General features: G+C 43.7%; 8 protein-coding genes and 1 long non-coding RNA gene across 15 annotated transcripts in view; 4 read left to right on the top strand and 5 right to left on the bottom strand.

Annotated features, from left to right (window-relative positions):
• The window catches only part of LOC113006947 (uncharacterized), an 8,177-nt gene extending 6,841 nt beyond the window's left edge, over positions 1-1,336 (bottom strand). The window contains exon 1 of the long non-coding RNA XR_003269831.1: positions 1,220-1,336. This is a non-coding gene — a long non-coding RNA (uncharacterized LOC113006947). The remainder of the gene's footprint in view (positions 1-1,219) is intronic.
• A 10,442-nt stretch (positions 1,337-11,778) lies between these two features.
• On the top strand, positions 11,779-17,323 carry stmn4 (stathmin-like 4). The gene is made up of 5 exons (XM_026142880.1): positions 11,779-11,852; positions 12,074-12,169; positions 13,707-13,912; positions 14,533-14,724; positions 16,122-17,323. Exons 1-5 carry the CDS (start codon positions 11,840-11,842, stop codon positions 16,179-16,181), a joined length of 567 nt encoding a protein of 188 aa, XP_025998665.1. The 5' UTR covers positions 11,779-11,839; the 3' UTR covers positions 16,182-17,323.
• A 1,172-nt stretch (positions 17,324-18,495) lies between these two features.
• Positions 18,496-22,166, bottom strand: il17a/f3 (interleukin 17a/f3). Its single transcript, XM_026193794.1, has 4 exons — positions 21,562-22,166; positions 21,031-21,236; positions 20,798-20,941; positions 18,496-18,980 (listed from the first exon to the last, which is right to left on the bottom strand). Exons 1-4 carry the CDS (start codon positions 21,568-21,570, stop codon positions 18,857-18,859), a joined length of 483 nt encoding a protein of 160 aa, XP_026049579.1. The 5' UTR covers positions 21,571-22,166; the 3' UTR covers positions 18,496-18,856.
• A 3,212-nt stretch (positions 22,167-25,378) lies between these two features.
• On the bottom strand, positions 25,379-33,211 carry mcm3 (minichromosome maintenance complex component 3). Its single transcript, XM_026143095.1, has 17 exons — positions 32,982-33,211; positions 32,625-32,737; positions 31,480-31,688; positions 31,246-31,376; positions 30,918-31,156; positions 29,346-29,454; positions 29,109-29,262; positions 28,604-28,735; positions 27,913-28,121; positions 27,650-27,824; positions 27,443-27,569; positions 27,210-27,360; positions 26,838-26,978; positions 26,650-26,753; positions 26,481-26,554; positions 25,997-26,090; positions 25,379-25,911 (listed from the first exon to the last, which is right to left on the bottom strand). The coding sequence occupies exons 1-17, from the start codon at positions 33,054-33,056 to the stop codon at positions 25,713-25,715; spliced, it is 2,436 nt and encodes an 811-aa protein (XP_025998880.1). The 5' UTR covers positions 33,057-33,211; the 3' UTR covers positions 25,379-25,712.
• Positions 33,212-39,790: 6,579 nt separating this feature from the next.
• paqr8 (progestin and adipoQ receptor family member VIII) lies at positions 39,791-41,925 on the top strand. Its single transcript, XM_026143063.1, is given in 2 exon segments — positions 39,791-40,642; positions 40,645-41,925. Coding segments are annotated over 2 exon segments (1,062 nt in total). The 5' UTR covers positions 39,791-40,185; the 3' UTR covers positions 41,250-41,925.
• Positions 41,926-52,750: 10,825 nt separating this feature from the next.
• Positions 52,751-73,024, top strand: znf395b (zinc finger protein 395b). Of its 4 annotated transcripts, none has more exons than XM_026142447.1 (10): positions 53,166-53,218; positions 57,562-57,737; positions 58,205-58,359; positions 59,936-60,048; positions 60,895-61,097; positions 61,212-61,312; positions 62,477-62,765; positions 71,133-71,225; positions 71,397-71,503; positions 72,158-73,024. In XM_026142447.1, the coding sequence occupies exons 2-10, from the start codon at positions 57,606-57,608 to the stop codon at positions 72,267-72,269; spliced, it is 1,305 nt and encodes a 434-aa protein (XP_025998232.1). In that variant the 5' UTR covers positions 53,166-53,218; positions 57,562-57,605; the 3' UTR covers positions 72,270-73,024. The 4 variants fall into 4 exon arrangements, with proteins under 4 accessions (XP_025998230.1, XP_025998231.1, XP_025998232.1 ...); XM_026142449.1 differs by having other exon boundaries at positions 58,247-58,359; XM_026142445.1 differs by lacking the exon at positions 57,562-57,737 and having other exon boundaries at positions 52,751-53,218; positions 58,247-58,359.
• A 1,616-nt stretch (positions 73,025-74,640) lies between these two features.
• Positions 74,641-100,275, bottom strand: LOC113006473 (proenkephalin-A-like). Of its 2 annotated transcripts, XM_026142467.1 has the most exons (4): positions 100,186-100,275; positions 93,480-93,586; positions 85,482-85,737; positions 74,641-75,519 (listed from the first exon to the last, which is right to left on the bottom strand). In XM_026142467.1, the coding sequence occupies exons 3-4, from the start codon at positions 85,617-85,619 to the stop codon at positions 74,866-74,868; spliced, it is 792 nt and encodes a 263-aa protein (XP_025998252.1). In that variant the 5' UTR covers positions 85,620-85,737; positions 93,480-93,586; positions 100,186-100,275; the 3' UTR covers positions 74,641-74,865. The 2 variants fall into 2 exon arrangements, with proteins under 2 accessions (XP_025998252.1, XP_025998251.1); XM_026142466.1 differs by lacking the exon at positions 93,480-93,586.
• A 12,649-nt stretch (positions 100,276-112,924) lies between these two features.
• Positions 112,925-121,627, top strand: LOC113006819 (serine/threonine-protein kinase pdik1l). Of its 3 annotated transcripts, none has more exons than XM_026143010.1 (4): positions 112,925-113,271; positions 113,607-114,368; positions 115,852-116,077; positions 120,542-121,627. In XM_026143010.1, the coding sequence occupies exons 2-4, from the start codon at positions 113,631-113,633 to the stop codon at positions 120,784-120,786; spliced, it is 1,209 nt and encodes a 402-aa protein (XP_025998795.1). In that variant the 5' UTR covers positions 112,925-113,271; positions 113,607-113,630; the 3' UTR covers positions 120,787-121,627. The 3 variants fall into 3 exon arrangements, with proteins under 3 accessions (XP_025998795.1, XP_025998796.1, XP_025998794.1); XM_026143011.1 differs by lacking the exon at positions 112,925-113,271 and adding an exon at positions 113,282-113,372; XM_026143009.1 differs by lacking the exon at positions 112,925-113,271 and adding an exon at positions 113,379-113,484.
• Positions 121,628-128,038: 6,411 nt separating this feature from the next.
• Positions 128,039-143,056, bottom strand: part of elp3 (elongator acetyltransferase complex subunit 3) — a 26,735-nt gene continuing 11,717 nt past the window's right edge. The window contains exons 10-15 of the mRNA XM_026143538.1: positions 133,485-133,678; positions 132,430-132,520; positions 129,907-129,972; positions 129,591-129,818; positions 129,359-129,440; positions 128,039-128,884 (exon numbers count right to left, since the gene is read on the bottom strand). Of these exons, the coding sequence (XP_025999323.1) occupies positions 128,793-128,884; positions 129,359-129,440; positions 129,591-129,818; positions 129,907-129,972; positions 132,430-132,520; positions 133,485-133,678 (753 nt within the window). The 3' untranslated portion in view covers positions 128,039-128,792. The remainder of the gene's footprint in view (positions 128,885-129,358; positions 129,441-129,590; positions 129,819-129,906; positions 129,973-132,429; positions 132,521-133,484; positions 133,679-143,056) is intronic.

Genomic DNA, 143,056 nt, shown 5'->3' on the forward strand with positions numbered 1-143,056 from the left:
TAAAACATCCTGTGCCTCGTCAGGAAACATGACCACGGTTGTCCAGAAGATGGCGCCCACACAGGGAAAATGAAAGTGGCTTTACCCCAGGCTGCAGCTGCTGCTGCTGCTGAGCGCTTCTCCCACTGACACACTGCTGCTTCCATGTGGTTTGCTTCACACAGTCTTCGTGCTTTAACAAGCAACTTTATTGATGTCCATGTTATTGTACTGAAGTCGTTTGCAAATGTTTTATGCCCATTAAGGGACGCAAGCATCCTGGATCAGTCCGCATGCTCAGGAAATACGAAAAGATCCAGGACGACAGGAAAGCACACAGGAAACAAATGATCTGCCTCACAGGCACATTTGGTTTCCCTGGTAGAAAAAAACAGTCAAACTTGGATATGAGATGGACTGTTTTGTGTTTTTTTTTATGAAGACCTGATGAAGTTGATGATGGGTCGAATCTGCATGTTTAGTCTGTTGACTTTAAGCATCCAAAATAACAATTATTTTGAACCTTTTCCTCATTTTTTCCATTTTTCTGTATTTTTCTGATCATTAGCAAATTCATTTTATTTAGGCTCTGATCATAAACCAACAATATAACTGAAACAGTGTCATCAACTAAAAGACAAAACACTTGGAATCTTTTTATTTGTAGGACTTTTATAGAAAAACACTTGTATGGCACAAGATTAGGTCAACTCAGATCCTAACCTGACCTTCTGATGACCTCAGCAGGTCAGCAGAAGCTGTCCAGATTTAGAGTTGGGTTTCATTTCAGCCACAGTCCAAAAAAAGTCCCATATGGTGATTTTGGAATGAACCTTTTACCATTTGGATTTCCTAAGTAGGAAAAAGTCTCTAAAAATGGGCCGGCGTTACCCAGGTGCTGAGCTTGGATGCTTCGGTAGATAAAATACAGCAGGAAACCTTCTGCTTGCTACTGCACTGGCATCTTAAAATGGCTAACACAGTTTGTCAGATTAGCATTTGTGACAAACTAAAACCTTCAGTTGAAATTTTTAGCAAATGATGATTTTAGTTGTGTAACGATCTCTGCCTCCATAGGCGTACATGAGCGCGCTGATGCACAGTTCCAATGAAATGCCACATATTTAAGGCATCACACAGCTCCACGAGGCTCCTGCAGCCGCTGCTGGTCACTAAAACCAACACGTTTCCAAGGTGTTTTCAACCTGTGCACAAAAATAGCGCATGAGCAAATACTCACTCTCTGGTAGTCATTCACCTTTCTCGCTGCATTTTTCAGTTCTCTGTTTCCATGGTAACAGCCGGCTGCAGACAGGCTGTCTTTGACAAACATGCACAAGCATGAAGCCTGCACAACATGTCAGGACAACTTTGCTGGTATTAGCAGCGCTGCGACAGAGTGGAAAGGATGTGGTCATGTTACCGATTCTGTTTTACAGCTTCTGTTAGCGTAGCGTTAATGCAGGCTAAATTTAGTTTGAGTCGAGGTGAACGGCGCTTTAACTTTTCTGTAGTTCAGAGAAAAAGGGATTAGTCTTCACTTGGTGTGGGAGTGGCTTTCCCTCGTCCAGATCAATGCTTTTAAAAGCCCTTCAGCTTCAATCTCATCACAGCACAGTTTGTTACAGCTAATCTGATTGTCCTACAACTGACACCTGCACCACCCACTAGAGTTCCTCAGTCTCTCGTAGACACACACACACATGCACACACACACACACACACACACACACACATGGACACACACACACACACACACACACACACACACACACACACACACACACACACACACACACACACACATGGACACACACACACACACACACACACACATGCACACACACACACACACGGACACACACACATGGACACACACACACACACACACACACACACACACGGACACACACACATGGACACACACACACACACACACATTCACGTTTAGCTGAATGAGTAAGACCAGTAGTTTTATGGGATGATCTCATCGGGAGGATGATGTCAGACTCTCGTGCTGCCACTGAGCTGCTGTAATTGTTTATATTTTACAGGCTACGAGGGTCTGCAGACCTGCAGAGTGCAGACATAGTGGGGAAGAGTGTGCGCGTTCACTGCAGGCCCTTAAGTGGTTATCAGGATATGAGTTTGGTTTAAGATGAGTACCGCCTTCTCTGCATACTTGTTTTGCTTTTGAGCATCAAAATCGTCTAAAAACATATGTGACTGACTGTGAAGAAGACTATAACCAGGTCACCACCACCTGAAGGTAGAGATGGGTTTTTAGTTTTTTTATTGGAGGAAAGATTCAGTTTGTCCGTTTCTCCGGCTCGTCCCAGCGTACAGAGGCTGTTCTGTAAAACCTCTGATCCCTCCTGCTGTTTCCCCAGGAGCATTTTTCTTGCTCCTCTCCCAACTTCTCCCGTGGGTGTTCCCTGTCGGCGCCCCTCTTTTTTTGGCACTTCTTGTTTTCCCCCTGCTCGGGCCCTCCCTCTTATCTTTGTTCCCCCAGAATCACTGAAATAATCTGTTTGATGTTGGAGGGTGTCTCCTCCACCACTCCTTACTCCTCTCTGTGTCTCTTTTCTCTCCCCTCCCCTGATGAGCTCATTTCCAGGATGTGTGTGATGTCCAGTGTCACACGTTGGTTTACAGTCAGCACGGTGAGGGGAGAAGAGGAGACAGCAACAGCGGGACACGCCCTAATGTGACCTCATGCATATCGCTCTCTCTCCTGCTGCGCCGTGAGCTCTTTCATGTGCTGGTGGACGCCGTGGTGACATCATGTTGCTTGTGTGAGCTGCATCAGCAGAGGGTTTTCTCAGTATTCACTGTCCTGTCCTTAAGCCCTGTTCTTTTACATTTTATTTTGCTACTGTCAAGCCTTCCTTATTACTCTGATGTCTTGACAGCATAGCTATTTAAAACAGCTGTGTTGTTATTGACATCGTCCGAATCAGCTATAATTTCAATTCAATTCAATTTTATTTATATAGTGCCAAATCACAACAACAGTCGCCTCAAGGCTCTATAACAAAAGCATTGCTAACAGGCGTTCAGATCCACTACAGGAAGAAGTTTGAGTGGGAGCTTTAGTAGGAGTGGTGTTCCCCCGGGGAAAAACGCAGATGAGCTCCAAGCTTTTCCAAACACACGATCATGCCAGCTTTGCAGCAGAGCTACTGTGAGACCAAGTGCAATAACACTCTGCAAACAGCGTTTAACATCACGTTGGGATTCGCAGGCCGTTCCAGAGCGACTCTGGTGTCACATTAGGCCAGTAATAACACAACGGTCACTGTGGCAGTCTGTGGCTGCCGGGATCCAACAACAGAGCTTTGTCACGATTCGTCTCAACAAAATGTATTAAAATATTCTAACGAAGCATCAAGCATATTGCATCATATGATATTAATGAAAGGATGGTGTAGGTACATGAATGCAACAAATGGGTCATTTTAGCTGGTTTGTAGGTGGTTGCTAGGCAACATGATGTTGTCACAAGAGTTCACGTATAAATTGTGACTATAAATTACTGATTCTGTTTGTTATGAAAATCATACTATGCTTTTATAAGGTGTTAAATTGAAGAAATGCTACAAAAAGTGATAACTGGAAGCTAGCTGCCATTTGTAGGTGTGGCCACAGAGAGTAGTGTACACACCGCTTAAGGGTCATATCAGTAAAAGGTGTTAAAAGTTGCATAATCACGTGGCACTGTCTGCTACAGTAACCCAGTGTATATAAAGTGCAGTCAAAAGTGCGATTTTAGGTGGTTGGTTGGCAACGTAACAACGTCATGTGATCTGATATGGATAAAAAACATTAGGAGTCTGAGATCACAATCACACATTACAGTACGACTGTCAGTGTTTTCTCATATGCAACATTTGTAAAAACTTTATCTTTGAACCAAACATTATACAGAAAAAAACATTACAGTCAAGTGGAAATGATGTCATCACATACAGTAGTGTGGCTATCAGATCGCCAAGCTAACGCTAAGCTAACAAAGCCACCCTGTCCTTTTTACTTTTCAGTATATCAATAAACGACACGCCCAAAACCTTTAACCTTCCTTAAACATGAAAGAAAAATGTGTAATTTAATGTTACTTTGCATTAAGTGGTTCAGCCTGAGACTGCAGATACAGATCACTATACTGAGGTTCAAAGATAGAAGCAGCGATCACAGAGCGGCTGCATTACAGTAAAACATGCGTAAAGTACAGTAGCTGTAAACATCCCCTGTAAAAATTTAATACATTTTGAAAAACGTGAAAAACTGTAAATATACTGTCATGTACTTTTATTTGTGAATACAGTGGAGCTGAACGGCGATGCTTGTAAACTAACATTTACAGTCGGCTGCAATACAACCTTAAACTGCAACACAGAATTTTTTTCTTTGCCCAGAATGTGCTGTTAACCTCTACAGGAATAAAATGCTGTGGATATTACACTAGGAGCACTGCTAGAAGGCCTTAATGCCAAATAGGAAGAGCACAGGTGTATGATTAAAAGCTTATATGCAGCAGGTACATATTGTTTGTAGATTACAGCAGTGAAACATTGGAAAATAACAGCATTTACGAGGCTTTCCCCCAGTCTCCTCTTTAGAAGAACTGGTATTTGTGGTTATAATAATACTTGCCATAACAACTATGTGTGATACACGGCATGTGCTCGAGATTTTCTTCTCGCTCCTGTATTTACAGTTAGGATCTAAATAATTTAGAGCTCTGCGTGCTTCCTATCTGGGCCTCATGCTGAGACAAAGCTCCCCCAGTTTCTCACACTACTTCCCTGAACTCTCTCTCATGCACAGTACACACACACACACACACACACACACACACACACACACACACACACACACACTCCTGCACCATACATTAAAACACTGATTCCACCACCCACCCTGCAGTACAACACAAAGAGCTGACGTCCCTCCCCACCATCCTTCCTGTCTGCTCCCATTGGCTGAAAGGATCAGATGCTGGCAGCGTCTCAGACCAATGAGGCGTCTCCATGGTGATGTCATGGAGGCAGCATCGATGCTGTTGCTGATGCTGTTGCCTGGCGCCTGCATCCTTGCAGCCAGACGGGGTAACCGTAGTCACCGGTTCAACATCAGCAGCGGAGAAGACGCCGTACAGAGGGGGGTAAGTCTGCAGCGCCAGACACACGGCTGCACACATCTGTGTTGCACTGTGTGCCACTTTGGGTTCTTCAGGTTAGCTTTCATGGCATGAATGAGCAGTACCTGCATGTGCGTGTATTCAAGCGTGTCCGTGGGGTGGAACAGGGTGAGGGTGAGGAAGGCAGAGTGATGATGCAGCGGCAAAGGTTCCTGCTGATAGGCGACAGAAAGGGAGAGAACCGAGTGTATCATCAAAGTGTAGAGCGTGAGACATCATTTATTATTGATTCTCCATATGTCCAAATGCAGCTTTGTGTCTGATTTAAGGAAGGAGAGGCAGACAGAGAGACCGGGGAGAAAATGGAGGGTGTTTTGATGTGTTTGTGCATAAGGCAGAGTCATACAGGCGAGGGTCTGAATTTAAAATGTGCTCAGAACCGTCAGAAGTTCAGATTTGTCTGGTTGATCAGGTTTAAGTCTGCAGTTTCTTTGCTGTAGCAGTAATCTCCCAGTGAATTGATTAATATGCATGCATAGCAGCTTTCTAGGAGCAGAAAAACATAACAGTACAACAATCTGTCGAGTCTAAGGAGCTCGGAAAGAAAAGCGTCTGGACTTCTTTAAGTTGCTTGAAGACGTTTCACCTCTCGTCCGAAAAGCTTCTTCAGTTCTAAGGTCAAATGGTGGAAAATGGAGATCCCAGATCTAAGCCCTATTGTCCCTCTTGGGGGACACTCCCACAGGGCTACGATGACCTGGATGACTGAGAACCTTCACGGACAACAATCTGTGAAGACAAAACCAATGTCAGAGGAATGTTTTGTCTCCGAGAGTCTGATCAATCCTGGTGTTTGCTATGAGCAATGCTAAGTGATGACACAAGTACAGAGTTATTATTATTAATATTATAATATTAGAAACAAGAAATACAATTACAAGTAGTACATGAAATTCTGCTCCCATGGAAACAAAAAAACGTTCTTCTTGAGCTCAGTGCTGTGAAAAATGGAAATGAGACGACTGCTGTTAGAAAAGCAAATATCAGCTCAAGTACAAATCACAGCTGAAAGAATATGTGTGTTTGTGTTGAGCGAGACATGTGCAGACCATGCCGATCAGTTTCAGAGAACGTTTTGAAATAGGACGATAATAAGATAAGAAGGTTTTATACAGATTTAATCGACTCTCAGAAATGATCTCCTAAACAACAAATTCAGTGAGATGAGAAGGATTTGGAGGAGAAAGTGGTTATATATGACCTATGCAGCTAAACTACAAAATAAATATGATTTAGTGATGCTGAGAAAGAATATGAAATAAAAATGTACGTGGCACATTTATATAGAGGTTAGTAAACACGCTTTAGCTACAAGCCATGCATTCATACTGTGCTGTGCTTCACTCTATAGACATAAAGCACTGTATATTAAATTTAGAATAACCAATTCATTTATTTAAATTTTATCAAATCAGTGTTCGTTACTCTAAGTCTGACCAGAAAAGTGCCCTAATATTACTTTTACCACGAGGCTTAAAGCCTCTCAGGAAGAAAACCTCTTCAGACCTGAGGAAACACACAGTCGGATACAATCTTTCTTTTTTATCAATCAATAAGTAACTGAATGTCATTTTAATGTTAAAGTGCTGAAAAATATTAAATATTCTAAAATATGACAAATCATTCATGCTGACAATGCTAGCTTAGCTTAGCACAATTTCCGGAAACAAAAGGAAACATCTAGCGTGGCTCTGCTCAGTGCTAATTCCCACTTAGCTGTATTGTTATTGAAGCAGCCAATAAAACCAAGAATTTATGAATGAGTTTCATACTTGTCAGTTTTTTGAGTCAGTCAACTCTCAGGTCTCCTTGCTAAGCTACCTGGCTGTTAGCTCCATCTTTAGCGTAAAACATGAATAGCATCAGTTCTTTTACCTGACTCTCTGCAAGTGGTCAAGGCAAAGATTTAATAATAATAGATTGGATTTATATAGCGCTTTACAATGCCACTATTCATTCACTCTCACATTCACACACTGGTGGAGGCAGCTACGGTTGTAGCCACAGCTGCCCTGGGGCAGACTGACAGAAGCCAGGCTGCCATATCGCACCATCGGCCCCTCTGGCCAACACCAGTAGGCGGTAGGCCAAGGACACAACGACCAGGACAGAGAGCCCAGGGATCGAACCGGCGACCGTCCGGTTACAGATGCGCTTCCCAACCCCCTGAGCCACGGTCGCCCATTGTGCATGTAACAATGGTCTCAATGGAGGCTCAAATGAGACTGATCCAGAATCATTTGGATCGGTCATGAGGGCAAAATTAATATTCAGTGACTAGTGATAAAAGGTTGCTGGAGGTTGATGGCTGGGAAAATGAGCCAAAAGCTCCGGTCACATGGGCCTAGAGACCTCTCAGTGAGCCCCGTTTTTTCCTTGCGACCCAAACATGCCTGAGAAAATATGTGTATTCCTTGACCGGTTGGCAAAAACGTACATGTGATTGCTTTGGTCACTAGCATGCTGCCACACAGGTGGTGGTTTTGTATAATCTCTGAGTTATAGTGAAACCGTGAACAGTGTGACACAAACTGCAAACGTGGACCATTTTCCTTGAAAGTAAGTAAGTGCACCTCATTCTTTCGTTTTACTACCGCTCAGCTAATAGTTAGCAAGTGTTTACGGCCAAACTACATTCACACTGCTAACAAACAAAGCAACCACCAGGACAAGAAGAAGGTGCAGAACCTTCAATAGATTTCAACCAGCCAGAGCAGCGACTTACAGGAAACACTGCCGACTAGTTGGGGGATATACATTTTCTGATAGCAATCGGTGCTCGCTGCTGTTGTTTGGGGGCTTGTTTGCTTTTTTTCTTTGTTTAAGACTCTACCAATTAAGGAGCACAGATTCAAATTCAGTGAATATCATACAGTCGGATAATGAAAAACCTCAACAGCCTATAAGGTAGCTGTCAGCAAAATTTCCCACCAACACCACCCCAAATGTTTCCACCCTCTGTCTCTCTCCCAAACTCGAAGTGACACACTCTTACTCCTGCAGGAAGCAGTGCATTGATCTGCAACCTGGGTGGCTTCATAATATGAGAAGCAGCTGTGTGTGTCCTGTGTGCGTGTGCATTACAACAGTGCAGCAAAGCAGTTCGTTTACTGCTTGATTAGTGTGTGTGTGCTGTGCAAAATCATGTGTTTGTCCTTGTCTGTCCCTCAGGGAACCGTGTCAGGGTGGCCAGGTGAGCCTGAGCTCACTGCAGTATAATGAGCTATCTGTCTTCCTCGGTAATGCGGGTTGTCTCATTAGGACACTTGTGTCTCTGTGTGGAGACGGACGTTCAGGCTTGCTGACAGGCTCATTTGTAGACGGACAGACAGACACTTTTTGGGAAATATGCTCATTTGCTTCTGTCTGAGTAAACGTTCAACAGGCAACTGGCATAGCTTGAAACACATCCAGCACCTTTAATTGTTAGTGCATCCAGATAAAAAGCCAAAAGACAATAAAATAATTTTTAGGTAGTTTCAGCTGTTTACGAACATGTTAAAGCTTTGAGTTTAGCATTTGTGTTATCTCGGTTTTGCTGATGTGATCACATTTGGAGGAAAAGGTGGAGCTCGGGGAGTTATCAGCTAGCACTAGTGCTGGCAGTGTTTAGCATCATTTAATATCAATTCACCATCATATTAAATGGGATTCTAATTTATAGCAAACTGGTTGAAGACTGAGTGGAAACCACTGGTCACTAGAAAATAAACAGTATTCCCCAACTGGTTGCATCTGGTTGAACCTAGTCACACATCACTGGTGTGAGTGGTTGCAGGAAGTTGCTAAATTGCCAACTGGTATACAGGTTTGCTTGTATTAAATTTGGTTGTTTTGGATTCTTTACGGCCAAAAAAGACACGGCTCAAAAGTGGTCCTTTTACTTTAAAAATGATCTTTATTTTACATATCTGGGATATGGAGACCTGAACACACAACCCCAGGTCTGAAGCACAAACGGAAGCCTAGATATTTATAATAATAATAATAATAATTTATATAGGTGCTCTCTACGTCACACCACACTTTAAGTTTCGATCAAAGACTCTGCTTAGTTTCACTTTCTGGCTGCACTCCTAGCTTGCATGGGGAATGGCAACTTGTCTACAAGCCTCGGCAACTACTCACTAAGTGGTTTCCAGTCAGCATCACACTTGGTCAAGCTTCACTACATGCGGCTGGGTTGTTTGCAGGTGACTGTGGCGACTGCCAGTAATCTCCAGCAACCACTCAGCAACCAGTCAGGTAATACATACTCATTTGTCACTGACCAGTCTCTAAGCCCGTGACTGAGGCCTTAATGGACTAACAGAGTGGGACCGGACATCATTAATGTGACACATGCCAGTCGTTTGTTCCTAATGTCAGAAACGACACAAGCAGGCACTCTTCACATGAGAAATTGAGAAGAACTAACAGGACTGATGAATGCTGACTGTAATGGGGCCGCGTGTGGGGTAGACATCGCTCCAAGTACATCTGACTTTCAGTCTGAAGACAGAGCGCCTTTAAATTTAGACTTCACTTGTTATTTGCTTTTCTTTTATTATGTAAGGTTGAGAAAAGGTCCTGATTTGGGCTACAGTGTATCCCACAAAGCTCCATCCTCTAGGTTTTCAAGATGGTGAGTTCAACTAAATCTAAAGGGAACAACATCATACACAGAGATCAAATATAAAAGATGGGTGTAGCCACGGTGACGTTGTCCACTGGCTGGTGGGAGCTCCGTCACTTACCTTTAAAACACAGTGGGAAAGGTCTGAAGATAGCAAATGTCTCAATTAGGCCTGTATCAAGGACCCCAGCTGTCACATGACGTTCAAATGTTGCTTTATTGTTTTCGACCTCACAGTGAGCTGGGTGTGTGTCCTCATGCCAGTGATACTGGTTCCCAGGATTTAAGCAAACGTAATTAGTGTGTGCAGTGGACCGAGGAAGGGTCAGTAAGCTGTGCAGAGCACTCCCAGAATCTAAAAGGATGAGATTATCCAATTAGCACACAAAATGTTTTAGAGCACCGATGAGGCAGATAAGTGTGTCTGTTTGGATTATCGATCAGGCTCATTGAAACAGTTCAGAGTTAAAGAAATGATAGAAGTTTTGATAGAGACACATTTATAACAGCTCAGTGCTGACGAGACCATCTGTTAGGTTTTGTATTGGTGATTGTTATTTATGCTTAGAAATATCTACTCATATATGCTTAGAGTTGTCATTTATGTCTGACCACACACACACACACACACACACACACACACACACACACACACACACACACACACACACACAAAGGCAAGGTACTCTTTGTGTGTATGTATATGTCGTATGTTAATGAACCTATGCATATTCATGTAACCTCAATAAAAGAGCAGTGTTACGGGGGAGCGGACGAGAGCAACTGGGGTCAAGCGAAGGAACGGCGTTTGTCCGGTTCTCTCCCGTGCACGAGAAACATGAAGAACTTTGCCTACTTCGTGTCTTGCTTGCTGTGTAATTATATTGTCTTCAACGTTCCAGCGAATAGGTTCAAGCTACAAACCTATCACCATCTGAGGAGGAGACGACGGCAGGTGGTTCTACTCTGCTGCCTTTGTGCCTCGGTGCAATCTGCTTTTTTTCAGTTGCCAAATTCATTGAAAAACAGAATTATTGTTGAATTATGAATTATTGAATTTGTTAGGCAAAGGCGGTGTTTTAAAGGTCTGTAGAAGGTTTGCAGCAGCTTCTCTGCCACGCCTCGAAAAATATGCTTGACTTGCAGCTTCTTCAGCTGGATGTTCGACTTTCTGCACATTTACAGTATCTGATAGATGGTAAATGGCCTGCATTTGTATAGCACTTTACTCAGTCCCTAAGGACCTTTACACTACATTCAGTCATCCACACACACACACACACACACTGGTGTGTACATTGTAGCCACAGCCACCCTGGGGCGCACTGACAGAGGCGAGGCTGCCGGACACTGGCGCCACCGGGCGCTCTGACCACCACCAGTAGGCAACGTCGTCTTGCCCAAGGATATTTGGCATGCAGCCTGGAGGCAACCTGGGATCGGACCACCGACCTTCTGGTTAGTGGCTGACCTGCTCTGCCACCTGAGCTACAGCCACCCCAGGAAAGTTTCTCAACGCACACAAACAAAAGAAACAGTTTAGTAGCCTGAGACGAACTAGAACAGCAGAGCTTCATTCTGCTGTTTGATGAACATTTTACTTTATTTTTTTCCATTTTTAATGGTGAAACAACAACATTTAAAGTGCAGGAACACCCGACTGACTCTGACTTTTTTCTACATGTCAGGTAACTGTTGTTGAGAAGGTCAGAGATCTTTACCCAGAATAGTTTTTGTCTGAAGAGCTCTGATCTGATAATGTGAGCTTTAATTTAAAGTTTATTCTCAGGTGGGATTTTTGCATTACGCTCCGCCTTTATCTTTTTATTCTGACTCTGCTAGAACAGCTTTGCATGAGTCCAATAATCATGACTTGGCTGCTCTACACTTTTGGCTCACGCTGTTGTCTCCTCAGCTTCTTCCTTCTCAGATTGTGCCCTCGATGCTCCTGCATTCAGTGCTCTCTGTCTCTGTCCCTGCACAGCTCTCTGACAGAGTGAGGAGGATCTTCAGCGTCCCTGGAGAGTAACATTTGCAGTGAGACCATGACTCTGGCAGGTAAATGCAGTCGCAGCACAAACCCGTTCACCTCACACGCCCTGCTCCTCTGCTTTAAACACTATACTGCGACCGATCTGTTCAAATATGAGCATGCAGTATTTGTGTCGTGCAGCGTGTCGTTATTATGTCCGCTGGTATGACATAACGAGCATGACTTACGTCGTCAGTCCTCGACTGCGTGCTCATGATTCAGCTTGATCTTCTGTGTGTGTCCTCAGCCTATAAAGAGAAGGTCAAAGAGCTCCCCCTGGTGTCTCTGTTCTGCTCATGCCTGAACCCACGCACTGCAGAAAACCCGACCTACAAGGCAGAAGGTAAAAAATCTCCTTTGCACGAGCACTGGTGTTTATTAGGGGTACAGTCGCTTATAAAAGACCGACAGCAGTCTCTGTGGCTGAAGTTTGATGCTCCTCAAACTTCAGCTCCTCTCTTCCTGTCTGTCTAAAACCAGCAACTTCAGCAACTACAGACAAACACAAGAACATCTCATCCACAGATGTCTCATTAGATCTGCAGTAAACCCAGGCCCACAGTCAGTGCTGACGCACGCTGATCCTTTTGTCCTAATTCTGGGTCTTTCTAAATAATCACCTTTGGAGCTAAAAGTGAGCAAGAAGCAGTTTTGTTTCCCTCTATCTAAATTTGAATCTTTTTAAAGTTATAACAGATCAGGAGTGACTGCAAACTGCAACTAAATTCTGAACATATAACTTATATTTCGGTCTTGGCGTCATTTCTACAGAGTGAAACACTTTCTGTGTTCTTCCTCCAGATCTCTGACTAAAGTAAAACATTCGATCTCAAAGTAAACCAGACTCTCCAAATCATTGACATTTTGCATTTCAGCCTAAGTTTATGCTCCAGCATTGCTCCAGCTGTCAGACGAGGTGTCCGAGTGGCCAAGGCGACGGACTGCTCATCCACTGTGCTCTGCACGCGTGGGTTTGAACCCCATCCTTCTTTCTTATCCAGCTCTTTGTACGTGTGCATAGTGACAATAAAATGTGTTTGCTGCTATTTAAGCGATAGATCTTGGATACTTCTTGGTACATCACAAGGAACCTTTATAATCTCTTTATTGATTTGAAATGTGTTTGGTGCAGCTGACCACGTCATACTTTTACAAACGTGAAAGTTTGAGTTTTGAGCACAGTCAGTGATCATTCAGCATCCAGGCCTCTTTCCTCCTTATTACAAAGTTCCCCGAGGCTCCGTCCCAGGAATATTTGATTTATGTTTATAGCAGCATCTCATTGTGTAATCATAAAGACACATTCCTCTATTTATGGCACCAACTCTAAACATCTAGCTATGATTTAACTGCCTTCCAAACCATTAAAGATCTGTGAAAAGACCGAACTGATTTTAAATGCAAAAAAATTACTGATTAACCCCCTAATATGTATGAAACTGTATAAATACTCAGACATTTAGCTTGATTCGATTTTAAAGCACACGTTGACATTTCTTATTAAATAAAGTGAGTTCAGTCGGTCTGTTTACAGGGATCTCATTATAGACGACTGGTCTCTCTAACCTCGAGATACAGCACATTAGTCCAGCTTCAGTTGAATCATGGAGATGAACAAAACGCTGGCTTGCCTGTGAGGAAGGGTTTGTGTTTGTTTATTTAAATAGATATATATATTTAAAAGAAGCAAAACCAACCCTGCTGCTATCGTTCAGCCATCCTCCAGTACACAGAATAGACTCAAGATCTTTTTGTTCTTGTTCTTTTCTCTGAACGTGTTTCCATGTTTTAAAATATAACATGATGGCGATGTTAAAGACAAACAAAGATGAGGTCATGGATTCAGCTCTGACAGTAAATGCTGCTATCCACCAACACAGATGCAGTGGACTTGGCCTGGTGCGTCATCAAAGACGTAGAAGTTATCGAGCTGAACAAACGCGCATCGGGCCAGGCCTTCGAGGTCATCCTCAAGCCCCCGTCTTTTGACGGCTTGCCTGAACTCAATGCCTCCATGCCGCAGCGCCGCGACCCATCCCTGGAGGAGATCCAGAAGAAGTTAGAGGCGGCTGAAGAGAGGCGAAAGGTGAGGGAGCGGGCGCGTCATCTGAACCGCCAGAAAACATCCGCTGTTTGTGGCTCGTTCAGCCATTGTTAAACATCTGTTAACACTCTTTGTGTGATTTATCGGAGAGACGGAAATAGGCTTAAAATGAATGAAGGGGAAGTGGGAGGGAGTATTGGAGTGAACGGAAAGAAGGAACTGAGCTGGGGGAGATGAAAAGAGGCAGATGAAAGAGCAGAGACAATCCTGTGAGGACACAAAGACAATGATTCATATTCATCCATCAGAGAGGATGATGGAGCGAGGGCAAGAGACAAACAGGGGAAAGGTGAGGAGAGTGAAAAGATTGTTAGAGATGGAAGAGCGCTCTCTGGAAACGAGGCAATTCCAATTTCTTTGGCTTTACTGGCTCACAGTGATCTAATGTATTAGTTATGAGGTTTGGCCCACCTGAGGACAAAGATTACAGGTGCTGACAACCGCACACATTTCAGTTTGTGTCTGCACCCTTCAACTAGAACATGTTTGACAGTTGAACTTTGTTGAAATAGGTGAAAACTGCAAACAGCCTGCTTATCACCTGCAGTCTGAGTATTGTGTAAAGGATGAGCAGCTGCCTTCACTTCTCCATCTTCCTCCAGTGCCAGGAGGCGGAGCTGCTGAAGCACCTGGCGGAGAAGAGAGAGCATGAGCGCGAGGTGATCCAGAAAGCTTTTGAGGAGAACAACAACTTCATCAAGAACGCCAAGGAGAAGCTGGAGCAGAAGATGGAGGCCAACAAGGAGAACAGGGAGGCTCTGCTGGCAGCCATGCTGGAGAGGCTGCAGGAGAAGGTAACGTGGCCACGATTAAGCCCCGAGCCTCCCGACCGTTAGAGGGGAGGTCTGCAAACTGATCTCAAACAATCATTGCTTTGTGTGGTTTCTCACACAGCAGACAGCCACAGAACACCAGGGTTCATCTCCCACGTGGGACCATTATTTTTGTTTGGGGGGGTTAGGTAAAAATCTAGTGCTGATAATGCTGAGCAAGGTTTTTGTGGTGCTGATGTGTCAGTGTAACATATGACATGTAGTAGTTCGACAGCATTGTCACAAATGTCATATTAATGTTACTTTTACGACACCAGGCCAACCATATGTTTTATATATGCACATGTATTTGTGCTTTAACTATGGAGGCAATCTGGCCCATCTTTGACTTTAGTAAAATAAAGCAGCATGAAAAGGTCGTTTATGTGTCTTTGTTCAAACAGAACACGTTTAACTTTGGAGAGACAAACTCTGCTGCTTCTCTTTTCATCCAGTCTTCATGATATCCTGGGATAACGTAGAAACTCCTTTTTATTTTGCTTTTGCAGACAGGAATCAGCTCCCTGCACACCTGTCAATCATAAATAGCCACGCCCTTAACCTTAAGCCTGATCTGTATCCAGATGGATGAGCCTGACCCACCGTAGAGTTAATATGGCAGGGACCGTTTTTGTACTGGGCTGTAAACCTGCTGTTTGGTGCAGCGTAGTTGGACAGTTAAACGTGGGAGTCTGTGGGGAGGTTTGCTACATTATTGCAAACTGTCTTTTAAATTTGACTTTTGAATGTTTTTCTTCTTTTTCTCTTGCTAAAAAGGATTTATGCAAGCTTTGAAGTTAGAGGGCAGCAGTTTTATATTTTCTCACAGCCAGCTAATAGCTTCGGATGAAGTTACACTGATATTTGTCCATGTGTATCGCAGACTGTGAAAACGACTCTTTACTGTCTCGTGTGTTATTTCTGAACCCAAACTTGTTGCCAGGCAACTTGTTGCCAGGCAACTTGTTGCCAGGCAACTTGTTGCCAGGCAACTTGTTGCCAGGCAACTTGTAGCAACACTAATGAAACGTTGCTGGTTTTAGTCTAACACAGAGTGAACATCAACAAGTTCATGTTTTTACTGTTTCAGCTACAAAGTTACAGACATGAGAGACATATTGAGCAAAACGTCAAACACACACTGAGAGCTAAACACGAGTTTTTTGAGTGTAAATGAAGCGAAGCTTCAGCTGAACTTTCTCTTCTGGTTTGGCACTGCTCACAAACCTGATCAGCAACCATGAATATTAGTGCAATGAAATAAAGTTTTTTCAGTTCTTCCCCACTCGCTCTCATTCAAACCTTTACGCCGGCGTCTCCTTCATTAATGAAAATATCTTCCTAAATGATAATGGCACTCATGTTTCTGTGTCTGGCAGGACAAACATGCAGAGGAAGTGAGGAAGAACAAGGAGATGAAGGAGGAGGCCTGCCGGTAGACGAAAAAAAATAAAAAGGGGGAAAACAGTGCATTAAAAGAAGAACTCAACAGCAACTAGGGCAGATTTTGGTTTTCATATTTGATGTATGCTGCGATGATTCTGAGCAAGCTGTATAAAGTTTAGCCACTCTTGATGTTAAAATTTCTCTTTTTTCTAAAGGAACGTGGGAGGGTGGGGGGGGGGGGGGACGTCGGCGCTAATGTTTTTTAAAGTGGAACAGCCATCCAATCATGACTGAGTAAAAAAAAGGAATTAGAGCTCCTGTTTTCTGTGTTCAGCATCAGGAGATGATTTTAGTGAAGCTGTGTTTTTTCTTGGCAACGCTTCCAGTTTGGCACAGCCAGAGACGCAGTTTCTCTCCAATTAGACTAAGTATGTGATCATTACCTCATAAAACCTGAAAATCTGTGATGTGCTTTATTCAGACTGGACACAGTAGTTTCAGAGCCTCACTCAGCCATAACCAACTCCACTCCACTGAAAACCAGGATTCATTAAATACACAGGACCAGCTTTAAATATGAAAACACAAAGTGATCTCGGTCCACATGCTCATACTTCTCACTGTTTCTTTCACTCCGTCTGGGGTTTGTCTGTGAATCTCACTAATGCTTTATGAATATGAAACAAATAACTGGGGGGGGGACTTTAGCTGTAGTGTAGTCGTAGATCAGTGACATGCATTTGAGTCTCTTAGAGTTAGAGCACTGATTGCACTCTTATTTCATTAAGCACAAGTCAAAGCACACACGGTATTCATACCAGAAGAGCAGTGAACATATACAGTAAAAACATTCACATTACGAGGAGGTGAAACAGTGACTGACTGCAGTTCACAGTTTGGACGTATTTCTGGCTTCGGTGGGTCGATTTGTGATCTGACCGACTTGCTTTGGTGTCTCTGATTGTTTATGGTTTTCACAGCAATTCCAACCTAAAACATTAAAATGGGGATCAAATGTGCTTAAGTGGTTTGGTCATGCTGATTTGATTGAAGTGTCTCAAATGTTTGCGCTGTAACGGGGGAGTCGTACATGGGCTTTGTACTTGCTGTAACTGTGTGTTGCTGTATATCTTCAAGGCTGGGTTGATTGTACCTATTTGGCATGATCAATAAAAGCAGCTTGGCTGAACTCGAACTTTCTCATAATTTTCAGATTTGATGGTGATATTTTTGACACTGATTTCCGTGACAGACAAACACTGGTAGCTGGGATATCACAGCACAATCACAATGATTGCCACTCTGTGTATTCAACTTGCAAAGCGACGTTGGTTCACCAGGGTGGTGATAAAATGGCCATAAGACATTCAGTCTGCTATCAGTTTGCAACTGCATGCAATCTGTAGAAAAACTAGGATGAAATGTGCCGAGACTTTGTCCCGGAATAAAAATGAGATGAGAAAATTCTGGAGAGACGAGATTCAATCGAATCGAATCAAGTCATGTAGAAAGGTGGGAGGAGTTTGGAAGTGATCCAATCAGAAGTAAGCTCCTCGTGTAGCAAAGTTTACCACGCACACCATTCAGTCCCTAGGAAACGGAGGTGGAAGTACAACTAGCTCTCATGCTCTATGTTTCTCCTGAAAAAGCATAAAAAATGTCGATGCCAAGGAGAAAGCAAAGAGTGGACACATCTCGCAACTGATGTCAAAGAAAATAAGACACTTTGTAAAACGTGTAGAGCAACTCTCGGTAAAAACACAAACTTTTATGTATTTATATTTTAGTCGACTGAATCAACTTCAGATTTAGTATTCGATAATCTTCAGCTGGCAAAAAATAGACTGACCCTAAATGAGTTTAGGTGCTTAAATTATGACTAAAACTACATCATAGTTTGGGGCAGGCAGAGATAAGCTGCTACCTACAAGGGAAAAAGCAGTCAAAGGTGTCTCCCAGGGGCTGGGGGTATCGCATAAGCACTTACTTGCAGAAAGGATGAGCTGGGATGAAGGTGGGTTGCAAGGCAGCTTGCAGATGGACATCGAGTGCCACTATAGTCAATTAATATTTAGCTTAAAATGAAAGTTACATGTATGTGAGTCTATAATATTTTACAAAAAAAGGAGCGACCAACAAAAAATAATGCTGTCATTAAAAATACTGTGAAATGCATTTATTAACATAAAGATAATTTGACCTGAGTTTATTATTTGTGTCACAGCTGATTCAGATGTTAAAGATACACATTTTTAATTATGAATTATAATGTTTACAATGAAATGAAAATAGTTCGTATAAAATGTAAAAAGCAAAATACCGAATTAGGAATAAAATAGGAACAAATATAAAAAAGACACATATCCACAAAATTAATATTATTTATCATGTACAAATAATGTCAACAACAATTCAAGGCTCACATTCTTTCATCTACCATCTCTGATTAAAGTTACAATAAAGCCCTCGCGACCACAAGGGGGCAGACACACACTTTGCAGCTGTTTAAAGCTATCAGAGTCACAAAGCAAGCCCTACTGCTAACAGCTAAGACGGGGAAACGCAAGCACTAAAACATCACACAGGTCAAAAATGACTCTTTCATGTTACACATTTTACTTTCATATCTGAACCTGTTATAACTTAAAGCAAACTTGCAGAATGCAGGTTAGTACAGGGTAAAAACAGCGTGCTGAAAGAAATGCGTTCATCACAAGTCGTCGCCTTCCTACCCCTGAGGTATGACAGTGGGCCTCACACAGGTACAGCCAGCTGTGATCACCTCTGTCCCCAGTGTGAAGATGTACTGCTTCCTCGCCTTCCTCCCTTTTTTCTTAGACGGTTTGAGGACCCTGTGGTGATGCAGGAAAGAGTTGTAAATATATAACTGAAAGGTTACAGCCCCTTCGAGAGCACTGTGTTTGAAGGGGCTTTATATAATGTGGGGGAGATAAATGAAATGAAGGCTCTCAGTTTAATTCAGTTACACGTATTTTGCAAAGGCTGCAAGCTATGCAACGACTTTCTAAACATCTTTGTTTTGTCTTGAATGTGGTTTATATGGGAAACAACAGTGAAAAACCAGAACGTACATCTGTATGTATACTGTGGTTCTGCTTCTATAGAAATGCCTTTGACCTGCTAACTAACACATCACTGTACACAACCTGCACTGCGGTTTTTCAGGATGTTTGTGTTTTTATCACAGATTGCCACAAAGGATGGATCTGATTGGTTCTGCAGCATGACAACAGTGCCAAACAGCCCGGGTGATATGGAGCTATATTTGATGACAAAAGCACAAAATGGGACGGCCCTGATCACAACGTTACAGATTAGGCTGAAGAATCCACGTCGCCCACTCGTGGACCCTCTAAAACTGTGTTTATCAAACAGTGATACCTGGTGACTGCAGACTCATTTGATGTATCTTTTGGAAAATTGAGGAATATAGTTGATCTAAATACAAAACTTTAAAAAAACAAACAAAAAACCCTCAACATTATTCAGCTACCAGACGCCCACATTCATTCGCTGATGTTTGGGAAGAGGTCCGAGTGACAAACGTGTGAGAAAACAATCTTTAAAGACGTGTTGATGCTTATCCAGGCAAGGAAATCCCAAAATGTGGATTCTGTTCTGAGGAAGTTGGATGAGCGACGAAACGTCCGACTGAAAACGCGACGTCCAGATCAACACAAGCAGCTCTTTGGGATTTCTTTGAAGACTAGATTCAAAATGATTTATATTTCAGTTCATATCCACACAAAGTGTATTAAAATACTAAAAAATAGTTTTAAAAATAGTTTAATTAAAAAGTAAACTTAGTAAAAGTAAAGGAAAAATACCAAAGGGCTAATGACAGGGTATTAATTTATTATTATTAGTAGTAGTAGTATAAATTATTAAATATTGTAAATACTGTAATGTAAAGTATTTTTTAAAAGTAACGTTTAGTACTAAATAGTAAAAAAATATTTTTAATGCCACTCATGACAAAGTTTTGGAGAGAAAAAAACCCTCAAAGCTAAATGTTGCGCATCACATTGTGACAAACAAACTAACCACAGAATTTATTGAACAACAAACGAATAACATTTGAAACAAAACGAGTCCTTTCTTTGAAAACTAAAGTCCGAGTGATCACCGCACACTAATTGAAAACCATTGGATACACTTTGTAACGTATCTACAGTTTTTGAATTTAGCTGATGATTTTAAAAAGTTTAAAATATTAAGAAAGAAATTGTGAGGAAGAAAATGTGGTCAGTCGGCATCGGCATGGAAACACCCAGCGGCTCCTGTTTTCTAGGTTAAGTGGAAAGACCTGCTGCTTCTTCCTGTTTGAGACCTGCGCAGTCATATCAGGACGTGAAGTACGGAGAGAAATGTCCAACAAGCGCCAGCGCCGTGTTTGTCTGTGACTGCGCTCCGTTGGTAGAACAGCTTTCACCGATGATGATGGTGAAAACTGTATCCCTGCACTGAGCTCCTACATTTCTGTGGCTGTTGTCTCTTTATGTACTTTGTGCTCAACGAGCTTCAATCTGGATTCTTTCTATTATCAGGGCTGTCTGCAAATGAACTGAAACTGAACACAAGAGCAATTCTAGCTGTTCTGATGAAAACAAAACCAAGTGCAAAGCGAGTATTTTCCACAGCAGCTCACCTGTGGAGGACCAGAACTTCGTACTTGATGGGTTTAGCCTCCAGGCCTCTATCCTCCCCTCCCCCCTGTGGACTCAGACAGCCAGTGGTGAGGCACTGGGCGTTTGAGATATGCTTGGGCAAACGAGAGTCCACGGACGAGTCACTGCGGACGGATGGGTCAGAGAAAAAACACTGTAACCTAAAGATTAACATGGCCCAGTGAAACATAGATGAATAACAGCAGGGTCTTACATGTACGTCCACGGTGACAGAGACATGTTGGCGATGCTTGAGGGAGATTTTGCGGTGAAGTGCGGCAGCACTGAAGGATCTATAACCAACCTCACACTGTTGCCCTTCAGTCCAGCTCTGGGCCCCAGCTTTGCTGAGACCGACTGGCTTTTCTTGGCGCCGTGCAGCAGGGGAGCCAAACTCAGGACCAGCAAAGCTCTCAACACCTAAGCAAGACAAGAGCGCGCAGGCCACAGCGTGTCAAAGTGCTTCATCAGCTAGAACACATGTGAGCAAAGAAAATAGAACTTTACGACTGCTGCCAGTTCCTAGTTGGCTGGATAATCAGTGAATAAATCCAAAAGGCATTTTGTTTTTAATCACTGCCGTGCGTTACAGATTAGGGAAAATGTCGGCATCCTGATTTTGGGACAGCGTCATGAAATAAGTGTTCAGAAATCAAATGTGCTACTTTTTTACATTACATTGTCTAAAAGTGGCTCTAATTTAATAATCACCGATAAAAGTTAAGGATAAAGCAGCTCGACTCACCAGCAGCATGACTGTGTTGCCTCAAAGCCCAGCGTAACTGTGAAGCCCTCCTGTGGTATCCTGTAACGTCTGCAGTCGAGCAGCGGTTATACGCCGGCACACTGAGTTGGTGTGCTGGCAACATGTGAGATGCATTTCCGCTCTGACTGTCACCTTTTCTTAAGAAACGCGGCTGATATTCGAAAAGAGTTTTGTTTCCGTGCCGACTAACTGTGCGTGTTATGTGTGATTGTATCATGTAGCATATTTACTATGAAATCTTCAAAACTCTTAAGGTCTTTGGGGTTTTTTTTTCATTTGACCCCATTTTGACCTGCTACAGAAAGTATAATTGCCCTGCACAAACGTTCAATGTTTCAGAAGGTGTCAGACAAAGGTGTGGAAGCTGTCCTGCACCCCTCCGTCGTTTTGAAGTTGTTGGGAAAATTATAATCTGCTTCACAGTTTCATCGGGGGAAATGTTCAGCAACAAACAAAATTAGCAGGGATTGATGTGAAAGTCAAATTCAAGGTGTAAAATGTGATACGGGTGTTCAAATGCAGTTGCAAGGAATTTCGTTTATCAAAAAGCAAAGTGAAATAGTGACAATTACTCTGTGTGTGTGTGTGTGTGTGTGTGTGTGTGTGTGTGTGTGTGTGTGTGTGTGTGTGTGTACATCCGCAGAGCTCTGATTATCTCGACTCACATCAAGTTGTAACTTTTATCACTTTAAGAAACAAACAGGAACAAACAAATTAAGCTGAACTGCATCAACTTTTTCTGTTTTTTCTGAAACATAGAAAATGGTACGCTAGTAACTACACCTACGCACAAACTCACTCTAAACAATGTAGGTCAAGGAAATGCTGACACAGCTTCTGGTAATGAATCAACATACTTCTTAAATGCAAGCCATGTGATAACATCTTCTCTCCTTGTGTAACATATATAGTGAAGTTAGGAGAAATGGTTTCTGAAGAACACCGAAGAAGCTTTCTTTCCAAGCTCTTTAGCTTTCATGTAAAGTGCTTTTAGAAGCCCCAGTTTGGCCCAGATAGCTCAGGTAAAAGCACAAAGCCATCTAAAATCAGGCAAACCAACAGTACTATAGAAACTCAACAATCAAACATGGGTTTTAAAAAACTTCATTTTTAAATAAAGAAGTTTCTTTCTGACTGAGAATGGCCGAGCTAAGATCCTGTTGGACTTCCAGATACAGACGGACAAACAGCTCTAGTGATAGATGTAGCAACACCAACTGATAGCAACATCGGGAAGAATGAACACGAGAAGCTGGAGAAGGACCGAGGGTGAAGGCAGCAGTGGTCTGCGTGGTAACTGGAGGCCTCGGTGCAGTGGCCCCAAAGTAGGCGAGCGGCTCCCGCAGATCCCAAAACCAAGATCTCCAGGAGAGCGCAGGCCCAGGAACGCCATATCTATAAAGTCCATTTATTGGCTGTCGTACCAATTTAAGAATTGTTGAGAGTTTTTGATACTACTTGATATTCATTAATTAAAGAGGAATAGTTAGCTTACCTAGCATAAAGCTATGGCAAGCTATGGCAGTTCAAATCTGCCAAAACTGACATTCTGATTGTTTCATTTGTACATTAAGTATAAACAGTCCATGTTGAGGTAGGCTGTGTGTTTTAATGTGCTGTAAACTTCTTTAGCTGGATTAACTTGAGGACTTTCCCATTTCCAGTCTTTAAAACAAGCCAAGCTAAGCTAAACAAAGCTAACTAGCTTATATTTACAGCGGACACACCAGACGGACACTTGCTTTCTCAACTGACACACTATGAAAAAAATAACAACTTAATTATTATCCCATTGTGTCAAACTTTTCAATTAAAGCCAAGCTGAGTTCTCTAATGTTTCAAACCTTTAAAAATGAACCAAAGCCTGAGTGTCCCAAACACAGTGTTTTAGAGAGATATCAACTGAAGTGAAGTTATGGCCAGGCTGTTCACTTTATGGTGCAGTCGGCGAGTGTAGCCGTTTTTCCATATAAACAAACAATTTTAAGATGTTCTATTTTAATAATGTAACCACAGAGCGGGGAGTTAAAGGGAAGCACGCGCTCCCATTTACATGGGAGTTGGTGTAAATCAGGTTGAAACAAACGAGTGCCACAGTGTTAACAGCCTCACACTCACCATAAAAGACCTGATTCAAGTCTCAGTGGATTTAGGATGAACAGATTATTTCTTTTTGTATTGTTATGTTCTTTGAACAAGCATCACTTCCTTACTCAGACACAGCAGCCAAATGTATTTCTCAGTTATGGCGGGTTATGTAACAGTCAAACAGCATAATTATTCCCAAGTTCAAGATTATTTATTGATATGGCTTCTTTCACAAGTATGGCTCTGAAAGCTAGGGTAAAAAAAGTGAGTTAAAGGGAATTACAGAGCAGCGCTGAGCCGCTGATGGACTCGTGCAATGGAAACTGAAAACACGTCAATGAGGTCAACTAATGAATCCCACGCTTTTTATGTGAAATGAGGCGCTGGGTTTACCATAACCACAAAGCTGATACACGTAAAGTTTATATATAAATGATTTGATATCAGATTTATAAGAATGACACTGCAAAGTCATTTACAGTACTGTAAAACAAAGTCTTCAGCCCTAATGTATTTATATTTTCTATTTCTGAAGGTCTTTCAAAAAACTCTTTTCTCATTGGCTGATTTTATGTTTAATCCAGTCCTTGTAGAAATGAGAAGTATCCTAAAGTCACGTCCTTAACAGGAGAGACACCAGCAAAACATCCTTCAGCTGCTCAGAAATGCTCTCAGTGGGGTGGAGGCTCGCACGAAGCCGTTCTTGAGGAAGGAAGAAGCTGAGCTTCGCCAAATTACACAAAAACTGGGCGACAGGTCGTATGGAGGTTTGATCCAAAGCGCGATGTACGAGGAGATAAGGTCAGAGGTAAAACGGCGAGCGTCTGCAGCTGTGTGTAAAACACGGTCACACATCTGTGTTGTGCAGACAACGTCCCAAACACGATATTTCACACAGGAGTAAGAAATGTGCTCATACAAAATGCTGCACACGTTTCCTTTTTCTCAAACTACAAAGAAGAAACATTAACACCATATTCGTGTTAATAAAGATTTCTCTGCTTCGATCTTTGGGGTTTTTGCAAACAGCACCCAAATCTGCTCTTTGCAGCCTGTGGTCTGCACACCAAACATGCTCCGATTAGCTTTACAGTTTCATTTCACCTGTACTTTTATTTTCTGTGTGGAAATACTCAGAGTAGACCAGGACAATATAAGATGCCAAACCCGGTACTGAATAATCGCCCCATTTAAAATAATATTTGTTACGATCGAACTGTGGCTGCAGCTGCGAGGAACGACGGCGACTGACACGTCACGGGCTGAATCGGGCGTAGGAGTTCAGACCTCAAGGCCCCGCGTCCTGGATGGTGGCAGAGAAACGAAACGCTGTTGCTGAGGCGGGTCGAGTTCACACTCTTATCTTCAGCACGATCGCAGCCGCAGTTCAGTTTATTCTCAGAGCAGTGATTGTGAGGCGCTGCCACATCTGACCTTTGGCAAACCTGAGAAACTGACACCAGCACATAACCAGAATGAAAAAGTGAGAAGGGTGAGGTTGAACGCCGACTTCCTAAACAGTTCTGAGGTCTGTGTCGACCGTGGGAGCTGCCACCCACACACACCGAGGTGTGGATTGATCGGGGATTTTAAAATGCTTCTTGTAAACACTTGTGTACCTGCAGGAGAGATTACCAGCACCACACATGCAGCCACTTCCCCCACGTGTGTGCACAGGTACGGCGCTTTCAGTCTTAAATCAAGAGCCTTTTTTCACACCAATGACATTTTATTATTTTTTTATATTTCACAACAGTTATTTAACAACACGTGTCAACTATATACAAGCCCAGAAGAGACAAACGCAGGTAAAAACCTTAGAGCGCCGGGAGCAGTGACCAAAGACGCTCTAAGGCAACGTTTCCACCACTGAACTGAAACAAGTGCAGGAAGTAATACGACTTTATCTTCATCCCAGTTTGCAGAGCCGAGCTGCTGAAACCAAAGCAAACGCGATGAGGCGACAGATGACGTGTCCGATGAACGCCGGGGGGCGCTATGATCCACGGCTTCTTAAAAGTCCAAGTAATTTTATTTCTGTCTCAAATGAGGAAGATGATGTCATCAGCCACCATGACTTGGTTGTCATCCTGCATGCGGGCCAAAGCGCCACGCACCTCGGCCTCTGCAAACGTATTCTGACGCTCCTTGTTGATGTCGTCCATCAGCGCGCTCATCTTCACCGACTGAGCGTGAGCAGACTGGAACACGGCGAACAGCGACGACTTGAACTCCTTCAGCCTGGGGGAGGAAAGACAGGAAAGAAGCCGTGACATTTCAAAATAAAGGCGCACGCACGCACACACGCGCACGCACGCACACACACCTCTCTGCAGACAGCTCAGCATCTCCAGCCTGCAGCGAGGCATCCATGGGCTCGTCCTCTCTGGGCTTGGCTGGTTTCGGGGTGCCGGCCTGAACTGAAGAACAAACACCAAAGTGAGACCTGATGCAGAACCTAACATGAAGCCTGCTTAAACCTGAACCATGCAGAACTACACGCTCAAAGACTTCCCTACAGTGATGCAAATTCATAATGATGTTGTTTTATTACACGGCAGCGATACTGACTTTGCCTTTTTAAAATGTAATGTAAATATAAATGAGCCAAATTTGCTATTTTATAAGAGTCAAATTTTTAAAAAAAAGTATATTAAACCTGCTTTTCTAGCTCAGTGCAGTGAACAGGAACATACTAGTACTGACAGTAATGTTGGCAACTTTATTATGGATGATGTGAAAGTTCATTTGGTCTGTAGCACCAAAGAGGCGACCGACTACACTGTGGCGTGACAACACATGATGCTCACTCTCAGGGACTTCCTGGTCTTCACTGAAGTCGTACGGACTGTAGGGCTCACTGCCCTGAGAGCCACGTCGCCCCCTGCAGGACACAAAGCATCAGTGCTGAAGCAAAGGCACCATTTTTTTAAAAAAAAGCTGTTTATCACATGGGGGGCTGGGTTCATGTGTCACTACCTCTTCCTCACAGCTCGCTGTGAACGCTGCGTGGGCATCTCCTCCTCCTCCTCCGAATCAGAGTCGTGCTCCTGTCGTGAACGTTTCTTCTCCTTCTCCAAAACCTGTAGAGAGAAAAAACAATATGAATAAATTTGAACGGCAGAGGTCCTCGACCTCTCAGCTCAGGACGCAGAAACAACGCCGACCTTTTTAAAGTAGGCAAACTGGACGAGCTCCACTGCGACCTCCGAGTCCTGCAGCTCCACGGCTTTGCTCATGCGGGCCTTGGCGTGTGCCGTGGACAGACGGATCAGAGTCTCCAGAGTCCGGGCCGTCACCGGAGAGGTCTGTGGAGAGGAATGAGGATTAGCACTCGGGTCCTGACACATCAGGGCACATCTGCATCTCAGTGGGTTTAACCAGAACACAAACAGCAGCTTCTCAAGCAACCCGGAACATTTCAGATGTGCAAACAAGCTGCCTCCACTTTCTCAAACTTCAGGACTCCCGTGAACATTTCAGTCTGGGAAACCATCAGGTTTTACTACGTCACATGAGATTTGTCGGCTCACGCTCACCCTGGCCAGATCGGCGCCCAGCTGTTCCTGACTCCTCAGCCTCGAGTACTCCTCTGCGATGTGATTGGCCGCCTCCTCTGTGAGCACAGGAGTCACGGCCTTGGCGATGTGGATGTACTTCCTCATGAACTCCTTACTCACAATTTTATCCCTGAAACAAAGCAAACGTTTCTATTCTGTTGCAGTCGCACGTTATCAACACAGGAGACAAAGGCACGCTTGTGCTCTCAGACCTCTTCCTCTTGCTTCCGTGCAGCAGGTTGTTGTGCTTCTCGTAGATCTGCAGCTCCTCGTGCTCCTCGACCGCAGCGTCTGGATCGTCTGTCGCCAGGACGTCTACGGTCCCGCCCAAAGCCATGGCTGAAACACACAACGCGTTTGTTGTTTTAATAATCGGACAAAAACGGTCTCATCTCGCCGTCCTATTACGAGTGACGTACCGGCTCCCTCCTGTTCGCGGGGGTCACGGTAGCGGTGCATCCTGAGCACGTGGTCCGAGATCTCGCGATCCTGCTCGGGGTCCATCTGATCCAGCATGATGAAGAGGAGGTCAAAACGCGACAGCAGCGAATCCTGGAGGCCGATGTTGTCCATGGGGGTTTTATACTGATCGTACTGCAGAAAGGGACAAGCAGAGTTTTCTTTAAAGGTCTCGTCCAAAATCAACTAGCAGGCAGAGACAGATGTGGGTGTGGTCACGCACTCGGCCGTAGACGGGGTTGGCAGCAGCCAGTACGGAGCAGCGGGCATTGAGACGGGCGTGGATACCGGCCTTGGCGATTGTGACGCGGCCCTGCTCCATCACCTCGTGGATGGCTGTGCGGTCCATGTCGGACATCTTGTCGAACTCGTCGATGCACACCACGCCGCGGTCAGCCAGCACCATGGCCCCAGCCTCTAGACGACGCTCGCCTGGCGGAGGACAAATGTTGGTATTGAGCAGGAAGAAATGCACTTACAGCAGGTGTGTAACACTTGAATGCCGACGTTTGAACAGACCGATCACGTGGCGTACGTGTTTTAACACCTTTATTCTAACCTTCAAATACATCAGTGACAACTGAGTCCACTCAAATCAACAAGCAGCCGGCGTTAGCAGACCCACAGGTCAGCGGGAGGCTTTAATACCAGTTAATGTTTTTAAATGAATTGATCCCCGTTTCTGTCTCATGTTAGCTCATGCTAGCAGAGACCAACAGTTAGCTAACAGCACATTGCTCGTGCCGCATCCATCGTCGCTACAACAGGCGACACGAAGCAAAGATGTCAAACGCTTTCTGACTACAGTGAGACCTGACACGGTGGAGGCTCGCTGCAGCGTAGCCATGCTGGCTGCAGTCACACAGAGGTCCTTCACTTGTTTAGGCTAAACAAATTCGGGGGACATTCGTTACCCGTCTCCTGGTCCGTGGTGACGGCGGCGGTCAGACCCACACCAGATGAACCTCGTCCAGTCGTGGGTATAGCTCGGGGTGCTGTGTGGAGAACGTAACGCAGGAGCTGGGATTTGGCCACCGATGGGTCGCCTGGGAAACACGAACACACCATTAACCCCCCCATCAGAACTGAACCACCATCATGTCCACGTGTGAGTCCTTGAGCTTGTCAGCACAGTCGTTCAGGTAGCCGTTCCCTGTGGTGCAGCACAAGGAACAAGTGTAGGTCCCTTTTCACTGGTGTCTCTCTCTCAGATACTGATTTATGGCACAAACACATTTTATTGTTCAGTGCTGCATTCGTGAGGTTTACCTCTGCCTTGTGTCCATGAATGTAAAGCTTGTAGCCAGAAATTTAGAACAATCTGAGTCACCATGAAAGTGAGTCCTGACTTAAAGCAACGCTCTCACTCTTCCACACTCGAGAGCTACAACTCCAAGAGCTAGGACGACGCCCTCATACCGATGAGCAGGATGTTGATGTCTCCTCTGATTCGCGAGCCGTTCTCGAGGACCTTCTCCACGCCTCCCAGCAACATGCAGAGGATGGCCTTCTTGATGTACTCGTGGCCGTGGATACTGGGAGCCAAGGAACGAGCGAGCTGATCGAACACATCCTACAAAGGACGAAGATTTAAAGGGTTTAGTTTCACATTTAGGATTACGCCTCCACGTGTGAGAAGGCAGCGAGATGACTCACTTTGGAACGAGTCTGACTGAAGTTCCTGATTTTGGCCACGTCGTCAGCAGTAAAGCACGGCGACACCTCCTTGGTCATTTGTTTGATGTGGCAGGCGATCATGATGGTCCTTTGAGTTAAAGAGAAGGGAGGGGTTAGAAGCAGAGATGGCACGATACCACTTTTTTATGTCCGATATCATAAATTTGGATATCTGCCGATACCGATATGAATCCGATATAGTGTGTTTTTAATCAATAAAACTGTTTTTTTAATATCTTGCTGCATTTTGTATAAGTTCATACTCAAGTTTTAAATAACAAAACACTAAAGCTATTCTGTTATACCTGTATGCAAAAAATACACTGCACCCAAAACATTTCATAGTTCAGCAAAACTGATCAATCTGATAAACTCAAACCTGCAACATCCTCCCTATTCTGGTGTTTTAAAGAGTACTTAGCAGAAATATTAAGCAACCTAACTAATAGGGCTGCAAACTCCCAGCAAAAAAGAAAAAAGGGAACCACCCCTCACGCTCCACCTCATGATGCTTAATCGACGTAATCAACTTTAATTTGACGCAGTGTGAAAAAAAAAAAATGCACAGAATTAAATTATTTTTCAAGAATAATTAAATAGATTCAACATCTTTCTTCAACAGAACTGCAGAGATGGTTCCCAAAGGAAAAAGTACTATAGCTTACTAGAGTATATTAGACTTAACAGTTACTATATACAATAATGGACTTTATACATTTTACATCAGATTAAAACTTTGGGTGTAAGATTCAGATAATTATTAAAAGCTCAACATTTTAAATGAGAATAAGAAAGAAAAGTATGTCTTTGTGCCCCCTTCTCCCTGTTCATGCCCTATCGGCCCCCCTGGCTAAACTTTGCTAGATCCGCCCCTGCACAGTTACGTCAGCTACGTAGAAAAAGATCCTCGAGTAGAAAGTAATATTAAATAAATTCTAACAACAGCTGATCAAGCTTAAACGTGCTGCTGTTGCTCAGCCGCTGGTTTCCTCTTTCTGGTGCAAAGTGGGTCAAAAACAAACAAGAGAGACGGACTCACGACAGAAAAGCCGATCAGCTGATCATTGATCAGTTTCATGATTGAAGTAGCAGCAGGAGAGGGAGAGAGGCAGTCGCTCCATATATCGCTTGTTAAGCTTAACATGCGAATGCTTTACAAACATTCAGAGATGAACTTACACACTTGCTTTACTTCTCTCTGGGATCACTTGCTCGGAGATGAAATGCCGGGTTGCTAGCGAAGCTCCAAATGCTATCCAGACCACCGACAGGTCTCGCACGCCACAGCCGCTCTATCACATGATGCATACTGCTGCGACGTGCTACGGTTATGAGCCGAGTTACGGCGCGTTGCAAGTTTTGTGAGGTGCTTGTTTGATATTTAATGGATCGAATTACATTTTTTATTTCTCTCCGATATCCGATCCAGTCACTTAGGTCAGTATTGGACCGACACGTAATATCGGATCGGTCCATCTTTAGTTAGAAGACAAATGGTAGGCAAGTGAGGTAAACCCGTTAAACCCCAGTTAGCATTTTATTCCAGCTGACCTGAACGTGCCAGAGGTGAATCCTCCCTTCTTGCCAGGCAGACAGCGGTACGTCCCAACCACCTGCACCCGGTCTCCTGGTTTGACTGCATCCACCAGGTCGTTGTCCAAAATGATGTCCACAGAGCGCGGAAGTTGGCCAGCAGGAGCTTTCTCAGGCATCTCCTGCACTGTGATGGTTTGGTGGTCCTTGTAGATGGACAGCCCAAACTCCGTCTCCAGAGGATTGTTCTCTTCGTCCTATTTCGAGTCAAACAGGACACAAGATAAATGCGTAAGTATAAAGACAGCAGTCACACCCAAGTCTACAGAGAATGAGGCGCATTTACCTTGGTGGGGTAAATGGCACTGGAGGGGAAGGCATCCAGGGAGGTCAGGTCCGTGTACTTCCTCTCCATCGTCTTCTTAGTGGCTGGACAGTAGTGAACGCTGCGCACTACTTTGGGACGGACGAGGGAACCTACAGGGACGAAGCAAACAGGAGGCATTGGCATTCCACACACTTTGATACAGACTTTGTAACACTTAAAGATTACACGAATAAATAAAGACAATATACTCACACTTTGTAATGATGCCCTCCACACAAACCATGCTGCCCAGCAGTCGGGAGGTGAGCGTTCGGGGGGAGACATGCTTGGATCCAAAGCTCCCCTCCAGGCCGATGAAGAACTCCTCGTACTGCTTAGCGTAGGTGCCGTCAACAGAGGCCACCAGGTCCTTCAGGGCCCGCTGGAAGGCCAGCAGCTCTTCAAAGGCATTGTTCATCAGTCTGCAAAGTCAAACCATGGATTTTATTATCAAGGCTTTTCGCGTGTTTTCAAGGGCTATGACATCCTGAGAAACACAAGTCGAGTTTTCCACCCAAAGTGCAGCTTCACACAGATTTTTTTTTTTTACTTACTCAGTATGGAAACAGGAGTCGAGCTCAAAGGTTCGACAACAGGAAGAAGAATGTGTATGAATCAATTCTGGTTTTGGACAAAGTAAAGCTGCGTTAAACCTGTATTCTTTCTGCTGGCCAGTAGGGGGCGTTGATCCTTCAGGTCTCAGAAATAAAGTTTCTTAGTATTGAACTGTATGGCAAACAGCACTTTGACTTCAGTATACACTTCCCTGCTGCTTGTTTCAAGTTATACTGAGCACAAAATCATGATCATTTTGTAAATCATGGTCCCATCAAAGGCTGAATTAACCTGGATGTGTGTCTAAGAGGTCACCAGTCTCTGAGCATCCCTCAGTTTTTCCAGCCAGATTCAGCCTTCGCTCCTTATAACAAGTTTCAAAACAAGATAAGTGAAGCTCAGTCTGAGCCTGGGTGATGGCTACAGCCATCTTTACATACAGTCTGTGTGAGTTTGAAACCTGTCGAGTTTCTAAGTAAGCCTAAGCAGGAAGAGAAAAACTGAGCATGCGTTTCCGTCTAAATATTTATTTTTTAAAAAACAGTAAAGATTAATGGAACCATTCAACATAACACTTTGTAGGGACCTCACAATGTTGTAGGGAGGCCAATTGCCATCAACTATGACGTCATTTTGGACATTTCAAAACCTTTTCGTGGTAATAACTCAGTAACACTGCTCTCTGTATCGGAGCAGTAGGTTTGTGTAAGTATCTTAAGCAATAAGGTAAGCATGGGGGGGGGTCAAGCAGTCCTGCGTGTGCGGCCCAGCACAGCTTCCATCAGCCAGTTTTCCTGTCTTACTTTGCAGCTCGGGCCTCGTTGCGTCTCCTCAGGTCGTTGATGTTGACGATGAGCCGAGCCTTATTCTCGCTGATCATGTCCCGGACTTTGCTCTGATAGATGCCCTGGTCTTGCTGCAGGTATGCACAGAAGAAACGGGCACACGTTTGATGACGTCGCTTAGCGACTAAAATTACGAGCATGACTGAAAAACATCAACTTTGAAAGCACACTTTTTATACCTAATATCTGCGATCTGACAGCAGCATTATTTTTTTCTGTAATATACAAAATTACAGCTCTTTTGTTGTGACCGCATGGTTTGTCATCTGAGCTCCAAACAAAGACTTTAAGCGAATTTAAAAAAAACAGACTTACGTCGTCGTCCAGAAAGTCCAGGTAGTCCCTCTGAGCCTCCCTCATCTCCCGGTCATCTCCCACGTCGGTTGCCATTATGCGCGCTTTGTTATTGTTACTGAAAAGTCGGTAAAATGCCGCACAGCCTTCCGCTCCGAGTGCTCCGCTCCAGTCAAGCCGCACAACTGAAGGGTTTTCGCGCCACTACGTGCCGCCCGCGAGCTCAGCGTGACACGCGATTGGTCAATTCGGCACGCACCGCTTTACATAGTCGGCGGGTAAACGTGCAACTGTCCAATGCGGGCCTCGTGTTACCACGTGACTCCGCCCCCCTGAGAAACTCCCGCGAAAACCCATCAGGAAGTGGCAGGCTGTTAAAAATGAACAAAATGATTTTTTCATGTTTGCCCAGCAGATGGCGACATAGACACATGTTTACATTTTTTAGTGGGACTTTTGCATTTATTTGAAGCTTTTAAGAGAAAGCTGTTAGTGTCAAATATATAAACAGTAATAAGAAAACATAGCAAGACTTTTAAGAAGAAGAACGACAAATGGAGCATGCATGTGTTCTTTCAAATTAAAGTTACATTTTACTCTTCCACTGATAAACATTAAGCATCATTTCAGACAATCTGCATTTAATTAAAAGTTTTCATATAAAATAAGACTGAAAATGAACAATAATAACTTGCATACATACTGTGTACTATAATAATAAATAGTAATATACTATTTTCAGTATTTTATTTTTAATTTTTATGTGGACATCTGTGCTTTGACCAAACATTATAGACTTCAAGGAACTTGATGATTTTCATGATCTGGAGTTTACATTTTGGAAAAATTCATTAGTTCCAATTAGAGATGGCACGATACCACTTTTTTATGTCCGATACCGATATCATAAATTTGGATATCGGCCGATACCGATATGAATCTGATATAGTGTGATTTTAATCAATAAAACTGTTTTTTTTTTTAAATATCTTGCTTTTGTATAAGTTCATACTCAAGTTTAAAAAAACAAAACAAAACACTAAAGCTATTCTGTTATACCTGTATGCAAAAAATACACTGCACCCAAAATATTTCATAGTTCAGCAACACTGATCAATCTAATAAACTTAAACCTACTACATCGTCCTTATTCTGGTGTTTTAAAGAGTACTTAGCAGAAATATTAAGCAACTTAACTAATAGGTTTGCAAACTCCCAGCAAAAAAAAAAAAAAAAAGGGAACCACCCTCCACCTCATGATGCTTAATCGATGTAATCAACTTTAATTTGATGCAATGTGAAAAAAAAATGCACAGAAATAAATTATTTTTCAAGAATAATTAAATAGATTCAACATCTTTCTTCAACAGAACTGCAGAGATGGTTCCCAAAGGAAAAAGTACTATAGCTTACTAGGGTATATTAGACTTAACAGTTACTATATACAGTAATGGACTTCTATACATTTTATATACAAGGTTAATGTCTTTACCAGTTGTTTTGCCTGCTAGTTTTTACAAATACCTTCTAATCTGCACTGCTTTGCATTTCAGGTGTGAATAACATGTTTTATCTATCATCACAGACAGTTTTATGTCTTTCATCAGCATCAACACCCATTTAAGTCCTTTAAATGTAATTTCACCTGCTATATTTGGTCCACTCTGCAATCACGAATATCTCATCGGTATTATAATCAGAATAATTACTTTTTCCTTTTTTTAATCTGAATGCTGGCATCATGCACTGACTAATAGGTTCCCAAAAGATTATCCTATATTTGGATCATGCTATTTTAATTCTTCTCCTGTGATCATCATTTCCTCACCAAAATCATTTACTGTTTCTAAAGGGTTGAAATTTCGCAGGAATCATTTTAGTGTCAAATTACCAAAGTGTGGCCAGAAACCAAAAATATGTTTGTGGGGCACGAGGACGACACATCAAGCCAACAAATTCTGAGCATCACGCATGTCATTTCTGCAGAATTCTTCATCTTTTTCATTTAATATTATCCCTCTAGTGTAAATGTGGGCGTGATTCCCTGTTCTGTCCTATTTTTTGATTGCTTGGTTTTCAGTGAGTTTATAATTCCATCTCATAGCCGGCTGTTTTGTGTCTTTTGTCTGGGGAACTTACCAAATGTTGATCTGTCACTTATCTCAGGAGGGCTGAGGTACAGCAGACAGTTGTGTGTTTGGGGACGAGGTTTAGGGATCATGCACGTCTCATTTGTATTGTAAAGGCTGAACACAACATTAGCTTAGGAGTAGTTAGCAATAACACTGAAATACTTCCTTTCTATGGATGCCTTTTTTGCCCGGTGTTGAATGACCTCTGACCTAAACTGAGGTGAGTCAGGCCTGCAGTTCTTTAGATGTTTTTTTGGTTCTTTTGTGACCTCCTGGATGAGTCGCTGATGCTCTTGGAGCAACTTTGGTAGGTGGGCCACTCCTGGCCACTGTTTATAGTTTTCTCCATTTGGATTTAATGACCTTCACTGTGGTTCTCTGGAGTCCCAAAGCCTTAGAAAATGCTTTTTAACCTTTGCGTGTTAATGACTTTCTTTAGGTGATGGCTTGACGTGGGTTTTGTTTGGTTTGGTTTTGATATCTTTTATCCTATTTCACTTTGTAAGATAGGTTCTGTTTAAGTGATTTCTTCGACAGGTCTGGCAGTAGGGCTGGGTCACCTGCTAGTCAGGCTTGGGTGTGGTTAACGAGAGTGAACTCACCGAGGGGCACTTAGTTTTTAATAAAGGGCAGGTTTGGATAGCATTTTGTTTCTGCTTAATAAATGAAATCATCATTTATAAACTGCATTCTGTATTTGGCCATCTATGTCTAATATTAGTTTGATGATCTCAAACGTGACAAAAATGCAAACACGAATCAGGGAGGGAGCAAAAACGTTTTCACAGCACTGACTGTAATCCCTGGAACTTCACACCTGTGCTCCGAGGCATAGGTGTGGAAAATGTTGCTATAACCGATTCAGCATGATCACATGTAGGACAAAGATTTAACGTGAGTGCAACTAGGGAAGTCAGACCACAACCTGGTTTACCTACAGCCACAATACACACCCCTCGTCCAAAGGCAGCCTGTCACAACGCGCTCCATCCGGAGATGGACCCCAGAAAAGGAGGATGCTCTGAGAGACTGCTATGACACCACAGACTGGGATGTGCTCCTGAGCCCACATGGTGAGGACATAGAGGGGGCGACACACTGTCTTACAGACTACCTCAACTTTTGTGTGGACACGGTCGCCCCTGCTAAGACGGTACGGTGTTATCCTAATAACAAACCGTGGGTAACACAGGAAGTCAAAGCTGTCCTCAACATGAAGAAGAAGGCTTCCAGGAGCAAAGTGAAGGAGGAGATGAAAGCAGCACAGCGGGAGGTGAAACGCTGCCTGAGGGAAGCAAAGGACACCTACAGGAGGAAGGTGGAGCAGAAGTTGGAGAGGAACAATATGAGGGAGGTCTGGAATGGTGTGAAAACCATCACAGGCCACAACACCAAGAAAAGCACAGTGGGGGGGACTGTGGAGAAGGCAAACGAACTCAACAACTTCTTCAACAGGTTTGACCAGCCCACAACCCCCCCACCCTCACCCTCACCTTCACTACAGAGTCCTCTCCCCACTCTCCTGCCTCCCTCGCTTCCCCCCCTTCCTGACACCATGACACCCCCCTCCTCCAATCCCTCTCTCAGCAGCAAGACATCTCCCCCCCTCCCCTCCTCCCAAACATCTCCCAGTGTCACAGTGGATCAGGTCAGGAGGCAACTGAGGAAGCTTCGCCCCAGAAAGGCAGCAGGCCCAGACAAGGTGTGTCCTAGGATGCTAAAGGCGTGTGCTGCTGAACTTGGGGAGCCGCTACAACGAGTCTTCAACCTCAGTCTGCGACTGGGGAGAGTGCCCACCCTATGGAAGACATCCTGCATCGTCCCGGTCCCCAAAAAGAACCGGCCCAATGAGCTGAATGACTTCCGACCGGTGGCACTGACGTCACATCTTCTGAAGACTCTAGAGCGGCTCTTCCTCAACCTCCTCCGACCACAGGTACAACATGCCCAGGACCCACTACAGTTTGCATACAAGGCGGGTGTCGGAGTGGAGGATGCCATCCTGTACCTCCTACACAGAGCCCACTCACACCTGGATGGGGGAAAAGGCACGGTCAGGATCCTGTTTCTTGACTTTTCCAGTGCCTTTAATACCATCCGGCCCTGTATGCTTCAGGAAAAACTGAACAGGATGGAGGTGGACCCCTGCCTGGTGGCTTGGATCTCCGACTACCTCACCGACAGGCCACAGTACGTCAGGCTGAAGGACATCACGTCTGACACTGTGGTCAGCAGCACAGGAGCACCACAGGGAACTGTGCTGTCCCCTCTTCTCTTCACCCTGTACACCTCTGACTTCTGCTACAACTCTGAATTATGCCACATTCAGAAGTTTGCAGACGACACAGCCATCATGGGGTGTATCTGGGATGATCAGGAAGAGGAGTACAGAAGTCTGGTGAGGAACTTTGTCGCATGGAGTCACACAAACCACCTGCAACTCAACACCTCAAAGACTAAGGAACTGGTTGTGGACTTCGGGAGGTCCAGAGAAGGTCCACTGCCAGTTCAGATAGAGGAGGTGGAGGTGGTCAACAAGTACAAGTACCTCGGGCTGTGGGTGGACAATAAACTGGACTGGTCATGCAACACAGAGCACCTGTATAAAAAAGCCCAAAGCCGACTGTACTTCCTCAGGAGGCTGAGGTCTTTTAACATCTGCAGGAAGCTCCTGAGGATGTTTTACCAGTCGGTGGTTGCTGGAGTACTTTTCTATGCTGTGGTGTGCTGGGGGAGCAGCACAGCAAAGAGGGACTCATCCAGGCTGGAGAAACTGATCAGGAGGGCTAGCTCTGTGGTCGGCATGAAGCTGGACACTCTGGTGACAGTGGCAGAGAAAAGGACACTAAAGAAACTGATGGACATTATGAACAATGCTGGGCATCCTCTGCACACGGCCATAAACAACCAGAAGAGTCTGTTCAGTGACAGGTTGCTTCTCCCAAAGACAAGAACTAACAGACTTAAAAACTCCTTTGTCCCACACGCCATCAGACTGTTTAACTCCTCTCTGGAGGGGAGAGGGAGGGGAGACAGGGGGACAAAGGAGGGGGGAACAACTAAGCTGTAGTGCCTCTTCACCTCACTGTGCAATACCTTTTGTGCAATACTTTTGTAAATAGTCAACGGTGCAATAGACTCAATACTTGAAATGTGCAATTCACTTGTATTTTTATTTTTTATTCCTATTTATTCTATTTATCCCCTTTGTATATTTTATTTATATTTGTCTCTGTATTTATATGTGTGTGTGTGTGTGTGTGTGTGTGTGTGTGTGTGTGTGTGTGTGTGTGTGTGTGTATATATATATATATATATATATATATATATATATATATATATATATATATATATATATATAACAATTCTGTAACTGTAACTTCGGTCGTTGCTGTGCTTTTTTTTGGAAGTCGAATTTCCCAGAGGAACCCACCCGAGGGATTAATAAAGTTCTATCTTATCTTATCTTAACTCCCTCACCAAATACAATAATATCTGTATAAGTGGTCTTATGAGTCTTGTTACACTCACTGGTTAGAGTTTGGGTGTGAGGGAGAAACCATCATAGACATTATAAAGGTGGGAAACATGGCGCTTGGACTAATAAGTTCAACTAATAACAGCAAATAAGACCTGATTTTGGTTAAAGATGTTGGCCACATAAAGTTGGACATGTGATCACCTCAGGTTACCAGGATACTGTCACATTCTCATTACGTCTGAGTGCAAACCGCCTTAGTGCAGTGCGCAGTGCAGACCAGTAGATGGAGACACACGTGCATGTATACGGTATGACTTTGGCCATGATGTGCCTTCAGTCGTTTAAACAATTATTGTCAACTTAATAATAATTAATGATCACAAACAAAAACAATCCAGATAAAAATAATAACAACACGTGTTTTAATAAGTGTGCCGATAAACTGGTCTTCTAATGAGCAGGTGAGTGCAGACACCGCGGGCACACTGAGCTCCGGAGTGTAACAGTCACAGCCCTCAAAGCGTTGGCGACTACATTTGAGGGCGTTTCTGGTCACTTTGACCCCGCCCACCCCTCCGGCCTCTCAGGTCAGTAGTTTGAGGCCTTTTCCCTTCGCCCTGCAGCGTCGGAAACATCTCGTTAAACCAGCATGTGGTAGTTCTCCCCCTGTGTTTGTATGAGAAGAAGCGCTGCTGCACACGTCTTATTCCACCTTCTTGGAGTGACGCGTGAGTCCAGACGGGCAACAGGTGTCCTGTGTTGCAGGTATGTTTCTTTTTTCTGTCGTCATATAAATGCATATATGATGGAAGAAGTGCAGTCTATTTTTTCTGTGTGGCTCACGGAGCTTCTTCGTTTTAATGTTGAAAAAAAGAGACGTCTTACCCCTCTTTCCCTTTTTTTAATGCGGGGTTACCTTGGACAAACTTGAATGGGCTCCTCACAGAAAGCGGCTCAGGTCAAAAGGCCGTTCAGAAGCTCTAAATGGGTGCTGGTGTTCATGGTCAAGGGGAAACAGAGAGGGGGCCAGCAGAGAGGGGCGCACCCTTTTAGGAGGAGATTCAGAAGCTGCGTTCTGGATGGGCGGGTGTGCGTGCTGTCTGCGGAGGTGCTGGGTTGCTTTGTGACAACATTCCTCCCACCACAGGTGGGTGATGGTTACAGGTTTGACTGCATAGCTGCTTTTCCGGTGCACATGACACAAAAAGAGAAGAATGTCTGGCTTACGTAATTAAAGGTCTCCTGTTGGCCGTTTTTCTTTTGGCGACTGAAAGCTCTTAATTGGAATGTCACAGAAGTCCAAGCCTGGACCAACAGTGGAAACACTGCCAACTGCAGCGGCTTGGTTCCAGAGTTTTCCAAACCAGTCTCTGTTGGCATGTTTTTGGCTGGTTTTGTGAGATTTTTGATCCCCTCATCTGTTTTGTTTTGTATCTTATCCCCAGCTTCCTGCCGCTGATCCACATCTAAAAATGTCTTCTGAATGTGACATCAAAGCGCACAGCGTGCTCCCGTGAGGTTTAATTTAACGCGTTGAGTCCTCTGCTTTAAAGCCTGCATTAATCTAATCTCTCCCACAGGGTGCTCTGTCCTCTGGTTCTTCATCATCAAGATGTCGACTGAGGTTTTGCAGCGGCTCAGCACCATAGCACTGAGCACCAAGCACCCGCGTCGTCTCCCTCACCTCTCAGACTTCCTCCCTTTCTCTTTACTGCCGCCCAGCCCCACCGTCACTGCCTCCCAGGTACCCAGCCTGTTCCGGGAACCCTACATCCTGTCAGGATACCGTCCTGTCCAGCAAGACTGGCGCTGCTACCTCCTCAGCCTCTTCCGGAAACATAATGAGTCCCTGAACGTGTGGACCCACTTGCTGGCCGGTCCTGTCCTGCTGCTCCGCTGGTGGGCCAATGTAGACACCCTGGGGTGCACCTTGGATGACGTTACCTCGCTACCTCTGCTCCTGTTCTTGGTGTCATCTCTCACATATCTGTACCTCAGTGTGGCGGCTCATCTCCTGCAATCTCACTCCGAACGCGCGCACTACTTCTTCTTCTTGGACTATGTGGGTGTGGCCTGTATCAGTATGGGTGCTCGCTCGGCCACTATTTCTACGCGTCTGAGCCAGCGTGGCGAGAACGCATTGGGGTAATCTTTCTGCCTGGCGCCGCCTTCTTTGGGTGGCTCTCCTGCACCGGTTGCTGTTACGCCAAGTTCAGGTACAGGTGGCCATATCCACCTCAGCGTAAAGTGTGCCAGCTGATCCCCACCGGCCTAGCGTACGTGCTGGATATCAGCCCCGTAGCCCACCGCCTGCTCACTGTCTCCTGGTCACAGGAGCCCTCGCTACCCTTCCACGCTCTCCAGATTGCCTGTTTCCTCTTGTCTGCCCTCTTCTTCTCTTGCTCCATCCCTGAGCGCTTCTTTCCAGGCAACTGTGACTTTGCAGGCCAGGGTCATCAAATCTTCCACGTGCTTCTGTCCCTGTGCACCTTGTCCCAGCTGGAGGCTTTGTTCCAGGACTACGCCCGGTGGAGGGATACAGTGGTGGAGTTATTTGGGGAGCGGCAGTTGTGGTGGGCGTGCGTATCCTTCCCCGTCTTGTTCGTGTGCTGTATCCTGACGGCGCTGATCGCAATGAGGCACATGAGCAAGGCACTGCAGAGTAAAGACGAGTGAGAGCGCAACAAAGAAAAATCAAAGAGCAAATCATAATTATTTTAATAACAAAACCAAATACATATATTTACTTTTGTCTAAAAGATTCAGATAAAGGACTATCTTATCACGGAAATACTTGAAGAATAAAATACTCTGAAACTTCTTCCGGTCTGGTATATCTGAAGATTTAACTGCTGATTCATGAAAGAAATAGTTGCTCTAATGTGCTAAGTACAGCTGAGTGAAGTTTTCCACAGTGAGTCACCCTCCCATGTAACTGGTCACAGAGGCTCAGAGTAATCCAGGAGCACGATAACCTAAAATCGTCTCTGGATGCTGCTGGAAACGTATCGAGAACACAAACATTTATACTGTACATCACGTTCAGAGAAGATCAACTTAACGCGCTTTTGTCCTCGTCTGAAATTCACGTGAGAGACCAGAAACACGATAAACTTTGGAGGTTGTGTGGAGCGGGCTGTGAGCGACGTGTGTTTACAGGCATTATAATGGAAGCTAAACACTATATCTTGTCGACCCTGTTTGTTCCCATTGAGGAAAGTAGGTTATTGTATCTGAGGTTTCGGCCATTCTTTGTTCCGCTACACAGACTGTATGTCGAGCACTTTGAGGCTGCGGCCGCACCTTTTGTATCTATTATGTGAAGAAAGTTTCCCCCTGTGAGAGTTTACGGGACGGCCCAGAATGGGAGCGAGTCAGGCTCCTTTTAAAGGGATACTTCCACATTTTGTGAGGCTCTGCTACTCCAGTTTTATTAGAAAATTCATGCCACCCTCATTACTGTCAGCTTATCTCAAAGAGGAGGGAGTCGACTTTGTCCAAAGGTAACAAAGGTCAGGTTCAGTGAGTCACCACTTTTATATGTGGTTGTTTGACTTCTTAGAAAAGGATGGCATGAATGAAAAGTTGCGGTTGTTAACAGGCTTGTGTGCTGGACCCTGGCTGGGTACGGTGGTTTCCTCTTGTTGGGTTACTTTTGAGGTTGAAAGTCCACGTTTAGCAGCAGTGAACAATATTTGATTCCTTACCTGTATTCATTTGATTGTGAGTGCACTGGCTGTCTAGCATGTAGACTTGTCTGTGATAGGTTAGCTGAGCTCTGTCCCAAAGCAGATTCATAAAGACTCTGTGCTGATTTCTCCTTTGGATGGGTCTTTATGTCTGTTCACGTTTCCTGTGCACAGTAAACATGCTCCACGTGACAAACTTCACACTGCATCCTTTAAAAGTGCTACTGGGCAGGTTTTGTAGCTCTTGGGCACAACTGGGCCTTTTTCCCAAACGATTCTGAACTTGTTCGATCTTTCTGCTGGAAGTCTCAGGACGAAAGCGATTAAGTATATGTCGTTTGAAATACATCACCTAAATATGTGTCCCAGCAGCCTGTTCATGAGCTCTGTATGCAGAGATTCAATGATAATGAGTAATCTTCTACACTTAGTATTCTTCAAATGGAAGCGAAGAGAGTTATTTGTTTGCTGCATTCGTGGCTATGGTCCAAATACCTGAAATGCTGTGGAAGAGTGGCTGTTGATTTCACTTTGTGTTGCTGAGCATAACTCATTTGAATATCAGCAAAAGGAAAATTGCTGAGAGGTACAGAGCGGGGCTCCGGGAGGTCATCGTGACAGGATGGGGCTGTTAAACAGGTAATGGGTGTGGGCGCGTTGCTTGGTGTTCGTGTCATTCCTCACAAAGATATGCGAGTCGGGGTGGTGAGGCGAGGACGTGTGGGTGTTGTGCAAGTGCTGGGGAACACCACTGCAATTCTCTGAATACTTGTTTATGCCAAACTTTCATAAAGGTGGCATATCCTGTTTGTGTGTGTGTCAAACTGGATCATATGTGTTGGACAAATGTAGGACCGTCACTCGACTGTACTGGAACCATTAAACACTGTAATTCCACACCATGCTCTGGTTATATTTGCTGCCTAACAGGAAGTACCCGTTCATGTGCGCAACCATTCAGCTGGTCTGATAACTGCTCCAGGAGTTACTCTACGGTATGAGCCCTTAGTCATGAAACTAAGTCTTGACCCTATTCAAATTAATCTTTGTAATTCCACGAGCACAGCTGAGACTGCAGCCTGCAAAAGCACAATAATCCCTTCAGTCTGGATCCAGGTCCAGACAGTGCTCTGCATTAGAACAAAGATCCTTTTTTTGTCTAATACACCCTTTGTGGGAATAATTTCACCTGCCAGAGCCAATCAGCTGCCGGTACAGTGAGAAACATGGAGAAGCTAGCATGTGTGTGTCTTTTTGTGTACTGTATATCCTCTGAAACCCCAGAGTCAACAGGATTATATAAAAAGTCTGATCGCACACATCATCGCATCACTGCTAACGTCTTTGCTGAAAACCTCATATAGGAAATAAGCTGCTTATCTGCTTTATGTACTCTACAGTTGCACTGCAAGCCACTTTGCAACCCCCTCGCCCAAACCACCACCACCTCCTCCTCATGCCTTGACCCCGTCATGATGGTTCTGTGCTGGGATCTTTCCACATATCCCCAGAACAGAGCCATGTCACCGACAAAATACAGCACATTTAAATAACACGTTTCTTGTGCCTGTGGCGGTCCTGAGTTAAAAAACACAAAACACTGTATTACCATAGCTTGAAGATGACTGTATAGTTAAAGTGCGTAAAGATTAGAGGTCGAAGCAGCTGCTGGCCTGTGACCACCTGCAGTGTTTTCTAGGAAACAGCTGCTTTTGTTTATTATCGTTTGTACACTACAGCTTCCTGTATCGATTCATCTATTTTATCTTTTAAATAAGTCAGACAGGAGTTTTCCGATAAAATGCACATTCCAGCTTTTCTGGAATGCGTAGGCATGACAGACGCAAGTGTTATTCAGAGATAATGAACGAGACAATAGGTTGTTTATGGGCTGTGCGAGCACCTCCTTCATAACAGACTGGATAACTGGTCCCTCCCTAACTTGTTTGAATGCTTTGAGCCACATAAAGCAGAGGCAGTTGAATGACTGCGAGCAGCTGGTGACAGTTACAGAGCCAAGCAGCACGCGACGTAAGCTGTGAGCCCTTTAGTTTTATTTTGCCTTACAGTGTATAGTTATGGTTCTTTCACAGGAGTTTCACATAGCTAGGATCCACTGTGTGCACGTGAACTTTACTTCACAGCTCCTTTAATGTTGTTGTGTTTTTATTTCTTTATAGGAGACTTCAAGAATGGCTCCAGTTGGGATGGTCGGTGTACTGGGTTGGTTTTCTCCAGAGGTGGGCGTCATCTCCCTCGTCGCCTTCCTCGTCCTCAGCGTCACTCTTGTGGCTCTTTGTGCCAAGTGTAACAGGTGAGCAATGTGTGCCGATGAAATGGGACATCCATTCGGGTGCTTTTGTCTCTTTTCCTGTTGTTTACCTGCTTAAAAAGCTTGGAATATGCTGGGAATTAAAGGAGCCAGGAGCAGAGTCCGGGGACCTGACCAACACAGTCTGGTTTTAGTTGGCTCTCTTCATTTTCCTGTAGACTTTGCTCACCATTCATCACTCTCCCAAAGCTTGTCAGACCCGATAGCTGGTTTCTGATGAAGGGTGTTGCCCGTTGAAAGAGGAAGACGCAGACACAAATCACTCTGTGATCTGGCAGCTGCACCAAATGGGCTGGGCTCATAAAGCGTCACTACCCTAATGACCTCGATGAGGTGTGTGCGCCCTGGCGGGAGTTTTACACACATTAGTGTGTGCATGTGTTTAAACGCCCATCATTGTGGTTTACATGCCAGACATAACAGTGACGAACTGCGAGGCGAAACAACACTCGTATCACCTGCTGCTTTTTCATTTAGAAGAGTTGGACTTGAACAGGAACATCACGATGAGTGGTTGTTTACATAAAGCGTGGCAACAATCTGGCACCAATATAATTTATTGTTTATTGATTGAGTTGTGTACATATGGTCTCACATCCTCACAGGACTGATACATGTGGAAATTTTAGAACGATAGATGATCAGATCAGTGCGTGATCTTAGACAAGCTGCTTTTTAGAAACCCACGAGGCACATCTGGAGAAAGCCTCAACTCCTCGAGACACATTTCAGTGCAGTCAGACGTCTTTGTTCAGTCCCAAAACCTGAGACAGGTCGAGCAGAATCCAGACTCCAGTTTTACCAAAGTACATTAAAGCTTTCACAAATTTGTACCAGCAAGTCCAAATCTGGCCTGAAGTCTTACATTTCCATAGACTGTATATAAAAGATGGGACATCTGCATGGGTGTTTTTGCCATCACTTTCTTTGAAACTGGACATGACGAGAACAGTCTGGATCTGGATCTGCTAGCAGCGTTTCACTGACACATTGTTAGCCACTGGTATAGTTTTCCATGGTTTTTGTCTTTTCTGACTTGTTCTGTGGAGTTGTCGCCACCTGCTGGCTACTAGGAAGAATGCAAGTGTAACAAACTATGAAGGACAATTTTTCTCAAAGCAATCTGAAACCAGTCCGAGTGATTTTGACGTTTTTCCAGAGAAGCTAAATTTCCAATTCATTTTATTCTGATCAAAGTTTTTCATGAGTTTGGCCCGATTCAAGCAGCTAAATGAGGAATGTATCCTGCCCTCAGCTGAGCTTAGCTTTAGCCCTCGTGGTCCAAGCAGCCCTCTCAGATTTGGGGCTGGGCTGTGAGAGCGTGCACACAGCTGTGGACAATGGGACTGGTAAATCTATGCACTTATAAGTCGTGGTCGATATGTTTAATGAAAAGGTAGAAGGAGAGAAAAAAACGATGACACATGGACAGAGTTTTGAGCCATAAAACAAAAATGGCACATTGGCATGTAAATAGGACTCTGCTCCTTTGTTTGCACTCTGTGTGGATGAGGAACAAATCTACAGCAGCATGCCATCATACGGCTTAATGACCTCCACTTTTCCTTCTTGTCGTTTACAGGAGCAGCAGCAACGCCTATGACGTGAGCGGAGCAGTGGTATGAACTGGCTCTTTGTTCTCTCTCTCCCATCAGTAGAAACTAACTTGCATGCAGTACCTGCCACAGTTCATTAGTTTCCAATTATGAGCCATAACTGGCTAATTATGAAGAGTCAAAAGGGAGGCAGAGACAGTGATGCTGGCTCATTAGAGCCAGGCTGGGTGGGACAGATGAAAATAATCGATTATGTGACAGAAATCATCTTTGTTTTTATCTGAAATCTCTACAAAAAGACTTTTACTGCATATGTGGAGCGCTGAAATAAAGATGCAAGGCAAAAACAAATTCATACCAAAATCCAGAATACTAATGATTACTTTCAGCTGTAGCATTTGCTCCTCTGTTTATTGCATTTGCAGGATGTTACTTAAATGATTAAATGGAAACGTTGATGTTCATTCAAATATAAAAACTTCAAGGACTCCACGCAGCCTTCTCTAGTTTTTACTGAGAAACGTCACAATGAATGCAAACTGGCAGAGACGAACGCAGGGAACAAAACAACAACCAAAAAGTGAATAAAGACTTATTTTAGTTCAGATGAAAGGGAAACAGACGTGCGCTGCCTCCATTTAAAAAGCGAAACAGCTCTTTAAAGTGACGCAGGGAAGCGCTGACCTTTTGTTTCCAATATCACAGCGCTGTCTCTGCAGATTAAGACTGACCGCTGCTGTGCAGTGTCAGGAAGAGATTAAGATTATTAAGGCTTTTTATATGTTCGTGAGAGTTACCTGCAAAACCCTGATTGGATTAGGATGTTTCAAAAAACAATCTCAGTATGCTGCAGTGAGCTTAGACAAACACATTAAACCGTGGATATGTGCTGATGTGTTGGAGGGCCGGCTGTCAGCAGAAGTGCAGAGGCAACGAGGCACAAAAGGGCAAAATAACCAAATTAGCGCTTCATTTTAAACCACCCAAATTTACCATGAAAGGTCAAGCAACCATAATACCACCACGACCACTGACTCGCCGTGACAGCCGCAGACGTCTGCGAGGGGAAAGCTCTTTTGTTGCTACGCTGTGGCCAGTAATCTTACTTTGTGAGCGTCGACAGTGAATTCCACTGAGTCGACCACGAGCTCCTCTTAGACCAAAGTCTTCCAGGGACGAGTGCGAGGCCGTCCGTCCACCAGCTGGACTCGGTTTCTCTCACACGCTCCTTCTGTCGGGACTTTGGTTTAGTTTTTGTTAAATAAATAAAGACGGGGTGTTGTTCGTTTCGCGTTGTTTAAATCATTTGGGAACCTGGTAAGGACCACGTGATTTTTCTTACATGTTTTTATGGCACAAGATAAAACGTTAAAAATTTCCAGAGTGCAAAAATGCCAGCTCACTTCCTGGTTTCAGGACTCATTCCTACAGCACTCTATGTCCTTGTTGTCCTAACTCTGGTCCTGCTCCATCACAGTATGTTGATGGAAGAGGAGGAGGAGGAGGAGGAGGATCCAATGGAACAACTGCCACACAGTCGGGAAATGCGTCCGGTGAGTTCACCACAGATTAAGACATTTCTGTTGCATGTAAATGAACATTTGCACTTAGATTTTCTTATCTGATTTTTTTCCCAGACCTAGATTCTTCAGGCTCCACATGGAGAAACCACAAAAACATGCCTCCACACACACTCTCGACACAGAGGCCGAAAGCAGGAACAAATTAAACAATCAGTTATACTCCTGAACACTAACCCCAACCACACAACACACCCCAGAAAACAGAAGCTCCCAAGAATCCGGAGGAGGGACAAATCATCCACAACATCCCGCTGCAAAGAAACCCCAGTTTCCCACACTTGATCATATCCCAAATGCACAGATGGACGGGAAAAGAAGAGGAAGGGTAGGAGGGAAAGTTGGCTCTGTCCTGTGCCAGCTCGAGCTACCATCCATACCTCGTCTTTAACAAATCAGACCTTCACTTATTTGGATGCTGTTTAATTTCCTATAGTCTTCATTTTGGAAGCCTTTGTAGAAGTCTGGATTCTGTAAGCTGAACTTTCCTGTCTTTGCCTTTAGTACATCCACTCATCACATAGAAAATATAAGCAGTTATCTGAACTGATTTACTGTGAGAGTGGTAAAATCGAAAACTCTTGAAGCTGAGAAATTAAAGCAGTCCGTCACAGGCGTATCTATCAAGTCTTTGAGCTTATTTCACTCTGACTGGTGCTCACTGGTGTTAATTTCAATAGCTGTCATGTGTGTTTAGCTTCAGAGTAAGCTGGGAAATTACACCTGGAGTGTGTTAACTACACTCAGAACAGGGAAACGACCAAATCATGTAATTGTTATGAAGCTCTTTTCTGATTGGTTTAAATAAGTGTCACCTGTAGTTTGTTTTTTTTTTATTACAGATCGTATTTTATCAGTTTTAAAATGTGCTGTCTCATTGGCGCTAAGAAGATTGAAATCATATGTGTCCACAGATTCTCATGCTAAGGCTAAAGACTCACCAAGCCTTAAAAAACGCCCGCTAAAGCTAATAACAGATTATATCACATTTACTTCATCTCGGGGTTCAGGGTGCTTGCCTTATTTCTGGGCCTGGTCTGGTCTTCAGTGGAATGAGAAAGACTGCTCGAGTCATTCTCTTGGGGACGCTTCACACTGTTACGATAGCTACACAGCTGTCTGTGGTTCAGGCTCTGCTGCTGCTGGATATTTTTGGCTTTTAGCTAGCTAGCTATCTGGTGAGTATGTAAAAATATTTGAGTGAGTCCACAGTGTCAAAGAAGTCTATGGCCAAACCAGCCAAGTTTGTGTTTGAATATCAGCATAAGCAGGTTCGTTAGGGGGCGTGTACATCTTTGAGTCAGACATGGCTGATTAAGCTCAAATTAGTGTTATCATTTCCTCTCACTTCCTTATTCTAAGCCAGGGGTGGGCAATCTCAGTCCACGAGGGCCGGTGTCCCTGCAGGTTTTATCTGCAGGTTTTAGCTAGGACACTGTTATTCTTCTTTAAATCTGTGCTAATATTGTTGCTAGCTATTTTTAAATGAGTGCTGAAGATTTTAGGGTCGGAGTCACAAATGATGAAAAAAATAAAGTGACTTTTTTTTCCTCTATGCAGATGTTGACACATGTTGTGATAAGGAGGACTTTTCTCACCTCGTGTTTCTGTTTTCATTTATACTTTCATAGCTCTGCTCCTCTGCTTAGCCGATGACTCGCAGCATTACCGGCTCTGTGAACAAAGCGGGTGATATGATTGGAGTGGAGTCTGCATTTGCAGACGATTTAATGTGAACCAAAGGTCACAACATCTCAAAGCAGGGTGGAGTTATCATTCTTGTAATGCCTGCTGTCACACCATCCTTTACCATGTAAATCCACTCAAGTGTTCAAATGACACACACCCTAGTGAGGCAGCACCGGCATAACTGATAATGCTTATCTTAGCACTGTACATTAAAGGTGTGGAAAACTGTTTTGTCCGATCATTATTACAAACAACGCGCTCTTAATTGTCTGCTTGGGGTTTGAAAATGTAAGTTATACATGCTGGGATGTTTTGGTCACTGGTGTGAAGTGGGGAGGGCTCAGCAGGAGACACTGATGTCGAATACTTCCACCAGGGGTGGGCAACTCCAGGCCTCGAGGGACGGTGTCCTGCAGGTTTTAGATCTCACCCTGGATCAACACACTTGAATGAAATGATTAGTTCAATCTTCGGCAACAAAAGGTCAGGCATTGATCCACACGAGGAGGAACCCGGGACCCACTGTGGAGCATAAGGGTGGTACTGGGTCTGAAGATTGACCAGAAACATGCACAGTAGCCCACTGGAGTTCTGGCAGAGCTCCCCCTGTTCTTCTTTGCACAAAGGAGTAGTTACTGATCATGTTCCTGGGTTGATGCCTTTCTACAGCTGTGACCACTCATGTAATGGCCCATCTATTGCTATCTTGTCCACACTCTTGCTGTGAGACATGGCAAACCTTCTTCCAATGGCATGTATCACTGTGCCATCCTGGCACATTGCTGCTAGTCTTTTCCTGCATGCATGCTCCTTAACCTTTCCTGGAGATACTTGAATATTCAAAATTTCAACCCCAGAGTTTGATTTTTTATTACATTCTTTAGTTTTGTGACGTTTCTCAAAAGTGTTCATTACTGTGTTGTAAATCAAGTCGCCATGCTTCATACAATGCTTCAGCATGCAATAGGACTGAGCAGCTGAGCCTGTGTTTACAATGTAGTTCTAATATGCCGTTTATTATGTGCATCACTCACCCTGGTGTGGGGACTTGGGTGGAGCGTCAGAGATACAGAGCTACGTCATTTCAGATTAACGCTGACAGCACTAGTGAGAACACAACGAATATGACTGCACATTTACTCCGACATCATCCTAGTGCAGTGGTTCTTAACCTGGGTTCGATCGAACCCTAGGGGTTCAGTGACTCAGTCTCAGGGGTTCGGCAGAGCCTCCGCCATGACATGCATGGCTCATTTTGTGCACCAGTAAAAAAAATCACATTTTATTTTTCACTAAAGAGGGGTTCAGTGAATGCGCATATGAAGCTGGTGGGGTTCGGTACCTCCAACAAGGTTAAGAACCACTGTCCTAGTGCAAAGACAAGTGGAAGCAGACAAAAACAACAAGCACGCATGCTACAAACTTTACCCGAGTCATTTAGACAGCCGTTAGCACATGATCCTCCTTATGGGGACCTGATATGTTTAATATGCTGCTGAGAATATAGCCCAGAAGAAGCGTATAGTATAGCTTTTATTTTGAAAGAGCCATTTCTCTGTAATAAACTCTTTTCCAAAGATGAGGGAAATTTTAACCATCAGATAGATTTATTTTTTTATTACTTTGTTGTTTCAGCAACATTCAATTTAAAAACTGTACTTTTGAGTTAAAATATATTTATAATTAATAATATTTAATAAATGACAAATTAAAAAAGCATGAACATTTTTTTGTATCGAAAAAATATCGAACTGTGACACCAAAGTATCGAACCGTACCGTGAAATTTGTGTATCGTTGCACCCCTAATATTAATATATATATATATATATATATATATATATATATATATATATTTTACTCTCATATACACTTGTTTGTAGAAATATATATGTACATGCACATATGCACAAGAACATAAAATATGTGTATACATATACACATGCATACATCATCCAATGAGATAAAAGACCAGAATCACTAAAACTGAATGGTGTCAGAGAGGTAGGTAGGAGAGAAAAAGGTAGGTCATCAAATTTGATTTGAAGATTTCCAAAGAGGAAGAGGATTTTATAAAAGAGGGAGAACTGTTCCAGAGTCTCGGAGCGGCGATGGAGAAAGCCCTGTCACCTCTGGATTTTAATCTGACGGCCAAAAAAGGAAGATGGCAGGTATGGTAAACATTACAGCATCAGAGTGTTGGCATTTTCATCTGCTAGCATGGCAGAAGTAACCTTCATTGTCTGCTACCATTGTGTTAAATAGAGGATGTCTCATTTTGGGATGACCTGATATTTCAACCAGTTTGCAGACTCTGCTACCACCTACTGATTCCTACGTTTTCTGCCTGACTACAACTCTTAGATTATCTATTGCACAGCAGCACAGTGTTAAAATCCTGCTGCTCTAATTGTTCACTCAGTAGGTCCTGCTATGTAACCTGGCACTGTTCGTCTGTTTTAATCTCCCTAACCAGGAGAGGCAGTTGCCAGCGGCCTTTGAAGGGAACACAGTGGCATTAGTGGCTGAAATAAAGCGGGGAAGGAATTCTGTGTGGTTTAGGAATCATATTGGGACTATAGGATTGGGCGCTCAGACCCTAAAATCCCTGCTGACTGGATGTCTGGTGGAGAGGGTGCAGACAGCCGACACTAATCCGGCCTCTCAAACACGCAGAAACAATCACACACACACACACACACAAAGGCAAGGGGATCTGCAGCACACGCTTAAAACACACATGTAAGTCCTGTTTGATCTGTATCCAGGCACTTTGTCGTGTGAAGCTGGTGGCCGATACGCTGCGTGCATTTTCAGCTTCTTTCATTTGATTAAACAGTTAGTGGGGGATCTGATCACTGGGCTGTGCTACACGTCCAGCGTGGAATCATAGCAGCTACGATCCAAACACAACATCCATATGGAGACATTTTAGTTCATGGGCCACATGCAGCACCATTTCATCCTAAGTGGGTCGGATCAATAAAAGACAAAAGATGTGCTTGTTTAAAAAAAATAAATCTAAAATTCACATCTTGGACATGTAACGTGTATTTAACCAATCATTTACAAATCGATGCCGTGTGACGGCTCGGCTTTTCCACATAACTGTAATTATAACTGACTCTGGGCCTCTACATGAAATGAAGAGTTACTTAAAAGTGATGGGACCCTTTCAAACCCTGACCTGGCAACACTGTCTCCTGCAAACACGTGAATAGTGAACAGTGTTTGTCAATCTCTGCAAAGCCTTCCAGTGGAGTCTTTGCTGGTCCGGATACGGCCCGCGGGCCATATGTTTGACACAACTGATTGATAACAGATAGTCTGCCTGTGTGACCTCCTGGTTTATGGAATATATGATCATCATTTTTTGATATTTAAGATTTGCATCTTGGTACAGTGCAGAGTAATTACATAAAAGTCGACTATAATTGATTTAAAAAAAAAAAAAATTTTAAGGACGGGATCCGTTTGTGGTGCTCATGTTGAGACGCAGCAGATTTGTGTGCTCCGGACAGACAGACAGACAGAGATTGGATGATGACGATGATGATGCTCTGGTAACCCCTCACCTAGATCATCCTTTTGTGCACGGCGCGCTGCAGGCTCATATCTCTGCGCTCTTGCCCAGCTGTCACCCCCGGCATTGGTCCACCGAGCAGACACACGTAGGCGCGTATCCGACCGACCCAACCCCCCTTTCCTCCGGCAGACCGACGAGCCCGGCGAGCGGCAGGACTACCAGGCAGCGACGACCCGCAGCTGCAGCTCTGAGCGGAGGACTTCCCCCCGACGGAGTGAGTAAAACGCGCTGTTTTTAGAAGCGGAGAGGCTGTTTTGCTCTGCAGAAAACAGCCAACATACAGTTTTGTGTGTGTGCACCGGGTAAGCCGCGGGAGGGGGAGGGGGGTCTCTCCGGATTCCAGTCTGCGTTGCCGGGTGGAGATCAGTCGTGTAATTGCGGGATCATAAAATGCGACTTGTTTTTCTATGACGCATCTTTTTTAGTCCCAAATAGGCGACACGTTCAGCTGGAAGCGCGGCTGTTGTTCCATCTGCGGCGTTAGCGTCGTTTGCGTGCGGCTGCACGCGCCCGGGGTTTTTAAGGTTTTACTGCCTTGCAATATAATGCGTGGAAACTACACGAACTTAATACGACTGCAGAAATGGCCTCATTTATTGTGTTTTTGGCGTGTTGTTGTTTACACGTCACTGTTTGTGCGTTCCAGCCTGAAATTCATGGCTGCACCAAATGTCTCGCGTGTAACCAGGATCATCACGCCGTGCTTTTACGTGACTTTGCGTTGGAAACGAGTTTAATCTCGGCTGTGCTCTGTGGTCCGGCTCAGTCCCTCCCGGCGAAACTCGTGTCTGAACACGTTGTTGGAACGGGGGTGTGTTCCTGAAAGCCCCGGCTCAGCCAATCAGCGGCGGCGGCACTCCCACACGGTGCCGCTTGTTTACTACTGAAACTTGGCGCTGATTGGTGGGAAGGTGGGGGAAATCGGGCTTTGTGCTGCGTTTGGGTGCACAGAAAAGAATGGGAGAAGTGATTCGTGTCCCCGCAGAATCCCTTTGGTGCAGGTTTCTAAGCAGTAAATAACTTTTACATGCAAGTGAATAAAGAAATATCCAGTTCTTTAAATAATTCAAGAATTTCTTTTTGATACAGTGAAATATGATGCATGATGAAACTGTATACCGTTTAAGCACCGCTTCTTTTATGTTATTATTGTACGTTGTTTTGCTTGTTTCTTCTTCTTTTATACCAGTTCATATATCTCAAATAAGAAAGTTGCCACCAGCTTCTGTATATGAATATTTGATCCTAATAAGCTAAAAGCTTAACATGTTCATCTGAAAAGCAATAACAGAACCAGGTGACACTTTTGCACCTCAGTCTGGGAACCTTTGGCTCTCATGGTTCAGTTATCGCACTGCTGAGTGTTGCGTGGGTCAGATGTGGCCCAGTTACAATTCAGATTCAATCCGAGCAATTCAAATTCAAATTTAACTTATTCAAATTCAGTTTCTGGTGGCACAGATTTCTGCCCATAGTCCGCCCCAACATTTAGTGCTGTGAAAAAAGTCTGAATCACGGAGTAATTCAATTCAATTTTATTTATACAGTGCCAAGTCACAACAAAAGTCGCCTCAAGGCGCTTTATATTGTACAGTAGATCGTACAATAATAGATACAAAGAAAACCCAACCATCATATGACCCCCTATGAGCAAGCCCTTTGGCGACAGTGGGAAGGAAAAACTCCCTTTTAACAGGAAGAAACCTCCGGCAGAACCGGGCGGACGGGGCCATCTGCTGTGATTGGTTGGGGTGAGAGAAGGAAGACAGGATAAAGACATGCTGTGGAAGAGAGACAGAGGTTAATAACAGATATGATTCAATGCAGAGAGGTCTGTTAATACATAGTGAGTGAGAAAGGTGACTGGAAAGGAAAAACTCAATGCATCATGGGAATCCCCCGGCAGCCTATGTCTATTGCAGCATAACTAAGGGAGGATTCAGGGCCCCTCTTCTCTGGTCCAGCCCTAACTATATGCTTTAGCAAAAAGGAAAGTTTGAAGCCTAATCTTAAAAGTAGAGATAGTGTCTGTCTCCTGAATCCAAACTGGAAGCTGGTTCCACAGAAGAGGGGCCTGAAAACTGAAGGCTCTGCCTCCCATTCTACTTTTAAATACTCTAGGAACAACAAGTAGGCCTGCAGAGCGAGAGCGAAGTGCTCTAATAGGGTGATATGGTACTACAAGGTCATTGAGATAAGATGGGGCCTGATTATTTAAGACCTTGTATGTGAGCAGCAGGATTTTGAATTCTGGATTTAACAGGAAGCCAAAACAGGAGAAATATGCTCTCTCTTTCTAGTCCCTGTCAGGACTCTTGCTGCAGCATTTTGGATCAGCTGAAGGCTTTTCAGGGAGTTTTTAGGACTTCCTGATAATAATGAATTACAGTCGTCCAGCCTGGAAGTAATAAATGCATGAACTAGTTTTTCAGCATCACTCTGAGACAGGATATTTCTAACTTTAGAGATGATGCACAAATGGAAGAAAGCAGTCTTACATATTTGTTTAATATGTGCATTGAAGGACATGTCCTGGTCAAAAATGACTCCAAGGTTCCTCACAGCGTTACTGGAGGCCAAGGTAATGCCATCCAGAGTAAGAATCTGCTTAGATACCATATTTCTAGGCTTTTCAGGGCCGAGTACAATAACCTCAGTTTTATCTGAATTAAGAAGCAGAAAGTTAGCGGCCATCCAGGTCTTTATGTCTTTAAGACATTCCTGCAGTTTAACTCATTGGTGTGTGTTATCTGGCTTCATGGACAGATAGAGCTGGGTGTCATCTGCATAGCAGTGTAAATGTATGCTATGTCTTCTGATGATGCTGCCTAAGGGAAGCATGTATAATGTAAACAGAATTGGTCCTAGCACTGAACCCTGTGGAACTCCATAATTAACCTCAGTGTGTGAAGAGGACTCTCCATTTACATGCACAAACTGGAGTCTATTAGATAGATATGATACAAACCACTGCAGCGCAGTACCTGTAATACCTACAGCATGTTCTAATCGCTCTAATAGGATATTATGGTCGACAGTATCGAACGCTGCACTGAGGTCTAGCAGGACAAGCACAGAGATGAGTCCACTGTCAGAGGCCATAAGAAGATCATTTGTAACCTTCACTAAAGCTGTTTCTGTGCTGTGATGAGCTCTGAAACCTGACTGAAACTCTTCAAATAAACCTCTGCAGATGATCTGTTAGCTGTTTGACAACTACTCTTTCAAGGATGTTTGATATGAAAGGAAGGTTGGAGATTGGCCTATAATTAGCTAAGACTGCTGGGTCTAGAGATGCTTTTTGAGTAAAGGTTTAACTACAGCCAGCTTGAAGGCCTGTGGTACATAGCTGATTATTAGAGATAGGTTGATCATATTTAAGATCGAAGCATTAATTAATGGCAGGACTTCTTTGAGCAGTTTTGTAGGAATGGGGTCTAAAAGACACGTTGAAGGTTTTGAGGAAGTAATTATTGAAGTTAACTCAGAAAGATCAATTAGAGAAAAAGAGTCTAACTTAACATCGATGGTACTAAGAGTAGCTGTAGATAATATTACATCTGTGGGACGATTACTGGTAATTTTTTCTCTAATGATAAAAATTTTATTTGTGAAGAAGTTCATGAAGTCATTACTAGTTAACGTTAAAGGGATGGTTGGCTCAACAGAGCTCTGACTGTTTGTCAGCCTGGCTACAGAGCTGAAGAGAAACCTGGGGTTGTTCTTATTTTCTTCAATCAGTGATGAATAGTAAGATGTTCTGGCTTTGTGGAGGGCTTTCTTATAAAGCAGTAATCCATGTTGTTTCTGATCTTTTATACATATAGTTTAGATTTTTTGCATTGTTATTGATGTAAGCATGAATGTACTCCAAAATGCACTCTTTAGAAAATTTGGGTCATTGACTTTGTCAAAAAGCACCAAAACACACAGAAACACTGTGAATCCACTGCAAAGTCGCCAAAATATCTGGATTATTCCTGCGTTTACTGAATGCAGCATTGCCCCCACCCTCTGTGGGCTACAGGCCACACTGAATCTACCCAAATGCCAAATTAGGTCTCTATAAGGCGTCATGAGTTTCCTACTTTATCGGAGTAGACAGCAAAACTCCAGCAAGACTGCGATCAGATCGAAATCCACTCAAGTCTGTGTTCCCTTCAGATCCCTGCAATCCTTTTCAAATCTCCTGTGGTGTTGTTGCGCTGCACTGTGAGGCGCAGAGATGCAAGATGGAACGAGTGTTTGCCAACAGTCACTCGTCAGCAAAGCTGCCGTCTGTTTACATCCCCGTATTTATTGACCGAGCATATTTGTCATTTGATGCCGTGGTTCACCGCGAGCATATTCTCCTTGGATGAAAATAGCCTTCATCATTTAATCCTTTTAAGAGGGAAGCTGGGCAGAAATTACGACCAAAGTTACCGAAGGATGTTTGTTTGTGGTGAAGTTTTATGTAACGTCACAGTCCGACATCGCCGAGGTGCACTTTAGCTGCGTGGCTGTGGGAAGATGAATAACGCTGTGACATATTTTCATTCGGCGTCCTGTGTGTAGGGAGGTGTCACACTGTGAGTCCCTCAGTGTGCGCGGCAGCACCAATGGCAGCTACGGGACCCGAGGACAGAGCTGGAGCGGGGCCAGACGGGACGGCGGCCTGCCCGGTGGGACGGCAGGCATGCGTCTCTAAGACAAAGCAGGGCAGCAACGGGCCTGGCGTGCAACACGCTCTGGTGAGAAGCCTGACAGAGATGACATGTATTCTGTTGTGTCAGTGTGTGAAATTCAGGCTTACATGGCATTTTGAGCACATTAGAACCACAATAAGCACAAAGGTACGCGTCCCAAAGTTCAAACCCAAACTGAGAAAGAACTTGATGCGATCATTATTTCTTTCCACTGTGTTAGATGTAATGCACTGCCTGGTCAGAGGCTGGCAGCCACTTCCTTGCACGCTGTTTCACTGGCAGATTATGCCGTCTGCGAGCAGGACGCCACAGATGGACAGGAAATATTCTCTTAACTGCTTTATTCATGGCCACAGTGGGGCTCAGGAGCAGGGTACCGCAGACGCATGTAAACAGCTTAACCCGTATAAGGCCTGAACAGTGTTTTGTCTGTTGTGTCAGCGTCCACTGACGAGCTGAGTGGACGATTTCTGTTGAACCAGGGTGAGACACTAAATGGACAACTTTTCCAGGCTGGAACGAGGAACTCACTGTGTCATTGCCTCGCTTTGAAGGTGTACGGACAGAGCTGCGTCCAGGCTGAGAGCGGCCGTTACAAGAGCAACCTGGCTGCTCCGCTGCCAGTGGGACCCACAATGCACCTCGTCACCGCGCAGGCGCCATACAGGTGAGGCACAGCGAGGCATAGACTGTACGTGTGCATATAGAAAAGATGATGTCACCCTTTACTGAAAGCTCAGTGTTAGCCGTGTTGTGGATTTGTTTCTTTGTTTTGGGAGGCACAAGTTACTGTACGTGCTAAGTTAGCATCTAATGCTAACACATTTGATTAGCAAACTGCACCTCAGACTACTAAGTGGTTAGCAGCAGTCTGATGATAAACAACAGAATGTCAGTGGCTGAAAGAAGCTCGAGCACAGACGTGTGTGTTTTAGGGCTGCCACGATTAGTCGACTATCAAAATCGTCGACGACTGATTTAATAGTCGACGCGTCGTTTGAAGCTTTGTAAGATCACAAAAGACGCAGGAGTCAGTAGCAGGATTTAAGAGTGTAATAACGGACTGAAACAGAAGATGGCAGCACTGCATGTACAAGGATGCCAGCTGCCGTTAAACCCCGAAGAAGAAGAAGCTGTGTCCCAGAATTCATAGCGCGGCCCAGCTTAGTTTCCAACAATGGCGGCAGCTGGTTAGTTTTAATGTTACTCTTATTATTCTTTCTGGGTCACAAAATAAACGTTTAACATATTTTCAGGCGAGAATGTAGCTGTGTAAACCTCAAATATCTGCTCAGTTTATCAGGACACCACATATTTTCAAAAGCGCTCCGACGTTTTCAGAGACGTCTGTTACCCACTAGCTCGATAGTTAGCCGGGGGCTAGGCTAACTAGAGCCGTGAGAACACCGGACTCCCGGCAAATCGTTTTCAAACCCACTGCTGTCTTTTGCTACTCAGGTTAAACATGATATATAAGTCACTTAGATAACTTAAAATGTTATTGTTTGGCTTTTTTTTTAGTATTTTATTTGTTCCTGAGTAAATCGGTTTGGCTGAGATTAAAGTTATAGTTTTCACACAGCTGAATAAACGTCAAGCAGACAGCTGATTATCAGAAGTGTGAGATGCTGGAGAATTTACTCCGGTGTCCTGTTATATTTTAGATAGCAAGGAGTTTATTAAACTTCACCGAAACAATCTGCAAATGTCATTAAAATTTAATAAACTATCATCTTGTCTTTATTTTTAGTTAGCACAGACCTTAAACACTTAAAGCTGTAAGCTAATGATAGTTATATAAGAGCAGATGCTGCTGGTGCAGTAAGCTGTACGTTTTACGTCCAATGGATGATGATCTGATTAGTCGACTATCAAAATAATCGTTTGTGGCAGCCCTAGTATGTTTTCATTAAAAAGGCTCCTAAAGGCAGCAAAAGCATAAAAATGGCCGAGGGCAGCAGGTCACCTATAGCTACCTGTGACCAGCATTCAGTTTTGACCCCTGTGTTGTTGTTATGAAGAGGGAAACTATCCATACGGGCTAAAGCCTACACGTTTGTGTCTGCAGTAAAACTGAGCCTTTTAATATGGGACTCTATGGGGACAGACTCGTTTGAGACGGCCTCAAGTGGCCAGTAGAGGAACTGCATTTGTTGGTTCCAGGTTTCAGATGTTGCTGCTTGGTCAGAGAATGTGAGGGCGGACCTGATTTTTACCGGAATATTTCTGCATGTTATCTTTAGCTTTCGCAGCCCGGAGTCGGTGGAGATGGATGAGATCATGGCAGCCATGGTCCTGACCAGTCTGTCCTGCAGCCCCGTGGTTCAGAGCTCTCCACAAACAGATCCTGGACCTGGTCTGTATCTCCTCAACCATAAATATTCATTTTAATTATATAGCACCAAGTCACAATAGCAGTCACCTCAGCAATCAGTCAACAAGCACTTGGTGACAGTGGGAAGGAAAAACTTCCTTTTAACAGGAAGAGGTGAACATATATGGCACGCACTTCATTAAAGGTTTTAGCAGAGCTGTGACTGTATAAAGCTTTATAGAAAATAAACAGGTTTTATTTGTCCAGTCTTCAGTTATAATAATGTGGACTTTGGTCCAGTAGGTGGTCAGCAGTTTGACACGGCATGGAGTAAACTATTAATAGTTTATAACTCAACTAACTTTTATAATATTTGCTGTAACAGAGATGTTGTAGAGCACAGATCTGACGATAAGAATCGAGAACAGGAGTTGATGGAGGAACTCCTTAAAGCTCGATGCCCAAACAGCTGTTTCACACACAGCTGCTGTTCAACTCTGACACAAAGAAACTCCAGCTCCAATCCATGTGTGTTATTCACTCAGCGTTTATTAGCTTGATAAACATTACCTGCTATTTTTAATGTTTTGGCAGAGCAATAAACAAAATATGTGTGAAGAGGGAACAGAGCAGGAAGGAGGGAGTAAACAGATGCTGAAAACAGGCCTGGCAGCAGCACAGGAGGCCTGCTGTTCACTGTAGGACGGCAGAGGGGACACAGCACCAGAAGCTGTTTTCATCCCAAAAAGCAACAGAGAATATTTGATATTTAAACCAGAGGGTTTAAATTGATAGACACCGATTTAATGCGGGAGTCCGTTTCCCTCAGCTCTGTGACAAACTCGAGGCTTTCTTTGGCTCACGAGACACGGTTCTACCTTCCTCTAGCTGGCTCATCATCCTCACCCGCTGACATGGAGTGCGGCGGAGGCGAGCTCTCAGACAGCGGCAGCAGCGGCTACTGGAGCTGGGACCACGGCAACGTCAGCCCGGCGCCCTCGCCGTCCGTCACCGAGATGGACAGCAGCCCCGACGAAGGCTTGCACATGGAGCTGGAGCAGGGGGAGGAGCTCGCTGCCAAAAAACCAAAGGTGCACAGCTGCTCCGGGAAAACTGAAGAAGCCGCTATAATCAACACAGCCTTTCTGCAGTTTGGACATGTGTCTGTGTGCGCTCACCCTCCGTCTGCGCTCTTCCTCCCGCAGAGCTCCGTCAGAAGTGTGTACAGATGCCTGTGGCCCAGCTGTGGCAAAGTCCTCACGTCTTCAGTCGGCATAAAAAGACACATCCGTGTGCTGCATCTGGGGTGAGCTGGCACTTTGAACCTTTTCATGCATCTACAGTCACTCTTAGCAGAGATGTGGGAACAATTTTGCTTAAAGTAGATTAAAAAAAATAACAAAAAATGAGGGCTCAGGTGGGGAGGGGCACTGAAAGTTTTTTCCTGGCTCAGGATGAACCTCGGCGAGGCAACCGAGGCTGTGGAGCCTGATTTGACACAAATGTGTGCAAAAACAAGAACGTATCTTAATTATCTATTATTATAATCAGAATGAACAAAGGTGTCGCTTTCAGCTAATCACAGTGTGCGTTCAGGCGAAAACACACCGCGACTGTACAGAAACACAGCAACAAGTAAGAGCAGTCACACAATCACGTACATGCTATGTGCGCACAATGTGTTTCATTTAGTCCATGCGGTGTAATTGTGACCCTCCCACTCGCAGACAGTGGTCGAAATTAAAATAAAATATCTGTGGGGAGAATAACTGCACACACGCTTGTTCCTGGCCAATCGGATTGGACGTTCATCCTCAGACTGTAGCATGAGGCTCCATGTTCATATATTATTCCAAATTAATATTTCATCTTTCTATTTAAAATTGCATCACTTCACTAAACGCTCCATTTCCAAAAAATGTGAATTTTCCCACAATTATTTCATGGTTGAACAATACTGTGTAAATATGTGTATTTAGAATATTCTTTATTTTTTCCATTCTTGGTGATGATGCCGTGTTTTTTTTCCCTGTTGTTTTCTTTATGATGTTGGGAGCAGCTGGAAGCAGTAAAATATTCCTGTCATTGCACAAATGGCCAAAAATACTTTATATGATGCTTTATATGCCGTATCATATAAAGTTAGGAATCCACTAAAAATAGGGACCAAGTATTAATTGGTCACTTTAAGGACACGCGGAAGTTGATGTTTTTCAGGTGTTCGCTGGGAGTCTGAGCCAAATTCGAAACCAGACGGGTCGGCCTTCTGGAACATTTCTCAGCTTCAAAACAACATTAAAAAAACAGGAGGGAATAAAATTTTCAGGTTGTGGAAGAGCTCTGCTCGCTTAGGGGAAGGGAGCTTTTCAGTCTGGGCTGTAGTAAGTGCTGCTCTCACTAACTCTGCAAACACACAACTCACTCTTTTTCTCTGTGTGTCCACTGGTGTGTCCCTGCCACACATGCACAGCAGTGGGTCAGACCAGTCCCAGCGAGAGGAGGACTTCTACTACACCAAGATATCCTGTGACACTGTCGATCCCAGCTCCGGTCCAGCTCCAGCCCAGCAGGCTCTGGGCCAGGCCTCGTCCTCTCATCTCAGCTGGGCGTCCTGTGGTTCTCCTCCAGGCTCAGAGCTCCTCCCAGCTCACAGACCCAGGTCCAACTCCAGCTCTGGGCCAGGCCTGAGCAGGCCCAGTCAGCTCAGCCAGTCGGCCCCCAGCAGCTTCTGGCAGATTCACTCGGAGCACCTCTATCAGGTGGGTGGAGCACTGTTGCTCTCCATCTTTATTTTCACCCATACATGTTGTTAAACATGCACGGTGGTTAGCACTGTTGCCGCACAGCAAGAAGGTCCTGAGTTCAATTCCACCATCAGGTCTTTCTGTGTGGAGTTTGCATGTTCTCCCCGTGTTTGCGTGGGTTCTCTCCGGGTACTCCGGCTTCCTCCCACCGTCCAAAGACATGCAACTTGTGGGGATAGGTTAATTGGATAATCCAAATTGCCACTAGGTGTCAATGTGAGTGTGAATGGTTGTCTGTCCCTGTGTGTTAGCCCTGCGACAGACTGGCGACCTGTCCAGGGTGTACCCCGCCTTTTGCCCTATGACAGCTGGGATAGGCTCCAGCGCCCCCGCGACCCTGAAAAGGATAAGCGGAAGCGAATGGATGGATGTTGTTAAAATCGTAAATCGTTGAAAGTCTCAGATAATGACATCAGTGTACGTACGAGCATGTCAGAACGCTCAGTTCAGTTTCTGCTCGTGGCTCTAATGTTAGTAAGACGCCATATCCCCAATATGGTCGTCAGTATGGTCCAATATGACCTGGGTGCTGAAGCTCCACCCACCCACAGTTCAAATCTTCTGTTTATGAGGGGCAGCCAATCAGAGACTAGCTAAAAAAACATTTTTTAACCAAGGTGTTAATGAAATAAGAATTATTATGAACTATAAATCAAAGCTGCTCTAGTAGAGTCCATGAATTAAAATATGTAGCTGTGAATGAGCAGAATGGGTTCATTTTCCTATTTAATGTTAATAAATTAATTGCTGGGGGTGGATAAAGTCTTGGGGAAAACTAAATGTTCCCTTACTGCTAAAGTATCTCAGATTCTGGCTCCTGAAAGGCCCAGTCAAAGTCAACTGAAGTGCTGTGGTGGGATCTTAAGAGAGCTGCGCATTAATGGATGTCTGCAAACTTCAATGAAGTAATATTGTTTAAAAAAAAGCAGTGAAAATGTCTCCACAATGATGTCAGAGACATCACACACAAATACGACATGTGGTTAAAAATGACATTAAATTTAACCTTTAGGTTTCCAGTATCAGTGTTGGTCAAGTCACTTGAAAAAAGTAATCAGTAACTAATTACTGATTACATCCCCCAAAAAGTAATCCCGTTACTTTACTGATTACTTATTTTCAAAAGGAATTATTTACTTAGTTAATTTTTAAAAACACGATTTACAACCTGAGTAGGTGATAAAGTGATAGATCTTTCAGCCCAATTCTACTTTTTCTACATAATCCATCATACAAAATGTAATCAGATGGAAAAGTCTCTTTTTTTAACTTGTTTTATTAGTTTTAATCTTTTAACTTTATGCATCAAGCAAAGATTTAATTATCTGCAACATTCTCTGACTGGAAGAAATTAGTTTAACATTTAAACCTATTTTCTGCACATTCCAGCACATAAAATAAAATATTTTTGTGTTTACACTCAGTCTTTCAAACAGATGCAAGTAAAACACAGCAGAAAATAAATAAAGTCAAAGACTCAGCGGTCCTGTTGCTCTATTTTCACCTGTAAAGCAGGAGTGGGGTAGGCGGAGGTTTACCCTGGTGCAGGTGTGCCGCGGTCAGTGGAAGAATCTGCGAGTTTCTCTGTGAGTTTCCCATTACGTCGTAGCTACTCGGTGCTTGTTGGAAGTTTAGGGGTTTTTTTTCGCTGTAAAAAGAAGTTTTCTTCCCACGCACAGCAGACACTAATGTTTTTGTCACTTTTTATGGAATCAAACTCAAAGTAAGGTCAGTACTTCCACGCTTTAAACGCTGCACGCTCACACTCTCTCTGCACTCGAGATATGATCCATTGTTGATCTGCACACAGCTGTTGTCACGAACGTCGCACTCGCTTACGTCACTGTCGTGAGACATTCTCGCAAAAAATCACGGTTTTAGTAACGCAGTAACGCAGCGTTCCTACGGGAAAGTAACGGTAATCTAATTACCGTTTTTGCAATAGTAGTCCCTTACTTTACTCGTTACTTGAAAAAAGTAATCAGATTACAGTAACACTCTGTCCAGATAACAAGTGTCAAAGAGCAGCTGTTACCTTTAAATCTAACCTCAAATTCAAATGTTATTTGTCACATAAACGATCATACGCAGTCCAACGTGCAGTTTGTTGCTGTGCAGTTCCCGACCAGAATAAAACTAAAATGAAAAATCAAGTTAAAACTTTAAGGTGTGCAAATCAGCAGTGAGTGGATTGACAGTGAACAGTCAAAACAGTTACGAGGTTATGATTGAAGTGCATGTATTTGTTATTAAGTGTACAGTGATGTGATGTGAGAGAGACCAGACCAGATACATGTTGTTATTCAGTGAACGTGCAATGGTGTGTAGAGATATGTAGAGTCCAGTCCTACAGCCGGTTAGCGAGGAGAGAAGCTCCTCCTCTTTCTCTCTGCGTCGGCCTTATGCGAGCAGAATAGTCCATTGTTGGGATGGGGGAGGTCTTTCATGATTTTCCTGGCTTTGGTGCTGCACCCCTGGTGTAAATAGACTCCAGGTCAGGCTCGTCTGTCCTGCTTCGTGCTGTTCCCATACCAGGTGCAGATATTTCCCGACAGGATGCTTGGATGGTGCAGGAGTAGAAGTTCTTGAGCACCTTCTCAGGTAGGTGGAAGTCTCTGAGTCGTCTGAGGAACAACAGACGCTGCAGGGCTCTCTTCACCAGAGTGTTAATGTGACCATGACAGGTCCTGTGTGATGTGAACACTCGGGTATCTGCAATTGTCTACTCTCTCCACTGATGATAGTGGCTTGTAATTTCTCACCTGCTTTGTGCTGAAGTCCACAATCAGCTCCTTAGTTTTTCTGATGTTTAGGAGAAGGTTGTTCTCCAGGTTCCTGATCTCCTCCAGGAAGGCCTTCTCGACGTTATGAGAGATCAGGCCCACCACAACAGTGTCATCAGCGAACTTAAAAATGGAGGTGTGGTGTGACTTGGCTACACAGTCGTAGGTGTGCAGTGAGTCCAGCAGGAGGCTTACAGCACAGCCCTGTGGTGCTCCAGTGCTGAGTGAGGGGAGACTTGTTTTCCCACCCTCACTGATAAAAGCTGTATCATGTAAAGAGGAGAAAGAACATATGTATGTTTTTAGAAATGCAGGGAGTAAAAATTCAATGGTGTCAGAAGAAAAAACTACTCAACTAAAGTACAGATTCTTGAAAATTCTACTCGAGTAAAAAAGTATTTGTACTTCATTACTTCCCACCTCTGGCGTCTGTAGATGGAGGAGTCCAGTTGTAAAACTGGGAATCATACCTGTCTGCCTGTAACAGTGAAGCTGGCCCCAGTATAAACGTTTGCTTTTCGATGCTTCGACGTCGTGTAAATGGTCTTTGCAGGCCGTTCAAACGAAATCATTCTGACTCTGTTTAGCTTCAGGGCATTTTCTTCCAGTCATGTAAGTTTTGTCACAAAATACCTGTTCAGCTGGCTATAATTTCAATAATTACTTGTTTTCTTTGCTGAATTGGAGTTGACAAGAAGAAGGCGGCGTTCTGGGGAATGAAATTGTTTGAGGGCAATGTAAGGAGACAGCGCGGTCCTTGTTAGCATGAATTATTGAATGTCAGCTGCAGATTTAGTGCACGAGCACTGGAATTCACCTTCTAAATGTCACTTTTTCCCACTGGCCTCCAGGAATTCTGGCTCTATGTGGAAACAGAAGCAACTGTCTAGATTCCCCTTCTGCGAAATAGCTCAGCTGGGACGTGAATTCATTTTACTGCAGTTTTTGTGCACGCGTCTCGTGTTCCGTGGTCACGGTGTTGTTGCAGACGTCCTCTTTACCCAAGGCCCCCAAGCAGATCCCCTCTCTAACGAATCAGTGAGCTACAACTTTGTTTATGCATCACAAAGCAGCACATTTCACTGCTGACCTGCATTTACCCTGTACCACGAGCCTGTAAATGGATGCTTTGTGACAGTGAGAGACCAAGCTGTCTGCTTGCTCGCTTTCCCAAGGAGATGAGACTAACCAGCCTGCAAAAAGCAGAAAAACACCACATAACATCTCCCAGTGCAAAAGTGCGGTGGTTTAAACCTGATGTACACATTCTGAAAAATGTTCCTAACAGACCTTTTTAAAAAAGCAATCAGAGCTTTAGTAATGTTAGGCAGTGTGTCAGTTTGTGCCACATCTGTCTTTCTTCATGCAGGCAGACACTCGAGTGAGAGTGGGTTGAACTGCAGGTCGATGCTGTGTTTCTGTGTGTCACAGCTGCCGGCGGCTCCACATGTCTGTCCACTGACACTGGCCTGTTTTTTCTCTGGTGGTCACTCCCACTGTTACTGATTGGGTTATCGCCGTGGATTATCATCATAATATTTAGCCGTGCAGATACTTCCTACCACCTCCATCTCTCAGTGGGATGTGAGGCGATGCAAAGACGCTTTACCAGAGGGAGTGGGAAGCAGCTTCGTCGGAAAAGATGGTTTATCACGTGGAAGTTTAGTTGATCTTTATGGGGGAAAGTCTCAAACTGGTTATTTTTGTAACTGGCGCCCCAGCTGATGTAAGGACTCGTTTCAAGTGTAAAAATTACCTGCTTACACTCAAGTGCAGTGTTGCCAACTTAGCGACTTTGTCGCTATATTTAGCGACTTTTCAGACCCCTTAACGACCTTTTTTTTTTTCTAAAAAGCGACTAGCAACAAATCTGGCGACTTTTTCTGGTGTTATTGAAGACTTATTTATGACGGCTTTTTGACGTGAAAGGGCGTGTTGCTCTTACTCTCAACAAGCAGCGGTGCTGCCGTGGGCACCTCACTCATGCTAAAGCGCTCACGGGCGGAGGATAGACCTCCCCCCGCTGTAGGAGATGATCACACCTCCAAACTGCAAATGAACCGCGCATGAGCGAAGCCGCTGCTCCCGCACTGACTGCAGTCAGTTCTTCTTTTACTCTTATGCTGTTTTGTGGATCACAAGGTTTAAAAATACTTACACACACGCACAAAGTAACTCCACCAGAGCGCCTCTCTCGGGTCACTTTTGCCGGTCCAAACCCGGATAGAGGAGCAGGGTTGGAATTGTAACATTAAAAAACAATAATTGCTAAAATAAATTTAATTTGTAGTTCTAAATAAACTCTAAATGCATTTAGGACGTTTTTTACTCACTTTATGTTTCTTCCACGATGTTATTTCTCTCTCCAACAGCATAGGTTACAATTACATTAGCATGACCAATTATGCAAATTAGATGATGATGTCATTTAGCGACTTGTAGGACAGCCAATAGCGATTTTCCTTACTGAGGAGTTGGCAACACTGCTCAAGTGTTTGGAAGCCAACCAAAGTTCTCTTGAATTGTCATAATAGAGAACATGACATGTTGCTGCTAGTTAGTCAACTTACCTTCTTTATGACAGTGATGGTCAAAGCCAGAGGTGGGACCAAGTCATTGTTTTGCAAGTCTCAAGTAAGTCTCAAGTAATGTCAGGCAAGTCAGAGTCGAGTCTCAAGTCACTGGTGTAAAAGTCCGAGTCAAGTCACAAGTCTGAAACTTTGAATTTCAAGTCCTTTCGAGTCTTTAAAAAAAAAACGAAAAAATAATGTTGCAGTTATGCTAAATGTAAATATTAGACCATGTAATTTTAAAATCTGTGTTTTTCTCAACACATGACAAAATAGTGAACTTAGAAAATATACACAAATTGTGAAATTGCACCTCTATAAAATGCAGCTCAATTAAACCTAGCTCCAAGAATAATTTTCACCGACAGTTCTGAGATAAGCTGCATGTTATTCTTGGATGCGGTTGTAGGACCAGCTTTAAAATCGCATGACAAAAATATCATACACATTAAAAAAAAACTGCATCACCAACGTAGCCTGGACAACATTTGCTAGTTAGATGAAGTCAGCTATCTCATCTTAGCATATTTATATGCATATTTATAATTATACGCTTCTTGGAGTGAGTGCATACACTCATGAAGTTTAGTAACTTCAGGTCACTGCAACAAGCCCAGGTACAGTTTACCGACGGATGGGTGCAGGACCTTGAAATGCACCGTGTAGAACGAAAGACCATCGTATGTATCATAAGTTTACCAGTCTCACAAATCGTCGTCATAAATACACATTCCTTAACCGTTTATTAATATAACCTTTGAGCTCAACGGTAATTAATTAGTAGTGGAAATAATTTCTGGTAGCATCACAGAAATGTAGCAGTGACAATAATACTGTATGCTGTAATCGTACTGGGCAATTAGTGATACAAAAAACCTGTTTTATCCTGTGAATAAAAGTATATGTTTTTGTCAATGTACCATAATAACAGAAGCGAAACGCAATATTGTGTCAGGACAATTCACTATTTATGCACAATAAACAAAGGAGCATAGCGCGACAATTTCTGTTCAGCGCCAGACTTGCTTGTAACCTATATCACCAATTATGTTAAGAAAAATGATGTATTAACTACAACAGCAGACTGACCTTCGTGTAAATGCTTGGAGCAGACTAACCTGTGAGCTGGAGGGTTCTGGGACGTTATATTTGCTCTTTGAATGGCTGCAATCCAGACCATCCGTCGCCTGTTTGTCACTTCGGAAACATGGCTCGAACAATTTCTCTTAAACGTCGTAATCCGATAACAACCGATCTCTTTACCCGTCAACTTCCCGTGGCTGTCATGCGACCGGCTATTGCAGTTAATAATACAACAGCTTCTTGACATTTTTGTGTTTCTTTTTATCGCTGTGTAACTGATTTTAATTGAAAGCCTGTGCGCTAGTACTTCTTGCCACGAGTTCCCAGAATCCTTTGCGGTTCTACCCGTGAATGACGTCACATTTTCAATCTCTATATAATATGCGTGTTAAATTTTATATTTGGGGTAAAATATCAAGTCTTTTCAAGTAAACCGGTTCAAGTCCAATTCAAGTCCCAAGTCATTGGTGTAAAAGTCCAAGTCAAGTCACAAGTCTTAGAACATTTTTTCAAGTCAAGTCTAAAGTCATAAAATTAATGACTCGAGTCTGACTCAAGTCCAAGTCATGTGACTCGAGTCCACACCTCTGGTCAAAGCTAGTTTGGGGTTTAATGGACTGGTAGCTCCATAAGTGTTTTACACATTTCCAGTTGAAATATCTCTGGTTTGATCCCAGTAGGAGCTACAAATTCCTGATTTTTCTAGCTGTTTCCACCGTGTTTCTAGGCTTCACGCTACTTTAACATAAACTAAACTAAGCTAACCAGCTGCAGATAGTTGATGAAAATTAGGTTGTTCTCAGGTTGGAACCATGTTGGACGAGAAAGGTACACCAGATGGGCGTCCAGAGGTCCGTACAGTAACATTTTTAAACCTCATTTAAGTAAGCGGAACTAATATTGGACACAGGGACAGGAGTTTTAGGGCAGTGTGGAGCGCTTTATCATTCACAGTCACCGTGGTTCTCTTCTGTGTCTGTTTTACCGTCTGTAAACATCCTCCTTACACTCATAGAGCCAAACGTGAGCAGAGAAAAAGACCGAATGCTGATCGTTACATAAGGAGCACAATGCGCTGACAGCCAAGTCGCGTGAACGGCACAAAATTTGCGTTGCATTGGCCGCAGAGGGAAACGTCATGGTTTTGTAGCGCAGTGGTGGTTGTCACATGTCCATAAAACAACACAGGAGGAATAAGCTAATGGGTAAAACTGCTAACGTCATGACCACCAACTCTCCCAGTCCTCACCCTTTCAAAGCAGCAAACCAAATAAATGACAGATGGATATAATATGTAAGATGGCATTATTATTGACAAACCTGCAGTATTTTGTGCAGTTCACTTTACATGACAGTAGTACTTATCTTGTTGCCATTAATGTTAGCTAGCTAAACAGCTATGTATTTTTTATTGGTAAATATTAAATAAAAGCTAAACTTGATGTAAATATTGGACTTTAACATGGGGGAAAGAGTTGTATTCATTTCTAACATTTGCCTGGTTCTTTGTTCCATTAAGTTTCTTTTTTATTCTGAATTTACACATGTAAAAATGCTAATAGCAACTGTAGGCTAATAAGATACATTAGCTATGTTAACAGTTGTAGCTTATATAAATACACATTACAATATTGAAACCTTGTCACTCAGGTCCAATAGAGAACCCAGGTAGATTTATTTCCTAATGTACTGTAGGTGTGTCAGTTTAATGTGCATATAAGTATATGTTTGCTAACACTGCCATATTAAAGTGATAATAGGCTGTAGTGTAGTGTGTTCATGTCTTTTCTGCTCAACTCTGCTGCCCAACATTAAACTTTTTATACTAAGCAGTTTGAGATCCTGCACATGTGAAGAATCTGTCTGTCCTTTGTTGCGTCCCCCAGGCCTGCAGCCCTGTCCTGTCTGTGGCCCCCAGAAGCCCTGGCAGTCATGGCTGGACCGCCTCCACCCCTGGCCTCAGCCACAGTAACACTCCGGTGGGTCTTTTGTCTGCCTTTACATGTGTCTTTACATATAGTAAGGGTAAGGTGGGAGCATTACCATGTCCAACATTTGATACTGTTGCACTCATAGTGGGCAGGGGGCCACACTGTCTAACTCTTCCACCAGAGGCTGCTGTTGTGCCTAAGCTTTGGTTGTGTCCTCAGATGGTGAAACCTCGCTGTCGGTCCGTCAGCGTCGGAGAACAATGGCTCCAGCAGAACAGGCTGCAGCCAATGAGTGTGTCGCCCTCCTGCACTCACTGCTCCTTCAGGTGAGGCATTCATGATGTTAACATTTAAACATTTCTAATACTCGGCTTCTTTGTGTGTAGTGCTATTTTAAGCTAATGTGCATGTTAATTCAGTTCAGTTCAGTTTTATTTATAAATGTCCAAATCAGGGCAGTTGCCTGGTAGTACTTAGTTTTGTAAAGTAAAGACCCTGTAATAGTTCAGAAAACCCCAACAATCAAACCACCCCCATGAGCCAGCACTCGGCGACAGTGTGAAGGAGAAACTTCTTTTTAACAGGATGACAAGGCTCGGGGGGCTTAAGTCGGGCGAGCTTTAAAAATTGTTATTGATGATTGATGTTGATCGCCTCTGTCAGTGCGCCCCAGGGCAGCTGTGGCTACAATGTAGCTGCCATCACCAGTGTGTGAATGTGTGGATGTAGTGTAACGCGCTGTGGGGTCCACAGGGACTAAGTAAAGCGCTATACAGATACAGGCCATTTACCAGTGATGAAACTTTCTGATCCTACGTTTTCAGTTTGGCTGCTTACAAATGGAGCTTTTTCTGTTGATTGTAGTATCTGTCCTCTGCTTACATCACATTTCCATGGCCTTCCTGCCTAGAAAAGTTTTTGTCTTTATTTGTTGCCCCTTTTTTGCCTTTCTGACGCTCGCGACTCGTTTCTCTTTGCAGGAAGGGCCGCGGGGAGGCCAAGAAGTGCCGCAAGGTGTACGGGGTGGAGCGCAAGGATCAGTGGTGCACCGCCTGCCGCTGGAAAAAGGCCTGCCAGCGCTTCCCGGACTAGAAGCAGCCGAGGCCATGGCGAGAGAGAGAGCGTGAGAGACGTGGATGGACGGATGGATGCGTTACAACAAGAGACTTTTATCAAAAAGAGAATATAAATCAGGGCCCGAGAGCCATCAGCTGTTTTACATGTTTGTGTTTTTTTACTTTCAACTTGTTTCGTTTCTTTCCTAAAGGAATGCTTCTGGACTTTTTCTGTATCTTTGTATCTTGATCCTGAAAACTGAAGTCTGCGATGGTGCTAACTGTTGACTGACTTTGACCTACGTGATGTGCTAAGCCTACAATACTCTTTATCCAAAGGTCATATTACTACTCCTGTAGCTCCACTCTATTAGACTTGGCTGTTTTTGTTATTCCGATCTTCTCTTCCAGTGGTGACACAGTGGTTATGATGTACATTATATTGTGTGCTCTGAGTTACGTACGAGTATTTTATACCGTTTTTTTTTTTATTATAATTATTTTAATCGTCTGGTTCAGCCCATGAATTGGGCAGATATTTTTTTTATTATTATTTTCATGTTTTTGGCACTTTGTTGGAATATAAACTCACGAGAATAAGCTAAAAGTTCTTTCCATGAAATGGATTTCCTTCCTGCCCGTGTGTTGGCGTACGACCAGTGTTAATGGCTCTGTTCCTTGAAGCCGTCACGGCAATGGGACGAGCGTGAGGGGAACGAGTTTGCAATAGCAATAAAAAAAAGAGGAAATATATTGTCAAACACATTAAAAAGCACTGAGAGTTTGAGCTGCTTTCTGTTGTTCTTGTTCTGCACGACAGTCCACGAAGGAAATGCCAAACATTTTATTGCTTTTGCCACCATACAAGACTCAGAACAATGGTGTGATGGTAAAAATGTGCTGACATGTACGCGTGTTCACAAATTCCCATTTCTTTCTTTGAGAAATGCACGTGCACACCTGCATCTTCTCTGCAATCAGCCACACACTGCAGAAACGATCAGCACCGTCGGGAAAATCTATGAATATGCAAAATCACGGCTGAAACAACAAACACTTCCTCCCAAACAGCTGACGTGCACAGTTCATCCTCTCTGCATTAAGTGGATGCCATGAGTCGTTTCCTTGGACCTCCTCTCCTGTCTCACCGTGCAGTAGATGCCCAACGATCCCTGGCAGTTTACATCTTCCTGCGCTTTAAACGGCCGTGAGGAGGAAAACGCCTCCGGGTGGAGAAGTGTTTGAAAGCAGGAGGAGGACTCTTGTTTCTTTGTTTGCTTTACTCCTGAGGTCTGCTGCCTCATTTTCACAATTAAAGCTGGAATTGCTAGTGGGTGAGCTGGGTTAACATTTGAAATCCAGGTTTAAGCCATAAAAGAGGGAGAATTTATTAGGAGTCTCTTTTAAAAATGAGAAACTACTCGTATTTGTTCATAATTACAGCTCAGATGCCAACATACTTGGTTACAGCGACTTTAACAGAGCCATGAACCACAGTTCTGATCCTCCGCCTCTTTATAACCGGAGGATGTGATGCACAGACTCCCGAGACGAATAACTTTCATGTAGCTCATCTCAAATTTGCCTCAAATCAAAATATACAGAATATCTCATCTTCTATTCTCAGACTTGATTCTCACAAGTGAAACCAAAAAGGAAAGAATTATTTTTGTTATTAATTATTATTACTGGACACTACCGTCCTTCTTTACTCAAAAATGTTTACTATTTATTTGTTTTTTAATGTTTTATGAATTTATTCTGTTAGCTCGCCGTTTTATGTTAATTTGTACTTTCAGTCTAACTCCTGGGAAAAGGGCTCGTCCGTAGACTTCCACATCCGAGCCAAAGCCAGCATCCAAGGCCAGCGTGATCGTTCCCCGGACACTAGAGGGCAGTATTGTTCCACTGACAGCAGAGCTGATGATCATTTCTCAGAGAAACTCATGACGGGAACAGTTTGCAATAAAAACTTCCACCTTATTGCAGAAATAACAGATTACAATTGAAAAATACTTTTTACTGTCAGTGTTAATAAAGCCAGAGTCCAGAAAACCAATTTATCTCATTGTGTTTACTTAATTAGGTTTCTAAGCAGGGAATTAGATTTTTATATCATTAATTAATAGTTGGTGCTTCAGCAGTTTCACCGTCTGATATATAAAATCATCTGATCTTGTGTCTGCTCTAACTGGGAAGCTGAGCAGTTAGCAGCTGTGTAGCAGCCGAGTATTCCTAGATTTAGGAATACTCGGCTGGACTGTGAGGAAAACAAAGTGCTGCCTTCATGTTCCAGCCAAACATGCATCAAAGTGCTTTCCACATCATTTTCAAACTCTTCAATTAAACCAGTTCTCCAGTCTCATTTGGCCACTTTTTATTATACCGACACACAAAAATATATTCAATTGCACTTCTCGAATTCTTTTATTTCACAGAATGGCATGTAAATGTGGTTAATAGGAAGGACATCACGGTCAAAACATTCTTTGTTACTTGGAGACACAAAGTGAGGCGGGGCAAGATGGCGGAGTCTGTTCTTCTGATGACGTCACAGTTCAAACTGGAGTGAGCTGCTGTGGGAAAAAAATGGTTGACAGGTTGAGGTAAGCAGAGGCGGCGCCCCGGAAGCGTTACAGTTTGTGTTGCCGCCACAGGCGGCTCATTGGGATGGGGTTGAATCTGCCGCTGCGGTTGCTCCTCATGCCCAGGTACTGCCTCAGCAGCTGGTTGACCCGTTTCTGACTGTTCCATTTGCGGGCAGATTTCCGGACGCCTATGAACCCGCCGTAGCGCTTCTGTAGCGGCCTCATCGATGAGCCCAGCAGCTTCCTGTATGCGTGGCGCCCCCTCTGAAAGCCGCCAAAGCGTTTGGATAAGGCGATGCCCTCTGAACTCTCACCTTCACCGGCCTCTAGCTGGCCATCGCTTTCCACGTTCCTCTCCTCTCTGGGCTTCTGCTCTTCATCCGTCAGACTGAGATCCAGACTCTGCAGGCCCTCCCCCTCCTCAGAGGATCCCAGCAGCGATGAGTCATACTGGACGCTGCGCTGCTCGAAGGGTGTCTCATCCCGATCCCCCTCCTGGAAACGCTCCGCAGCTGTCGACTGCACCAGTTCACTGTCAGAGTTCAGGTCGAGAGAGGTCAGCTCCAGCTCCTCTCCCGTTCTCTTGAAGAGAGCGCCTCCTTCAGAAAGTGTAGGATGGAGCGATAGCTTCACAGCGCGTTTGCATACGTCCCACGTCAGCGAAGAGGAGATGCGACCCTCGCATTCCAACAAACACACCTGCAGAGGGAAGAGAAACAGTGACGTGGTGAGGCGATCCGAAGGGGTCTTTTTGACGTTTAACTGATGAAAACACAACAAAGATCCCAGAGACTTTGAAGTCCCCTAATTACTTGCAGTCATTCAAGCGCTAATCAGGCTTAAGAAAGAAGGTGACAGTGAGGATGCTGAGAATATTGGGCTGGCAAATAATTGCAGGTGTTTAGTCCACACACCAGAGCAACGTGACGGTCGAACGTAACGGTGCTGACAAGGCCTGAAGTATCTCCGTTTTCTACAATCACAAATTTTCTTTCCTTAGAACATAAATCATGGAAAGGACAAATAACGGAGCAGAGAGCAGACGCTCTTATTTCAAGTCTAACACACATAAACTGTCTGTCTGTCTGAACATGTGCGTGTTCCCATTGATCTCTTACTGGTTGTTTCCTCACATTTCCTACATTCGAGCGCTGCTTAGCAAACATAGCAGTGTGATATTTCTGACCTGATATTTAAAGAGTTTTAGCTAGCACTGCTGTTATAGTTGCTAGTTGTTAGGAGTAGTGGTAATTTGGATCATTATATTTATTCAAGCTTAAAGCTACGAGCAAAGAATCCTACAAAGAAGGATTGTAAGGTTTCCTGGGGTGAGACGGTGCGCTTTGTACTTCTTTAGAGAAATGCAGAAGGACAGCTTTTGCAAAAAGGATGTAAATGGCTGTGGTGACCACATATTTCAAGAAGAAGACGGTTTTGAATAAGAGAGGAAGGCGCACAAAGGTGCAGTCTGAAAGAGATAAACTGCAAGGTGGTGTAAGGGGTGCGGTAGCTGGGGTGCATTGGATGGCAGCCTGTAGCATGATTCTGGACGAGAAGGGGAGGTGAACCTGGTGGTTGACTGAGGAAGTGCGGGGAAGAATTCAAAGGAAGAGGTAAGCAGAGAAGAAGTGGGCTAGTCCTCTGAGGCTAGACGTGCGACAAAGACAGAGGTGGCAAAGGAAAAGGCTCAGTGAGTTTTATGTGAAGCTGGAGCCTAACGAGGGAGAAAAATTAGTTTATCTCGGAAACTGAGAGGATGGCTGAGGAATGCAGAAGAAGCGTAAAAATAGAGCTCCAGAAGGAAAACACTTGATGAGCGATGCCAAGAAGAGTTGTTGAAGCTACGTTAAGTAGAGCGGTGACAGTCATTACACCAGAGCTCTTCACTGTCTCTCTTTGCTGTTGGTTCCTTTTGGAGCATTTCTAACAGAACATCAAACTAAAACAATGGTTTGCTGAGTCTGTTACTTAGCACTAATTAGCACTAGCATGTTTCTCGGTGCATTTTATTAATTCAGCTAGCTATCCAAGCTAACTAACGTTAGCTGATGAATAACTCTCCAAACATTTTAAGGTCACTTCTGGCTCTAAAAGACAAACCCTGCGCTGCCTACACCGCTAATGCTGAAGCTTCAAAATGAGGAGTGGCTACATCCACCCATTATGCTGCCTTTGAATATGACACACGGTACATGTATGAACATGTTCACGGGGAAAAAGCTTCCTTTTGTGGCACAAAGTTAGATTCATGAGACAGAAAATGATGTGGCCCATAAACGAGAGTCAGGTAATAATTATGTGTTTTTTTGACTAGAAGCTGAACTGTTTATATTACATCGAGTGAATTCAACTATTTCTCATATGAAAAAGTCTGATGAGACTAATGACTGCTTCCCGAGTCCCCGAGCTGTGAAAATATGCACTGAGTTTATAGCCAAAAAGAAAACAAAATGTAAAAGCTAGCCAGTCATTTTAATCAAATAGCTTTTCTTCTAGTCAAACAGCCAAACACAAAATAATTGTATGGCCATGATTTTATGGCATTACTATATTAGTTTTAGTGCAGGCGTCAGCTGAACTAGCCTCCTTTTAACCTTGATGACTCGGGTGTCACAGAAGTTAATGGGCCTGGTTCCTACTGTGTTCAGCATATATGATCTGCGAATGTGACATCGACTATTGCAAAATGATTGACAGCACAAAATTGGAGAAAAGTGCGAGGCTGTTTGAAGGACAGCAGGTAAATTATGTCTTTTGCTGACAACTATTTATTTCCGAATGACTCTTCAGCTTCAAGACGTTGTTTCCGCTCCTAAAGATTTGGAACTGAACTTTTCTGTATAGAGCGAAGTTTGTCAGCGCTGATTTCCACCTCGTCTTAATGACTTTCCTGTCATAGTCGTGACGCTTGATAGTCTGACTTCAAGGACCAATGAAGAACATTTGAAGTGCATTTAAAGCTTTTTTGATGCAACAACGGCTTTTCTTGTTTAGTAAATCCAAATATATTTATCACCTATATTTTGCATCCATATATGGCTGACAGTAGGTCACTGTATTCTTCTCTTTCACCCTTTCCCAAACTCCCAAGCTTGCTGATTTCAGTTTGAGGTAAGAAGCAAATCCCATTTACTCGTCAAATCTCGCTCAAACGAGATAAATTGCATTGTTATCAGAAACCTGCTCACATCAAAGGAAGCAGAGAAGAGGGAGTTCTGCTGTGAATCTATCAACAGAAATTAATTATCCATCGTAAATGAAATGAGCGCACCAGGGGATTCTCCGCAGCGGATCAATGGAGCAATCTAAAGGAGTTTATGAGCGGAGGAAGTGCGTGCATGCACACAGTCCACGATTTATATACTCGTGAGGACAAGAGGATAAAACGGTTGAGGAAATTCTCCAAGAGGAGCTCGCTTCAAAGGCTTAATTCTCACAGAGGAGGTGGGTCAGGGCTGGCTCTTAAATACAGTGTTGAGATTTTGATGTACTAAATTCTTTGAACTGATCAGAGAAGCAGCAGAAAAGCTCCTACTTTGCTACCTAATCTTGGGGTGGACAGATCAGAGTTTAAGGCCCACCTTGATGCCAAAGGCCATGTTATGAGCCAGCTTGTGCTCACAAGCCATCTGCAAACATCTTATCAAAAGAGTTGTTCCTGTGAGGAGTGACTGATAATGGTGTACGTGACGGAGAGCCAAAGAAGTCACACTTTGCCTGCTGTGTGATGTAGTGCACAGATCCAGTTCTTCAGGGAAGATGTTCAGGTAACAAAGTCCCGCTGAAGAAATCGAACCAATGTAAACCTTTCCAAAACGTTTCCATCAGGGTGACGATTAGCGAAGGTTATCGCTATCAATAGTATATCAATATATCATATCATCAAAGTTGATATGAAAAAAGAGAGAAAACAGATGAAAGAGAAGGACTACACGATCTGTCAGCCCCAGAGGAGAAATTCACTGCAATTTAAAAAAATCCTGATTCTCCAGCAAGGAAATGTGAGGAATACGGGAAGGTCCCAGCCTGCACCTTTATTTACTGCATGGTTTTCTTTACATGTGATTGTATTGTAATTCTGAGTATTTGTGATTTATGGTAGTTATATAATATAATATAATATAATATAATATAATATAATATAATATAATATAATATAATATAATATAATATCATATATAGGGTGAAGGTGACGGTGGTCCCCGTGGTAATCGGAGCACTAGGTGCAGTGACTCCCAAGCTAGGCGAGTGGCTCCAGCAGATCCCAGGAACAACATCAGAGATCTCTGTCCAGAAGAGCGCAGTCCTGGGAACAGCTAAGATACTGCAGGACCCTCAAGCTCCCAGGCCTCTGGTAGAGGACCCGAGCTTGAAGGATAGAGAGAGAGATGTGTGTGTGAGACATTCTTAAGTGAAATGTAATATTCCTGTATGAAAAAGCAGCACTATTGATGATTGATTGATTGATTGATTGAATCTTTATTTTGAACATGTTGAAAAAGTATAAAAAAAAATATATATATATAAAGATTCAAGATGATAATTTGTTTCTTGAGTTTCCACCAGTAAAGCCATTGGACCCAGCTTGGCTGGAGAGCTAACCACCTGGGACACCACATGCTGTGCAGCAAAGTCAGAACAGCTGTGCAGTGTAGCATACAAACCACTGCTGGGACCAAGAGCAGAGCTGTTCACCTTGTTCTGACTGTTTTGTGTAAAAACACTTAAACGTAGGCTGATAGCATACAGTAGCTAACTTAGCTAATGGTCCAGTTCTAACAGGGAGTGTGGCAGATCTCTACAATGTTCAGCATGAGGCCCCCAGGCCTCACAACATCTCTGTGCAACAATCAAAGGTGCGTCAGGAACCAGCTGTGGCTGTTTGCAAATACGCATAAGGGAAGCAACGCCCACACTTCTGTCGAGCAATGAGACAGAGTAATGATTTTAACTGGACGAAAGTCTGGCAGCTAATGACAAACACAGACAAAGTAACCCTGGTTACACTCTCACCTTCACACAGCTGAACTACAAACGAGAGCAGGCAGGAAACTCCGTGACTAAGAGCCACATCACAGGTAATTAGCACATATGTAAACAAAAGCTGGCATTTAAAAAAATGACAGTAAGTAATGAATGTGGTGGTAGAATCTGTGTGTGTGGGTACGGGCGTGTAGGTGTGTGCACAAATAAATCAATGGGTCCTGACATTATAGCAAACAGCGGCGGCCTCACGCACACACTCTCAGTCTGGAGTGGGAGACAATGGAATTGCTCCGTGGATTCCATCTGTGGCTCAATGGGATGGCGGCAAACACAATGAGGTGCTGATCAAATGTGTCAGTCAGCGATGTAGGCCCAGGCTGATGATACTGAGAGGCAGTCTATTACAACTTCCAAAAAGGTCCCAGCTGTCTTTCCTCTGCATCATTATCAGCTAAATTAGCCGTCCTACAGCTATTCGTGGACACCCACCGACTATTTTTACCCACTGATTTTTCTCAGACTGCTTGGAATGAGATTCTGTGCCGCGTGGAAATTTTGGGTTCAGTTCGGAGAACGATCACATCCTCCCACTGTAGAGGCCGGGATTTCCTGATGGTCACAAAGAACTGCACAGGTGCTGTAGGTACTCACAGAGAAGCAACACTAATCCCTTCTGCAAAAAAATGTCTCCATCATGTCACCGTCACTGTGCATTGCGTGGCTTTCTTTAGTTTTAACCCAACGCTATGAGAGAAAAATAATAGGAAGTATTTTTTTCAGGTTTTAGGATGTTATGTTAGTCTAAGTCTGGCTCTTATGACCCAAGTGTGTGTGTGTGTAGATATTTTGTTTGGCACTAACCACCCATTATAACACTAATTGCCATTTGTGCATTGGCACAGAAAGAATATTGGCACTCTGCTCTGACACCTGTCCACACAGGAGATGATAAGCACTTCCAGCATAAAGAGTGCTGTCTGTCTATCTGTCTGTCTGTCTATTGTGGGATTATAATATTATCTTATGCTATGTTATACCCCTAATTAAAGATTGTGAAATTATTATGTAGTTTTAGTTTGTAGTATTCTCCTGAATTAGAGAAAGGTGATAACTGTTACAGTTATTAGGGTTAGCTGAGTTATAAGAAATACTGTTTTCAGAGAGTCAGGACTTTTTCTGATAGTAGAGGAGACAGAGCACATTCCACGGGAGCTTCACCCCCACTGTTGTTGAAGGCAGACAAAATAGGGAGCCAAGGCCATAAGTCAGGCTCACTAGGAGTTAGAAAGAATGTGAATGTTTAGGTTTTTACGATTAGGTGGGGGCCACTAGAGGCTATAAGAGTTTGAGTAACCCTCCACCAGTTTGAGATTTGCTGTGTCCCTCTGCATGCATGTCTCCCCATCCAGATGGTTTATGCTCATAAAGTGTTGAATTGTATGGAATAAAAGAGTGTTGATTGAGCATTTATACACCGAGTATCCCCCCTAATTTTGGTATGATCCGAGCTCAGGCACTAGGCGACGGAGCACAGCATGTGAGCGAGGGGGGAGAAGCTGCTGCCTGCGAGTTTGCTGTTGGAGAAGCGCAGACAGAGAAGAGCTGAAGTTCGACCAAGTTCCGAAGCAAATCATTCGTACTGTACAAATAATGTAAATATGACGGTGAATCACAAAAGATTGATGTCAAACTGATCACTTGACCCATATTACTTTACTTGCTCTTCGAGTGAATCAACAAATGGCGAAATGAAAAGCCGAACAACAACAATGCTGTTTCTTTAGAGAGTCTCAGCTCACATGTGTGTTTATTTCATATTTTCAGTTGTTTCCCTCCACGGCTAAATAAAGCACAGAATCGGTTTGAGTTATGTACTGATGAACACAACAATGGACATAAGGAGCTTCTTTCAAAGAAAAAAGGTAGATGTTATTTTATATATTATACTTTGTATGTTGTTCAGTATATTTCTATGCAAAACAAGAGGAACAGAGAGGGAGAGAGAGAGGAGGACAGAACAGGGAGGGAACAAGAGCAGGTGACACACCTGTTAGTCACATGTTGTTTGCCCAAACTCATCAGAACATGTATCCAGTGCCTAGTGTAACGTTTTAGATACCGTTTGTTACTTTTCAAATTCTATATTTATTAAGTTTTGCAGCTTGTTTGCACAACAAGGCTAAATAATTATTGTACTTTGGTAGAATTAAAAAATAAGTGTAGTGCAGGTCTATGATGATTTTTAGTGCTGCTATCATCTAGTTCTGATTCTGGTTCTGTCTTGGTTAAGTCCTCAGTAGTCCTGATTTTGAACTGTTGTAGTCCTGTTTTAGTTCTGGATCAGTTCTGGGTCTGGTTGAATTGGGGTTTAGTCCTCGTGTCTTGATACAGCCCTGACTTTGTTCTGTCTCGCTGCTTAATTAAAAAGTTAGTTTAAGGTGTCCTGCATATGTGACATATTTTTTCCTACATGAAGAGATTCTTTTTTGAACAAAACTCAAAACAGCCTACCCCCCCATCCCACATGCATACTACCCTTTACGGCTAAGCCCCGGGTGTATAAAATGTCTGGCTCCGCCTCTGGAGTCAACGGTATCCATTAGTGGTGCAGCGGATTACGGTTGATCCGAAATCCGAACCGATCCCACTCCACGGTTCGGTACGCACGCGATCCGAAGATTCGAAAAAGAAAAAGAAAAGTACGCGTATGGTGGCGTGGTCAGTCTGTCCAGCGATAGTTATGGCCAGCGCTAGCGGTTCAAGTGGAGGAGCAGAGGAGTTTGCGGTATTTAAGCAGCCCTTTGCTGCCCAGCCCGACCGGGCAAAGCTATTACAGAAGCTGCTGGGGTGTTTAGCTGCAGACGGGAGGCCGTATTCTGCTGTGCAAAACAAGCAGTTTAAACTACGATGAACGTGCTCGAGCCACGCTATGATGTCTCGTTGCGCGTCCACTTCAGTGACAAGATCGTTCCAAGCATGTATGAGCAGGAGAACTTTAAAGTTATGGCTGAACTGTTCCAACCATCTTCTGTTGCTCTAACTACAAATGGGTGGAGCTCCAGGTCAACAGAAAGCCACGTGACCGTGACCGCTCGTTATATCACAGCGGAGTGGTAGATACAAAGCCCTGCACTGCCCTGTAGATTACATTAGATTAGATGAAACTTTATTTATCCCTCGGGTGGGTTCCTCCGGGAAATTCTGTTTCCAGTAGCACAGCACCGACAGAAGTTGCAGAATGTGAGCAGAAATATACCAAATATACACATTTATAAATACAGAGAATACAAAAGGGATAAATAGAATAAACAGGAATAAGAATACAAGGGAACAGCACATTTCAAGTATTGTGAGTCTATTACACCGTTGGATATTAGCAAAAACTATTGCACAGGGAAAAGGCGCTACAGCTACTTGTTCCCCCCTTGTTTCCCCCCCTCCAGCGAGCAGTTAAACAGTTTGATGGCGTGTGGGACTTTTTAAGTCTGCTGGTCCTTGACTTTGGGAGAAGCAACCTGTCACTGAACAGACTCCTCTGGTTGTTTATGGCCATGTGCAGAGGATGCCCAGCTTGGTCCATAATGTCCATATTGCACCTTAATTTGTTTTTATATAAGTGAGTGGAATGAGTCTTCAGTTGTTTTTTAATAGGCAAAAAATACTTAAATAAATAAACGGCGAGTCAAATTCTTGTCTTTTTTTTCTATTTTTGCTGATCCGAAAATTGATCCGATCCGTGACTTAAAACCGTGATCCGATCTGAACCGTGAGATTTTTGAGCCGTTGCACCACTAGTATCCATGACACACAACGTAACGTTTGATAATGCGTCATGTGCAAAGGCATCAGCTCCAAGAGCCGTGCTTGGAGAGTGCTTTGCAGCGACTCTGAAGAGTCGACTCCCATTAAGCGAGAGCCGGCTCCTCACTTAATTTATCCTCATTTTTTTCACATAGTATCATTATGTGAAAAACAGAGAGGGTGAGAGACATGACAGTCAAGTGCAGTGTGTGTCTGTCCTCTCAGTGAGTGAGACAGTGGACAGCGGTGAGGAGGGCTGTGCGAGTGCATCGCAAAAACACATAGATATGCCCGACACCCGTAAACAAAACAGCATCTGGCTGCAGTTTAAAAACTTTTTTGTCTCGACTTGGTCTCAGTTTAGGCGGTCTTGACTACAAGTCTACCATGTACTAAATAAAAGTGGGAGGGAGGGTGGGGCACGAAAACAAGAACGAACAGCTGGGGGGAACATGTGTAGATGAGAACTGGAAGGAGCGTTTGGAAATTCAGATACTTCAGTTCTAAACTGGTCATAAGTGTGAATGTGAGCTTGGCTGGTTGTCAGATATGTCCCCACATCATGATTTGCAGAAACTTCAGTTATCCCCTGATGTTCATCTACCCAGACAACACAGACAGGTTCACTCGGGACAGGCACAGAGGGACGAGGAGTCACTGAGCCACACGTCCACACTTCACCAGTTAGTCTGACATGCCTGGGTTTGATTCTGAGCAATGAGGCAACAGAAAAATGACCGAGCCACACGAGGCTCCAACCTAGAACCCTGTCACAGTGATAACCACTGCATAACCGCCCTGCTCCCTGCACGTCCTTTCCCGCAGTTTCAGCCTGCTTGCTTCTTCCCGTCACCTGTGCAGGTAATAAAGTAATCAGCAGAAGCAGCTCCAGTGTCAGCACTGTACAAAGTGGAACATGGTGTCATTCATCGAGACTCTGCATGAGCTGGTAAAAATCCTGCAAACGCACACTTCTAGAAGACTTAGAGACTTAGAGCTGTTTATTGTCATTGTGCAGTTTCTTGCACAGCGAAATTGGGTAGCTGGACCACAAAGGTGCTAAAGTAAGAAGAAGAGAAACCAATATACAACGAAGGCGGAAAATAAATAAATAATTAAATAAATAGAATAAAATAAAAAACAGTGTATATGTATACATATGTGAGTGGAACTATATACATGGTGTATGTGGAGGAAACATTGAAACAGACTGGGACCAAAATAATTGCACAGAACATGGAAAGACTGAGATATTGCATATAGATGATCCACAGCAGTGTCAGGGTGGATGTGTTGGGGAAGTCTTTACACACTCTTAGCTTGCATTAAGAGTTCTGACAGCCCGGGAAGAAGCTGTTCTTTAGTCTGTTGACTAATAATAATAATAATAATAATAACTTTATTTATAAAGCGCTTTCAATGTCCCTTTGTGACATGAAATCTGGATTTCTACTATTCTTAATTATTGTTGCCACCACAATTCTGCTCTGCATGAAATATTTTGGATGGATGTTTTGGTGACTGATTGAAATATGCTTCATACCTTAATTCTTGTGAAAAAATAAATATTCTTGCTGTTTTTGAGGTGAAAACACAACAATGTAAATGGTTGACAGCACACAGAGAAAGCTTATGCACAATGACAACCAGACAACGCAAAAACACAACATAAGTAGTTACATTACAGAGCAAACAAAGCACACACAGGACCATCGAACTGTACACGATGCGTTACAAAGACACTCTAATCAATAACTCACTGGATCACCATCATGGCCCCATCAGGGTGCTGATGGCTCGCTGCAGCTGCACACATGCGCCGCGGTGTTGACATGCATTCACACAGAATTACAATGATACACACATGTGCTCACCATGGTGTTGAAGGTTTGTTCCAGCTGCTGTTGCTGCAGGAGCAGTCCACAGGCCATACATTGCCCCTGACAGTCACTGCATCCAGGGGTGAAGAGACATGCCAGCAGGACCACCAGGCACCACAGAGGGATCTTCATCGCTCAGCGCACCCAGACAGGCAGCGACAAAGAGGAGCCCAGCAAACAGAAGAGTTCAAAACAAGGAGTCAGCAGCTGGAGGATCTGGGAGGTAAAAGCTGTGGGATCTGGGTCCAGCCTGCAGGGAGAGAGAGCGGACAGACTGACAGGAATACTGCATGAATTCCAACTCGCAGGGATAATTTGGTGGATTTGGCCGGCCAGTCGAAGCGTTGGTGGTGGGAGAGTGTTCATCAAATAACAGGAAATGGACAGTGTGGGTGGAGAGAGAGAGAGCACAACCTGAGGCAATAAATGATAAAATGGGCAATTTCCAGTGGACAGGAATCATCCTGTGCAGGCTGGAGGGTTGGATCGCAGATCGAAATCATACACCGCAGGCTGGAGATTAGTAAGAGCCCATATGTGCCTCCACAGATTAGCTTGAAACTACAACACAGGTCATTTCCTGAGGCAGCAAGAAATCCGCACACAACAGTGATTGGACGATGATAAAATGGGCATTAGAGTCAATGTTGAGGCAAAAAATATGCTAGCAGTGAAGAAATGTGTGACAGGACGCGTGCGCAGGCTGAGGAAGAATAACCGGTGAGATAGACCCCATCATCTGGTGTGGGCTCTACCTGTCTGACCCCCATTTATTCTGCCACGCACCACCGAATCAGCCAATAACAGCAATAACAAAGAGAAAAACAGAGCAGCATAGATTGCTGCTGCTTGATAGAAATATTCCACACTCTGTCTGCAGGCTTAAAGCCGGCACCCAAGGCCCTCATGCTCGTGTTTGCCAAACTATAAACGTTTAGGAAACATGTTCTCTGTTTTTCACATATTAACAGCTTTATTGCTGGAGCTGCTCAATCTGTTGACCTTAAAGGAGAGGTCAGAGGTCAAATAAGAAATACTAATAATGAAGTACTTGCTATATATCGACGATACACACCACACTTGTAAGAATCACAGTTTGTAAATTTGTCAGATTTCCCACCAGTAAATCTTTAAGGTCAACTCAGGCTACGTGCACACCGGCCCGGATAGATTAGAAAACTGCGTTTTTGTCTGAAAACGCTCCGCGTCCACGTTTCAGTCGTTTTCACAGACTTGTGCGTCCACATTGAAACATCTGAAAACACTTACGTACCAGTCCTGCGCATGCGTGAAACGCAAGAAGATTCGGCCTGCCTCATTTCTGTCTGCGGCTTTAAATGGACTCACAATGAGCTGGAGTTGTTGCTGCGAGTAACACAAAAGCACAAAGTTGCAAAAGCGAGTGAGAGTTTGAAGAAAAGCTCTATGAAGCACGTGCAGACTGATGTTAATCTTTAATAGGGCTGTCAGTAATTGGTCACATGACTGCATCACATGACTAACACGCGTCATCGTTTTAGAAACTGCGTTTTCGCTGTCCACACTGCGACGCGACAGCACCGTTTTGAAACGTATTCGTTTTCGAGAGCGTTTTCAAAACACTGCGTTTTTCCTTGAGGAAAATGTGTCTCGGTGTGGACAGGAGGCCAAAACGGAGAGAAAACGATGCGCATTAGTGTGGACGTATAAGGTCTTAAGATGCGAGCAAAGTTTGGATTGTACACCTCGACAAAATGTTACCAGGATTCAACCTCTCACGCTATTACGTTTACAGAGAGAAGGACACGTATGCAACCAAAAACATAACCTGCTTGGCAGAGCTAAAAACCTTACAGGTGTATGAAACTGAAGGGGAGCACAGAACCACACAGTCACGTATGTGAATCAGCAGAAGGGAAGGAGGATATTAAGGACGTTCAGCCGTTTTCTCGTGCTATTAGATGCGCTGCTGGTCTCAGTCTTTAAGTCTTTACTAGCTGTTTGCACGTGCACGATTACTTAGGGGGTCGTGGAAGTTTGGGGAAGGTGGCAGACCTGCAGAGCAGCCAGAGTCACAGAAGACTGGGACGATGTTCCTCTCCCCGGTGGGTCTCCTCGGTTCCCATTTACAAACTAAAAGAAGAGGAAAAGTCTACCAACTGTGTTCAGACGCGTTCAACAAAATCAACAAAATGAGCCAATATTTTTCTTAAAATGATCGATTTTTCCCGTTAGATATGTTTTCTGTGTTCTCGTGTGAATAGAGTGGGAATCACCGCTTTCTCTTTTTATTTACATTTTAAACAGCGTACCAGCTTTGTGGGAGTCGGAGGACAATATTAGCGTTTCCACTTTGTTACATTTCCACTCGTAGTCAGCAGCATCTGAAAGCAGTCATGTGTGACTCCAGCCCATTTACACAAGTAGAAATGGTTTTATGGGAAGTCATTAGGGTAGCTGTTTGTTTGCTTTGCTAAGATCACTTGGTCGCCTGCTGACTAAGCCCATTTCAGATAGTTAGGCTCTCCTGTAAGCAGCTCTTACAAACGAGTAAACCAGGAAAATGTGATGGCGTCGGCCTTCGACAGGCGTCAGAATCACAAAGATCCACCTTTCACACATTAATTATATTCAAACAGCGTGTTCATGTGAATACTGTTAGAAGGAGTTTTGTTCATTAATAATAGTTGTAGTGAAATGTTTTGGTAACTAGATAATGGACCGCCACACATTCAAAGGCTCATTAAAAACATTATTATAATTTTTAGCTGGGGCCTGAATATCTGTGAGGTCGAGCAGCGCAGCATTACATGCAGATATGCAATCTATGTAGAGCAGTCCCAGTGTTTGCACCGTGTCAGGACAGGGTTACATAAGGTCAACCCCGACGCTGCGGCGTCACTCGTTTGAGTCAGGACGTTTCAAACTGACTCAAAAAGCCTTGAAAAGACATTTTGTGAAGAAGCTGTTTGCAGTCAGAGCCGCACTTCGACTCATTGACAAACACATTTACAGCCTGAACAGAAAATGTTTGAGCTTCCTTCACATGAGGGGTTCTGAAAAGTTGATGTAACGAACGCCGCTGCGCCGCTCGGGGCGTGCAATAACCCACGTGTTGGCGAACGGGCGCACCAAACGAATTTTTGAACTATGACAAAGATGCTTTCTTCCCCACACGGTGACTTGCTTTGATTTAAAGTCGTACAGAAATATTTGAGATCAGTATTTGATGGGGGGTTTTCCTGCGCCTGCTTGGTGGTGAACAGGCTTCCTAAAAGCTCTGATGGGGATAAATTACCACCACTCCTTGCTGCTTTGGCCATTTTGAATGAAGGCTATTACTTTGTGGATATTAACAATTAATGGACCGGGCGGTCTCGAGATTTGCGTAGCAGATGTAACAGTGAGCTGGCTGTAAAGATTTGCACGGATCGGCCAGTCACAGGCGTGATTGCCGTCGGTGTTTCCTGCATCACCTGGACACCTCTTCCCCCCCCCTTCGCGCACCCCTTAATGCCCTGCAATTCATCTCATTAACAAAAAGTCCAGCGCCGTTATTTGCATCTCTAAACAGGTTTTAGGTGGAGTACACACACGTTGTATATGCCTCAAAGCGTAGTGTTTTTTATGGTGTCATTCCCGTACTGTGGTCACTTTCATATCGTTTGCTTCTGGTGGGAGCTCATGCATATGCGATTTGTGTGTCTAAAATGAGTTAATATTTCAGCAAATGCAGATCCGGTGCAGCCATGTGGAAATGCACACAGAGTTAAGCAGTGAGTTCAGATGTGTGTCGCCCTCTCGTTTGCACACAAGCCTACGCAGCAATGTGTTAAACGGCTTTGAGAGAACTGTTGTTGTGATTCGCCACCATATTAAATACCAATACAGTTTGTCTTAAGATCACAACGTACGTTAATACATCACCAAACAACTGTGCGTCCAAATGAAGATTACCATTCAGGATCGAGCCTGTAATAATAGTAATAATAGTAATAATAATAATAATAGTAATAATAATAATAATAGTAATAATAGTAATAATAGTAATAATAGTAATGCAAATTTAATACAGGATTTACTTATTAACGGAGCTCTGCTCACTGAAGATCGGTGGGGGGTAGAGGATCTTCATTTAACTGATGAAGGCTGAAAGCAGTTAAGTCGAGTGATGAGCAAAGTGAGCGAGAACAGGGTAGAGGGTAGGGCTGCCATTCCTCCCCACTGAAAGGAGTCAGCTGTGGGAGGCGGCCCTGTAAGGGGACCTGCACCCAGATAAGCAGATAGAATATATGACATCGATTAGCTAGATTGTAAAATCATTTTGTGCAGGCATTTGTGATCCCTGCAGGATAACCTTTAATCCCACAAAAAACATAAAAACCTTTAGTACTTGACTGTTTTGTGAACTTCCTGACATTGAACCTCACAAAAATAAAACACCTTTAAACCACTAAAATGGCTACTGGAAACATGATGTTTGCATTTCTTTGGGACAGCTGTGGACCGCCTAAAAAGACACCATGAATTAATCTGCAGCAGTCGACATTAAAGCATTCCCGGTGTGTGTGGACCTGCCACTGTGCCCAAGAGCCACAGGAGTCTCAGCTTATCCACATCTCAATCACATCAAACTCAATTAGTGTGACACTTTGAGCCACAGACCACCACCCTCCTTTCTCTGCCTGATTTTCTGTAATGATTCGCTTCTCCATCATCCAGTTTAGCCACCTATAATTCTGAATACTATTTTAGTTATCCTCAACATTTCATATCATTTCCAGAGAAGGCAGTTAACGGGGTGCAGGGGGAGGATATGCACAGTGCTGACGGGGAGGCTAGGCCCCTACACAGCCTTTTCCCGACACCGCTGGAGCCGGGGAGAGAGTCGTATTCGAAAACAGGGCTTCATCGTGCGTAAATATAAAAACCTTGGCATTCTTAACGAACGCTGACATGAAAGCAAAAAGAAAATGGGCTTTAACGAAGGGGCCTGACGTCCCTGTACTTTTCAGATGATTCTTCCCATCTCGCTGAAATGAATGCTTTTACCCAGTTCTTTCCAAAACATATATTGTCCTGAGCTTCCATTAGAGTTAACTAAGACCCTGAAAGTCTTACGTGTCCTCAAGAGAAATGTTTTTCCCTTTGAATCAGAGAGGAAGCAATCAGAACATAAAAGGGCCACCGCTCTCATGCATTTGCTTTTGTTATCTGAGTACATTTCTTGTCAGAGCTGAAAATGAACAATCAGAAACATCTGCGGTAATTTTTCTACCAGTTTACTGTCCTTAAAGAAACGTAATGAAAATCATTAAGGGCAGCGTGGAGGTCAGAAACAGGTGAGTGATCTGTTTTTTACTTTTTTGTTGAAGGAAGGTAATCAAATTGTTTCAAAGAGCAGACAAGTGCCTTTCAATGTTGTTTCAGCCCAGATCTTTTTTTATTTTAGGCTGTTATGAAATGTATTACTTCAAAAACAGCTCATAAAGGTGTATTTAGTTTTACATAACGGAAAAAAGAAGTGACAGACTTTAGTTTTATTTATTCATAGACTTCATCAACAAGGATGGACAACACTATTTTCCAAGTTAAGAGCCATTTTATGCATGAACTTTGTGAGAATCCGGTCAGACTGGCTATGTGTGAATGCACCAGAACACATGCAAAGTATTTCAGGTGTTCCACCCATCCATCCATCCATCCATCCATCCATCCATCCATCCATCCATCCATCCATCCACCCATCCATCCATCCATCCATCCACCCACCCATCCATCCATCCATCCATCCATCCATCCACCCACCCATCCATCCATCCATCCATCCATCCATCCATCCATCCATCCATCCATCCATCCATCCATCCATCCATCCATCCATCCATCCATCCATCCATCCATCCATCCATCCATCCATCCATCCATCCATCCATCCATCCACCCATCCATCCACCCATCCATCCACCCATCCATCCATCCATCAATCAATCAATCCATCCATCAATCAATCCATCCATCCATCCATCCATCCATCCATCCATCCATCCATCCATCCATCCATCCATCCATCCATCCATCCATCCATCCATCCATCCATCCATCCATCCATCCATCCATCCATCCATCCATCATCAATCCATCCATCCATCCATCCATCCATCCATCCATCCATCCATCCATCCACCCATCAATCAATCAATCCATCCATCAATCAATCAATCCATCCATCCATCCATCCATCCATCCATCCATCCATCCATCAATCAATCAATCCATCCATCAATCAATCAATCCATCCATCCATCCATCCATCCATCCATCCGCTTCCGCTTCTCCTTTTCAGGGTTGCGGGGGGCGCTGGAGCCTATCCCAGCTGTCATAGGGCGAGAGGCGGGGTACACCCTGGTCAGGTCGCCAGTCTGTCGCAGGGCTAAGACACAGGGACAGACAACCATTCACACTCACATTCACACCCATGGGCAATTTAGATCAATTAACCTATCCCTACAAAGCGCATGTCTTTGGACATGCACTATTTCAGGTGTTTGCCTTATAATTTATTCAGTATAATAACCAGGTTAACAATTTACATTTGCTGTTATTCACATTATAGTACACGTGTTGGCTTGCCTTAAACAGCCTTAGCTAACTCTTTGGTCAGGTGCAGTGTTGATTCTAGACCGACGCCATTGTGCTGATGTACGACACCAACGCAGGGATGGGGTGGAGGGTAGGAGCGTAGATCCACACAGACACTGTGCCAGCCTGTCTGCTCTACTGCTCTACCAAACATACTGGAGCTCCTCCACTTGGGAGCAGAAACTATTCCCAAGCTGGAGTGGGCAGTCCAGCCTTTCCTGGCTGAGAACCACTGCCTCAGACTAGGATGTGCTAATTCTCCACATGAAAACACAGCCGTACTCAGTATGCTAATACTTTTTATACGGTCTCTGAAAAAAATGCCCTCTTGTGTTTCCAGCAAGTGAACAGGGGGATTCATCCTGTACGTTTGTGTACAAAGTTGCAAAGTGAAGTGAATTAATAAAGCTAACGATGGGGTAAATTAGCATTAGCAGCTTTAATAAAAGGTGGAGAGGGCATCCATGGTGTCACAAATGTGAAGAAAAGCTCCATGCTCGTCTGACAAAGCTCTGACTCACTCCATCTCATCCATTAGGTGTCTGCATAAAGCTGAAGAGCACAATGGAGTCTGCTAATGCATAGATAACCCAGAGGTCCCTCGCTCTCAGCTTCCCTCTTTCTCCCTTTTTAGCATCTTCTGTACTTTCCCACTTTTTGCTGCCTCCTTCTTCTTCCACTCGTCTCCCAACGTCTCTGCTTTCCCACATTTATGAATTTTAGCTGATGTGTTATCTCTACAGAGATATTGCAGAGGTTTCCAGCCTTTTCCACCGGTTAGAGATCTTAACTCCTGGTCATTAAGATCAACCTGGAGCCAGGAGCAATGAAAGATGGATTGCATGAAGATGCGATCACTTAAAAGGGGGAAGATGATTAAAATTTCTTCTCTGCCTATTAAATCTCACGGACCATTAATGGTGTTAGATTTATTCTTCATATTCTGGGATTTATGACTGTTTTATGACCTTACGCTCTCCAGTCACTTCTGGGAAATGTGTTGATCTGAGATAATAGTCCAGTGTGGGTTTGTGTGGAAAAGACAAAGATATTGATTCACAAGTCTTATTCTCATACACGTTTTAGATGCCTGTGAACAAATGCACACAAAACAATCTTTTAAAGGAATTCTTCATGGAAATACACAAACACACTCATTTGTAGCTAAGACAAATTAAACTTTCACGGTGCTCACGAACAACAACATATTTTTTTTCCAAAAGTTGCATCTCAGCTGCTCTAGATGATCCAGAGTCATGAGGGTAAAGACTTCGATAGAAAGTAAATCTGTTAAATGAAAATACACAGATTGGAAAGAGAGGCTCTTTTAAATGTCTCTCGTCTGAAGGTAACAAACTGACTGCCACTCACCTCCTTTGTAGCAAGGTGAAGGCATTAATGCAAATCTCAACCCCTGAGCGCATGAAAGCCACACGTCTGCATGGTGAAGTCCCACTGTGAGAACGTGGGACTTGTTTCTGTGGTCAAGTGAGACAGGAAACAGACTGTTGTCACCTCAATGACATTTTTCTGATTGTAAAAATAAACCGTGTTTACAAAAGTGCCTGAAAAATACAAATGCTGAATTGAACTTCATTAGCTTCCTCTTACAATATGACATCATGTTTTTGGAGTTTAATAACTACAAACTACTCGCTGCACTAGTCTGTACTTCCAGGACGTGTTTCCGTATTTCAGATTAGATCAAAAACACGAAGCGTCCTGAACCTTGGTTGTGTTAATGTGATTATACACGAAACAGTAGATAAAACCTCGAGAGCAAAGTTATCATAGATTGCTTTTTCCAGCCTATTAGTTTAGTTTCACCGCTGTTCCTTTCAGTTTACTTCTTATCTTCAACAGAAAGCGTTTGGTTTTAATGTTCATTGTGAATCTGCTCGTGCTGACAGAAAGAGTCAAAAACTAAAACATTCCCTCCACAATTGTATTTAATCTCAGATTCTTTAGTTAAAATATCCTTTTTAAGGGTTTTTCTGTCAGTAGTTAGTCTAGTTTTGGTCACTCTACTAGTTCTAGTTATGAGTGGATCTGGCCATCTCGCACAGAGAGGGGCAGCCAATCAGAAGAGAGCGTCAGAGAAGCTACAAGTGCTTGTGTTAGACAGTGGATGCACTCACTGTGGTCCAGTACAATGTAAATACGGATTATATTTAAATATGAATCATGAACACCTGTTCTAGAAGAGTCCAAGAATAAAACGATGGAGGAGGATATGAACATAACTCCCCCATTTTAACACTGTTAATACTACTGCAAAGGGCTGTTAGCCTTCCCTGCATTATGATCAATCATGTCCCCATTTAAAATTCCAACGCTAGTAAAAATAAATTCTTATTGACCTTCATGGTTAAAGAATATTCTGTGACTTCACTCGATAGTTGTTCTGTCTAAAAATCACAAAAACAAATTTCAAAATCACAAAGTCAGTTAGTGCCACACACAGTGCAACACCACTGAAATACACACCACATATGGCTCCCTACACACACACAGACACACACACTCAGAAAAATTATGGTTCTTAAATGGTTCTTCAGATGTCTTCATGGTTCTTTAAAGAACCATCATACGTCAAAGAACCTTTTTATTTTGTGGATGGTTCTTCAGCTATTACAAATGGTTCTTTAAAGAACAAAAGGTTCTTCATCCTTAGCTATCTAAGTTTGATGATGTAAATGGCATAAATATTTATTCACTATAACGAGGCTGTGAATTATACTGTGTGTTTTCTTTGTGTGCATGTGTGTGCGAAGGGGGAGGGCAGGTTACCTGGCAATTACCCTTTAAGAGAAGATGGTAGGAAACTGAATATTCAAATAAAAGTTAGAAATATTTGCTTAAAAATATACTGGTGGCAGGGGTGGGGGGGAAAGCCTAAAGACCCTAACCCCCCCCACACACACACACACACACACCTAACCCCGCAAACCCATTATGAATATGGTGAGTTAACAAACAGTAGACACAATACACACATTCAAATACTGTACTTTAGTTTTAATTTTAATAAAGCATTACTATTTTCTACTCCAAGGCATTACTTTTGAGATTATTATATATTTTTGAAAATATAGCATAATGATAATACTAGTTATTGTAAACTTTACAAACCACCCAGCAGTATGTAAAGTCAAATTATAAAATACAAGTAAATAACAATTGCAGAACAGAATGTCAGTGTAATGAACACACTTCGTTTTGACAAAGCACAGCTTAGGTAAATGATCTGAGTAGTTGTTCATCACTGAGCAATTTGTTAATGTGTGTTTCGAGCCAAATAAATGACAGGGAGAGAGAGTGACGTCAGAACAGGTCATACTGTAACCTCCCGGGAGCGGACGGAGGGGGTCAGTCGTTGGGATGCGCATGCGCAGACGAGCGGCGGGCCTTGACTTTCGGGGAAAAAACTCACGGACTATTAAAAAAATATATATATTACTGTTTAAAACACTAATGTGACATGTATTAGTAGTGATGTTGTGCTGAGGGTTAAAATGCCTTTTTGTAACTACAGAATGACAATAAACCATTAATATATGTCTTTGCTGTGCTCGTGTTTATTTTGCCCTACTCAAATTCAATTTATGATGCATTTTATTTTGAAAGATTTAAAATGTTTTTTTTAAAGAACCACTCAAAAAAGGTCCTTCAAATGGTTCTTTAAAAGAACCATTTGAAGGACCTTTTTAAAAATGGTTCTTTAAAGAACCATTTTTAAAAAAGTTCTTTGAAAAACCATTAAAGGTGCCCCAAAGAACCATTTCTTGATGGTTCTTTGGGGCACCTTTAAAGGTTCTTCAATGAACCACTGAAAGAAATGGTTCTTCAAAGAACCATTGTTTGAAAGGTTCTTTGTGGCACCAAAAAAGGTTCTTCTATGGCATCAGTCTAAAGAACCACTTTTGGTTCCAGTTGGCACCTTTTTTTTCTGAGTGCAGTGCAACACCACTGAAATACACACCACATATGGCTCCCTACACACACACAGACACACACACAGCTGCTGGATCATCAGCCGTGGAAATCCAGCCTGTGCGGCCACAGATAAACCGTGGGTGACTCAGCGCACCGTTCAGACCAGCAGGACCTGCAGGAGCAGCAGGAGCTGCGCTTGCAGTTGTGCCCCGGCAGATCCTAAAACGACTAATCTGAGAGAATGCTCTTAATCCGATTTGGACTTTCTGCCACGGCTGCAGCAGATTTCAGGATTGGAACTATTACCTGGCCCATTGCACCATTTAAGAAATGTTATTGTGACACAGATAAACAAATTGACTGGTTACGGGGAACGTAAAGAGGTCAAGAGTAGGCAGGGACATTTGTAGGAAGGGGTGAGAGGACAGGAAGTGAGAACCGGCCGATAAGAGCCGTGAGAAATTCCCCAAGAAGTTTAAAACTGATTCAGAATGAACGATGTCAGCTGTGGAAAAAATCCCTCTGTTGGTCTTGAATCTTTTATTACACGAGCAATTTTTTATCATCCCGGAGTGATATAACTGGCAGGATACAGTAGTGTGTTATGAAAGGAGGCAGATGGACAAAGAGGAGGGCAACAGGAGAGAGGAGGCGACAACAGGTGTGTGTCAGGACGCTCACATTAAACACAGCATCACAAAAACATCATGTAAAAACTCGCTTTCTCATCATAATCACATTCGGGTTTTTAGTGAAGTTGTATTGTGATGGTTTCTTTTCATTGTCCAGTAAGCAGTGCTCTCTATAATGGTTATTCTGGGCACAGTGTTTATGTCTAATCAGTGAAGTTATTATCGGGTACCTCAAACATGTGAGCGCAGGGCTGTGTAACTTCATGCAGAACTGTCAGGTTTACTGGCGCCGGCATTTAAAACTCTTCATACATGTTTGGTTTATAATCAAAAAAGGCTTTCATGAAGGTGAGATTGTATTTCTGTTGTTTTAGTGTATTTTTTAGTATTTCTGTCAATTTTTATTATTACTAGCAAAGCCCTACATGCTGCTTTGGTGTTAGGCCAGGATCTATATGCAGGTAAACTGGCCAGAAAAACACTGATTGTGATTACATAATACATTTGTTAGATACCATATTGTCACCAATATAAATATGCAAAATGAAGAATATGTTAAAATTAAAATCAGATTTAATATTCATACTGTCGCTGTTATCCTCATATTGTTCTCATCATATTTTCCAGACTTTAAGCATTTTTGTAGCTGGTTATTTGATCATCAGACACTCAGATTACAAATTTGCATCGACTGTTACAATATGTTGTGTAACGAATGTAGCACACACTCAACTTCAACAAACGTCCACATTTGTAAAGTCACCGATTAGACGATTATCGGATTTATATCAAATATTTACGTCTGTCACATGGATGTGAGCGCTCACGGTGCCCTAACCAAGGTTTATGTAAGGTTTCATCAGGATTGATGGAAAACACAAACATGCACACACCCATGTGCTACAATCATTATAGTCTTAGTTTTATCATAAATACTAATAACACAAGTGCTCTTAATGCACATTTAAGATAATCCAGCGCTGTATGCAATAATACAGTGATGAAGACGACCCCACCTCCTGTAATTTACACCTATGGCTGTACTGTGATGATGTCACATATCAAGAGCTTGAGGAGGGAGTGGGTGGGGGTGTGACGCCACTCCTCCACGCTGCACCCACAGGGTAAGGGTTTGAAGGGTTCGATCCTGTGAGGAACGGCGTGATGACACGCCACTCCAGATTTGGTTTTATCTTTGAAATTCTCTTTGTCTTAATCTCTGCTTCCTCACATCTGCTGGAAGAATCAGAACTCCTGCTGCTGGAAAACAACACGATGTTATCTCTCGTTGCTTCTGTTCTTTAGGAAACCTTATCGAATGCAGACTGCAGAGCACACCAATCGAGGAGGTGCAGTTCTCTCTCTACAACAGTCTCACTGAAATTCTCCCAAATATTAAGTGGGGAAACGTTGCACCCCTCACATCCATTACTGGTTTCTTTCCCACCATCAGATCAGCTGAGCTTATCATTGCTACTGTTTCCATCAGTGGCTCAAGCAGCTTTCTTTTAATTGGAAATAGATTTGTACCTGGGGCTAAACGCTCACGTGGGTGACATCTCTTCAGCAATCACTCTCTGCGTCGCTTATGTCCTTCACAGTGGGGGGAAAAAATCACACCCCTGATCAAGGTGCATTAAAAGCCTGGAAAGAATATTACGCCAGTGCAGAGCAGAGCGTAGTGCACATACATCGGCTGAGGCTGGGGCCGGGATTGGATGTGTGGGAGACGGAGGGAAACCTGGACGCTCCCATGACATTCCCCAAACCTGTACAGGTTATTTAGTTTGATGCGACCCCAAAATGAAAGAATGTGCCTCAAACATTCATTGAAAACATCGAATGTGTGAATCCACAAAGAATATTGGAGAAAAATGAAAGGTTTTCACACAAAAGGGACATTACGCCCTTAATGATGCGCTCAGTTCTGCAGTATTAATTCCCCACTGGCTCTGGCTGTACAGCTGAAATTCTGCAGAGTGTTATGCAGCTGACATTGTGTCATCATTGATCTGGTCGCTGTTAAGCTGCGTTGACACCTGTGCGAATCCATTGGACATGGACCCAGGGAAAGCAATCTAGCACGGCCACACAAGCTCCTTACTTTATCCAAGTGAGGAAACAGAAAAAAGAAGTGTTGAACTGCAAAATAGCTGTACGTGTAGCAGCGCGGGGGCAACAGATAACACGTAAACCTGCTGTTTTACAAAACAGACCCCCATTAATATGCATATATATGAATAAACAGCAAGAAATCTTAATGAATATTTACAGAGAGGCTCTAAAAAGCCTGTAAACGCTTTAATCGGTTCAATCTTTAGCGTAGGCAGCAGAAATCCTAAAAGCAGTTTCAGATGATTACAGGCAGGATGCTCGTAACGCACTGGCAGCAGATCCTTTTTTCTTTTTTGCTTCTTTACAAAAATAAAAGAAATTGCAAATGAAATCGTGACATGCTTTGGCAATAAAACGAGTTATAGATTTAACCTGTTTCAGATCTAAAGTAACATGGAGTCAGGTTTAGAAATGGGATTACTTTCACGCATGATCTTTAAACACCAATACACTGAGACGGGGGGGGGGGTCATTCCACCTATTAGTTCAGTGGCACTGATATACCTCTAAAACAGTTAAAACAGCGCCTCTGTCCTGTAGCCATCTGTCATCAAACATCCCCCTCGTGTGCACACATTTATCTGGGAATGGCACATTAACCACCCATTTTCTTCCTGTCTCTGCGAGGATCGTCTTTACTGATAATGGCCAAAGATTATGCACATTCATTACCATTATCATTAGAATCATCATTATCACGCGCTTTCAGCGGATTTTCTGGAGGTTTTTCTGTAGCACGGTTTGAAAGTGAAAAACAGCTTCTTAATATTAATGTTTTATTCAGTCAGATCAAACTAACCTGCTGGTGCTGTTTTCTCTTTTTTTTAAAAACACAAAAAAACAGGAAAAATTGTTTATTGATTTCTTCTCCATCTCAGTCATCTGTGTTGATTTGACCACTTCTGCATTGTTAGCTGTGTTAGGTTAAAATCACGTCAGCCCAAAAGCTGCTGAGTGACTAAGTGCTTTCTCCACACGATCTGGGACTCTCTCTCTCTCTCTGGTTAATTAAGTAGTAATCAGGTGTGGTGTCTTTACTGCTGATGATAACTGTGCTACCTTTAGAGCCGTGGGGACACAAACTGGGTAATGGAAAAGATTGCTTCAGGTGAAGGAGGATTATTCACAGGATTACCTCTTAAGTCAAAATCAAAACCACAGAGCCAAAGAGAGACAAAGTAGAAAGGAAAAGGCAGATGTAGGAGGTGAATCCTGACGGTGGTTGCCTTAAACAACAATATTCCCCCAGGATTAATGCACAATGCATGGGACACACAACAAGTCCTTTCCTAATTAACTATTGTCTCCTTTAAATAATCCAGGAAGTCCAACAACACAATCTCTCTACACAGGTAGACTCGCATAAATAAAGTCACATTCGAGCGCTTGCTTACCTGGATGTGTGAAGATGTTTCTCACAGTCTTTGCCTTCTGTGGCTACTGCAGAGTTTGGGTGGCTCAGCTCGTATCCTTAGGCTCGGGGTTTCAACAACTGAGTGCATGCCTCCTCTGAGGCTTCTTATAATGGCACACCCCTTCCCTCCTGGCTCAGCCCTCCAGTTCCCCCTCACCTCCCTCCCTTCTCCTGTATATCACCACTCGCATCACCGTAGAGAGCTAGAGAAAGGGGTGGATTCCCCCATTCAGTTACGCACAAACCCCCAGCCATACACACAAACGGTTGGCCCGCGCTGACGCAGGAGGTATTGCCTACGACACCAATTTCATCTTCATCGAGCCAACTGATGAGGCTCTAAAAATATGCATCATCATAAGATTTATCCAGAAGCTCCATATCTAAGGTGTCCATAAAGCCCACGGCCTCGACACCAGCTTCCTGCCGAGGTCAGGGAGACGACGGCACTTTGGATGATTTTTTGACTATGACTTAGAAAAGCAGCGTCACGGATGGAGGGAGAAGGTCACAGGTCGATAAAGTTGTTTAAGCTGGAAAAGAGTAACATAACAAGCCTTTTGTTGGTGGCAGTGGGGCCTTGAACAGTATATTATTTTATGGAACAATGACCAGGGTAAGGCAGTCGACAGGCAGAGCGTGCAGCCAATCAGGGCCTAGAGACAGGTATGAGTCATGGCAGATATTTGGGGCTGGAGCAGGGGGTTGAAGGTTTGTCCCACGGTGCTGAGAGCTTTCTTTTTTCTCTTTTAATTTATGTCGTGTGTTTTGATAAGGTGATAATGATGTCGACAGAAAGAAGAACAATGACATAAAAAGACTGAAACTGGGAAAATTCAATATTGTGGCTGATCTGAAGCAGACGATGTGGCCAGAGGTGACTGGCTGTACTAAAATTGTCCATGGAGCTCCACTGGGTGGGTGTGGTGTGACAGGTTTAAGTTACTCTCCCATTAAACTGACCCACACACTGTAATTTGAAAAAAGAAAATGGTGGTTTGAAGTAAATATTAACTTCCAAGAAGAAGAAGATGGTTCCAGTGGGAATTCTAATAATGTGATGCTGTGCATGAAATGCTGATAATGTTTACCATGTAATGGTTTAACATAAAGACATTTAGCTGTGGCAAATTACAATGACATTTGTTTTGCAAATGTTTGCCTAGCAAACCAATTTTGATCTGATCCTGGTGTCGGATAGAAAGTTACTGAATCATGTCTGAGTCCCTGCCTTCAAAGAGAGTGACAGGAAACTGTGCGCCAAGACGATGTAATAATAACAATAATCGCTAATCGCTATGCTAGCTATAGACAAGATAGGATGGATATATTCTCAGGATCAATACTGTGGTTCACACAGGACCGCTCCTAGACTCACGTTTCCATTTGCAGTAATGTGTAGGTGTTCTTGGTTCTCCTCTCCCATCCATGGGCAGATGTATAGGCACGGGAAGCACCAGCAAGACCCCAGGAGGTGGGAGGAGCTGGGGCAGAGGTGGGTTACAAAGTGGCTTGCAGATGTGCACAGACTGTGTGCAGGCTAAATCAACTGAAATAATATGAGATATATGTATATCCTGTGTGAGGCATCACTTTGTGAGTTTGTGTTTACTCCGTAATGAAAGTCATCTTGTTGAATGCACTTAGGCCAGAGGGGCCGATATGGCAGCCTCGCTTCTGTCTGCCCCAGGGCAGCTGTGGCTGCAACTGTAGCTGCCTCCACCAGTGTGTGAATGTGAGAGTGAATGAATAGTGGCATTGTAAAGCGCTTTGAGGGTCTCAAAAAGCGCTGTATAAATGCAATCCGTTATTATTATTATTACTTAGGTTCAGGCTCAACGTCGGTCTTTAGCAAAGAGTAAATAATGGGACGTTCCACTCTCACAGCAGTGATCACCTGGCCATGATGAATGTGCAAAGCATATTTTGTGATAATCCACCAAATTGCTGTTGAGATATTTCACCAACTCTGACTTTTGATGGACAGAGGAGGGGCCACCAAAGTCAGGTAGGTTAATCCATCCTGTAACTGTTAGTGCTTCATTCTGGTTATATGTTATGTTTTCTACTGGTAAGACAAATTCCCAGGGCTGTTTTAAATAGTGGGGCCAAATGTTAGAGTTCAGTAGCAGCTGATTATGAACACAATAATTTTGTCTATAAATACATTTCATTGAAGAAAATGACTTTTTTCTTCTTTTTCTGAAGTTCAACACCTGAACTTCCTTTCACGTTGAGCTGCTCTTAGCCTCAGCTTCCTTTGAAAATGTGAAGGCTGACTCTGAACCTGTGTGAGGTCTGATAGTGATGGATGAATTGGGTCTATAGACAGAGCCCTGGGTTAGACTGAGATAAGGAGCCTGGAAGAGCAAGCAGCCTTTTGCAGGGTCTGTCTGTCATTGATATCGTTGTGATCCACCAGCTGTTCAGTGCACATAAACGCCTCCTGTGGTGGCCAAGAAGCAGCGATTACCTTGATGACAAAGAAGGCCAAGCTTGGCACCACATCACATTAAAACCTTAGAAGTCTTTTCTATGTATTGATTTTGATTTGGAAATTTGAAGCCAGTAAAATGAAGCGATATAGGATTTCATCTTCCGCGGTGTGTTTGTCCTCTCATGTACACTGCTGTGCTTTTTGAAGCTCTTTTTTTATTCACATTGTCTACAAAATAAATTATTCATTTGTACATACTATTATTTCCTCAGATGATGTGATGTATGCAGTATTTCTGATTTGGAGTAGAGCCAAGTCAGCTCCAGTACTGAAAGAAACCAATTTTATCACTTATTAAACAACAAGGATTAGGAACATAAATAACCCTCCTTAGAAATTGGTTATTGGTGTGGAAACAGCCATAGCTTAGCATTGAAGCTATATACAGTACAGTATAATACAGTATATGGGAGCGATTAGTGCAATAACAGTTGGTTGTTTTATGATGAGTTGCAATGAGATATTGATTGATTGATGTCCACATGCACTCATCATGGGCATGAATGTGGTGATAATTTGGGGCTTTTAATGTTTTCTTTGCACTGTTCTTTTTCCACAATGATTGTACAGCATCTTTAATTACTTTTTACTGTTGACCCCCCCACACAGAGTCGAGGGCTCACCATCCACCGGAAACTGCTGGAAAAACTAACATCAAGTTTTACACCACCAGGGAATGAGCTGGCCATGAAGAAGCCACTGCTCCAGAACTGACACCTTCAAGCTTGACTGACATTTACAGCTGCCCACACGAACAAGACAAAGACCTTCCTGAGAAAAGCTTTATAGTCACACAAGCAAATATTAATCAATTTGGCCACAATGACATGTATGTTTCGAGGCTTTCGAACATAAGAACACGCTACCAACTGTCAGGCATGGAGGTGGTAGCATCATGCTCTGCAGCTGGTTTGCTGTCAGTGGTGCTGGTACACTGCACAGGATGGTTGGAATAATGAAGAAGGAGCACAATCTCCGAAATCTTCACCTCAAGTCACCAGCTAGACAACTGAAGACACAGTTGTTCCTACAGGACAGCGATCGCTGGCATAAACGAAGCTTCTGGAACGGTTTTCCTTAAGCCCTGACCTCAAACCTACTGATGTTTGTGGATTATAGTGAGCTCTGTGCCAGGAAACCACGTCCAATAATTCTTCTATTCCCGAAGGTTGTCGTTCGCAGCCAAAATAAATACACTTTGTTTTTTTAAAATAACAAAACATCATCATCACCTCCCAACCCGAGCTTATAAATGTTCACATAAAATGCATTTGTTTTCATTAGGACAAACATTCACTTTCAATTCCTGCACAAGAGCACGTTCAGATGACTTCTTCGAACACCGAGGGAAATATTCGGTGTTAAAAAGGGCAGATGGCGTTAATAACTCCCAAAAGACTCTCACAGACAGAACCAAGGCCACCACAGGCCAAAGTCACTAAAAGCACAAAGAAAATGTGGCGTGAGCATACTTCATGAAGCACTGAGAAACATTTCACCCACCAGGGTGAAAGGTCAAAGTCTACAAATACACACTTTTGGAGCCAGCCTCAGGTGGCCGTTAGAGGACCTGCAGTTTTTGGCTGTACCACGCTTCACGTGTCTGAACCAAAATACTTTGACCTACAGCAATTTGAGGAAAAAGAAATGACCTCGTTGTCACCCCAGTACAAATAATGGTCTCCACCTGGACACCCCTGTCAAAAATGTCTGGCTTCGTCACTGATAGCTGTGGCCAGAGCTGACCGATGTATGGCTCGTTCATCTCAAGTCAAGCTCCTCCTTCCTTTTTCATCTCATCCAGCGGAGGTGTTTTACCGTCCTCCTTTGCAATGAAACTCAATGATGTGAAACCAAAGGAGGGGGGAACTCTGGGGTGGTTTATGGCAACTCGAGGTTTTCACCTGTCAAGGCACAACTGATTGTTATTAACAGCAGGCCGGAAAATGAATTTTTGCCTGGAAAAGAATTGCATTTCCACCCCAAAAGCCATCGTAATTTTGTGCGGAAGAAGAATTACATCTCAGCTCAGGAAAAATGTGCAGTGTCAACCACCAAATCCTCAGAAAACTTTTATTTCGGGGCGTAAGCATTCACGAGGACATATTTCATTTGTTTGTCTGTATTTATCTCATTGCATAACTCCATCCAGATCACTTTGTTTCAGTCCTGCACAGCTACAAAAGGAGTATTTGAAACCAAGCAAGTGTTCTTTCCTCACGGCCACTATATGCAATCAGCCCAGTGCCAGTAGAAAGACATTTGCTTTACGCAATAAAGACATGAGGATGATGGCAGACGTTTCAATGAAAGGCTGGCTTACGGAGGAGGGAAACCATTATTTGTCAGAGTGACGGCTGTGAAATTGAGTACGGGAAGCTGAGAAGATGTTTACCGATGTTTACTCTTCATGTGGGGAAGCTCGGGATAGACCTCGGGATTAAATTCAAGGGTTTTGACCTCAATCAAGGAAATAATTACTCTTGCCCCTCTGGTTGGTGGACTGCTTAATTAGCAAGCAAAGCCCCCACAGAAATTCCATTAGAGTGAAAGCAGAGGTGATTAAAACTATAATTCTTATTAGACTCATTAGTACCTTTTTGGGGATGCCTGGCATTATTGAATGTGCTGGGAAATTGAATTCATGATGCTTTGTGTGGATTCAGCACGCCCTGTACGGTGTCTTCATCCAGCTATGTAACAAAACAAGTCATATGACAATAGAATAAAGGGCAGAAGTGAAGTGTGACTCACTCCAACTTGCTCAAGTTATGAAGAGTATTCATGATTGGCATCACTGATAAAAGCTATGGATCGCATACACATGCACTTCTGAGCTGCTCTTTTCTTTCACTGTGTGCTTCATTGCAGTGAATCACTATGCTTCCTATTATATTCTCCCCAAAGAACAAAATGCACACACACACCTGCTGTTATCTGTCATCACCACAGTTGCCATGCCTCCGCCAAAAACAGTCGATACTGATGTAGCACCCACTCACTCTACAAGAGTGTATAGGTGTGTGTTTTGTTCACAGGCTCTTTTGTGATTAAATGGAACTGCAGCAAAAAGGGAAGTTTGGTACTTTTGGGGCACTTTTGTTGTTTTTTGGGCAAATTAAATAGGTTGATTACAAAACTGTCCTAATAGACTATTCAGATTCCTCTCTTTAGTAATGTATTCTCAGCACTTCCATCACGTTTGTATTTTTTTAACAAAATGCCTTTCGGTACTGAAAAGCAAGGACTGACAAATAGGTGCAAAACACTTCCGGTCAGGCTTTACTTTTCATTCTCTCTCTGAGCAATTAAAAGCACTAAGAGGGAAAAGGTTTCTGTCATAGTAAATGCAGATGCAAGCTGGCAACGTATCAAAACGTAGAAGGGAAAAACAGCAGAAACCCAAAATAGTCCCAGAGAGAGCCAAAGTACCGGATGGCACATCTAGGAAAACGCAGTCATTGTGATGGAAACCTACGAAACAGTAGACACTGGAAACAGGAGGGCAAAGGAACACAGCTGAAACTAATCAGTACAATAAATGAGACAGGAAGTTAAGCTCAAAGCGAGACACCTGCGGTGTACAAAGAAGCAACGACTTACTCAAGCTTAAAATCAGTTTTCTGTCTCACAAAAGTGACTCTTGTTTTAACTGGTGACATCGCAATGGGAACTTGGAGATCCTAAACACAGCTAGCTTAATCAGAATTCTGTAATTTATGTAAGTGCGTTGCAGATTCTCTGCTGGGGGAATTTGTTTTAAAAGTGCAAGTTGTTAAGGTTTGTCTTACTAAAACCAATGAATTAAGCACAACTGGTACATGACATGGTCACAGGAATATGCTTGTATTGACTTGGTGATGCAGAAAATGCGTAAATGCTGTTATCCTCTAATCTGCTGCAAAGTCTCCTTCACATTGCTACTAAACACAAAGAGTACCTGTTCAGGGCAGGGGTCGGCAACAAGCGGCTCTTTAGTCCTCATAGTGCGGCTCCGTGTGGTTTGGGAAGATAACTTAGAAGTATTTAGCTGAAGTGTAATTTGATTATGTATGTTTTTTTTTTAACTTGTACTTCTAAATTGGAAGATTATTGTGATAGGGCCTAAATAAATATAAAAATAAAATTATATTATTTTTTTCATCGCTCAAAATAAGCGTCACACTCGCGGAAGCCGGTGCACCTCTGCCTCATTTATCGAGACTTTCAACCCCAGGTAGGCCAGTTATGGATCTTCGGATCCACATTATGTCAGCAGCTCCACCGTGAACTGTGTTAAAAACAAACACGCTCACGCCTCACAGACGACAGCTTACAGTCCTGTAACGATGAAGTGACTTCGTACAGCCCCGACCTGCAGACGCTGTGCGCAGAGGTTCAGGAGCAGAAGTCCCGTTGTAAACATATCACGGCAGACCCGACGATGTTTGCATGAACAGGCTTTTCAGCATCTCTTTATTGACCACTTTTCACACACGGTTGCTGTGCGCACACAGCCGGCTGTAGCTTTGCAGCTCACAGCCCGACACATACCAACAACAGCAGAGAGACCACAGAGATTAAGGCGGTGAGGCGTGATTGCGGGTGCCGTTCAGGTGCGTCCGCCTCCCCTGCAGCGGCGCTGCAGACCACGCCCCGCCACACACATTAACCAGGTAAAATACATATTTAGGCAGAATTTTGCAAATATCTATTTTTCATTCTTTTTTTTTAGCAGCATCGAGCTTTTTTCCAATTATTTTTTTTAAAAGTCAGGTCAAGGCTCCAAAAGCCCAAAGGCGATATGAGGGGGGCGGCTCACAGCAGGTTTTGTTTGCTGGGTCATTTTAGTTCAGCTTTCCTTTTGCTATATTTCTTTAAGAGATCAAAATGTGTTAATTACATAAATAAAATGTAATTTTCTCTGTAGCACTTCATGGATTTCATAAGAAACACACCTTAGTTGTTCACACAAAGCATAAAGGTTAAAAACAATATATACAGTGTTATCTTCATTTTAGATGTCAAAAAGTATCCCAGTGTTTTCTTTTGCGTGGAAACTGGCTCCAAATGGCTCTTTGGGTGCTAAAGGTTGCAGACCCCTGGCTCAGGGGATGTTAAACTGGTGGGCCATAGACCAGTAAACCTACATAATAAATGTATAAAATTATAGTTTTTGTTAATTTACTATAGATGTACTAATAGCAAACAAACAGCAACTTTCCTGTCATTTAACTGTTTATCTGTTATTTAATTCATAGGTGTAGTATGAATGGCAATGAGTGGGCAGTCTTTATCAACAGCAACTTGTAAAAATACAGTTAAAACTTCCAAATCTGCTTCACATTTTCTAAGGCTGTGGAATGGGCCAGATTGGAGTCTTCACTGGGCTCATTCTGGCCCCCAGGCCTTATGTATGACACCCCTGGTTTAAGAACTTAAGTTTCAGGGCTCTAATGTCCAACCATAAACAGAAGCCATGAGAGCACACTCAGCGATAACAAAATGTGCAGAAATTAAAATATTTGTTTTACTGCTCTGTGTAATAAATCCCAGGATGAATGATTTTCAGCAGCATTAAGCTGCTCTCGTATTTGCACATTTCTTTCTATTCTTTGTAGATTTTTAATCACCATTTTATCATCACCATCTGAGAAAAAGTCAGGCTCTGATAATATTAAAATAATATAAACATACAGTCACAAGTCATACAGTTGTGACTTTATAACTGCTGATTTCTAATCAATAGCATAACCTGGTCTAGGGTGGGCTGGGCTCGCAGCACGAACTACCATAAGAAACAAACCACGTTTGTATTACAGGAAACCCGGGCTTAACCTTTGGGACATATGCAGGGCCTCATTCCAGGAAGCAGGTTTAGTGAAGTTAGCTCATCCTGGAAGGAGGGAAACTCTGGGTTTTCTGGTTCAGAAAGAGCTCCAGTCAGTTACCAATCAGTTACCAGGGTAACAGACTCTGTAAGCCTGACCTGGAATGCTGAATGGTTTTCTTCAGTAAACTTTGAGGTTTGTCTGACTCCTTCCTTCCTGTTGCACCAGAAGCAGCTGACTGACTGCTGGCTTCATTTCTTCACTCATGAAGTTCCTCTGAAAGCTCAGAGGGAATTCATTTTACCTCTACTCAATCATTTACTAATCAGACTCAGAGCATAGACATTAATAACATCTGATTTATTATTCACTCAGAATAAATCGATATCTTTCTTATTCTGTGACTCTGTGGGCAGCAGCTGTCAGAACGTCATTCTTTTGCACAGGAAACGTTTAGTGTATGTTAGCGATTGCTGTTTAAATAAAACATACCTGCATAAAGCTTTAGACAACACCCTGTGTGATGATGACTTATGCCATGTTGTAATCGGTCACATAACCTCTGTCACACTTGGGATTTTGGAGTTCATGTGAATCTTTGAGGCTGAAACGATTTTCAGACTAAAACAGCATTTCATTTATTTTAAAGTTGCTTCTGAAATGCAGCCGCAGACCGTCCGACGAGCTTCTCGACATTCTCAAAGATTGAGATTCAGTCATTAAACGATGCCCAACAACATTTTGAAATGGTGCATTTGTCCATTTGTGAGTTCTGTGCATGCGACTTTGCCACACTGATACTGATAAGTTCTACCCACACTGACTTTGTTTGCTGTTTACAGATTTTGTTGGATCAAACACAAAGAACACCAGAACCGTATTTAAATGAGCTATTTGTAACTGCTAACCGAATTTTTTTGCGTTTACACAGACAAATTCTTTTGTTGTTCGTTCAAATAAAAGCTCCATCTGGGCCTTCGTTTTCATTATTTACCAAAATAATGGTGTCCGTTTTTGACGTAACAAATTCCCTGTCTGGGCCCTGTTTCAGGAAGCCGGTTTAGAAAACTCAGAGTGAAAAACGATACTCAGGGTTGAGTAACCCCGAACTGTCCAACTCGGAATATTCGGTTTCAGAAAGGCTGATAACAATTAGTTCAGTCAACGCGGAGTTGCTTTAACCCCAAGTGAAGCGCGCGGACGAGGATACATAAAGCCCTGATAAGCGGAGCACAGATTAAGCGAGTCACCATGGAGACGGAGGGAAAGAAGGTGCGGTCAATGTATTTTACAGCGCTTGAGGCCGAAATTCTGATGGCAGCATATGCCGATAACATGCAAATTCCGCGGAAAAAAGTAACACAGCCACAGCTGCAAAAGAAAGGGAGCATGCATGGCAAAACATAGCCGACAGAGTCAATGCATGAGTGTTAATTTAAACATTGATCGAGGGATTTCCACCCATTTAACACGTTATTTTATCATATGTTATTTTATTTGTTATTTTATACATTTTATTTTGTGATGTGATGTGAGCGCAGGTGCAACCCAACAGGCCCCAAACGTTCCTGGCAGCAAGTAAAAATGAAATATAAAAATATAGTCCAAACAGGTAAGGTGTAATTGTATTATGAGCCATAGTGCTTGGTCTGTTTGTCCCATGTAAATCAATTGCAGTTAGAGGCTACATTAATTTTCTTTCTGTAAGCACTTATTGAAATTATCTGAGCACATTACAAGTACACATTTGCTTACTCTGTATGCTCAAATGTGACCCGTTATAGCCAACAGAAAAAAAGCGGAGGCCCGAAAAACAGGTGGGGGTCCTCCACCACCACCACCACTCACAGAGGCTGAGCAGTTGGCCCTCAGCCAAAACAGTGGGCGCCCTGTGGCCGAAGGCATCTCTGCGGGGACATCCTCTGAGTCAATAACCCCGCAAGACACAAGTGCCTACATAGGGGGTAAATTCAAAATAATACATGATGTGCATACATCCTTTCTTCACAGTCACCTTTGCAGTGCTGCTCATTCATTTGATAAACTCTTTACCATAATGAATTATTTTGTAGTGAAGTTATTGTCCTACTGATTTTGCCTTCCCTCAGTCTTGGTTGTCTTTGAGAGCATAATGACAATGAAGTGTAAGGTGATTGGTATGTTTGTTAATTGCCATTTGGTCCCTTGTAAGTTATAAGTGACCTGTATAAACCTCATATTCTATCAGTTGATGGTGGTGGTGTACTGCATCTGGTGCAGCCTCCTGTTGAGCCAGACCAACATGCAGTTGTGAGTAATACTCCACAGATTATATGAGTTTACAGTAGAACAGCAATGTTGTTAATTTCTTTACTACAGGAAAATAATGAAGAAACATTGACAGCTGTTACAGAGGAGGAAGCAACAGAGACACTTTATGAGGTTTACATCTTTTAATACTTTGTGTACAGGAAACACAGGCGACCAATAAAGCCAGTTGATGGGTCAAAGGAAATGATTGTGACATATGGTGTCTCTGACTGTGCTTCCATCTTGTATGTCCGTGGGAGGGTCAGGATGTTCATGGTTTGGATCACTGCTGATGTTTGGTTCAGAAGGACAGTGTTCTCCTCTAATTGTGGCAATGTTGTGAAGAATCACACATGCCACAATAATGTCACATGCCCTTTCTGGGGTGACCCTGAGTCTTTGCAGGCACTGGAACCGGGCCTTAAGCATTCCGATAGTCATTTCAATTCTGGCTCTTGTCCTGCAATTAGCCAGATTATATCGCTGCTGTGGGCCCGGTTCAGGGTCAGGGTAAGGGGTAAGCAAATAGGGTAAACATGGATACCCCCTATCACCAAGCAAGTAGCCAGTGAACTCTCCTAAGACAGAAGGATACACTTCAGTTCAAATGTCCCTGAAGCAATTGGTCTTTATATATTTTAAAGTATTCTCAACTCACCATGTCCAAATTTTGTGCTCAGTGTACATTCACGGAATATTTGTGAGTCATGGACAGAGCCTGGCCACTTGGCTTCCACATTTGTGATAATGTTGGCAGCATCATATATGATCTTCACAGTGCAGAGAACACAAATTAGCATCCATTACTATAATGAAATAATTTGTTAGTTTGACATGCTACAGGGAACTATGTACCTGTACTTTAATGCTGTGGAAAGACTTCCTGTTCACATAGTCTCCTTCATTTACTGAAGGAGCAATGATTGGAATGTGGGTGCCATCTGTACAGCCAATCACGCCTGGGAACCGTGAGAATAAATGTGAAATTTAAGTAGTAGTTCAAGTATCACCACATCATAAATTAAGTTTTGGTCATCCTGATACCTGCAATTTTGTGGCATCCCTCTTTGATAAATCTTGTGGGTCTGTGACCGGGGAACACCACAAACGAGTACAGGAGACGTTTCAGTGCAACTGTAACATTCCTGACTGCCCGACAGACGGTAGCCTTGGAAACGTGCTCAGCGTCACCAATATTATACAGAAAGCTCCCGTTTGCAAGAAACCGAAGTGCAATACAAATAATATGTACAGAACTGAGAGCATGTCCGCGATGTGTCACATGCGTAATATATGGCCTGAGGATGTTATTCAAATAAATTATAGATTGTGCTGAGAAACGGTAACGTTCACACAGGAAATCATCAGGAAATGATAAAATGTCCAAACGCGCTCTAATCACTAGTGATGGGACGTTCTGTATCGAGGCTTCGGAGCGTGTGTCGAGTAATGGAGGGGGCGTTTCCGCGAAGCGCGTATCGAGGCTTGCTTCATTTATGGGAGGAGCTGAAAATGATGACGTCCGAAGCCTCGCTGCCCGGCTGTACCACGTGACTGGTTCATGAAGCGGTTCGAACTTTGCCGCAAATAATCATTTTCCATACTGCCAGCATAAATATACACAGTATACTGCCATCACTACACTATAGGTGTTTTACACACTCCTTTTGTTGTTGACATTTACAGGCTGTGTGCAAAATGCCACACTCTTCAAATTCATGCCAGCTATTATTTTTACGTCCAGTAGGTGTCCTGCTAGAGCAAATGAAGCTTCATGAAGCTTCGCGTTGGGGTGAACCAATTGGATGAAAAGCTTCAGTGCTTCATGGGGCTTCATCTGCCCATCACTACTAATCACTCTCTCCCGGCGGAGAGCTCTGCGGAGAATTTGGGCTTCACGATCTACTGGCTCTTCAAGGAAGTGGCACGCCATGTCCGACACTTCCTACAGTCAGGTTTCCGACAAAGGGGCGGAGACAGTCAGGGTTAGTTGTAGTAAACCTGCTAGGGGGCAGGTTAGCTTCACGGAGTGTGTCGTCATAGTGACTCACTCAGGCTGCAGCTGAACTCGCTTTGTTAAACCGAAAACCCAGAGTTTTCGTTAACTCAGGGTATACTTACTCAGTTTTTCCACTAAACCGGCTTCCTGAAACAGGGCCCTGAACTCCAACGTGGGCGGGGCTCGGACAATTCGAATCACATTACACGTCTCGGACTTGGCGCTCAACCAATCACAACGCGGTACTGAGGTTTCTTAGCCAATGACGATGCGTGTATAGGCAGAGCGGGATGTTCCGAAACTTAGACACGGAAGTTTGTGACGTTTTCGTCTGCGTTTCCTGTGTGTGTCATAAACAACAACAAAGAAACTCGTATTTGTTGAACATGGTTTCGTGTAAAGTGCCTCCAGTTGAATAAACGGAGGATTCAAGGCGTTCCGTCGCTCATAAAAGAAGCTGAAGTGTTCCGGGTAAGTCGGAAATCAAAGTAGGAAGAGCTTCGTGTTTCGATGCCCTTTTAAACCACAGACTGCGCCATGTTAAACGCGCCGTCGGTTACCACCTTCATACGGTCAGTCGGAAGCGTTATTGTCTGTAATATACGGTTCATGATTGTTCTTCAGTTAAGCTTTATTTTAAGATTTATTATGTTGACTCGTTACGAACCTGAACGTCAACTTGAGGTTAGTATTTTCTCCTGTCATAAGCTACGATATGGATAAATGTAACGCTTGCTTACTATATTAAAGCGCTGTTTACGGTGTGTATATATATTAATTGTATAACATTAATCTGTGTTTGTCAGGAGACACAGCAGCTTCCGGGAGAGATGGAGGAGCTCTACACCTTAGAGAGGGAGGTGGGACGAGGCAGTTACGGCGTGGTGTTTGAGGGCCGTATGGCCAAAACTGGACAGAAGGTGGCTATTAAGCGGCTGCCCTGCAGCAACCCAGAGTGTATTGAACTCTACTTGCAAGAGCTGTGGGCCATGAGAACCACAGCCAGGAACCACGTCAATGTCATTGCACTGCACAGCTGCCTCCTGCAGACGGGGTCCAGGAGCCTGAAGACCTTAAAACCAGGGAAACTGCCCCTGCGTCTGGTTGAGAGCGTGCTCAAAGGAAGTGTGGTCACAGCAAAGCAAAGTCAGGAAAAGACCAATCCTCAGTCTAACACCAGGAGGACAAACTCTGGCTTCAGACTGCAGGACAGGACTAACACTGTGCAGGCCAGAGCTCATCTCCATAACAAGGATGAATCAAATGCATCTGATTCCACAACCCCTCAAAGGCCTCAGAGCAGAGTCAGGAAGAGACCGGCCCCGAGGGAGGAAGAGCAGACTGCGCCGCTGCGCTGCTTGGCCCTGTGGCTCGTGATGGAGTACTGTGATGGAGGAGACTTGAATCAGTACCTGCTCTCCAGGCCCCCAGATGCTCAGCGTAACCACAGCGTGGTGCAACAGCTGTGCAGCGCCGTGGCCTTCCTACATAGCCTGGGAATCACCCACCGGGACCTGAAACCTGACAATGTGCTGGTGTGTGTGACACCAAAAGGCCCCGTCGTCAAGGTGGGCAGATGTGACGGTGTTTATCTCAGATCAAGTGGCGTCAAGCTTTGTTTGAAAAGTCACACTGTTCAAATTTGAAGGCACATTAGTGCTTAATAGTTCTGCTCTCTGAGGGGGTGTTTGCTTTTCACAGCAGCAGTCTGCTTGAGACGCAATTAACATAAGAAAGTAAAATATGAAGAAAACAATTGGAAACAAAATTGCTCTACTGATCTCTTTATAGCTAAGCAATGAACACATTATATACAAAGCAGAGGGAAAATATTTATGGCACAGCAGTGCAGCCAGGAAGTGAGATTCTACTGAAAGTCAAATCACAGATCAAGTGTTCGTGTAAATCCATGTAAACCCAAACAAGCCAGATTATCTGGTGAGTTTTTATCTTTATATGTGGAACAAATGAAACTCTAAATTAAGATGCAGCTACAGGTTGCTTTCATTGTTTGTTGATCTGCCACTTACATCTCTACAGAACATCAGAAAGTCATGAAGCATGTCCAGCCAAAAGTGATGTCCTCACATGTAAAGAGCACTCTACCAACATTGACTCATCATTCTGTAATGATCAGACCTTACGTATCTTTGTAAATCATCTTAGATGCGTGGATGAGTCTTGATGAAACTTTGGCCACTGTGACTGCCAACATCTCTTTGGTGCTTACAAATATTTTTACTCATCCCACACATTGTTCGATCAAGCACCAAATAAAAGTGTCACTGTATAGAATACAAAGTCAGATTAGAGTAGCGTGTCACGATATAATATAAATCAGGGGTCCCCAATCCCAGTCCACGAGGGCCGGTGTCCCTGCAGGTTTTAGATCTCACCCTGGGTCAACACACCTGAATCACATGATTAGTTCATTACCAGGCGTCTGGAGAACTTCAAGATGGTTATTTATCCATTTAAATCAGCTGTGATGGATCAAGGACACACATCTAAAACCTGCAGGACACCGGCCCTCGTGGACTGGGATTAGGGACCCTGATATAAATGATCATAGCATATGTATGTTTCCCATCTTCCCAATGGTTGATTAATTTTCTACCAGTTGGCTAGTAGGAAAAAAAAACTTTGTGTGCCAGCTTTTCTTTCCTTTTCTTTTTTGTTCTAAGCCAGATATTAAAAGTAAAGGACAGCGCTTTTTACTGTCCTTCTAAAACCAGGGGTAGGCAACTCCAGGCCTCGAGGGCCGGTGTCCTGCAGGTTTTAGATGTTTCCTTGATCCATCACAGCTGATTTAAAGGGCTAAACGACTCCTCAGCATTTCTGAAGTTCTCCAGAGGCCTGGTAATGAACTAATCATTTGATTCAGGTGTGTTAACCCAGGGTGAGATCTAAAGCCTGCAGGACACTGGCCCTCGAGGCCTGGAGTTGCCTACCCCTGTTCTAAAACTATTGATGGCACATTGATGAGACTAAGCCCAAGCTGTAAGCTAACCGAAGGCGTGCTGGTTTTTCTTTTTCTTCTTTAACCCCGAGGTGGCAGATTTTGGTCTGAGCAAAATGAGTGAGGGCTCCGTGGATGGCGGCCTGACCAGACAGCACTTCTCCTCCACCTGTGGTTCGGACTTCTACATGGCTCCAGAGGTGTGGGGCGGGCTGACCTACACGGCCCAGGCAGACATATTCTCTCTGGGCGTGATGTTTTGGGCGGTCCTGGAGAGAATCACCTTTCTGGAAGAAGGGACGACTCAGGAACAACTGGGTAAGCGTCTCGCTGAGAGAAGACGTCACCATAAGCCTCTGCCTCACTATTTAGCGCACTTGCAGGAAGGTGGGAAAGGTTGAGTGTGCGGTCAGCCTGGTGATGATGCATCGCGCTGAATCCAGTTTGCCTTAATTAAGTGGCACATATTAAAAATGTCAGCTGCTATACATCATTCATTTATCAAGCATGGATGGTACGATCATAGATCTAAATAGCAAAAAGATGAATGATGATTTATGCAATGCTGATGTGGATTATAGTACCTTGTATTTTAATACAAGCTGACATTATGTAATTCAGCCTTCCATCTTATTAAGAATTTGAGAAATCTGCGTGTTCGTCCATTCTCTCATCTTTGCTCCAGACCTGAGAAAGTTTTAATGATCGCTGGTTCTCTGCAGTGACTGCTGCCCACTCCACTCAGTAAGAGCCATAATAAGAGGGAGATGCAGCATTCAGAAATAAACTGAGATCTCTGAATCCCACAACAGCAAAGTGGTGACAGTGTAACTTTCAGGAGAAATAAAAGCACTTTTAAAAACGATATTTTGTGGAAAGGTTAGCAAACTTTGATTTGACTTTGACTGCATGATTCGTAAAAAATGTACAAACTTCAGACTCCAGCTTTCTTTCTGCCAGCTCCTCCTAATAATAGCATATAAAACGATATCAAATATAAGTCATATATTTGGATGTGTGACGCGTAACTTAACACAGCGGTCCCCAACCCCCGGCCCACGGACCGGTTTGGTAGCGGGCCGCGAGAGTTGAGGCTCGGGTGTGAAATTGATGGTTTTCAGGGTTTTTATCATTAACTCTGTTTCCCTGGGTCTTTCCCGTGTCGTAGTTGTGCGTCTTATTTTGAAAGAAATGTTTATGCGTTACCATAGCGACAAGAGAGCATTAAGGGGCGGAGAGGAGGACGTTACTCTCGATGTTGTTGGCGCATTTCAGGAGGACGCTGCTAATAAATTCAATTCAATCTTTATTGGCAGACTTCATGTCCATAAAAACAAGACAAGAAACACACACACAACTCCCCCCCACCCCCCACAACACAAGGTATAAACCGCTAAATATATATATGTATATAAATAAGTATATAAAGCATTTGTAAAAATATAAAACCATAATATACATAAAACACAATTACTTAAAATAAATCAATAAATACACAAACACTTTAACCAGTGCTTTCTGAGACTGGATGAGTAACGGGAACCACTCACTGTCGGATCTGTAAGTGCTAAAATTATACTGTTACTCGAACCATCCAGTCGTTCTCTAAAACTGAACATTAACTTTCTTAAAAGTGCTTTAAAAGTCCAGACACCCACAGCTACAAACATCTGGCTGGCACTACCACTTCTAGGTATCCTGCAAAGGATTCTCATTGCATCATTATATGCAACATGCAGCTTCTGCATGCTACATTGTTTGTAGGATGACCACAAGGGGGCAGTATATAGCGGTGTGCAATACGCTTTAAACAAAGCCACTTTGACTGGAAGTGAACAAAAGCTGAATTTGCCTGCACATAGAGCTTACATCGCTGTCTGTATATGTCATCATCATCATTCATTTGCTCAGTAATAAAGTGACCGAGGTATTTCACCTTTTTATGAACTTCAAGAGTTTTTGGGACAGTTTAAACAAAGGGAAATTTAGCTGTTTATCCTGCTTGGTTCTACATATCAAAACAGCACTTTTAGCAGCATTGTACTCAATGTCATATTGCACACCATATTCAGTACAGACATTGAGAAGATCCTGTAACCCAGCACTGCTTGGACTAAAAACAACCAGGTCATCTGCATACATGAGATGATTTATCAGTGCTTTACCTAATATACACCCAGTGTTACAGGCTCTCAGCTGTATGGACAGATCATCAACATATAGATTAAATAAAATTGGAGACAAAATCCCACCCTGTCTGACACCAAAGGGGGCAGAAATACTGCTTCCCCATTTAACCTGCATGTTCTGATGAGCGTACCAGTAAGAGAGAATCCTCGCCATGTATTGAGGAACTCCCCGTGTCTTCAATTTATCAAAAAGTTTTCTGTGGTTCACTCGATCAAAAGCCTTAGAGGCATCAATGAAACATGAGGACAGATGGATTTTTAGCCCTGTACAAACTGACTATTTCCTTGAGTGCATATATGCACATGTCAGTGCTGTGCTTTGGTTTGAAGCCAAACTGATTATCCAGAGAAGAGATGAACACACTAACTCTGTCAAACACAATCTCTGATCTGAGAGGTTTTGTGGTCAGCAGCAGCTCAGTCGGTGGTTCCAAGTTTTACACGAATGGGTCCTCAGTCTGTTGCTACAGCTTTAAAGACGATTGCCTATATTTTCCTAAGTGGCAGATGAGTTGGTATTTGTGTATGACAACATAATTTGTCCTTCTCGTACGTCAGCATTGTCATCAAACTCTGATGCCGTGGCACTGGAAGTATAACGTCTCCAAAGTTGTTGGCAGTTCGATTCGAGCAGAGGAGGGCACCGAGCCATGCGCTGGAGCTCCGCAGTGAGATTTTAATTTCTTTTCCTGAGGTCTCGTCAGAAACCCGCGTGGCCGTCGGATGGTGCAGCGTCTCGACGTACAATAACACAGAGCGCTGTTCTGCTCTCAGAGAGTAATGAAATGGCTGCAACACCGACGTCTCATTTTGTTCGCACAAACCCGATTCTGCTCAGAGGAGACCGAGCAGCGGGGCGATGTGAAGCATTATCCCCCAGTTTAGTGCCCGAGAACTTCCCTGAGTCGTTGATGTTTATGCTGAAAGAAGATGCTTACAATTGGAGAGTTGTGTGAGTGGATCATTTTTCCCTTTAATAAAAAAAGTAGAGTTTAGCAGCTCAGCTATCACAAAGAGAAAACCGAGAGATTCAACTGAAGGTGTTTCAAAGGTAGAAATAACGCTCCATTATTTAACTTTAGCGTGTCTGAGGATGTGCACGCCCACATGCTTACACAACGATCCAGGGGAGCGGAGAGGAGCCAATCACAGAAAAGCCAGACTCAGCCTCCTGTGCTTTAGGCCTGGAAAGCCTTCATGGCGTTTTGCTCAGTCAGGTTAGGCAATGATTTGCTGGGCTCTGACTCGGGCCAGCGTTACTCAGACTTCAGTGTTGACCTCAGGCTTTTATGAACAATGTGTCACCTTAGGGTCCTCTGTGATTTTGGTCACACTACCTCAAAAACCTGGTGTTGAGCTAAAGTACCAACCGATGCTTTTCAAATGACTTTTTAAAATTTTTGCAGCACATGTGTTTCAGTGATGCGGCTTTATTAGTTTCCCTCCATTAATCTCATTTTTCTGTTAGTTAATGTAGTTGTCTTATGTCTAATGATGACGAATGACCAGTTCAAGTGAGTTCACAGTTTTATCTTATGGTTTCTTGATTACACTTATCAAAATCTTCTGGTGCAAAAGGAAGAAAAGAAGCTCAAATATTTCAACTTTGATTCTGAAGATCAGAGGCAGGAAGTTCTTTCTGCTCATGGGTTAGGATCATGTTCAGCCTACAGAAGCAAGCACATACACTTGTATGTAATGACATCTGTGGACAGGTCGGGCTGAAATATACTGAACACCTTTCAAAGTGTTGACATCATGTAGTGACCAAATCACAGTCTGTGAACACATTTAAACATGAAAACACTCGTTTCACCATCCGTGTGTCTAAATCTTTTTTAATGTAAACAGTTATTGTTAAAGTGAGGTGCAGGAAGTGTTTGCATCCAAGGAAACTGACGTGTGACAGGATTACTGTCCGTGGAGTCAGAGCTAGAACCTTTACGGGTTTCCGTCATCTTGGGGTCATGTTAGCTAAACCTTGGAGTAGGGCCCGGTGCCTGAACGTCATCTCATCTTTGCTAATAATGATCCGACTCTTACGCCGTAGCACTCTAAGCCAGACTGATTACACTTGATGCTGTGTCACAGGGCCAATCAGAGCCCTCAGTTCATCATGTGATGCTTGATGGATTGTTCCTGTGAAGGAGTAATGCTGGCCCTGAGCTCTTATTGAATCTCCATTTTCTTTGTAAAGGACCGATACATAAGAAATGTCACACAAGCTTTTTATCACATGCATACTAACAGTCTGCCACATGCAGACACATAGAAGGGAAATAGTTTTACTGAGCCATCCACAAATAGTCTCCACAAAGAGAGCAATTTATGAGAGCTAAGAAAATCCCAGCGTCAATTTAATTTAAACACTTTTGTGTTCCACGTTTTTCCTTGTCATTTAATTGTAATTATGTTGTTTCTGATTAGTCCATGAATGACTCATTAATAAAGTGTGTCTCGTCGTGCTCTGAACATCTTGCACACCCTGTTAGTAATTCCTGGTAATATTCCACGCCAGCTTCTCAAAGTCACTGAGGTCTGAGGCGCTCTGCCGTGTCTAACCTACCCGTCTTCCTCCCCGTTTCCCCTTCAGGCGCCTACGTGTGCAAGGGACGCTCAGGCTGGCTGATGCCGCTGGGAGAGGCTCTGTGGGAGAATGCAGAGCTCCAGCTGTGCATCCCGACAAAGTTTAAGAGAGCGCCCCCGCTGCCGCCCCCTCCCGGCCCTGCCACGTGCGCCCTGCTTTCAGAGATGCTCGCCTCAAACCCGGACGCCCGGCCGACGGCTGACCAGCTGGGGGCCAGGGTGCGCTCCGCTCTGAGAGAGGACTCCCACTGACACAGAGTACACTTGAAAGACTGTAATGGGCTGAACGACAGTAAGGAGCCCAGACTGCAGTTCGTCCTGTTTGTTTAAAGGTTTTTTAATTCCACATTATCATCATTATTATTATTATTATTATTATTATTATTATTATTAATTTAGCCTAGGTATGGCTCTACTGAGCTATAAGGACATAAAAGTAGTAGGCTTAAATCTGTAGCGTGGGTCGGACTACATAATGCTGTGTGTGCTGAAATAACTCTGTGATACTATTTTTGTGTCTAAGCTGTAATGTTTCAGTTTATGCTGTTATATATTTTCACAAAGGTGTGTGTGGACATGATTTTAATACTCAGTTTCACTCAAACGTTCTCACCTCAAATCTTCAGAACAAAATGTCTATTTATTCTTCTGTTTTAGTGAAATATAACCTTTGTATACGTCAGTTTACTTACTCTCAGAGGCACTTAGCGTCTTTTTTCCTGCCTGTGTGCATTCAAACATTAATATTTGAGTTTGTCATTTGTAAATATTTCTTCTTCATTTCACGTGTTTGCTTTGAGTTAGTGACGCCGTCAGCTGTTTACAGGATTTTCAAACTTGTGTCATATCTGCTGCACAGCACAAGGCTCGCTGTGACGGACGGTCGCTAACGTCTCCTCCTGAACAGGAAATTAAAGCCAGGCATGTGGATTGTTGCTGATCATATCCACGCAGTGTTCACTCTGTTTATTAGTGATCATCAGTCTCAGTCACATGCGTGGATGAATGGAGATCGATTATAACATCAACTGTGTCCTAAATTTCTTGTTAATCTCATGTAATTTAAATAAAGATGGATTTATAACCTCTTTAATCAGTGGTAACGGGAATTTTTATTCATGTAAAATTCATGCTTGCAGTGTAGTTAAAGTCAAACATTGACCTGTGGAATAAATGAACTCTTTGCTCAATAAGGCTGTTACACCGAGCGCACGGAGACTCGGACATTAGAGGGAAGTAGTATGGGCTCAAAATGTGGTCATAAATATTTTGTACTTGTAAATCAGCTTTGTATCTGTGAAAAGATTTGTGTGTGGACTTAGCCCCAAAAAACCCCTGCAAGTTACAAGTACGAATTTTGGCCCTATTTTTCTTCCTTTCATCTGATTGGTCAATGTCATGTCAATCACAAATGTAACAATCCAATCAGAGAACAGATGGGTTTGGCCGTCGGAAGGCCGCTTTTTTTGAACTGCAGGTCTTTGAAGGAAATAAATGCCCTTTTACATGCCAACCCAGCGTTTTCCTTCATCACCACAAAGGAAAACAGTCTGTGGTCGTCCGAGTTTGGTGATTTTTGTGTCACAGGTCTACGTGTTTAATATAGGGACTACCACAGCCTTTTCAACAGCGCTGCGGAACGCAGGGTGGGGGCGGGCAGTGTTTTGTAAATGACAGTCTTCATTACAAAGCTTTCTTCGTTATGAATTAGCATACATGTTTTTACATTTGAAGAACTAGCAAAAAAACCAAACTCTTGTAGAGGACATAAAGTCAGAGATAGAAACGACAAGGAGCAGGTGCATCTAGTACAGGTAGAGCTGCTGCAAAAACCCACAGAGCCCAGCAGCCAGCGCAACAAATTCTGGATCCTTTGCTTTTAGTTAGCAGTTAGCATTAGCAGCACATCCTGCTCTGATGTGAAAGGACTTTTATGCTGCGCACTGTGACTCACAGCAATGGTCCCAGGTCAGCCCTGACTTTGTGTTAAACTAATCCTAAAGTAATAACGGTATTTCTAACCACTGATATACCACAACTTTTTCCTTTCAACAGCTACTGAAAGTTAGGGGACCTAGCTGCTATCGGATATTTATATAGAGATCCTCCAGCTTCAAACTGTATTACCCTTCAAGGACCTGCAGTTCAAAAAAAAGCGCCCCTCCGACAGCCAAACCCATCTCTGCTCTCTGATTGGATTGTTACATTTGTGATTGACATGACATTGGCCAATCAGATGAAAGGAAGAAAAATAGGGTCAAAATTCGTACTTGTAACTTGCAGGGTTTTTTTTGACACACAAGTCCACACACAAATCTTTTTTACGCACGCACAAATTCTTTTTACACATACGAAACTGATTTACAAGTACAAAATATTTATGACTACATTTTGAGCCCATAAAGTAGCGATTTAAGCTAGTGAGGTGACGGTCAGCGCCTGCGCTCAGCGAGGTTGTCTGTGACAGAGGCCAGTACATCACATACACGACCTTTGAATGCTTGTCCACAGAGTTTGTAGAGGACGGATCGCTCCGGCTCATCACCACAGAACCTGTGCAGGTGGAACATTAAATGTCTTCTGCACGAATCCCCAAAACAGAATCACAAACACCGGCTACGTTATCAAGTAAACCCAGCCACTGAGTAAACCTGTGCAACTGCTTGCCAACGCATATCTAATCAGCCAATCACGTGGCAGAAATTCAATAAATTCAGGAATGTAGACGTCATTAAGCAAACCTGCAGAAGTTCTGTTTGAACCACGGCGTGCAGAAGCGCATCTCTAAATGCATTTAACTTTGAGTCCACATGCAGTTTACACAGAGCATATGTGAAAATGTTGCTGAGAACACGTCTCAAATTTCGCTACTATTCACATGATGGATCAGAATTTGGCATGAACAAAAGTATGGATCCGTCCTGCCTTTTATTTAAAGCAGGGGTCAGCAACCTTTCTGATGATGAGTGCCATCTAGTGTCGCATTAACTGGTATTAACTCAGCCAGTTAATGCGATGCAAACCAGCTGCTCATTAAAGCTTTCTGGTTTGATCAGTCTCGAGTCTTCGGATGTATCCGTGTATTTCCGCGGTGCTGATGCTGCGCTGAGCGGACAGCTGCTGAAGCATTTGAAGTGTCTGAATGTGGAAATTTCAACATCGCTCGAAAAAACTGCCAGCTAGCAACGTCCCTCTGTTGTTTTTAGCCAATTACAAGTTGAATCTGGTAGTTGGGGTTGTTAGCTAAGATACAGTCATTAAGAAACGGCACAACTAATGTGTGTATGCGAGTTAATTTGCGATGTGCACCGCTGGCCCGGCCATTTATTTTTTAATGCACCTTCTCAGATTAACTCACTGCGTGTCGTGCCCAGGGCTGGACTGGGACAAAGAATCGGCCCGGGCATTTTGACGAGAGACCGGCCCCCCATAAAGCCTTTGAATGCAAACGCTGTTGTGACAGTGATGCACGCTGTCTTGTTGGTATATGTATGATTTCTATACATTTTACATCAGATGAAAACTTTGGTTGTAAGACTCAGATAATTATTTATTAAAAGTGAGATATTTTAAATGATAATAAGAAAGAAAAGTATTTCTTTGTGCCCCACCTTTCCCTGTTAATGCCCTACCTGCCCCCCTGGCAACACTTTGCTAGACCCGCCCCTGCACAGTTACCAGCTGTCAGCTGCTTAGAAAAGGATCCTGGTGTTATTTGTCTCTCAGAAACAGTTCATAACTTCAACTCATCCATGTCACCTAAAAGGTAAACCTGTTTCTCCATCACCTGTTCAGCTCTGATGATCCAGTAAGGACATCTCCTGGTTTCATCTTCATGTTTCCCTCTCACCACATATCCAAACCGACATCATGACCAGCAGCTTTACAGCTGTGGCTCCAGCAAACATCAGCTGATACTAGAAACTAATATTAAATAAATTCTAACAACAGCTGATCAAGCTTAAACGTGCTGCTGTTGTTTAGCGCGACATCCGCTGGTTTCCTCTTTCTGGCACAAAGTGGGAGATAAACAAACAAGAGAGAAAAGCCGATCAGCTGATCATTGATCAGTTTCATGATTGAAGTAGAAACAGGAGAGGGAGGGGGAGAGAATGAGAGAAGAAGAGGCCGCTGACAGCGTAATGACGCAGAATAAATCCAGCTTTGTGTCTTTTTCCATCCTAGCTGAAGAAAAAGTCAGCACAACGAAAATAAACTCCACCTAAACTTGGTTTATATCTGACCCAGATAGACTGCAGGTCATAACTTCTTACCTGAAGTTCAGTTCACCTGACACTCGGACCGGCGGCTGCCTCAGGTCTCTCCTTCTCCTGCCTCGCCTTTCCCTCATCCACCTGCTGGAAGCTCCACCATAGCCACCACCAAACAACTGAGTTATTTTTACAAATCAAAGGAGCTTGCAAAGAAAGGCGTCTGGACTTCTTTAAGTTGCTTGAAGACGTTTCACCTCCCATCCGAGAAGCTTCTTCAGTTCTAAGGTCAAATTCTAAGGTCACATCCTGGGCCATCTGACCTCAGGAAATCACATGATAAGGTGGGGCCAGGTTTCACAATGAGCTCACCTGAAACTCTGGCTGATTGGGACCCACACCCAGTTTCCCACCTTGGCTCAGGCGATTAGAGGATCATCAGGGGTCCTTTTGTCCCTCTGTGGGGGGAAACTCCCACTAGGTTTATATCTGGGACTCTCCACCATTTGACCTTAGAACTGAAGAAGCTTCTCGGATGAGAGGTGAAACGTCTTCAAGCAACTTAAAGAAGTCCAGACGCTTTTCTTTGCAAGCTCCTTTGACTACGATGACCTGGATGACTGAGAACCTTCACAGACATATTTTTACAAATCTTCCAGCATCTGGCCAATCCACCACCTTTCATTGTTTATACCGTTACTACAAAATAAATAATAATAAGATCATCGGCCCATAAAAACGAAAAATCACCATCGGCCCACCGGGCAAATGCCCGATGGCCAGTCCAGCTATGGACGTGCCATCAGTTAACCCTTCGGCACGCGTGCCCAGGATTGCCGACCCCTGCTCTAAAGGATTCCTTTAGTTGTTCTTTTTGCAAATGCACCAAATCTGGTCCCTCCTAAAGTCCACTTTGGACCACACACTCAGAGTTCTGTGAGCAGCTACCAGATCCTTCGTTTCAAATCCAGTCAAGTGTTGTACAAAAGCAAAATTACTCATGTTGTGTCACTTTTCACGTACACGAGCCAGAGTGTACAGAAACAATTAGAAGTTCAATATTACAGACGGGAACCATAATCTCCAGCTCATATTTATAGCCCACTGCGTCTCAATGTTAACCGATGAAGTTTCAGCAGATGTTAGATGTTATCTTTCATTCCCTCATATGTCTTTACTGAATGACAGTAACATTAGGAGGGAATTTCGTGCTAGACTATCTTTAGACGACGCCAACTTGATTTGGCTAACTTGTACTTGCCAAAGGCTCTTATCCCCCATTACTCAAAATTGGAATTGCATTAGGAAGGGATCAACTTACAGCAAGTGTGGGCTGGAAGAAACATTACAGGCGCACTAACTCTTTCATTGTACTGTGAGTGTTAAAGTTAAAAGCATAAATCTGGAAAAACTTGTTTGACTAAAAAAAATCTCTTAGTTATATTTTTTCCCACAAATTAAGGTTTAAATAAAAACGTGGGAAACACGGGGCTTTGAGCTAAATGCTAACAGCAGAACGTGAACATGTGGTTGAGCTAAGCTTTTGTTGAGACACTCAAGTCTGAGCTGTAAATATCAGCGCCATAAAAATGTGGTCATCCGAGTCATTTTGATTCACTGCTGAGGATGAATTATTTGAATTATTGCATATTTGTTTGTTTTTTAAACTCAGAATTAACTTTTGGTCGAATATTTGAGTCATTCTGACTGGAAACACTTGATGAATTTTGATGAGACTTTGTGGTTCGGCAGAGTGAGCTCAAGCTGGTTTCCAGTTCTCTGCTGAGATTTCGCTTTCTTCTCTCCTACAATGTGAACTCGTGAATGGGATGTAAATAGATTACCACATTGTGATTCAACTTCAATTCATTCACCAGTTCACGATCATATTCACCTCGGGGTAATGCATAATGCATAGACCCTGCAGAATGTGAGAGAGAACCTCAACAATTAGACAATTCACTGTGAGCAACTGTGGGGAGAAAGAACTCCCCTTTGATAGGAAGCAAGCTCTGATAAAGCTCAGGGAGCAGCAGGTGTCTACTGCAACTAGTTGGAGGGCGGAGGTGTATCTGGTGTGTGTTGGTGCATCATCATAACAGCGTTGGTCCCGATCCAGCCAATCAGACATGTTCGTTTTGTTTCTGTAACCATAACGTTGTTTTCTTTATTCATTTTCTTTTATATTATTCTTTTATCATTTACGATGCTCGTGTTGGTTTGCTTGTGATAATGTTTAAGTAGCAAAGTCTTGGCTAATGCTAACTGATGCTCAGACAACACGATGTTGATCCTGGACCAACGTGAAGGATCCTTTTTATAAACACGAGCGTTTGGTACTTAAACTTTTTTTTTTACATAACTCAGATTCAGAAATGAGAAAAAAAGTTTTGTATTAAAGTTAAATTCATGCCTCAGGTTCTCAGAGGACGTGATAACTTCTGCGTTTGGCTCATACAGGACTCTTCATCGTTTAAATACAGCACCTGACTCTTCTGCGTCGGGAGCTCAGCTGAGACAAAACGTTTAAATATTTCCTCACTTCAAATCATATTTTCACTCTCAGTCTGAAAACAGGATTACCGGCCTGCTTCTGTCGTTATTTTTCCACTGCGAGAGTTTAAACAGCTTCACATCTGTTTACTTAAATTCGACTTTTGGGCCGGGCGTCTAAAACGGTTTGAAGCTCACCACAGCTCGATGCCTTTCTCATCTCTCACTGTGGTAATGTTAGTGGGCAGTTCTGTAACCTTCAGCCTGCTGCACCTCGGCTCGTGTCGCAGAGAAGATGAGACCCGACTCCGCACAGTGTGGCGGCGCGGGTGGGGGACGAGGAGTCCTTTCAGATTTCACAGCTGATAGAAGGAGTGAACAAGCGTGGAGAGAAAAGCCCGAGTGTGGCGTGTACCTCACTGCGTCAGGACTGCAACACACACAGCGCAGTCACGACACAGCGGCCGCATCCGTTCAGCTCCAGTCGCCCGTGCGGTCGAATCCTACACGAGGCAGAGGTCTCCATGTCAGCCCCCTTTATCGCTATGTTTGATGACAAACGCTTTCCTGTGACTGTGGTTTAAAACAGCAGCCAGGACAGGTACGAGATTTGACCGGAAAGGATTTGTCAAATGAGCTCTCGGCGCGGGTCTGCATCCAACCCCCGGCGATGAGGATCACATTATCAGAGGCTCTGATAGGATGTGACCTTTACCCCTGGAAGCTTTCCACCTTTCTGTGGTTTAGTTTTAACGCCTCAAAGGTCTCCCTGCAACAACAACTCAAAATCTCACAAGCAGTTACTGAAATATACTTTATTGTTCCAGAAAAAGACAAGAAGGCATGACAGAAAACACAAGAAACAGGATTAACTGAGACGCTTTTATGTAACGCTAATATTCAATTTCCTGCCCTACAAATCAAAACAACAGCTGCCCGGCGAGGACGCTTTCCACTGTTTGTTCATCCGCCGCCGTCCGTTAATGAACGCTCCCCTCGTAATGGGTTTCTATGTGATTGCAACATAAACATGATTAACTGGAACCGTGATGCAGGCGTCTCATTCCATCCCAGGCAAACGGTTATTTCACGGATACCCAGATATGCCGATTTTTCTCCGCTGCGCGCACGGATCATTGGAGTGGAATTAAAAATGCCTCGGCAGGTTGGCTCTTGTTCCACGTCAAAGTGAATCAGTGCTGCTTGTTGTGAAAGAGTCTGAGCGGTGCGACCGGGACCCGTGTTTACAGAAAAAGGGGGAGACTCGGAAATGCGCAACTTTAAATAAAAGGCGCCCATATGAGGACACTGTACGTTTAAAGAATCTTAATTTGAACTCAAAACACAAGGCTGGCTTCACCCTAGATAGCGTTCCCTAATTCCTTACATCCTCTCGTACGTCTCCTTATCTTTAAAAAACAGAAGAAATGGAGCAGCGGCGGCCTCTGTGTGCTCCAGATAAAACAAGCCGACCAGCACCGCCTCCGATACTGCAGAACACCATCACATTAATATTCGCGTCCCAGAGTGCTGTTTTGATAAATAAAGTCCGTTTCAGTCCGCTCCCGGCCGGTACAGGTCCTTCACCATATACGGTCCCTCCAGCTCGTAGCCCATCTTCCTGTAGTAGTTCCTTGTTCCTACACCTGCAGGATGAATCACAGCGTTCTCAGTGTCACAGGACCCAAACATTCACATCACCGGCTCCTGATAATCTCTCAGTCTGACACACGCAGTGACATTATTGGCTCGTCACAGATAAATCTGTGTTGTTCACGAGGCCTCAGCACACCGGGCGGGCCCCCTGTTTGATTTGGCAAAGTCTCATCCCGGGATCAAACCAGGGATCCTTCTGTTGTTAGGTGAATGTGTAAACCAGCACTTAAAAAAATAAGTAGTCAGTTATTACAGTGTACAATTCAGTCTCGGCCACATCTTCAAAAACACTTCTCCTCTGCTCCTTCAGATTAAAAGCATCAAATTTCTGGTGAAGGGTAAAGATTTTTCCTCCTTTCACTGTGGTCTCCGTGGTTACAGTTACTAAAGATTGTCTACTTTTACAAACTAAAGTGTTTGTTTTTTCTGTGTCAGAACAGTTCACATCGTCTGCATCGACTCACCTGATATAACAGCCAGTTTGCAGGAGCCGTGCTCATCCCTGGCGATTCTTTCAGCCTCCTCCATCAGCATCATGCCAAACCCCTGCACACGCAACACAAATACAATAGGTTTGAAAACATTCAGAGCTTCTGAGGTTCGGCCGGTGTGGAGAAAAACTCGGAGAGGCTCGGAGCGAAACCGTCACGGGCATATCTGTTGTTGTGTGTGCATGTGTGTGAAAGTGTAAGCCACCTGATGCTGGAACTTGCTCGGGTCTCGGCTGCTCACAGGGACCACGCTGCCATACACGTGCAGCTCACGGACAATGGACACGCCTCCTTTGAGCTCCGGGCGGAAGGACTGTGGAGAGCAGCGGCGCAGCCGCAACAGACCGATCAGGATGTCCTGCTCAGGGTCTTCATAGGAGAGAAAGGTCTCCCAGCCGCTGTTGGCCACATAGTCTCTCCGTATCAGCTCCACCTGTACACAGACATCTGTGTTAGGGAGCATCAGGAAACCACAACGTCTCCTCGGCCCGTCTCACGCTGCGAGTGAGGGCGTCGGTTACCTGGTAAGGTCGGACTTTGTGGTGGATCTCTTGGATGCCTACTTCCCGGGTTCTGACGTCACGACACTGCAGGCGCACACACACACACACACACACACACACACACACACACACACACACACACACACACACAGAGACTAATTAGAAAGTCCAATCACCTCACAGCTGTTACAGCTCATCAGTATAATGCTCCTGCACATGCAGCTTATATATAAAATAGGGGTGGGGGAAAAATCGATACTGTGTAGTATCGTGATATTTTGTATCGATACAGGGACAGCAGAAATCGATATTTTGTTACAAAAAAAGGTTTTTGTGCTCTGACTTCAGAGCATGTTGATCCTTTTTCTGAGCAAGAACCCTGACATCCCTTCACTGTCCAAATGTGTTTACCGGTTTTTGGCAGCAATAAACATGACAGTTTACTTATTTTAATTTAAGACGTTTTATTTTAATTACGTTTAAAACTTTTTTATTTAATGTAAAATCATATTTTGTTTTAATTTACTTTCAAATTCTTCAGTTGCTGAATGGGCTGCATAGTTTTCATAAATAGCTATAATTGTACCAGATGGTTGCATTCAGTTAAGTTGGACTAGACTGTAATACAAACCGTTCAGTTTGTCAACGATAAAACTGAAATGAGAGAAAGACTGAGTGCGAGACTTTGATATTAGATAAAATGAATATTGATAAAGTTTACCTTTATGGACAGAATCTGAATATCGCAAAATATTTAAAAAATTGCAATAATATCGTATCGTGCGTTAAGTATTGTGATAATATCGTATCGTGGGATGTTTGGTGATTCCCACCTCTAATATAAAACAGACTTTTATCATCTCAGATTTCTCACAAGTTAAATGTGGCTCCACGTCTGGACCTGCAGTCTAACTGCACACAGTCACAAAACGATAGACAGGAAGTGTGACTGTGGGCTGCGGTGTTACCTGCTCCTATGCAGATCTAAGCCACGGCTCAAGCCACAGGTGAAACGTTTTCAGAAAGACGCAACACGTCAGCGAGCTGTTGCTGGAGGTGTTACCGTGTTAGACGGTCGTAAGTCACTGATGACAGTATGGAGCCCCATTAGGGATCTGGGGGTGTGGGGGGGCTCGACTGTTTATCTGTGTAAATGGTGATCAGCTGGTTAGCCGAGGCGTGTCCCTGCTGTAATGGGAGGAGCTCTGTCGGCGTGTGCAACACGAATTCAGACCACAGCAATGCCTAAGATCAAACTGGAGCCTCGTTGGCACCGGTCCCTCCTCTGCTCTCAGCAGCTGTCTAAGCACAGATAAAGGGCACTTGCTGTTACCACGGTAACCGCTGTGTCTCCAAATGAACCAGGCCTGAAATCTTACGGATTCGAACTTTAAAGCTTTCTGTTTCAAGGATGGCCAGCTGTGTCTTAAAGGGGACCATTTCTGCTCATTTCCAGCCTCAAAGTTTTATCCTTGGATTCTAGAGGAGCTCAGCGTTGCAGCGGCGAACACGACGCATCCCCGAGTCGAGGCCAGGAGGAGACTCGAGTCCAGTATCAGGAAGCACTGGCTCCAAGCCCGGGTAAAGGGGAGCTATCATCTTTCCTAAAATCAAATGTGCACGTCCATCTGCTACGGTGACCTCTCGGGAATAAGTACCTCAGCTGTAGAGTCGCTGCGCGTGACTCCCAGCTCAAACTAATTCGTATTCATCCCGTCTGACACGAGTCGTTTGAGCTCCACCTCCTCACTCGAAGGCCACATTCATTCAGCTGTTCTGCCCTCGAGTGCTCACGGCGGTTTAAAGCCTGAACTACAGACTTCATCACAGCATTAGTTGTGTTTAAAACAGGGAAAGAGTTGAGGTAAACAAAGAGGAGCAGCTTTCTGCAAACCGGCTGGAAAAGTTTGCAGCGTCAACAAGAGAAGGAGGTCATGTTTGAATAATTTGGCATCACAACATCAGCATAACAGCGCAGAGCTGCGTGTGAGATCGACGCAGCGTGATTCTGGTTCGTAGCCGTGTGTGGAGCTCAGCCAGACAGGCGTGAGGGTAGTTGGTGTTTTTGGGAAGAGCAACGCAGAGCTCTTTCTGTGGTGGCGTTTCAGCTCGGCTCTCGCTGTCTGATAATGGCTGCTTTTTAAATCCAGTCTCTTTAAACGACGCTCTGCAGCTGCTGACTCTCGCATGTGCAGCCCAGCCTGGTGTTTTCAGCTTGGCTGGGCTCGTACCCACGTTCTAATCTACTTTCCAGCATAAATTCAATAAATGCTGGAGGAGGTCGGCTGGGCGGGAGGGTACGCAATTCTGTGCTCCAGCAGTCCTCAGCTACACCTGTGTGGCGTTTTAATCTGTCATCTTACCCACAACAGCTACAGCGGGAAAATTATTCTCACAGTCAGCATTTGCACGTTGGCACTTGTCGCCACTCGAGTTCAACTGTTCTCCCCTTTTGTCGGATCAAATCCCAGCTGGAAAACACCGTTAGCTTCCTCCCTTAAAATAAGCTGACGCACAGCATGTCAGGCCTTATAGTCTCACCTCAGTGCCCATGTCCTTCATCCTGGCCAGTGCCAGCTCTCTCAGGTTGCCGTGCTCCACACCAGAGCTCACCAGCGGCATGGGGATGTCCCTGATGGGCGGATGATACAAGAAATGACTGAACAGCAGAGGCGCTCCACATCTTTGGTACAGTACTGCACTCGTGGTTTTCTGCACTAACAGAATTTCTTTTTTATACAGAAGCAGCTCTGCTGTCATGCTTCACGCTCACATTCACACCTGAGGGAAATTTAGAGTCACCAGTTAACCTGACCCCGCCCAAACAAAAACACTTTGGGGTTCCTGTAGGAACCGTTCATCTCAGCTTCATCTCCACATTTTTATTCTTGCATTCCATTCCTGTAGCTTTGCATAAGTCACACCTCAAATTAATTCCTATTAGACGTATAAAACATCTGCAGATTCTACCGTAATAATCGTCGCTGTGGTGGCTGTAAAAAGACAAATGAGTTTTTTATATTACATTTGGATTGTACTCAGTTATGGCCCAAAAAAGACATTTTGCACACACGAGGATATTTAATATATTTAAGGAATAAAATAAAATAATATAATAAAATACAATCCACTGAATATTTTGCAGTATTTTGATGTTTTTAGCACAAAGTTACCTGAAAAACTGGCCACCGTTCTTTTTCCCGGGGGGGGTGTGTGTGTGTGTGTGTGTGTGTGTGTGTGTGTGTGTGTGTGTGTGTGTGTGTGTGTGTGTGTGTGTGAGTCAGTGCTGGGTGAGCCCCATATGTGAGTCACTTCCTCCACAAACCGCTGCCTCTGTGCATTTTTATTACATTCATTCAAACACATCGACCTGTTGGAAGCTGTACATGCATATTTATGAGTTTAGAATCTTTGTTCTATGAAATAACCTCAAACAGTTACTGACTGCATCTTTGAGGCTTTCTCCTGATAACAGAGTTTGTTAAACTTCATCACCCTACAGATGCAGCTCTGAAGCATGACCTGGCTTTAGCCATGTGCTGGAATTATTGAGAATCGTGCACGCAGCTCACGTACCATCAAGCGTATCCACTCACCTTTGCACTCGGTACACTCGGGTCCAGGGCGGCACCAGCGCCAGAATCCGAGCCACGAGATCCACCAGAGCGCTGGGCGTGTAGCTCTTGTACCGGCCGGTCTTCCACAGCTCGTACAGACCCGTGCCTCGGATGACCAGGGTGGGGTACAGTTTCAGTCCATCTGGCCTGAAAGCTGGATTTTCAAAAAACTCCTGGAACAAGCAGATTCATGTTGCACTTTAAACTCCCCGCTTAACAGAGAACAATTCACATTTGCATCAAAGTTTTATTTCTGGAATGAAGCAGAGAGTTTGTTTGAGCTTCTTGAAACTGATGAAACGGGGTCAGAGAGAAAAGGAGGAGCTGACTTCATTTATGTGACTTTTCCACACGGGTCAAGAAAAACGGGCCTCTGCAGAGGCAACGAGCCCGGCTAGAAGCAGCATCCACTGACACTCAGTTATTCAGTGGGAGGAAAGAAATGTCTGGGTCTGCGCAGTAAGAGGAGTCAGTGTGATTTCCAGTCATGCTCCTCCCCTTTGCGCACGCTATCATGATCAGGACCGTGAAAATCTGGAGTGGAGGCGCATTCTCCAAAATAGGCCGCATTATCGGTATCTCATAATCTCCCCCTCTCTCGTCACAGCTCATAATCACACGAGGACATGTCCCACACGGCCCTGCAGTGCAGCTGAAGGGAGGGAGGTGAGGGAGGAGGGGGAGCCGATCCAACAAATAACAACGCTTCGATACCAAAAGAAGGAGACCTGGGACTGGGGGCAGCGAGTATGCACCTGCTACTGGTTTGGACTGTAAATTCACAGCTTCTGTTGGTTGGTAGAGAAGAAACTCGTTAGGATGCCTCCCTGAGAACAGGAGCATCTGTACACAGGAGATAAGTGAGGGAGGAGCTCAGGCTGGGAGGAAGTTGTAATCGAATTTCTTTATCAGAACGAGCGTGAAGTGCAAAGTTCTCCTGTTGCTGCCCTTTGCAGATTTAAACTGGTCTGGGATGCTGCAGACAGCAGCGGGCCCATTATAATAGGCAGCAGCCACAGATAACAGGAAGCATGACTGATTTGCGTTTGCATTCATCTCGACCAAAGACAATGAGGAGCCCCCGCCTCCGAATGCTCGCAAACAGAGGACCTCAATCAAACTATTATTAGCAGCTGTCTGTAAACCAGTGATATACAGGGTGGGTCATTTATATGGATACCCCGCAATAACATGGGAATGGTTGGTGATATTAAAGTCCTGTTTGTGGCACATTAGTATATGTGAGGGGGCAAACTCCTCCAGATGGGTGGTGACCATGGTGGCCATGTAGAAGTCGGCCATTGTCTTTAGTTTTTTTCAATAGGAAGAGGGTCATGTGACACATCAAACTTATTGGTAATGTCACAAGAACAACAATGGTGTGCTTGGTTTCAACGTAACTTTATTCTGTCATGAGTTATTTACAAGTTTCTCTTTGTTCACAGCCATTGACATGTCGAAGAGGTTAACATGTGAGGAGCGAAATTGTGTTGATATCTGGTGAACGCAGTAACCGGGTCATTGCAGCAGATTTCAATGCAAGACACCCTACGAGACCACCCATCTCCCATGCTACAGTTAGCAAACTGCTTGCTAAGTTTGGTGAAACTGGTTCAGTGTTGGATTTGCCAAAATGTGGATGCAAGAAAACTGTCAGTAATGAAGAAACATCAGTGGCTGTCCTAGCTTCATTCAGCAAGAGCCCACAGCGTAGCACTCGCCGCATGTCACTGGAGAGTGGCATTAGTCGAACATCCCTTCGGCGGATATTAGCTACTCACAAATGGCACCCATACAAACTCCAGCTGCTGCAGCATCTCAACGAGGATGACCCAGATCGGCCACAGAATTTGCAGAATGGGCAAAACAAAAACTGGAACAGGACCCTCAGTTCACGCAGAAGATTTTGTTCAGTGATGAGGCAAACTTTTATGTGAATGGTGTTAACAAACAAAATCACCGCTATTGGTCTGACACTAACCCACACTGGATGGATCCCTCCAAGACTGTTGGAACAACAAAAGAGATGGTTTGGTGTGGTATATGGGAACAACGACAGTGGGTCCATTCTTCATCAATGGAAACCTCAAGGCCTCTGGATATTTGAAGTTGCTACATGATGATGTGTTTCCCTCTTTATGCGCTGAAGCTGGCACGTTCCCTGAGTTTTTCCAGCAGGATGGTTCACCACCACATTATGGGTGCAGGTCCGAGCATTCCTAGATGATCAGTTTCCTGGAAAGTGGATTGGTCGTCGTGGGCCAGTTGAATGGTCCCCAAGGTCTCCCGATCTGACCCCTTTAGACTTTTATCTTTGGGGTCATCTAAAGGCAATTGTCTATGATGTGAAGATACGAGATGTGCAGCACCTGAAACTACGGATACTGGATGCCTGTGCTGGCATTTCTCCTGCGGTGTTGCTATCAGTGTGTGAAGAGTGGGAGAAGAGGGTTGCATTGACAATCCAACACAATGGGCAGCACATTGAACACATTTTATAAGTGGTCAGAAACTTGTAAATAACTCATGACAGAATAAAGTTACGTTGAAACCAAGCACACCATTGTTTTTCTTGTGACATTACCAATAAGTTTGATGTGTCACATGGTCCTCTTCCTATTGAAAAACAAAAGTTGTATCCAAGATGGCCGACTTCTACATGGCCACCATGGTCACCGCCCATCATGAGGAGTTTGCCCCCTCACATATACAGGGGGTGCAGAATTATTAGGCAAATGAGTATTTTGTCCACATCATCCTCTTCATGCATGTTGTCTTACTCCAAGCTGTATAGGCTCGAAAGCCTACTACCAATTAAGCATATTAGGTGATGTGCATCTCTGTAATGAGAAGGGGTGTGGTCTAATGACATCAACACCCTATATCAGGTGTGCATAATTATTAGGCAACGTCCTTTCCTTTGGCAAAATGGGTCAAAAGAAGGACTTGACAGGCTCAGAAAAGTCAAAAATAGTGAGATATCTTGCAGAGGGATGCAGCAGTCTCAAAATTGCAAAGCTTCTGAAGCGTGATCATCGAACAATCAAGCGTTTCATTCAAAATAGTCAACAGGGTCGCAAGAAGCGTGTGGAAAAACCAAGGCGCAAAATAACTGCCCATGAACTGAGAAAAGTCAAGCGTGCAGCTGCCAAGATGCCACTTGCCACCAGTTTGGCCATATTTCAGAGCTGCAACATCACTGGAGTGCCCAAAAGCACAAGGTGTGCAATACTCAGAGACATGGCCAAGGTAAGAAAGGCTGAAAGACGACCACCACTGAACAAGACACACAAGCTGAAACGTCAAGACTGGGCCAAGAAATATCTCAAGACTGGTTTTTCTAAGGTTTTATGGACTGATGAAATGAGAGTGAGTCTTGATGGGCCAGATGGATGGGCCCGTGGCTGGATTGGTAAAGGGCAGAGAGCTCCAGTCCCACTCAGACGCCAGCAAGGTGGAGGTGGAGTACTGGTTTGGGCTGGTATCATCAAAGATGAGCTTGTGGGGCCTTTTCGGGTTGAGGATGGAGTCAAGCTCAACTCCCAGTCCTACTGCCAGTTTCTGGAAGACACCTTCTTCAAGCAGTGGTACAGGAAGAAGTCTGCATCCTTCAAGAAAAACATGATTTTCATGCAGGACAATGCTCCATCACACGTGTCCAAGTACTCCACAGCGTGGCTGGCAAGAAAGGGTATAAAAGAAGAAAAACTAATGACATGGCCTCCTTGTTCACCTGATCTGAACCCCATTGAGAACCTGTGGTCCATCATCAAATGTGAGATTTACAAGGAGGGAAAACAGTACACCTCTCTGAACAGTGTCTGGGAGGCTGTGGTTGCTGCTGCACGCAATGTTGATGGTGAACAGATCAAAACACTGACAGAATCCATGGATGGCAGGCTTTTGAGTGTCCTTGCAAAGAAAGGTGGCTATATTGGTCGCTGATTTGTTTTTGTTTTGTTTTTGAATGTCAGAAATGTATATTTGTGAATGTGGAGATGTTATATTGGTTTCACTGGTAAAAAGAAATCATTGAAATGGGTATATATTTGTTTTTTGTTAAGTTGCCTAATAATTATGCACAGTAATAGTCACCTGCACACACAGATATCCCCCTAAAATAGCTCAAACTAAAAACAAACTAAAAACTACTTCCAAAAACATTCAGCTTTGATATTAATGAGTTTTTTGGGTTCATTGAGAACATGGTTGTTGTTCAATAATAAAATTATTCCTCAAAAATACAACTTGCCTAATAATTCTGCACTCCCTGTACTGATGTGCCACAAACAGGACTTTAATATCACCAACCATTCACATGTTATTACGGTGGATGCATACAAACGGCCCACCCTGTAGAGTCAAACGTGAGGTCGATGGATAAAGCGTGGCCCCAGTTGGCTCGTGCATGACAAAAATGTGAGAGACCAACAAAATCATTCAGAAAACAATTGCTTTAAGTCGTTGGCATAAATCTGGTGCTTCAGTTTATTGAATTACAAGATGTTTTTAAAATCTTACAGAACTGCTAACAGCCACGTTAATATTTCTTTACATGAGTTTAGCAGACAGACAGCCGCTGATCCCCGTCTGTCTGGTCACGTAGTGTCAAGAACCTGAACGAGCTCCCGGTGTTTAAACCCTCGAGGGGGTCGACCGCTTCCTATTTAAACACCTGGGACTGAAGAAGCCTCTTGAACGAGAGCTTTAACAACCTAACAAACTTAAAGAAGCCCACTCATCTTCTTTTCGAGCTCTGCATGATGTACAGTCTGTACTGGTGTTGTGATTGATATGGAAACGTTTGCTCAGCCTTTTTGAAATGTTCTTCTGTTACTGGCACAAAATGTGGTGAAGACATAAAATAAGGACCTGCTATTACAAAGGAAGTACTCCACAGTGTGCTACTCCAGAGGTTATTAAGCAAACTAAAGTGAAACATCTTAATGCAAATCTAGGCACTCCTCTCTTCTCCATTTCCCCCACCTTTTCTGATCATTTCTTCTTCCCGTCCTTCAAACCGGCTGTTCCTGGATGCTCCGTCAGTAAGAGCTTTAGCTCGGATTTTTATGGAAAAGGATCCTGAAAAGCTTAGTTTGGATCCTGGAGTGAAAATTCATATTTTTTACGCTCCACTCACTGGCATGACGGGTGTCATGGAAGATTAGATATGATGAGGAGGAACAAAGGGGAGTCACACACAAGTTGTATAATGTAAGTGTCAGTGTGATAAAAGAGGCAGAGAGGAAGCCGGTGTGACTGCTGGAGGAGACGAGAGGAACGTTACAACTGGAGAGGAGAGAGAAGAAAGAGATCAAGTGAGAGACAACGGAGGAGAAAAGGAGACGCGAGAGAGAAAATACTCTGGGCTGTCTGGGAGAAACACAGACGACAGAGAGGACGAGCGACAGAGGAAATGCTGCAGGGAAGGAAACACAGATACAGCTTCCTGTCACAGTCCCGCCCTCCACGGTACAATGTGAGTCACATTCACGGGCACGACGGCTTCAGTGAACACACATGTACGTGAGGTTTGCTTTGAAAGAAGTCCACAGCTGACGTGCACCAGACTGGAGACGCTCTCACGGCTGCACACCTTCCTTATTCTGCTCAAAGAGAAGTCCTACTCTGCTCTCATGAGTCGCTCCGCTCACAGACACTTGCCATATAATTATGTTTGAAATAAAGTCCTCCCTGTATGAAGGTGAGGATTGTAGCATCTGCCAATGAACTCCTCACACCTTCACAATAAAAGCAGAACTTCTGTGAAGAAAAGTGGGACACATGTCCCCCAGCGAGATATCAGAGACCAAAACATGACTACTTCCAGTTATTGCTGCCAGAGCTGTTCTAGAATAGAATAGACTAGAATAGAATAGAATAGAATAGAATAAACCTTTATTATCCCACCGTTAAGAAATTTGGGTGTTACACAGCTGTTACAGAAGGGGGAATATAAACTATAGAAGGAAGACACAAAGTAGTCCTATACACACAACTGAAGTTCATATGTACAGAAATATGTACACGTGTGTGTGTGTGTGTGTGTGTGTGTGTGTGTGTGTGTGTGTGTGTGTGTTGGGGGAGTGATTCTGGTGAAACGTACAGTGAACAAAGAAGCCGATGAGCAGGACGTCCAGCCGTCTGACAGCTGCTGGTAAGAGTGACCTCCTTCCTGTAAAAGTCTGTTGAACGAGCCGCTCAGTGCTCACACAGGCTCATCAGGGGTGGGAGCTGCTCAGTGACTGGAGGCTACGTCCACACTGGCCCGGATAGATTTGAAAACGCTCCGCGTCCACACTAGCGTTTTCAGTCATTTTCACAGAGTTGTGCGTCCACATTGAAACGGTCGAAAACGCTCACGTTCCAGTCCTGCGCATGCGTGAAACGCAAGAAGATTCGACCTGCCTCATTTCTGTCTGCTGTTTATTTGCTTTCCTGCTCTTTGAAACGTTGCAGCAAAATGTGGAGGAAAAGCACCGAGTTTTTAAATGGACTCACAATGAGGTGGAGTTGTTGCTGCGAGTAACACAGACTTAATGTGGTGTTTGCTGTACAGTGCAGCGAGGAATGCCCAGACCTCTACATTGGAGACCAAACAGCCACTTCACAAGCGCATGGCACAACACAGAAGAGCCACCTCCACAGGACAAGACTCAGCATCCATCTGCATCTAAAGGTCAAAGGTCACTCTTTCGAGGATGCCAATGTTCACATTTTGGACAGAGAGGACAGATGGTTTGAAAGAGGAGTGAAAGAAGCATCTATGTCCACTGTGAGCGACCATCTTTGAACAGAGGCGGGGGTTTACGACACCAACTCTCTGCCATCTATAATCCAGTTTTGAGATCCTTCCCAGACGCCTTAACGCCCACTCACATCCTGGGCCATCTGACCTCAGGAATTCGCATGATAAGGTGGGGCCAGGTTTCACAATGAACACACCCGAAACTCTGGCTGATTGGGACCCACACCCAGTTACACACCTTGGCTCAGGCGATTAGAGGATCATCAGGGGGTCCTTTTGTCCCTCTGTGGGGGGTCACTCCCACTAGGTTTATATCTGGGACTCTCCACCATTTGACCTTAGAACTGAAGAAGCTTCTCGGATGAGAGGTGAAACGTCTTCAAGCAACTTAAAGAAGTCCAGACGCTTTTCTTTGCAAGCTCCTTTGACTACGATGACCTGGATGACTGAGAACCTTCACAGACAAGTTAGAAGGAAGTCAGCTCGCTAGTTTCCACCTAAACATTTCATACCATGTTCTGACTGAGAGATTTTTGAAACTAATTCAAACGTACAGCTCTGCTACCACTTCCAACATAAATGAAGACAGAAAACTAAACAGCAGTGGCGTTTGCAGGGTTACTGAAGTTGGACTACCTGGTAGAGGTGGGAATCACCATACATCCCACGATACGATATTATTGCAATTTTTTAAATATTTTGCGATATTCAGATTCTGTCCATAAAGGTAAACGTTATCAATATTCATTTTATCTAATATCAAAGTCTCGCACTCAGTCTTTCTCTCATTTCAGTTTTATTGTTGACAAACTGAACGGTTTGTGTTACAGTCTAGTCCAGCTTAACTGAATGCAACCATCTGGTACAATTATAGCTATTTATGAAAACTATGCAGCCCATTCAGCAACTGAAGAATTTGAAAGTAAATTAAAACAAAATATAATTTTACATTAAATAAAAAAGTTTTAAACGTAATTAAAATAAAACATGTCTTAAATTAAAATAAGTAAACTGTCATGTTTATTGCTGCCAAAAACAGTTAAACACATTTGGACAGTGAAGGGATGTCAGGATTCTTGCTCAGAAAAAGGATCAACATGCTCTGAAGTCAGAGCACAAAAACCTTTTTGTAACAAAATATCGATTTCTGCTGTCCCTGTATCGATACAAAATATCACGATACTACACAGTATCGATTTTTCCCCCACCCCTACCTGGTATATAATGTTGTGCTACGTGATTGCTAGCAACACAGCTATGTTAGCATAACATTAGCACAGTGAAGCTGGAGGATGAAGCCATCTTTTTTCCCACTGGATAAAAGTTAACGTGAGGGATTCTGGTGGTCAGGGACAAATGCAATCGCATAGCAGGATGCTGTACACGGACCAAACTTCAGTCAGGAGAACAACTGAGATTATTCATCCACAATACGAGGTTAGTCATTAATATACTGCAACAACATGGGAACAGAACAGCTGCCAGAGAATTCAACATTAATGAATCAATGTTAGGGAAGTGGAGGAAGCGCAGTTTTTGGCTTTCCCCATATTTCAACAGTGCTTCATCTCTTTGCTGTGACTGTCGGCATATTTTGCAGACGATAATGGTTGTAGCCGCTGCGATGCTTTCGACCAAAACAGGCGCAGCTTGATGACATCATCAACATGCGCTATCGCTAGAGCGGTATAGTCAAAATCTCTATCGTTGGCCAAATTTATATCGTTTCTATCGTATATCGTTTATATCGCCCACCCCTACTGCACGTGGCTGGAAAGACAATAAAGCCACTGGACCTGTGAGAACCAAACAAACTGCCCACATCACGCTGTGCTGTTAGCCAAGGCTTCTACAAACTCTGACATTTTAAACTTAAGTATCTGAGATTAAAACATCTTTTTCAAACATGTCTTCACTTTGAGCTGAGTGTGAAAGCAGGTTACAGCTAATCTCAGAGCAACACGGCGGTTTGGGGTCTTTTCATCTCTGTATCAGATTCTCCTTCAAAGCGAGCCACGTATCAGACGCAGCAGCTTAAAAACGAAACACAAACACGGTTTAATTATCAGGTACGAGAGGGGAAATCAATATCACTGCTGGTTCTTACACAGCCACTGTCATATCACCTGCACCGATTAGTCATATCTGCTCTTTTCCTTCATTGCATTTTCATCACCTGATTTCAAAACAAGTGGAATGAGCTCAGAGGGCACGCAGCTTCAAACCGAGTCGTCATTTACGTCCTACAGTTTGGCACTCTGGGAAGGCAGCCCGTCTGATTCTGCGCATTCAGCCATGTTTCCAATCACAGCAGCAAACTGAGCCCGTCGTTGAGTGGCATCTGACAAGACTTCCATCACCTGTGAGTGACTGTCGCCGTCTTCTCCGGGTCTATTTTGAGACGCTACACGTGGGACATATTTGGTACTATCGCACTGTGAGGTGACGCACGCTGCTGCCATGCAGAAGAGGGAAGGTCTGACTACTTATTCCACAAACAATAAACCTGATGATCGACCAAACATGCTATTTTTAGTCTGGAGCTTTTAATCATTTTGTTTCTCAAGAACATGTCGACACACTTCTGTCTGCTTACAACTTTTCTTATGAAGGAAATCCATAAAAATATCCAATCAGGGATTCGATCCTGGCCAACGCTGAGGTCCAAAATAATCAAGTGACCAGTGACTACTTTTTTGTTTAAAAAAAAGAAGACGAGGATCACAGAAGTAAAATTTAAAGCATAATGATTCAAAATTATGCAAATTACACAGGAAGTCGCCCCTCCCCCCTCTGCTCCTCA

The sequence above is a fragment of the Astatotilapia calliptera genome, chromosome 15 (assembly GCF_900246225.1).
Source record: "Astatotilapia calliptera chromosome 15, fAstCal1.2, whole genome shotgun sequence".
Classification (NCBI taxonomy): domain Eukaryota; kingdom Metazoa; phylum Chordata; class Actinopteri; order Cichliformes; family Cichlidae; genus Astatotilapia; species Astatotilapia calliptera.

Bases quoted from the DNA above. Each gene is read 5' to 3' on its own strand.
- stmn4 (XM_026142880.1), top strand. The intron at 12,170-13,706 runs GTAAAAAATCTC...CCACCAACACAG, and splicing joins CCCGACCTACAAGGCAGAAG to ATGCAGTGGACTTGGCCTGG. The intron at 14,725-16,121 runs GTAACGTGGCCA...TGTGTCTGGCAG, and splicing joins TGGAGAGGCTGCAGGAGAAG to GACAAACATGCAGAGGAAGT.
- il17a/f3 (XM_026193794.1), bottom strand. The intron at 20,942-21,030 runs GTAAGACCCTGC...ATCCGTCCGCAG, and splicing joins CTGTCACCGTGGACGTACAT to TGACTCGTCCGTGGACTCTC. The intron at 18,981-20,797 runs GTGAGCTGCTGT...GCATCACCACAG, and splicing joins GAAGTTCTGGTCCTCCACAG to GGTCCTCAAACCGTCTAAGA.
- mcm3 (XM_026143095.1), bottom strand. From the start codon at position 33,056: ATGGCAACCGACGTGGGAGATGACCGGGAGATGAGGGAGGCTCAGAGG. The intron at 27,361-27,442 runs GTCTGAGAGCAC...GCTTTGTTTCAG, and splicing joins CACGGAAGCAAGAGGAAGAG to GGATAAAATTGTGAGTAAGG. The intron at 26,555-26,649 runs GTAGTGACACAT...TGTGTCCTGCAG, and splicing joins CAGCGAGCTGTGAGGAAGAG to GGGGCGACGTGGCTCTCAGG.
- LOC113006819 (XM_026143009.1), top strand. From the start codon at position 113,410: ATGATTGTTCTTCAGTTAAGCTTTATTTTAAGATTTATTATGTTGACT. The intron at 113,485-113,606 runs GTTAGTATTTTC...TGTGTTTGTCAG, and splicing joins AACCTGAACGTCAACTTGAG to GAGACACAGCAGCTTCCGGG. The intron at 116,078-120,541 runs GTAAGCGTCTCG...TTTCCCCTTCAG, and splicing joins GACGACTCAGGAACAACTGG to GCGCCTACGTGTGCAAGGGA.
- znf395b (XM_026142445.1), top strand. From the start codon at position 52,904: ATGTTGAGACGCAGCAGATTTGTGTGCTCCGGACAGACAGACAGACAG. The intron at 58,360-59,935 runs GTGAGGCACAGC...TGTTATCTTTAG, and splicing joins ACCGCGCAGGCGCCATACAG to CTTTCGCAGCCCGGAGTCGG. The intron at 61,313-62,476 runs GTGAGCTGGCAC...ACACATGCACAG, and splicing joins ATCCGTGTGCTGCATCTGGG to CAGTGGGTCAGACCAGTCCC.
- LOC113006473 (XM_026142466.1), bottom strand. From the start codon at position 85,619: ATGAAGATCCCTCTGTGGTGCCTGGTGGTCCTGCTGGCATGTCTCTTC. The intron at 75,520-85,481 runs GTGAGCACATGT...TTCCCTCTGCAG, and splicing joins AACAAACCTTCAACACCATG to GTGTGTTTGTTGGAATGCGA.